The sequence below is a fragment of the Gracilinanus agilis genome, chromosome 1 (assembly GCF_016433145.1).
Source record: "Gracilinanus agilis isolate LMUSP501 chromosome 1, AgileGrace, whole genome shotgun sequence".
Classification (NCBI taxonomy): Eukaryota; Metazoa; Chordata; class Mammalia; order Didelphimorphia; family Didelphidae; genus Gracilinanus; species Gracilinanus agilis.
This window is the reverse complement of record NC_058130.1, coordinates 492,673,993-492,814,387: the sequence shown is the minus strand read 5'-3', so window position 1 is coordinate 492,814,387 and position 140,395 is coordinate 492,673,993. Positions and strand designations below refer to the sequence as shown.

The window sequence follows — 140,395 nt, the reverse complement described above, 5'->3', positions numbered from 1 at the left end:
CAGGTTTCTCTCGATTTTTGTGGTTGGATATCAAACTTTCCATTTAGCCCCGGTCTTTTCTGTGCAAATACCTGGAATTCTTCAATTTTGTTGAATGCCCATACTTTCCCTTGGAAATATATAGTCAATTTTGATGGGTAGTTGATCCGTGGTTGCAGGCCCAGCTCTCTTGCCTTTCTGAATATTGTATTCCACGCCTTGCGGTCTTTTAGTGTTGAGGCTGCCAGATCCTGTGTGATCCTGATTGTTGCTCCTTGATATTTGAATTGTTTCTTTCTGGCTTCTTGTAAGATTTTTTCTTTTGCTTGGAAACTCTTGAATTTTGCAATGATATTTCTTGGTGTTTTCCTTTCTGGATCGAATGTCGCAGGTGTTCTATGAATTCTTTCAATGTCTATATTGCCCTCTTGTTGTAGGACTTCAGGGCAATTTTGCTGAATTATTTCTGTTAGTATAGAGTCCAGGTTTTTATTAATTTCTGGTTTTTCTGGAAGACCAATTATTCTCAAATTGTCTCTTCTAGACCGGTTTTCTTGGTCTGTCACTCTCTCATTGAGATATTTCATGTTTCCTTCTATTTTTTCAGTCTTTTGGCTTTGTTTTATTTGTTCTTGTTGTCTTGAGAGATCATTAGTTTCTACTTGCTCAATTCTAGCCTTTAGGGATTGATTTTCGGCTATAATTTTTTGGTTTTCGGCCATAATCTTCTGGTAAACGGCCATAATCTTTTGGTTTTCGGCCATAATCTTCTTGTTTTCGGCCATAATCTTCTGGTATTCCTTTTCAATCTGGTCATTTCTTGTGTTCAATTTGCTTATCAGTTCATTTGGTTTCTGAGCCTCGCTTTCCAGTTGCAAGATTCTACCTTTTAAACTGTTATTTTCTTGCCAGATCTCTTCCATTTTCCTCAAAATCTCAGATTTGAACTCTTCCATAGCTTGTGAGGAGTTTTCCTTATTTGGGGAGGGTCTGGATGGTTGTTTGTTCTCCTCCTCTGTTTGCTCGGTTGTCTGGATTTTCTCTGTGTAAAAGCTGTCGAGTGTTAAAGACTTCTTTTTTTTGTTATTATTCTTTCTCTTCTGAATTTCCTGTAACTGATTAGCCATCATTAGCCCAGCAGCTTCTCAGGTTTATCCTCGCGCTCAGTGTCTGTCCGCGGTCTATTGGCTCCTGAGGTCTGAGTTCTAGTTTTTTCCAAGGTCAAGCCCCCTGGTGGATTCCCTTGCTTGATCCTCTGCAGGAGGTTCCTTTACAAGTCTCAGGGAGCTACTTCCACAGTCGTATACCCGTCTGCACTGGTTCCCCACTTAGGCTTTAGTTCCTGGCTGTGTCTGCCTCCACCCACGCCTCTGCTCAGCCGGCACCCACGCCTCTGCTCAGCCGGCACTCTGCGCCCAGCGTCCACTCTCTGCTCCCGCGCGCTCAGATTTCACGTGCGTTCTTGACTTAATGGGGTCCTAAGTCTTGCTGCTCTCAGGAACAGGTCCCGGAGCTGCCGATGACTCGATGGGTGCCCCAAACTTGCTCTATTTCTTTTTAGCTGGGTTCGGAGCTATAGGTGAGTGTGGAGGGGGTGGGGGTGGGGCGGTTGCTCAGCCCGCGATTGAGTGAGTGAGAGCCCTTTTTAGCCTGGAAATGTCTCGATTCCACGTACCTTCCACGCTGTGCCCTGTTGTGGGGTTCCTCCGTTCATCTGGACTTGTTTTTATGTCCCCTTGTGGAGTTTTGTGTGTTTCGGTCAGGAGAGGTTAAGAGCTGCTTCTTACTCTGCCGCCATCTTAACCCGGAAGCCCAGATAAAGCTTTAATCTAACCCAAATGCCCAAGATTTCTTTTGGGTGGAAGAATCTGGGACTGGATTGTGGTAGAAGTATCATTTGAGTTGAGCCTCTAAGATTAGATAGGATTTCAACAGTCAAATGAAAGCCTTCCAGGCCAAGGATCGACAACAAACATGGGCACAGTAAGTAGGGAGGCGTAGGATGTGTCAGAGGACATGTTTGAGCAGTAGTACAATTTGGTTGGAGTATGCATGTAAAGGAAATGGTGTGAGATAAGGCTGTTATGGACAGCTGGGGCCAATCGAGGGACTAGAATGAGAAGTTGAGCAGTCTGGTCTTTGTCTTGTCTTTGATGGCATTGGCAGAGGCAATGGGGAGTCACTGGAAGTTTGTGAGCAGGGAATGATGTAGTCTTTATGCAATATGAATATAGATTGTGCAGCAGCATATAATACAGTTTGGAGAGTATTGAGTCTGGAGGATCATTTGGCATAAAGGCTATTTTTCAGTATTGAACAAATGTTAAGTTTTAAAGTTTATTAGTACAGAATGTAGGTTTGAGTATTGTCTTTTGGAATTTTTGTAAATATGAGATCATGACACAGCTGACATGTTAATGTGGCCAATAGCTTTTCACATTATTATAGTACTTTGCAGTTCAAAAAACACATTCTTAGAATAATCCTATGAAGCAGTGATCGTTTGGTTATTGTCATTTTGTAGAAGAGGAAACTTAGGTTCATTAAAAATGAAGTGGCTTATCTGTGCTCTCAGTGAGAGGCAAAGGCTGGATTTTAACCAAGGCCTCTTGATTTCAGTGGGGCGGTCCATGGTTCTTAATGTACAGGTCTGACAGTATCACTCTCCTGTCCAAAAACTTTTTGGTGCATCCCCTGTTGCCTCTTAGAAAACATATAGACTCTTTGGACTTGTGGTTCTCCAGATTTGCTTCCAACTTCCTTCTTGAGACTTGCCTTGTGAATCTGCTTCTCTTACTCTCTGCATTCCTCAGACTTAACATTCTATTTCCCGCTTCTGTGACTTTGCACAGACATTCTTCACACCCAAGTTGAATTCTCTCCTCGAATCCTTCTCTCAGAAACCTTACCTTCTTTCAAGTCTCAATTCAGGTGCTACTCCTCCATGAAACCTTCTCTGATTCGTTATATTGCTCTCTCCTTTCTCAATTTTACTTTTGCTTACAATTACTCAAAATTACTTTCTATTTATTTACCCTTACACGTTTCCTATCTCCAGTAGAAAGCAAATTCCTTGGGAGCAAGAATTGTTTCATTTTCATCTTTCTTTATAATGGGATCCTGAACTTTTAAGTGTTGTTATAGGGAATGCCCTAAGTAAAAACTCTCTTCATCAATGTAGTTGGGTAAGTTATAATCTTAAGAGAGTTGCTTGGGGGAAGTAAGAGATTAAATGAATTGATTATATATATATACATATACTTAGTATGTATTACAGGCAGGACTTGAATCTATGCCATTTTTTAAAACCCTTACCTTCTGCCTTAGAATCAATACTCTATATTGGTTCCAAGGCAGACAAGTGGTAAGGGTGGGCAATGGGGGTTAAGGGACTTGCCCAGGGTCACACAGCTAGGGAATGTCTGAGGCCAGATTTGAACCTAAGACCTCCTGTCTCTAGGCTTGACTCTCTATCCACTGAGCCACCCAGCTGCCCTCCCTGAACCTATGTCATCTTGACTCTAAGGGTGGCTTTCTAGCCATATGGCCATCTGAAACTGCATCTAAAGGCAGAGTTTTTTATTCAAATCCCTGTTCATTGCCAATGTGATCTTAGATTGCTTAACCTCTTTTAGTTTCAGTTTCCCTATCTGACAAACGAGGGGGTGGAATAAGATGGTTTCTGAGGTCCCTTCCAGCTCTGAGCCCTAAGATCCTCTGATGTCTGCACAGAGAATATGCTTAATAAATTTTTGCTGAATCAACTTATTTGAACCAGGAGATCTCTCTGAAGTAGCTGAGCGAAGGAGACAGAAGATTAAATGATAGAGAATTTTTCACTTTAGAAAACCTCAATTATCTTTATCTCTAATTAGTGCCATTTTTGAAAACAGAATCTTCTCTTTCCCTGTTTTAAGGCATACCTGTACACTGAAGACATGTACTAAAGTTGGGAAATGCAGGTCAGGAAAAAGAAGATATGGTCAACAGACCTACTCCTTTGCTCTTTTGCAACTGGAAGGGTTGCATTTTACCTGTTTCAGGTGCACCTGGATTTGCATTTAAGGCTAACAGAACATTTAATACTGTTGTGAGGAAGATTAGGTAGTTATTACCTTGTACTTGTAGAACAATCAATCAACAATTCATTAGTTAATTAATTTTAAATGAAAAGATATTTTATTTTCCCAATTACATGTAATAATAATTTTAACATACATTTTCCAAAATTATAAGATCCAAACCATCTCCTCCTCTTCCATCCCTTCTCCCACCTGGAGATGGCAAGCATTTTCATCTGGGTCATACATGTTTTATCTTGCAAAACACAGTTCCATATTGGTCATTCAACAAGCATTTATTAAGTGTTTACTAAGAGGCAGAGATGAAAAAAAAGTACTATCCAGGCATGAAGGCCAGCAAGTTGCAATGGCATGGAGATGGGAGGTTGAATCTCATGTATGAAAAAAAGGAAGGTGGCCAGTCTGGCTAGACTGCAGAGTACAGGAAGAGGTGTAATGTGGAACAAGGTTAGAAAGATGGACTGAAAAGAGTTATAAAAGGTTTTACGAGCCAAAAAGAGAAATTTGTATTTGATCCTGGGAGAATTTTTGCAAGTTATCAAGTTGGAATTTAGGTGTGACTTGATCACATTTATCCTTTAGGAAAATCACCTTGGCAGATGCACAGAGCATGGATTGGAGTGGGGATGGAGAAGGATATTGCAGTAATCCATTCGAGAGATATAGTGCCTGAATTAGGGTGGGTGGCTGTATGAATGGACAAGAGGGGACATATCTGAACCATGGGAAGATAATAACAAGAAGGTCTGACAACTGCATGGATATTTGGATAAGTGAATGACACTGAGAATGTGAACCTGGGTGACTGGAAAGACAGTGGTGTCCTGGATAGTAGAAGGGAAGTTCATATAAAAGTTGAGTTTGAGAAGATAATGAGGTTTTTTTTGGATATTGAGTTTGAGATGCCCAGGGATGGTGCCCATGAAGAAGGAGGGGACACCTGCTAATCATCTATGCACTCAACGTTCTTCTTTCTGATTGATTGAAGGAAAGAAATAATTATTTATTAAGACCTACTACTTCCAGGCACTGTGCAAAATGTTTTACAAATATCTTCCATATCACATTTCCCCCATCATGATTTTAATATGTCACAGATTGGCCTAAGAAATTAAATGGGAATTTTGGGGGAGTTTTGCAGAAGTCATAGAAGATATGAGAAGATGAGGAGACAATACACAAAAAGTTTAGAAACTATATACCCTATGACCAAATACTTAACCCAACTTTTACAATAAGATACTTTAAACATCCCATAAAAGAAAAAGAAACATTTTAGACTTCTTCTTTGACAAGGAGGGAGGGCTAAAAAATTTTATGTAGATTTCCCAGATTGTTAGGGCGCCTGACCCCTAACCCTCTCAATGTGGAAGAGATTCCTATATTATCTCATTTAATCTTTATAACAGCCCTGAGGGGTAGCTGCTTTTATAAATCTCTGTTTTACAATTGGGAAAACTGACAGATATTAAATGACTTTCCTAGGGTTAAAGAACTATCAAATATCTGCGGCTGGATTTGAACTCAGGTCTTCCCGACTCCAGGTTTGGAACTCTATTCATTGTGTCATCTAGCTGAAGGGATACAGAATTTCATTTGTACTTCCGTTTGTTTAGATTCAGGACACCTATTGGCTTTTACAGGAATCTGCTTTGAAATGTCCAGTAGGTAGCTGATGATGTAGGACTGGGCTCAATAGAGAGGTCACTGCCAGCTATAGAAATATGTGAACCATCTGCATAGAGATGGAAATTGAACCATGGTAGCTGATAAACTGATAAAAAAAAAAAAGAGTGTATAGAGAGAAATGGGGTCCTGGGACAGAAACTTTCAGGAAGGGGGCTTGAAATTATACTGACAGTCAGTGGGAGAAACATAAAGATCCAGCAAAAGAGACTGAGTGGGGAGTCAGCCAGGTAGGAGAGATATAATGTGGAAGAGTCCTAGAGGGATGTGAGATGTTACAACCCACCTAGGAACTCCCCAGGGCCAGTGAAGCACAAAACCCCTTGGCTTATGAAAATAAAGTTTATTTTAAAAAGGGAAGAAAATAGCTGGTAGGTAGGACCCTAGCACTCTCCAAACTAACTCCACCCAACTTCTAAGTCTCCTATTGAAGGAGAGCCTTTTCTTCTGTGGGCCCTACTTAATCCTCCCTATGCTATCTAAGAACCCCACCTCCATGCTATCTTACTTAATCTAAACTTACTACCTATAATTAATAAGAAATAAAGGGGAAAAACCCTGGGTTTGGCGGCTGTATTAAGTAGCCAAAGTTATAGATGGAAAGCTTTGGATTACCTTAACCAATAGGAATTCAGGCAGCTGGACCACTGGCAGCTGAAAACTGGACTCAGGGAAAATTGGTTTCTTCCAAGTAAATCCTTACCTGGATGCCAAGGACTTCTCCCCAAAATCCCGACCCTTCAGGGAGAATCTCTCAGAGGAAAAACCCTCCTTTAGCTTGATGGGAATTGTAGGCAGAGAGACAAAACCTTCCTCCAGTTTGGTCAAAATCCAAGAAGTCAAGTTCAGTTATTTCCAGTTGTAGACCCACAATTCCTTTCTTACCCAGAATCTTTTCCCAGGGCTTCTCTCAAAATTCCCTTCTTTCAACTAGCCCTAGAAAACCAGACTATCCCTAACTATATTCTTACAGAGAGAAGCAAGACTAAGCAGTTTTGCAGACCAGAGAGAGGGGAGAGACCGTGCAGGAGACACCAGCCAACAGTATCAAAGGCTGCTGAGAGGTTAATCAGGTGAGGATTGAAGAAACATCATAAAACACGGCAATTAAGGGATCCTTCACAAGAGAGCAGTTACAGTTGCATGTTGTAGTCAGAAGCTAGGTTACAGAGGGTTTGGTGGAGAAGGAGAAAACAAGAAATGGAGGTGCTGAATGTAGGTAGTTTTTTCCAAGTTTAACTGAAAACAGAAGGAAAGATGTTGGGTGACAGCTATCAAGTATGGTAGAATCTAGTGAGGGTTTTTTTTTTTTTTTTAAGGTAGAGGATCCTGGGGTTTGTTTGTAGGTAATAAGGAAGAAACTAGTTGAAGATTAGAGAAATAGAGGGGATGGTGGCAGAGAGAGCCTGTGAGGAAAGATAGGAAGGAATGTCATCAGGGAACAAGTAGAGGAATTAGCCTTGACAAGGAGAAAAGCCATTTCTAAATCAGACAATGGAAGGAGGAGATAAGCAGAGGCTGATGATGTCAGAGAAATATGGGATGAGAAGGGGAGAAGAGGGAATTCTTAGCAATAGCTTTAATGGTTTTGGTGAAATATGAGCTGAGTGGAGGGAAGAGATTGTATGGAAGATTGGAGGAGGGAAGGAAATGAGCATTTATTAAATAGGGTTTACTATAGGCTAGGTACTATGCTATAAGCTTTACAAATATTTCATTGGATCCTCACAAAAATCTTGGTAGGTAGGTGCTGTTATTTTATAGCTGAGGAAACTGAGGCAGACATATTAAGTGACTTGAGTCACATAGCTAGTATGTATCCCTGTTAAATTTGAACTCAGGTCTTTCTGATTCTGGGCCCAACAATATATCCACTCTGCTACTTGGCTGTCCGAGGTGACAAATATGACTTGGAATACCAGAGGTGATAAGTAGCATAGAGAATTGAAGAGGAGTAAAAGGATTAACTTGTTGCATTGAGGGCCCAGTTGAATTTAGATATAAATTTGTAGTAGACCTAGTCATCACAGTTATACATTTCCTCCCGGTCCATTTGGCATCTAGTTAGTAGGAGTGAGTAACCGGTGTCCCAGTTGAACAAGGAGTGATTGGTGAAAAGATAAAGGAATAGGGGATTTAAGAGTTAAAGATGGGGGAAAGGAGCCAAGATGGTAGATTAGAGGCATCAACCCAGCTGAACTCTCCCAACATTCCCTCTAAACAATTTAAAAATAAAGTATCAGGGGCAGTTAAGTGGCTCATTGAATAAGAGAGATGGGAGTTCCTGGGTTCAAATCTGGCCTCAGACACTTTCTAGGTGTGTGATCCTGGGCAAGTCATTTAACTCCCCTTATATTCTGGCTTAGAATCAACAGGCAGAAGCTAAGGGTAGAAAAAAAATAATGCCTCTTGAATTCTGGAATGGCATAACCAAAAAAAGATAGGGCTGAGGCATTTTTGCAGTCCAAAGAAACTTAGGAGGGCAAAAGGAGAGGTCTGTGACCCTGGGATGGGGGCTGCCTGGAATGCTGGTGGTGGTGCCGGTGGTGGTGAGCCTTGGAGGTGGCTATGACAACAGTTAAAAGCAAAAGTTTTGGGGGTTCTCAGCCCAGTGATGTTAAGTGGTTGAACAACTGATCAGAAAGAGAGATGTACTGGGAGAAGAGGGAAGGGAAAGGAAGATTGGGGAAGGTTATCTTATATAAAAGGGAAAAACTTTTACAAGTGGAGGGGAGAAGGGGGTGTGGGTGATGGGCAACACTTGAAACTTACTCTCCTTGGAATTGGTTCAAAGAAGGAAGAACATATATCCATACTCAGATTGGTATAGAAATCCATACCCACAGGGAAGAAGGAAAGGAAAAGGGAAAAGAGAAAAAAGGAGAATAATAAATGGAAGGTGATTAAAGAAGCACTGGTCAGAAGCAAAATAGATGATAGGAGAAGGAAAAGAGTCTGGAAGTGGCAATGGGGAACAAGGAATATTCTGACCAGGAAGTAGGAAGATAATGAGAGAAATGGTTGGTTGATTGTTGTCCTTCATATTCAGAGGACCAAAATGGTGACACTATGTTGGGATCGACGTATAGTATGTCTGACTGTAGTTGATCAGAATAATACAAGTGCAGAAGGCTCTACCACAGATTGAGCATAATAACTCATATGAACATTTGGGATGAAGATGTTTCTAAACTTGTGCAATTTATGTTTCTTTTGAGCTACTGAAATTCTGCCTTGCTCATGCCCTTTGATGGGCAAGCCATGCTAGATGGTGCTGTGCTAGTGTCTCATGTTTTATAATTGTTACTAAAGCTCTTCATAGAGACCTTGAGAGTGTTCTTGAATTGCTTTTTTTCCCCCAATCATTTGTTTTTTCAGTCACACGAAGGAACAATTTTTAACAGTTGTTTTCTGACATTATAGGATTCAGATTTTCTCCCTTCCTTTCTCCCTGACTCCCTGAGGTGGTAAATAGTCTGATAAAGATTGTACAAGTATTTTCATGTAAAACATTTTCATATTGCTCATGATGCTGTAACAAGAAGACACATACAATAAAAAAATTCATGAAGGAAATAAAGGAGAAGATGGCCTGCTTTGATCTACAATCAGAGTCCAACAGTCCCTTTTTTGTGGATAGCATTTTTCATCAGCGATCCTTTGTGGATGTCTTGGCAACTTGCTTTGCTGATAAAAGTTTAGTTGTTCACAGTTGTTCGTTGTATAAGAATTGCTTCTTCTAACCTCCATGTGAAGGCTTGCCTTGTGTTAGCTCTCCTTAAAATAATCTTTTAGGCAAAGGTGCATTTGGCATTTTAACAATGTGGCTATCCCATCAAACACAAACTCTACTTGAGAAGGAAATTATAGTTATAATTGGAAAGAGTGTCCAGAGATGCAATGCTAGCTGGAGGGCCTTAGTTTTAGTGAATACCAGAAGATGGAAAGGGTCAGGAAGAAAATGGTATAATATGAAAAATAGATTATTAATTAAGAGACTTGATTTCTGAAGTGCACCATGGAAGGAGTGGGATGATTTAGAGTAACACATTGAAGGAAGGGTTTAGGAATGGAAAGGAGGAAGCCAATAGGTGGTATTCGAGTCCTTTGACATTCAGGTGTTCAGTATTACAAGAATAGGGAAAGTAAAGGAGAGTGGAGATAGAGGAAGTGGGGGGATAGGGTTTACAGTAACAATTGGAGGATGAGTCCAGGTAAAGTATCAGTGAATTTTGATGATGAAGGCAGACAATTAGAAGGGCTAAGGGTTGGCTATGAGCTTTCTGCCTGGCTCTTAACTGCCTGGCAGCTATATTTGTGTCAAGAGATATTTGGGGGGAAGCTAGGTATCTCAGTGGATTGAGAGCCAAGCTCAGAGACAGGAGGTCCTGGGTTCGAATTTAGCCTCAGACACTTTCTAACTGTGTAACCCTGCGCAAGTTACTTAATCCCCATTGCCCAGCTTTTACTACTCTTCTGCCTTAGAACCAACACACAGTATTGATTCTATGAAGATAGAATTAACTCTCCCTTTGTCTATTTTTAGGTAATCAAATCAAGAACTTAAAGTACCCTTACGTAGTACCTAGGTAACCATTAGGTAAGAGAGCTCCCAAGTCACTTATTAGTTCACACCCCCAAAAACCACAAGAACTGCCCTTTTGGGCAGTGGTAGGTAAATTGGGAGACTGCAATTGGTTCCTGTGAAGTGGGAGAGACAGGAAATGACATGGAAAAAAGGGGTATAAAAGAAGAGACCAACATGGACTGGAGTCATTCCTTCCTTGGCTTTTAGAGATACTCTTCCCTTGGATTCTGCATCGGTGAGTAGAGCTGAAGAGACATGCTTTTCCTTGGAGTCATTTTCTGTGTTGGTGGAACTCTGGCTGAAGACACCATCAGGATTTCTGGCAGAAGATTGTTATCTGGACTTCCACGTGGAGATCGGGACTTGAGGGAGCCCCTGCACTTAGGGCAGTAGGCTAGACAAGGCTCGGTCTCCTTCCTACATTTCCCACTTTCAATATCTCTACCTTGTAAATAAAAGCTGCTAACAGTCATTTTGACTAAGAGCTAATATTTTATAAATGGCAACCACTTTTATAACTCTCATATTGAGTCAAAATCTAATTTAATTTTTACAATTCTAAGATGGAAGGTAAGGGTTTAAAGAGAGAAAGATTTGGAAGCCCATCTTGCATCAGGCATGATCCAGAAATGGTGTGTTCCTTGATACAAAGCAGGAACTGCTGTGTCTTAAGAGTAAACTATGGCAAGCACAAGTAGGGTCAAGTGGTTTTGTGGTCCAGAAGCTTAGTGAGGAAGTGGTGATGTGTTCTGTTTGTAAAACACTGGGTATTTCTCATAAGATCATAGATCTAGAGCTGGAAGAGACCTTAGAGACCATCTAGTTCAGTTTTACAAATAGGGAGATGGAGAACTAAAGGGATTAAGTGTCTTCTCAAAAGTCACACAGGTTGTAAGCCTCAGGTGGAATCTGAACTCAGGTCTTCTGTCTATAGAGCTAGCTAGTTTCCAGGGGAACATCCTACCTTCCACCTGCTATCCTGACAACATTCCTAGGAAGCAAAAAGGGGAAGTATTTTTCTACTTGTTTTACAAATGAGAAAATACTCATAGCAGCATATTAAAATTCATAAATTGTGTTAGTGACACATTTGAAACTAGAACCTATATCTCTCACCTCCTAGGTTAGTGATTTTAGGCACAAAATATTTTTAAGCCACCTTAATCAGCTCTGACAGCATTCTACTGTCTAAATAAAATTAAATACATAACAATAATGGAAGAAAAACTAATTATTTGTGCAGTTTTCCCTTTTCTCCTTTCTTTCTATTTACATTGATGGTTTCATAAAGTACTGTAAGTTGTATACATGGAGTCTGGCCACTTCTGCTTGAGTCTTGAGGACAGAATTAGGAGAAATAATTAGAAGTTATAGAGAGCAGATTTAGGCAAGCTATGTATAAGAAATGCTTCTTAACTATCAATGTCACTCAAAAATGGATTGGACTGGCTGCCTCCAGCCTCAAGAAGTTGTGAGTTCTCTCTCACTTGAAGTCTTCAAGAAAAGGTTGGGTTGCCATTTGTTAAGGGAATTGGGGAGGGAATGGGTTGGACTCTGACTTCTGAGGTCAGTTCTAATTCTTAAGTTTCTGGGTTTCTCACAATATAAGATGGAGCAGTCACATGGCAACTGGGTCAGAGACTGGCAAATGGAAATGAACTCCTTAGTAACTGAATAATAGATTTAGGGACCTTTAGAGGTCATCTAGTCCAACCTCCTCATTTTCCAGATGAGGATAATAGCACAAAAAAATAAAGGGACCCTCCCAGGGTGACATAGCTATAAGTGGCTGAGGCATAATTCAAACTCAGGTCTTTCTGACTCCACACCCAGCTTTCTGATCTATCTTCTGAGTTACCTGGCTAGCTTAAGCTGTTTCTTGTGCTCTGTAACTCAACAGTTTTGTCTTCTCTAGGTATCATTTATACTTTAATCTTTTCCAACTTATATGCTACTAACACTCTTTTGAGACAATTCCAACTTTTGTCTAAAGCAAAGGGGAAAAAGGGAACATTCCTTCAGTCTAGGCCAGGGGTCTGCAACCTTTTTGGCCATGAGAGCCATAAATGCCACATTTTTAAAAATGTAATTTCGTGAGAGCCGTACAGTGCTCACAGTGCGGGCTCCTGTAACAGCACCTGAAAAAAAATTGACTTTATGTCTCCTGCAGAAAGACTCGTATCTGGCCCCTAAAAGAGCCAGATATGGCTCGAGAGCCATACATTGCCGACCCCTGATCTAGGAAAACGTTGGGGACAGGAGTACTGACATACAGGAACTTCACCTACAATAGCTTTGGGATGCCAGTTAAGTGCTTCTTGAGTGAAGCAGAGAAGAAAAAGGAAAGTCTCCAAAATCTAAGATATGGCCTGGCATGAGATCATAGGTCCTGTCTTGTTTCTGTTTCCTTCACACTCTTCAGAATTTAAAATTAAACTTTGTCAAGAGTTCAGCCTTGGTCTACAAGTTCCAGAGACAGGCTCCTGTTCCAAGTGCAACAGGAAGCAAACCAAGAAGGAAGACAAAAGGAATCCTGTGCCCCTGAAAGACAGGAAGAGGAATGGGCGATGAATGAAGAGAGGATGAGCAATTGGCCCCTGTGGCCCTTCTCCTGGGCCTCCATCTGGCAAGCTGCCTTTCAATTTTTCTTCAAACCTTTTAGGACGCCCTTTCTTGACCCTTGGTTTCCCCAACTTCCATGGCTTCCTTCAACTACCAACTCAAATCCCATCTTCTACAGGAAGCCATTCCCAATCCCTCTTAATTTTGATGCCTTTCTTCTGTTGATTATTTCCTATTTATCCTGTATATAGTTAGTTTGCACATATTTGTTTGCTTGTCTCTCCTTAGACTGTGAGCTCCTGGAGGGCAGATTGGTTTTTGCTCCATTCTGTATCACCAGAGCTTAGCACAGTTCCTGATAATTAATAGGCTCTTAATAAGTACTTACTGACTGACCAATTCTTCCCGAAAGCTGAGCCTTTTTGTATTAAACCTACAGTTTTCTTATTGATTAATAATAGCACTTCACACATATTATCTCACTGAACTTTCACAACCCACTGAGCAAAGTTACTTGCAGGTAGTTTTGGCTCCATTTTTTCAGATGAGGAAATTGAGGTGCAGAGAGATTAAATGATTGGTCCCACAGCTAGTAAGCACCAGAGATGAGATTTGAATGCATATTTTCTTGATTTAAAGTCTAGCACTATTCCCTCTGCCATAGTGGCCCCCATTTTACCTGGTCCACAACAATGTAAATGTAAAGATTAACCCCTGCGCTCCCAAAAAACTAACTATAGAAAAGAAACATTTAATTAAGCTTGCCTCCAAATAATGTATGAGAAAATGCACTTTCCTATCTTCCCTGAAGAGGTGGTGGTGGAGGGGAATATGGATGTGGAACATTAAATACAGGGTCAGACAGTTACTATCTTGTTTAGTTTTGTTGAACTGCATATTTATTTATTTGTTTGTTTGTTTGTAAGGAAGGATAGCTCTGTGATTAGGGGAGGAAGATGGATTATTTGGGGGAAAAGGTGTGAGATTCAGATTGCAGAGTGGAATTCCAGATGCAAGAGAGAGGGCAGTTAAAGGCAGTTGGGTCCTGGGTTTGGAGTAAGCGGGTCACTCTGTTTGCTGGGTCCTAGGTCCTGCTTTTGGGGGCTAGAAGTTTGAATCTGAACAAAGCCATTTTAGTTCCTAGCAGCCAACCTGCTTTACCTTGATTTCACATTCAACTACATCACAGTTACCTCTGATTAGTTATTTAGATATAGAAAATTATTTATAGGCTTAGAGAGCAGACTAGCTATACAAGTTACCTTCCCCCTTGGGGGAGGGGCTGCTTGGATATAACAGTTTGAGGGCTTCCCAGACTTTGTCAGTCCTTATTTGATCTTCCTTCCCTTCCCCACATATCATTAAACCTTTAATCAATTGGGAGCAGTGCCTGGTTATATTTAGGGAGATATTCACAACCTCCTCAAGCTGAGTTCCTCTGACTTAATAGCCCTGGTTTCTATCTTATCCTCAGAGCTTGTAAGCTTCAAAGACATCAAGCTTCTCCTATTCTCTCTTACTCAAACCTTTGGAGAGATAGTTTAGAGAAAGTTATTATCTTTAGGAGTTTTGTCCTTCCTAGTTTCCTGACTGAGCCTAGAAGATAACAGATCAACCTCCATATTGTTAACTGATTTTCTAACTGCCTGGTGGGAGGGGGTAAGTGAAGAAGCTCTTAGCAAGATCTTGCGCCTCTCTTCAGTCAAGCCTATGTGTGTGTGTGTGTGTGTGTGTGTGTGTGTGTGTGTGTGTGTCCTCTCCATAAACCAAATGATCAGAGATATTTGATCCTACAGACCTCTGGCATCTTACAGCTTCCCAAATATAACAAAGGTGATGTAAAAACAAAAGATATTAATAAAATTTTAAAAATTTAAAACCTTAAAAAGGAACATCAAGTATAACACTTTCCCTTTTACAGGTGAGAAAACTGTGGGTCAAAAAGTTTCAAGGGACCTGTCAAGTCTTTTATACAAGGATATTCTGTGATATAAATGGAAAATGCCTTTTTTAGATAGTCAAACTCCACAGTCAGAATAGGCAGCAGGACAGTTTTTATTAGGGAAATGAGAGATGTGGAATGTCTTCAAAGACATTTTTGTTAATAAAATTTAATATGTATATGGAGTTAGTAAGACAAAGACAGCCTTTCCTAAGTGGAGAAGGCTACTTTAATGAAGAGAAGGATGATTTGAGAAGTATCATTGTGTAGTGGATAGCATAGTCCTTAAATGTAGTCCAGAGCAAAAGAATACCACAAATCTTTGTGCTATCTCCCTTAGTATTTCCCAGTCTCTTCCCTTCTTAGATGTAGTTATGAGTGCTTCAGGATGATTGACATTTTTCCAATTTGGAGTTGATCACTTCCCTGTAACCTGGAGATTTCTCTGCATGGCTTTTATTTTGGGTGTACCTTAGAACTTTACTTCTTAAAAGTTAAATGAGGATAACTTAGTCCTCAATGATGGCTAATGATGTTAATTTGCAATGAAATTTTGAATAGCATTTTTTTGTACATTCCTGTTATATACCTTAAATGTTAAAATGTTTGTGTTCTATCTCTCTAAGTCAAATGCAGAGCTTATCCAATGCTTCCTCAGTGGATTTCCTTCATCTGTTCTGCAACTAAGAGGACAAGTAAGGAGCTATGGCAGGATGTTTTCCTTAAAGCCCCCTTACTTCCTGCCAATCACTAAGCCTTTTCCTGATGACACGGCTTCCTACAGTCCTTGGTCTCACAGGGAATTAGGCAGGATGGGAAGAAAGCTATACATGCAGAATGATAACATGTCACTCCATATTTTCTATGGTTTTTCATCTGTTAACCAGAAATCACTGCACACAACAGCAGCCTACACAGATGGACAGAGGGAGTTCTGTGTAGGCTTGCAAATGTGGGAATTTGAGAACAGCCTGATAAAAATAAGACCATTATTAAAGGCTACATACTTTAGAAGAATATGGTCAGACTTGAGAGGAAAGGTCTGTTAGACAAGCTATCTTAAGTTTGTGAGTAACTTGGACTCAATAGTGTCACAGAAAGTTTATCGTCTCACCGACACCTGGGAACCAACATTCACTTTTAGCTTGCAAAGATTCAATTTCTAATGCTGGCTACATGTTATGGTCTTGATTCCTTCATGCTTTCTTTGATTTCTTTAAAGCCTATGATCTCACGGTGAGGAACTTCAGATGAGGAAGCTCCCTCTACCAACGTCTCTAGATGATATCTGCTCAGAAACATACAATCAGAGAGTTGGCCAAGCATTGAGAAGTTGATTTGTTTGATATCACACAGCCAGTAAGTATCAGAGAGACTAGACTCCGAGTCCTGCTGACTCCAAGACCAGCTCTTTATCCATTAAAGAATTGCTTTTGTTGTTGATTACTTGCTTGATAAGGATATTGATAGGTGAGGAGGCTGAAGAGATGGGAGAGAGGGATGAAAAAGGACAAAGTTTGTTAAAGTAAAGAAAGGAACTTATGCTATTTTTTAGGATTACCTAGGATCACCTAAAGCTTGTGCTGCTTTCGATATCTCTGGTTATCCATTCTTCCTAACTAGCATAACAGATTTAGCACTGAACTTGAATTCAAAAAGGCTTAAGTTCAAATTCCACTTCAGATAGTTTCCAACTTTTTGAAACTTGGCAGGTCATTTACCTTCTCTAACTCCTAGTTTCCTCCTCTGTAAAAGGGATAACAACAGTGCCTTACTTTATATGGGTGTTGTGAGGATTAAACAAAACAATAAATGGAAACTGGTAAACCTTAAAGCACTACATAAATTTAAGCTGTTTTTATTATGACCAAACAACCCTTAAAATACCTAATGAAGTATAGTTAAATTTAAAAAAAAAAAAAGCCTTCTACCGCTTGCTTTTATTTTTTTCCAACTACAAGTAAAAACAATTTTTAACATTTTTTTTTTTAAATTCTGAGTTTCAAATTTTCTCCCTCTCTCTCCTCCCTCCCCTGAGAGGGCAAGCAATTTGATATTGGCTCTATATGGGCAATATGATGCAAACCATATTTCCATATTAGTTCTGTTGTGTACCTGTTACTTGTTAAGAAAAAGCCAAGTCCAGGATAATGAAGAATTTGAAAAGAATCCTTCAGCTTTCCGTATGGCACCTCAGGAAATAACCTTATTTTTTTCATCATTCCTATATCAGGCAGAGACCTTCTAGCCATCATTAGTGAGATCCTATCCTCAGTTCTCAGACCATCTTTGGACATTGTGCTACTCTGGTGTGCCTTCATTTCTCATTAGACGTGTTTTCATTTATCTAAGTCAGTGCAGCCATTTATCTGTGTTTCATAATCCCTTGGATTAAGCACAATGGCTAAATAAGCCCATTAATACATTTCTCTGTGCCAGTGATTATCTTTCTAGGTTGTACAATCATTGGTGATCCAGTTCTTGCCACTAAGGACACAAACAATGTGGCAGACCTTTGTCAGACACATTTCTCATATTCCCTAATTGTATCTTTTGTCATGTGTTTTGGTTACAGACGTTAATATTTATACCTGGTATATATAACGAATGGTCTAGATTCTTAAGTATTTCTGAACCAATTATGACACATACACCAAAGAACATATGCACCTTTTGATACGTGCTAAGGATGTTTGAATAAAAGTTCTTTGTGCTTTGCTTTATTCTTTTTGGGTAAATTACTGTGTTAACTCTTTACTAAATAAAATGCAATGCTTCAGCATGATGTAGAAGTGTCTCTGGGTTCTCAAAGGCAAAGAATTATAGGGAAGTATAAGTTCTGACAGCTCTGACTCAGCTAGGAAAGCTAATATGCCTGCCATCTGAGGACCAGCTACCTGGCTAAGTGCAGAGATGCTTTTCTTCCAAAATTTGAACAGCAGGTCATTTCATACATTCACAATTTAATGTCTTTCTTTCTCTGCTATACTATACGTATATATAGAATAATTTCTTTCTCTATAGTATGTATGCATATTTATGTAGAGCATATATAGAAACTTTGAAAATGGTTTGATAAGTCATGAGAAAGGTTGTGACCTGGATCAATAGAGGGGTCCTACAATGATGACAACTGTCTTGAAAATATTTTTATTGCTATCCTTTGTCTTTATATCAGATTCTCCCTGTTCCTTCTGCCCTCCTCTCCCCCAACCCAGTATATTCTTTAGCATAGAGCAAAGTTGTTTTTTTAAAAGGTGACACTGTCCCATAGAAATATCAATCTTAGTTTCATTCACACATATACACAAGCGTTTGTAATTTTTCTTCAGTTGTTTTAGTTGTGTCTGTTTCTTTGGGACCCTGACCCTGTTTTGGGTGGTGGTGGAGGGGTTCTTGACAAAGATACTGGAGCTGTTTTCCATTTCTTTCTCCAGTTCATTTCACAGATGAGGAAACAAAAGGTAAACAGGGTTAAGTGACTTACCCAGGATCACACAGCTACTAAGTGGCTGAGACCAAATTTGAACTCTGGAAGAGGAATCTATCCACTGCACTACTTAGCTGCCCTAGCTGTCTATGATTAAGGATCAATTTTTTAAAAAGGCTTTCTGTTTCTGGCCTTTCTTAGCCACCTCTTTTTCTTTCATCCATTTTAACAGTTAGTCAGACTGGTTGGTTCTGTTCCCTGAACCCATCCAGTACTTTTTTCTCTGTCCCTTGGCTTCCAGGCCTATTACCCAGGTGTGTTCTCATTCATGATTCACCTGTTAAATTCTAAAATGATGTAATTGGACAACATGGCTCAGTAATCCTGGTTGTCCAACTTGCTTCGCCCCACCAGAAATCACTTACTAAGAATAAGATGTGAAGAATCTTCCAGATTCCCCAAAGTTATGCCTGCTTAGATATTCCAGCATCTGGCTGAGTGAGGGTTAAATCAGAACCTGGAATAAGGCTATTTTCCTCATCCTTTGGTCTCAGCCTTCCATAGGTCTTTATGTTGTCCTCAGTTTCCTCAAGTCCCCTTCCCTATCCCCCTCAATGGTATCATGTTTATATGCAGTTTGCCCTTTTGTAGTATAGATCTTTTCTTCCTTCTATGAAAATTTATACCATTTCTTTGTTTTTTTTATTAGTCTGCTAAAGACCTAAAGAAAATCAGCTAATTCACTTAGTTGTGATAGCCCAAACCTTTGAAGAGGAACCTTTAATCCTTTCACCCAAAGTAGTAATTAATGTGGAAATTGTAGGTAGCCATTGTGGAAAAGAAAATGGAGGAGCTATTTGGTGGCAGAGGGACTTTGGGTGCCCAGTGTGCACTCTTAAACCACGGGTTACTCTTAAACCAGCAGTATTCTGGATTCAAAAGGAAGCTTAAAACTCAAGTAGACTCAGTAACCCGAGAGTTAATTGGGCTTCCAAAGGTGTCTAAATTGCCACTTATCAGCTTAGGCACTGGGAGACTATGGTAACATACTAATTTATTCTGGGCATTAAGAAAAGGAGCAAAATAGCCGAATCAACTTTAATTAACTGAAAGGTTATTATGTAGGAAGAAGTTTATACTAACTTACGGAGTTCTTTAAATGTAAAAGTAAATTCCTTTGATAAGGTGGTATAATCCAATTTTTGAAGGTGTTAGATGAAATTTTATATTTAACATCTAAAAGTGATTTTGTGTTTTGCGTTTGCTTTTTAAGGGGGAAGGTGGAAGAAATGAGGAAATAAATAATATGATGGGAAACTTTGGATATTGACCTGCTTTGATCCATTTTAACGTCTACTGTGAGATGTCCATTGGGAAGATCAACAGCAAAAAAGTACACACTGTACAGATTAATTTAAACACAAAGAAAATCCATCTACAACTTTATTAATAACCAACTTTTTTATTAGAGTAAATACAGTTGTGAAAACTGTACATTATACATTTTGGGGTCAAGGACTATAAATAAAGGAACTCATAGGTAAAGAGTTCTTTCACAGCAAGAAACTTTAAATAAACAAAGTGACATATTAAGTACATTGGCAGACTTCATGTGCTGTCCAAAATGTAGTGTACAGTATAACAACCCATTATAAATAGCCTTTCATGTAAAATACAGCTTGTGCACATTTTAGAAAAATACCGACAATTTCTGTTTGAGCTTTGTTTTTAAAAAAGCTTAGAAATCATACATATATTTATAAATGGAACCACCATGCTTACTTTATAAACATTTTCTGAAGTTATCCATTACTCATAATTTTCAAAGCATAGGTACTTTAAATAAACATTTAATACGAATTAAATATTTCAGTTAAAAAATCATTTTCCCAGTAAGGAGACATGGAGTGGGACAGGAAGGAGCAATGACCTCTAATACCAAGGTTTATATAGAGACAAACATTACTTGTTTTTCATTTAAAAATGTTGCTTCCTAAATATCAAAGTAAAAGTATGATTTTTTAAAAAAATAAATACACATGTTGCAATTTTCATTTGCTCTTTCTGCTTTCTTCTTGATTCCATACTGGTCACACACAGGATTCTCAACATACTTCTGCAAAAAACACCACGGGGTTACTACCCTGCAGTTAGCTGGCTCAGGAGACAAAGCATTAAGTCCTCACCTATGTTACTGTAAAGGGCTGCCCTGAAAAGACAGTGTACAAGTTGGAAATAATTCTTGTCATATCATGCACAAAATGAAGAGGGTTTGCAAAAAGTTTCCCAAACTGCCAAGGATGAAATATTTGAAAAAAAGGCAAAGGAGTCTCTTTCTTCCTCCAAATTATTTTCTAAAGAACAAAAATGTTTCCTTTGAGGACAAGCATCCTACCATACATAGTTTCTGTAAGTCAATATGCATGCTTTTAAGTAATAAAGGATATAGTAATTACAGTTTAACAGCACAAAATAAATGTAGCTCATATAATAATAAAGACTGCAAAAAAACAAATACCCCAAATGAAAATTTCTACGGCTTTTAAACTTGAAACAAAATTATATATGGTCTTTAAAAAAACAACAAAAAAAGGCATAAACTTGATAAGCACTGATTTTAAAAACAAATTTATATGCTCTACCTGAATGTATTCAACACAAAATTAGTCTTTCCCCCATGAATAATAGTTTTATTAGCATCTTAGCTTCACTTTCATTGGAACTGGCCTCTGACAAGATTATTCACTTATAGGGGATGTCAGTGATGAAACTGAATCCTCTGAACACTTATTACTACTATTAACAGGAAGGCATTAAAAAACAAACCCAACAACAAATCCTCAAACCATGCAAAGCCTTGATTCTATTTCTCAGAATCCTTTTGCAGTCTAGCTCTCCACTTAAGGATATCCCCACAAAGAGCCTCCATGTTCCATAAGAAATTCAGTGTGGTGCTGACATAAGCATGTAAAACCTAGGGACTGCTCAGGAAGGCATCCACAGTGCCTCCAGACTCTGCTCAATCAACATGAAGGAGAAACAGAGTTTTACCAGCTTAGGAAAATGAATGTTATGAAGAGCTCTACCTTCCTATCAAAATACACGTTATGCTAGATTTCTCTTTTGCATTTACCTTGAGATGCAACAAGTAAGTACATTTTCACTAACCAGGACTTCACACCATGAAATATCGTGGCTATACATCAAATTTAAATCAACAGCAAAATGAACAGTCATGCACAAGCAAAAGAAAATGGAGTCTCCCAGAACACCACAGGAGAAATTAAAAGCAGCAAATAATGGCATAAGACTGGTGAGTGATGCTGCTAAACTATTTCTTCTAATGAGAAAGGAGTGAATGTTGGAGTCACTTCCACAGCAACAGTATCCTCTGACCGCATTCCTCTGGCAGTCGTTTCCCCAGCTCCCTACTAAAAACGTCAGATGGTAAAACAGTAAGGCAGCTGTTAGCTTCCATCAACAAAAAGTGCAGCTCCATACATTTCCAGTTTAGTCACACTCTGCTAGGACAGATGGAGTAGCCAATGCACTTCACCGGTTGGGGGCTGCAGCAGCAGATTTTGTGTTTTGTTTTGGCTTTTGCTTTTTAAATAAAAAAAAAAGGATTAAGTTTTGTTCTCCAACACTGCTTGCTTCAGCCTTCAGAGGACCCCAAAGCCACAAACCATCCCCAAGGGAACTGAACAGGTCCTCTGGCTGAATTTTCCAAGTCTCAGATATCTCTCTTGCGATCCCATCCTAATTCCAAGCCTCCTTCCCTGTGTCTGAGCATGACTGGTGTGTTGCCATTTAAAAGGCTGATGACACTACTGCAGAGAACTGTGGGCTAATTCCACTAGTTGTCATGACTTCACTGAAGGGTCAAAACAGTGATATCAGTAAGTAACTACATTGAATCACATTCAGGCATAGCCAAAATTAAAGGACATTACAGAGATATTAAAAAAACAAAAACAAAAACGAAACAAAAAAAAAAAAAAACAAAACAAAAAATTGTGATTATAAATTTGAATAAGGGAAATTGAAACTATTATGTCTTGTGAGTTTATATGAAAATGATACTAGTCTTACCTTTCCTAATTCCAATCAAGTTAGAAAGTGAACAAAAAGAATGGCTAACCCAATATTCAACAGCATGACCAGGACAATCATGACTGAATTAGGACCCTGAAAATAAAACAAAATAAATATTACTTTTTTGATGAAAAAAAAAATCACCTAGAAAGTTAGCCCATTAAGAGAATTCCCAATTAACCCAATTCTGCATGTTAAAATGCAACAAGTTCCCAAAATTGAAAAAAAGGTTAAGTGTGATGAGTCTCAATTCGATTTATTCTAATGTCAAATTGTTCCATAAATGATAACACAACTTCATTTAGCTAGCTCATAAAATCTGAATAACCATCCTTTTAAAGACATTTGCCAACCCTGTGGATATCAGTGACTGGGAATTCTGTTAAGAAAAGATTTGCTTTCTCATGAATATAGTCAGGTTAAGTAAAATCTCCTATAGTAGAGTTTTAACACGAGTTCCATAAACTTGCTTTTAAAAAATATTTTGACAACTATTTTAAAATTACCAGTCTTCTTTGTAATCCTACAGATTTTGTTTTATGCATTTAAAAATATTATTCTGAGAGGTTGTACAGGCTTCAGCAGACTGCCAAATGGGCCCAAGGGTTAAGAACCCTTATTCTATACCAAAGGTTTTAAACAGTAAGAATTGAGAGAAAGCTAAAATGGAATTCTGTGCCTCTTACCTTTTCCTGGTAATCTTTTTGGATACCCCTCTCTTTTCAAAGTAAAAAGTTAAAAAAAAAATATCATTTTTACATTAATTTCCTCAAGTCCATAACCCCAGGCCAATTTGACAGGGGATAAGTTTAAAAATACATGACAGTAATAGTAGGTCAGATTTAAATTAATCACATTCAGATTAACTTCAGAGATGCTCTTCATTTCATATACTCACATACAAAATGAACTCTAAAGTCCAGTCTCATCATGCTCCATGATGACTTTCAAGGCAGGATCCCATTTTAGCATACACCCTTACCAGGTACTATTCTCACCTAATAAGGCGATTTATATGGCTGGCCCTAATTACTTTGTTGATTAGATTTTTGTTGTTATTGTTACAATTGTGTTAGACTGTTCATGGCCCCATTTGGGGTTTTCTTGGTAAAGATGCTAGAATGATTTGCCATTTCCTTCTTCAGTGCATGTGTAAGATGAAGAAACTGAGGCAAATGGGGTTAAAGGACTAGCTCAGGGCCACATAGCTAGTAAGTCTCTGAAACCAGATTTGAGAGATGAGTCTTCTTGTCTCCAGGCCCAGCTCTCTATTCACTGTGCCATCTGGCTACCCTGCTAATTTTGATGACAAAAGTTTATTTAATAAAAAGTCTTACATAATCAATCTCCTCACTGGCCCCTGTCCAGTTAGGAATCAGTCTTTTGTATTGGTTATGTTTTTATTCCCATTCTTATTTGCCCTCCATACCCTGGTCTTGGAAGACCAGATGGAATGCTTATTCTCCACTGTTATTTCCAGGTTCTCCCACAATTACTCAGCAATTGTGAATGCAATTCATGGCATCATTTTCTACCCTATTCAAATCATGGTGTATGTTGTCTTATGGCCCCCCAAGTTATTTCTCCCTTCTTTCTTAAAGGGGTTATCACTTGGGTCACTATCTTCCTCTCACTGTAACTTCTCTTATATTAAGAGGACTTTTAACCTCCTAATTCCTCATCTTCAGACTCCAAAATCTAGTTCTTAACTCTGTCATACACAGGGATGGTCATATCCTGGATTCATTATTACACAAGCGTTCCACTTCCTTAAAAACTCTGACATTCCTTTATTTGACCATAATCTCCTATCTTTCCACCACTCCCAGCTACCTCTTCTTTGAGTTCATCATGAATGTCACAATCCTTTTACTCCTCAGTATTTTCTAAAGTTGTTGCTACCCCTGCTCTGATTTTACTTTCCTTCCTTCCCAATCTTGATGCTGTAGTTAAGCAATTCAATTCCACACAGTATCATCAATTTGAATCCCTTGCCCCCTTGCCCTTAACAAACTCAAGCCTTGGATTATTCCTACCATGCTCCTCCTTTGAAACTAACTCATGGGTTGAACAGAGTTGGAGGAAATTTAAAAAAAAAAAAACCATACCGACTGGGTATACTCTAAATTCATTTCTCCCTGTCTCACTTCTTAAAGAAGCATCCTAAATCTTCTCTTTCCTTAAGCTTCCTATACCTACTCCACTTCTCCTATGGCCTCAGTTGAAGAATTTACCTCTTACTTGAGAAAACTGAGACCATTCAACATGAGCTCCCCTCTTCTACAGTTCTCTGCAATTCAGTAGAGACAAACTCAAACAGAAATGGATCCTTGGGGGGTGTGTAGTGACTTAGAAAAACAAATTAGCATCATCTATGTTCTGTTATATTTTTTTATTTTGTTAAACATTTTCCAGTTAAATTTAAATCTGATTCATTCTGTAGCTGTTAGTTTGACACCTCTCCCTATATTTCAAAATCCCTTGCTTCATCTCTTCTTTTTTCCTCCTTTCCCTAGTCTCTGATAATAAAATAGCCCTCTCTTTGCCAAGGCAAAACCCTGTACCTATATGTTGATCTCATCTTCTCATGTTTTCTTCAGCAAGATTGTATCCCTTTTTCATCTTTAATTTCTATAGTGAATCTTCCCCCACTGCCTTCAACTGGGCTCAAGCCTGCCCCATCCTTAGAAAAATAAAAACACTTCCTTAGGGGCAGCTGGGTAGCTCAGTGGATTGAGAGCCGGGCCTAGAGATGGGAGGTCCTAGGTTCAAATCTGGCCTCAGACACTTGCCAGCTGTGTGACCCTGGGCAAGTCACTTGACCCCCATTGCCCACCCTTACCACTCTTCCACCAATGAGCCAATACACAGACGTTTATGGGTTAAAAACAAAAACAAAAACAAAAAACCACTTCCTTAGGCCCTGTTCTCCATGAATTTTATCCAGTATCTCACCTCCCTTTCTTAGCAGAACTCGAGGAAAAGCTGTCTATGCCTGTTGCCTCCTCTTTCTTTCTTCTTCCTCAACTCTTTGCAATCTTACTTTGCACCCTCAACTGAAACTACTCTCTCCAAAATTACTGATGATTTCTTAATTAACAGATCACACACTCTTTTTTCAGTCCTTACCCCATCCAACCTTTCTGTTGGCAATCTTGACCATCCTGTCCTCCTGGATACTCCCTCAACTCTCAGTACCTGTGACACTACTTTCTCAAGATTCTCCTCATAACTGACTACTCCCTCTTAGTTCTCCATTGTTAGCTCATTATTGATATCACACCCTCTAACACTCTGAGTGTTCGCCAGAACTGTGTACTGGGTCCTCTTCTATTATATGGTCATCTAATCAATTCTTATGGGTTCAATTATCAACTCTATCCAGATGACCCTCACATCTAAATATCCAGTCCCACAGTCTCCCTTGAGATCTAGTTCCATGTAAGTAATAGTCAATTTATTTCAAGATATTTCAAACTGGAAATACAAAAGACATCTCAAACACAAAGAGAACTTGGCATGACTCTTGAGCTCATCATTTCTGTGTTATTCTCAGAATAACTTCTTGCTGTCTCACCCCACACATTCAATCACTGTTGTCAAACCTTGCTGTTTTTAGGACTGCAACTCCTCTTTCATATGACCCTTTTTCTCTACTCACCCAGACACCATTTTGTTTCAAGACTTCATCACTTTTCACCTGGAAAACTTTAAATGTTTCTCTTTTGTGTCCCTACTTAAGTCTCTTGCCACTACAATTCATTTTCCCTTTGGCAACCAAAGTGATTCTCCTTAAATGACTCCCATACTCTAAACAATCATAGTGGCTCCCTATTGATCCTAGGATAAACTACAAACTTCCCCATTTTGCTTTTAATGCTTTTCTCCACCTGACCCCCACCTATCTTTCTAGCCTTGTTATACATTGATTCCCCTCTCATACTCTACAACCTAGCCGAACTAGCCTTCTCTTTGATCCTCTCACATGACACTCCATCTTTCAACTCTTGTGTCTTTATATTGGTTCTTCTTCAGCCCAGAAATACCATCTCTTCTTACCTATCATAGAATCATTCTCTTTCTTTGAGACACAGCTCAAGCATCATTATCTACACACATCTAATTTGTCCCACCTTCCCCAGTTGGCATTGGCCTCCTTCCTAATAAATAATAAATAAATGCTTGTATTGAAGTATTTTGTATTTATTCTTCATATATTTGTTTATCCTTAAAAATGGAATCTTCTTGCGATTAGAGATTATTTCATTCTTTGTATTTCTATTTCTAGGGTCTACCATCATGCCTGCTCTGTAATAGGTGTTCAATAAATGTCTGTGATTGAATGGTTAATAATAATAATAATAATAATAATAATAATAATAATAATAATAATAATAATACCTTCTTGATCAATGATACACATAAAACCCAGTGGAACTGCTGGTAGGCTATTGGGGGGAGGGAGGTGTTGGGAGAGGAGAGGGAAAGAACACGAGCCATGTAACCATGGGCAAATACCTTTAATTAATTAATTAATTAAGTGAGCATCTATCTATCTATCTACCTATCTATCTATCTATACACACACATACACATACCTTCATATTTAGAGAGCTTTAAACTTAAATTTTAAAAATATGTCTTTCACCTTTACATTGTTATTTCCCAATTTTCTCTCAAAGTGAACCCTCCCTTGGAATAAAGAGAAAAAAAATTAAGCAAAATCATGTGATGCAGAAACCTTGTCTGACCACACGTATGGCATTTTGGAAAACATTTACTTTGCCTTTGGGAGAGAGGAGGGAGACTTCATGATCTCTTTTTGGAGATCTTCACTGTTTTTTCCATTTCTCAGTCTTCAAATTCCTTTTCATTTACAGTATTGGCATCATTGTGTATATTATTCTCTTGGTCCTGCTAATGACTCTTCTCTATCAGTCCATATGATTTTTTTTTACACTTTTTAAAAGGATATTTCACACCCTCATTTCAATTTGATCCTCACAACAGGGTAGAAGTGATCTTCCTTATTTTACAGATGAGGAAACTAGTTGTTGTAGAACTGTATTTGAATGGAATGTAATTTACACTAACTAAACAACAGATTTTATTGGGAAAATTTTCTACCACCCTCCTAGGAAGTGTTGATAGAGAGAAATTCTCTCAGGATAAGAAGAACAGACAATTAAGAGATAAAAAATGGGCCTGGAAAAATCAAGAAGAAATGAAAATGGGGCAGGCCCCGAGCTGGCATCTAGTAGCAAGAACAATGGTACTTATGGATGATAATACTGTAGGGATAAATCTTAATTTACATAAAATTAGACTGCAACAAAGCAATTCTAGAATGCTGCCAAGTTCTTTAAAATCAGCACTTTATCCACATAATGTAGTCTCCTTAGGACCATGGGAAAAATAAGATGTGTTGATAATAACTAATTAACTCTTCTCACATAGAATTTCAAAAGTAGTTTCCAACTAGTACAAAAAGAGCCTGGCTTATATTAATGTTAATTATATGTTCCATATTATTAATAAATGAACAAATGAAATCTTCAGGTGATCTTAGTTTGGACTCTGCCATCATTCACCATGGAGACTAATTAGATGCTGTATTTCAATTTACTCCAATTAGCAGTCTGTCAATGAATGTGTTATGTTGCAAAGCATTTCAATCCTTTCAGGACACTGGAATTTATCTATTACTTCTAAAGTGAAATAAATGACATGTCAAAGAGAGATACCTACCAAATAGGAATCTGTTCATAATGGGCAAAACATTCCACATCCCACACAACCATGGTGGCACTAAGAACCGTGCCAGGGTTTGGTGAATATTCCCTATAAGAAGAAGAACTGACATTTCTGGAGCCCTTTAAGGCTTGCAAAGCCTTGGATTCTCATGACTGCCTTGTGAAGTACTTACTGATACTCCTACTTTATAAGATGAACAAATAAGTATGATCAAACAACTAGTAAGTGGAAGAGCATGATTTCAACCCAGGTTCCTCCTTAGTCAAGTCCAGCAGGTTTCCCACTATATCATATTGTCTTTATGGCTTCTCCCTCAGAAACTCAAATCCTTCATCTTTCTTTTAACACATCCTATGGAATTACCCACAAATTTGTCAAAACAAAAAAACAAAAACAAAAACAAAAACCTTTTCTTTTGTATTTTTCCTTTTTTAGTCTCTATAACATAAATTATGCTTCCTAGTAGTGTGAAACCTCATGGTTTACAGGGGAAGAGTGAGGAAATTAGAGATAAGAGATCTGGATTCTGATGATATAATGTTGGACAAGTCTTTTGAACCCCACTGAGCCAGGATGGCTATGTAGTACAGTGGATAGAGTGCCAGGCCTGGAGATGGGAAGACCTGGATTCAAATCAGATGTCAGATACTTCTAACTGTGTGAGCACTGACAGGTCACTTAACCCTGATTGCCTAGTCCTTGCCATTCTTCTGTCTTAGAATTGATACTAAGACAGAAGGTGGAGTTAATAAATAGGACAACTCATTGAACCACAGCTTCTTTCATATGCAAAATGGGAATAATAATCACTTGTGTTGATTGCATCACAGGGTTGTCCCAAGTTCCAATGATAGGGATATATAATAGGCTATCAACAAATTCTAAAGTCCTAGAAATGTGAAGTTTGGGATATATTATCATGGCATTCTACTGTTTCAATTTCTAGATTTTTTAAGTCCACAAAAAATATTATAAATCTTTCCTTAAGTTATAAAATATAGCACTAGTTAAGCTACTCTTTGGAATATTTTCTATAACTCTTTTAAAAAATTGTGTTGTTAAGCCTAAGTAGAAGCAACATGAAGAAAAAAGGATATTTTGTCTCTTTTAACTCTAGATCAGTATTTTATAGACAGGTGCCAGTGGGTGACCCTTTCATTCTTCAAATATCTGTGTTATGTGCAGGGAAAGGCAAAGTCCCAGAAATATGACTGTCGTGCCCAGTAGGAGCTTAACTTAGCAAAATGAAAAATCAGTCTCTGCTTTTCAAGACTGATCAGGGCAGGTGCAATAAGAGAAGCAGCAGCAGCATGAAGGGTCTGTCTTGATTAGAACCAACATAATATCTTACATAACAAAATGTGGGCCAGTCAAAATATGGAATTAAAATTTAACTTTAAGGAAGCATAGTTTATTCATGAGTATCCAATTAGGAAGAATTTTCTTTTGGAAGGAAAGTATCTGGTGTAATGAATAAAGAAAAGTAAATCAAAGATAACCAAAAATATACCTGGAGAAAACAAATATACAAATTCCTCTTTGCTATTCTAGTGTTAGAGAGACTGTTTATTACCCTTTGAGTAAAAAGGAATTATTTTGAACCAAACAAAATGTATAAAACAGTCCCTCCTTTATTACCTGAAATCTCTCTAAAAATAATTATTAACAGATTATTCCAGGTTCAAGCCTGATTTGATTTGGGGATTATGTAGGGCTTACTTCAATTCAAAAGAAACTATGTATGACCTGAGGAAGAATTCTATTTAGGTAATTCTCAAAAGTGTTCTGGAAGAAGATCAGAGTAATGGCTGGAAGAAACCAGGAAAAATCAGGGGTAATTTTCAAAGATAATTGGTTAGGATCCTTTACTGGAAAACCTCTCAAGTTACTCTGAGCCAGTATCTTTAAATCTGTTTCTACTGGCCCATACCAGTCATTGTGTTGCAAAATCTGCTGAGTTTGTATATCATTTGGAAATGCACACTTATGGAATAAAGTTACAAATGAGTGGTCACACATTCATATAATACACAATTGTCATGGGTAATTCCCAATCTCCTCGCTCCCCCAACACATACAGCCCCCCCCCCCTTGATGCTAACAACTAACTTGTCTCCCAGATTTTCTGTGTCTGAGATATGAGAATTACCTAGTAGATTTAGGCAGCACTCAGGATGACTCTCCAGATGATCAAGTGGTACTACAGAACTAAGATATTCTTTGGGATTTATCTGTAGAACTAGTCCAATTACTGATAATTACTGCAAAGTTTCTCTTGGGTCTGGTTTAAGTCTATCTTGTGTCCTGAAGTAGTATTTTCAGTAGGTCCACCAAAAACACTAACTTTCTGGTTTAAAAGTTTGATTTTTATTCTGACCATTTTCCTAACGTCTGGAGAGAGACATATTACTGAACTTGTGAATTCAAAATTTTTCTGTAGAGATAATTGTAGCAAAGTTTTATAGGATTTTTCCTTTTTAAATGTATGGGAAGCATTGCTTTGTGCTATGCAATCCTAAGACCTCTCTCTAAGTATGGTAGATAATTTCCATATTTCAGACACAAAATATCTGGGAGTCATGTTGATTGCTAACACAATTTATTAGAGGGAATGTATGTATTGGTATTAAAATACACCAATTAGTGGATACTGGTAATGAATGATTTGGGAGCACACAAAAAAATAGTTACTGAGGATCTGAATAGCAGCTCTTATTTTCAAAGATGACAACATATAGTACTTACAACAAAATCTTTATAGATAAAATATAACTCATCAAGGATTATTGGAGCAACTAGGTGATTGAGTGGACAGAGTACCACACATAGGGTCAGGAGGACCTAGGTTCAAATATGATCTTAGACACTTCCTATCTGTGTGACCCTGGGCAAATCACTTTACCCCAATTGCCTAGCCCTTACTGCTCTTCTGTCTTGGAATCAATAATTAGTATCAATTCTAAAACAGAAGGTAAGGGTTATTTAAAAAAAAAAAAAGATTATTGCCAATTGCTATTGGAATCAGGAAGCCTAAAGAAGAATACTGTAACCAAGGGTTTGGCACGAGGAAACCAAAACTCGATCCTGAAATCTGCTCATTGAGTAATACAATGAATTAGAGCATGGAATGTGTTACAGTACATAGGGAATATCTTTCAAAGTCAACCAATCTTTTCTTCAGCTAAGATGGGTGTGCCCCCATCTTCTACAATTATAATAGCCATTTTATAGAAAGGATACTATGGTCAGCAAGATTATAAATTACTCTAAACTCACACCAAATTTATGGTAACAACAGAATTAGAACTTTTGTCTCCTGACTTAAAGGCTACTAATAATCAATATTACATAGTTTTAAAGTTTAAAAAGCACTGTCAGTCAATCAATAAACATTTATTACATGTCTATGTGTCAGGCAAGGAACACATATTTTCCCATTTAAGCCTTACACTAACTCTGTGAGGTAGGTCCCATATATTGGCTAAAAGCTCAACCACAGATGGACTGAGGCTCTAAGAGGTTGAAGGACTTCTCAAAGCTTAAAAGTTACAGATGAGATCTGAACCTATCTTCCTGACTCCAAGTCAAGTACTCTACCTACCACATTATGTTGACTAAAAAACACAGCCCATGCTTAGAATCATAATATCTATCAAAAAATTTTAGAGGTGAAGTGTCCTTAGAGGCAATTTTATTCTCACCTCCTATTTAATAACATGAATCCCCTCTATAAAACTCTCAATAAAATTCATCCATCTAATTGATTGTAGCCAGTGATAGGAATTTACCATTTCAAAGGACATCCCATTTCATTTTAAGACAACTATTGTGTTGAAATTTAACTTCTTGCAACTTTGATCTCAGTTCTTCTATTAAATTACACAGCTGAAATAAAATGCCACTCTCAAAGAAGTTTAAGGAACAGGAACAACTTTCTCTCATAGGTATACAAAGAAAAAATACCTACATACCACTAGTTCTAGTATTTTCATATGTATATTATTCATCCCTCATGAATCTTTGAAGATTAGCCAACATATGGATACAAATGCTGGAGAATAAAATTAAATTTATTTACATTAAAATTAAACTTAACACATTCAATGGCATTGCATACATACCACATTTTAGGGAGTGGTATAGTTTATCTGGTTAATTTATTTTTGTCAATTTATAAAACACCTATTTAGAGAAAACAAACCAGATTTATAACAATGGGAATATGCCATGAATATTTGTTATCCCCCTAGAAAAAAGAAGACCCAATGGGGATCAGACTTCAAATATATTTTAATTTCAACTAATGAATGTCAACTATTTTATCATCCCATCAAAGGCCATAGTTAGCCTGCCCATCTTTTCAATTGGACTCTTCCAAATTTGAATACAAAAATGTCATTTTGAAATTGTTAGTCTCTTTCTTAAGTTAAGTCAGAAATTTAGTTATTCCACCCACAAGGCTTTTGGGCCGCTTTGTAATTGCTGGGCAGATTTCTATCAATCACTAACTACAGCAACTGATTCCATAAGCTCTACAGAGTCTGGGAATACACTTTTTCTTCCTAGTCACTGTGTACCTGATACTGCTAAAAAAAAAGAGAAGACAGGCTCCACAAGCCATAGAGGATGATCAGTCACATATAGATACAGACTTGGAATTTGCCAGCAACACAGTCAGGCATAGGTAATAACAGATCTTGTGTTGACTAATATTAAATTAGGAGCAGGATAATAAAATAGAAACAACAGGTAGCAAAATCATCCACTAGAAAACTTGGGTGTCTAAAAATATTCTAGTACAATATTCTCCTTGCATGGACAAAGTTTTAGTCATTGCTTAGGAAACTGCTCCTGAGGAAAGGTGTTCTGGCTGAAAAGTGAAATTCTAAAGAAGTATATGTGAAGGCAACATCATATACAGGATAACGGAAGGGCCATGTAAAATGTCTTCAGAGTTATAGGCCTGGCTCTAAAGATCACATAATATTTAGAAAATCTACTCTCTTATATTTTTCAGGGGGTAGGGGGGTGGGGGAATAGAGAAAGGGCAGTTGGAGATTTGGACTTGTGATTCCACTGACAGGGGGAATTCTTGATGGGTTGATGTAGACCTGGAGTCCATCTATAATTTATAGACTTTTAAGGCTGGAGGAAGAACTTGAACCCAGATCTTCCTGACTATCCCTCTAGCTAATAGACTATGATACTGTTTTCATTTTAGAGGTGAGGAATCTGAAGACTAAAGAGGTCCTATATGTGCATATTTATGTAAGGATGCTGATTAGCTCTGGCAACAAAGGAGTATCTAGGAGCATTGTCCTAGACCCAATTTTTATATCCTTGCAATCTGGATTCTATCCTTGACATTCCTCTGAAAAGTGTTCTCTTTGGATGGCTCAGGAGATTGAGAGCCAGGCCTGGAGATGGGAGCTCCAGGGTTCAAATCTGATCAAGACATTTCCTAGCTATGTGACCTTGAGCAAGTCTCTAAACCCCCGTTGCCCAGCCCTTTCTGCTTTTCTGCCTTAGAACTAATACATACTCTAAGATGAAAGGTAAGGGGTCTCCCTCCAGAGTAATGGCCTTTTTAATGCCAAATCTATGACTTTCTTTCTGTTCTATCTTTGATTAATCTAACGCATTTGACACTGTTATCACTCTCCTTCTCGATGCCTTCTCCCCTAATTGATTTCATGATACAGTTTTCCTATATATCTTTTCCTACCATTCTAACTAGTCCTTTGCTGACTCCTGATCGTTTTCTACATGGAGGTGTAGAGGTGGGAGGAGGTTCTGTCATGGGGTCTGTTTTCTTTCTAGCTGAGCCCATTAACTTCTAGTTGTTTAAATTATCACATTTATACATATGATTTCTAAATCTTTACCTTCCCTGGCAAGGTTTCCCCAGAGATCAAAATCTGTCTTTACAACTGCCTGCTGGATATTTCTACTACATGAATTGATGGCACTGAAAACTCAATATGCCCTGAACTTAACTCCTTATTTTTTCTCTAAAACTTTCCCGTCCTTCAACTTCTATATTTCTGTTGATATCATCTCCAAGTCATGAATCCCAATAACCTCACAGTTACCTTTAATTCTTCCTTCTCTCATTTGGTCTCCAGGTCCAAGAAATCACCAAATTCCATTGATCCTCTCTTTCCCCTGTACCTCTCACAATTACTATTTCTTCATGCTACCACTGAAATGATCCTAGTTCAGGCCTTCATCTCTTTTCTACTGTATCACTGTACATAACATGATTAATCACATCAGTTCCCTAGTTAAAAATCCTTCAGTGGCTCCTCATGCCTAGAGAATAAAATATAAACTGATCCTTGAACATATAGCTATCTAAAACCGACTTTCAACCTATCTTTTCAATACTGCCTTTTTTCATGTACTTAACTTTCCAAGAAAACCAGCCAAGTCTCAGAGACTATTTCCATCTTGCTTCCTCTCACTTTTTTGACACTGTCTTTTTGAATGGATCCCTTATCAACCCCATGTCTGCCTGAAGTGTTTTTTTTTTTTTTTTTTTTTTAAGGTTAAACCTAGACAACACTTCCTTCTTGGAACTTTCCCTGGGGACCTCATGGAAAAGTCATTGTTTCCCCTTCAAATTTCTCAAAGCACATTGCTATTTTGTACTTAACAGACTCTCTAGAATCAAAGTCTTTAGTGCACATGCCTTTTATTCCTTACAAATTTTAAGTCTCTTGAAAACAGCTTCTGTACCATCTCTATCTTTTTCTCTTTCAAGTCTATATAGGACAGTGTTTTTGAACAGCAGGTATTAATAGCAGTCATTAAACAATAGCTACAACTGCTTCTTAGCACTTAAAACACTGCTTCCAGTACTGGAAAACAATGTGGTAAAAAATGTGGGTAGGCAACCATTAGTTTTCCAAATTATCTCAATTTGACTGGAAAAAGAATATTGGAAGATTTCTGAGTTGAAAGTCCTTGGTTTCAAAAAAATATGCTAAACTTTAGAAACAATTCCGTGCACATTTATACTCTGGTTTAAGTAATTCAATAATCTCTTGGCTAATAATCATTTCACATTGCTAGTGGAAAGGAAAATCCCCTAAGAGCATGTATTAGGACAGAGGAAGAGGTTTCCTATAAAACTCACCGAATTATCTTCTTTTCCTAAAGAAGAATATGAATCATTTGCTGGATTCTTTGGTGTGGCAAGTTCAGACTTCTTCACTTTTGGCTCAGGTTTGCTTTCTTTGGCAGCTAGTTTTGTCGTGGATTTAGGGGGACTTGATTTCTGATGTGGTTGCTTGGGTACCAGTGCCAAAGAAGACTGGTTCACACTTTTATCTTCCTCCTTGTCTTCTGATGGTTGCAATGGTGCATTCAGTTTCACATAATAGCCATGATACTGTGAATGCAACTCCCCATTACCAGGGTGGAAGGAGGTATTTTGTTGGCCAGAGTATTTGGACTGAGGCAATACTGTTACCTCCTCCTTTGGGGGTACCTTTGAAAGTAGGGGCTTGTTGACAACTGCTGTTACATGCTCATCTGTGATACTCTTGTTTTCTTGATTGAGTCTTGCCCCTGAGCTAGGGTTTTGCTTTTTCACTGGGGAGGAAGGCTGAGGAGAGTGGCTTGATTTTGGACTTGGCTCAGGAGATCTGGGGGGAGTTGTGCCTTTCCTATAAAAATGAGGAGATTCCTTTGGTGAAGGTGGCTTTTCTGGAACTTTTTCTTCTGGATTTTCTTTAGTTTCTATGCCTTCCTGAAATCTCTGTTTGATATAATCAGGACCTGTAAGAGATGACAATGGAAAAATGTGACTAAAATAGGATGTGATGCCTTATTAATTCTGCTGACAGTTTCTGCTGGATTAAATTCACTTATTCTACTTTTAGATGTGAAGCAGAGCTATGTTTAGAAAAGCTGCACATTTTAATCTGAAGGTGACTATATATTTGGTATCATGGTATAGTAGGTTAAGTTGACTTTGGAGTTAGAAGACCTGGGGTCAAGTCCAGTTTCTTCTACCTCTGTAGTTTGTATGAAAGGAAAGAAGGAAGGAAAGGGGAGAGAGAGAGAGAGAGAGAGAGAGAGAGAGAGAAGGAAGCAAGTATTTACTAAGCATCTACTATGTGTCAAATACTGTGCTTTGGGCTTTTCAAATATTATCTCATTTCATTCTGTGAGGCACTATTATCTCAGTTATAGTTGAGGAACCAAAGGCTATCAGTGGTAAAATGACTTGCCCAAGGTCATATAGGTAATAAGTGATCTGTAAAAGGAGGAAGATTAGACTCAGTGACCTCTAATGTTCCTTCCAGCTCTTAATCTATAGCATTTTGACAACTATATTTTCCCTTTTCACTCATATATAATTTTCTCTCAGGAACTTCCCCTTCTCAAATTTCACTTCCCTTTGGACATATTCCCTTTGTACACCACAATCTTGATTCTTTTATTAAAGCTCAATCTAGTAAGAATAGTCAAACATTTGAGAAGGAAAGTGATGATTTCTCTTCTTGGGCACCAGAAGTTGACTGTTCCCTTCCAATTACTTTCTAAGTTACTTTTGTCTCCTCCAGTGGTATGCCCACTGGCATCACCCACTTTCCAAATATGTGCACTAACGATTCTGCACAGAGGCTTAACAGAGATTATTTCTATTCCATGGAATCATATGCTTGCCATATGTTATCCTAGAGGTACTCAGAGGAATGTGACTCTGGAGCTGGGCAAATTTGCAATCCCCTGTCATATAACTCCTAACGGCCTTATATATTATAGGATAATATTCTATCTCAGAGATTAGATATCTTTAAAATCTATCAAAAAACTTTTCACTGGATTTGTTGATTTGGTATCACTAGGCTATCCCACTCCCAATTCTTTTGATATGAGGACCAGATGGCTTAACAATTTTCATAACATGCTAGGAACTTATTTTGCCATTTAAAATATATTACAAACTGGAATTATTGTCAAAACTTGATGAGCAATGGTTAAAAAAAAAAAGCCTGGTATTTGTGTCTCAGATCCTTCTGCAAGGAATAGGTATAAATATTCATGAGATAAGAGTGGGGGCACATCAATATGGAAATTTAACAAGGCAGTAGAAATCATAGAAGACATCAAGCATTTCTTTTTCTAAATTATTCCCACAGAAATGTATCATATGAAAATGATTCAAACAACAGAATAAACATTTAACCTACCAATAGAGATTGTGTTCCCCGGTGGGTAGGAGTTGAAGGTTGCATCAATAAAAAATATTAAGAGTATAATATTCTCCCATAAACATCCTTTTAATAAAACACAATTCATGGGCAAATCTCATTCTTTATTCTTTATAGAGAAGCATATTATCATCCTAGTTCAAGTGGCCAATTAATTAGTAAGCACCTATATTTTCACACTTATTAAACTTTTACTTTGTTCAAGGCAGAGTGGGAAGCACTGGGTAGACAAGTGAAAAATAGTCCCTGACCTCAAGGAATTCTTTCTACATATTATATATAGAAATAAGGTTTATGAAGAGATCTATGATATATTATCTCATTTGAGCCTTATAACAACCCTGAAGTAGATGCTATAAAATTATTTCTTTAATGCAAATGAAGAAACTGAGGCTAAAATAAGCTAAGTGGCTTGCCCAACAGATAGAAAAAGATAGTATGGGGCATAATCAGGAATTAATATCTAGACCTTCGTTTCAAATCCATCCAGCTATCAACTAGGCCACTTTACCTTTTAGATTTATTTTGACAAAACACAATATGGAGGGGCAGCTGGGTAGCTCAGTGGATTGAGAGTCAGGCCTAGAGACGGGAGGTCCTAGGTTCAAATCTGGCCTCAGACACTTCCCAGCTGTGTGACCCTGGGCAAGTCACTTGACCTCCATTGCCCACCCTTACCACTCTTCCACCAAGGAGCCAATACACAGAAGTTAAGGGTTACAAAAAATTAAAAAAAAAAAATAAACAAAAACAAACCCAACACAATATGGAAATGCCTTTTTCTCTTACAACCGCCAGCTTCCCACCAGTGGCCCATATCATTGGCTTTTTTAAAAGCATCTATCTAATTGTGGTATTATAAATTATATATAAAGTGGATTTATCAAATCATGTTCCGAGTCTTTAAGGACACTGTATATGGATATGTGTAAAGAACAGGAATTACACTGTGCAACAAAGTGGCCAGCATATAAGGTACTACTATGTGAAAACAGTCACTGACTACATAGGCAAGAAAGTCTTGATACAACTTGGTTTGTCTTAGGTTAAATTAAGTAAAAACTGTCTTAATATTTTAAAATCACCTCTCTTCTTCCCTCCAAAGAAACAGTACATAAAAAAGTCACACTTGAATTTAGCAACTAGATTTTTGACCATCTGAATCATCCTGAAAAGAGAACTATTAAGTAATGAAAAACTGCCTCTGAGTATTGAGGGGAAAGTCTGTCATGAAATCCAGGCGCTTTATTTTGTGAGAGACGTATGAAGACTTGTGTAGAAAATTAATGGCTCTTCTTTAATTCGCTTTGCTATTTAAGGGAAGTACAGATGAGAAATGGTGATCGAAGATGCTTGAAGCACACCTAGTGATTACAGAAAGTGAGAGAAAGTGCAATTTGGAAACCAGAAAACCTCATCTAGAAAAACACAGCAGACTGAAGGAATAAACTGCCCCACATACTTGATAACCTCTGTTTGTATGTGTCAAAAGATAGGGGCCAATTATGCCAAAGGGAGAAGAAAGATTTAACTATGTCTTAGAAACTCAAAGGGGAGGAAGGAGACTGAAATCTTGAGGGTTTATTTAAGAGTATCAGGAAATTACCCTGGGGCTGGTGCTAGGTCAATTGAATGAACAGAGACAAGCCTGGGAATAATGGAAGAGTGAGTATAGATTTTGACAAAATGATAATGTTTGTGGTGGTGACAGTTTAAGCAGTGATCTGGGGAATGTGCAAAGAAGTTGTTTATTCTGTGAGTACCCAGGGGACTATTTGTTATTTTGCAATAAAACATGCATTCATAATAAAAAACAAATTAAAGTTAAATATATAGGGGGAGAGGGAAGTGAATCAGTTTGTGACTGTAGAGAGTATCTCTGAGGGTGAGAGTAAATGAGCTTGTGTATACCGGAGCAAGTGCAGAGCTGGGGGTTAATAAAATCATACATTCAGTGGTGGAAGAGCCTTCAGAGATTATCTAGTCAAATATCCTCAGTTTACAGACAAGGAAACTCATCTATAGAGATAGTGTCTTGGCCAGCATTACACAGGGAATAAATAGCAGAGAGAATACTTAAATTCAGGCTGTGCATTAAGACCTGATCTGGTACAATCTGTGGCAGGGTGGGGAAGGGGAAGGAACAGGATTGCTGACCCAGAGGATAACCTAAGACTCAGGGTGACCACAGCAGTGGGTAACACCAATATGGCACTATAACAACCTGTAATTAGTACCAGCTAAGGAGCATGGTGGACAGAGTACTGGACCTGAAGTCAGGAATACCGGGGCTTAAATACTCCTCAGACACTTAGTAGCTATATGAACCTAGGTTTACCCATCTATAAAATAGGAATGATAATAACAGATAGTATTTATGTAGTGCTTTAAGATTTACAAAGCACTTTAAAATACTATCTCATTTTATTCTTGAAAAACAGATTCTATAATAATGACTGCATCTACCTATACCTAAAGTGCTATATAAGTGCTAGTCATTACATTTTTACAACAGTATGAGCATATACAATTGTAATAAAATAATTGATGCTCAAAATGATTACTGAATCACAAATGAAATCTTTATTGTATTATTTACTAAGGCATTAAAGAAGTGTAGAAACCTTTCCATAAAGATAATTAAAAATTTTCAGTGTTAAATAGTAATTATTATTTATATGGCACTTTAAAATTACAAAGTGCTTTTATATACATACATACATACATACATATATGCATATATATATATAATTTCACTTAGGTCTTTCAACAAGGCTATGAGGGAGGTATTACAGGTATTATCTTCATTTCATAGATGAGGAAACTGAGGCACAAAGGCCCATGGTCATGTAGCACTAAACTCAGTCAGTATTTTAGCCTGAAACTTCTTGATATTAAGACCAACACTCAGTCAACTATATCATGCTCTTTTTCAAAAAAAAAAAACAAAAAAAAACAAAAAAAAAAAAAAACAAAAAAAAAAAAAACACTTAAAAAGTACTTTCATTATGTGAGAAAAGTGCTCACTCAGAAAACCTCATTTTTCAGTGAAATATTAAAACAGTATTTGAACATCAGAACATTAAACACTAATTCCTTTTAAAATGGATTTTTATCCAGCTTGGGAACTATTTGGCAGTCATTGGTGATATTAGTTTTAAGGGATAGCAACAAAACAGATTATGAAAGCAGAAGTGGAAAGATATTTTAGATTCAGTTTGTTTTTGTTTTTTTAACTAGGACTGCATATTTTGACAACCAAGTAATAGACTTGCTGCTACTTAGTAACTTTTAGCAAGTCAGGGGCAACTGGTCCTATACTACTAATCTGTCTACTCAAAATTCCATTTTGATATCTGATAGGTTTAAAAGTGATATTAGAAATTAGGGACAATTCTCTCTCTCTTTCAAACAAGGGGCAATTTTAAGGTGAAATGCTTCAAGCATTTTCCTGTTTCAAACTGAATGACAAGAGGTTTTTTCAGGTTCATTACAAATCTATGTCACTGTACTGACTTGACTGTCCATAAGCTCTTACATTAACCCATTTTAATACTTGAACTATTAGGACAATCCTATTATGCCAAAAATATTTGCATGTCCCAAGACAAAAGCTGAATAAAAAAACAAAAATTTGCATGTTCATTTCTGAAGGACAATTACTCTTAAATCTTTTATGCCCCACAATTTTTATAACCTGTTGAACTAGAATCAAAGCAATTAAAGAATATTCTACTACCAGTTTTCAAGTTTCCTGTTGTATATTAAAGCATGCATAAACATGATGAATAAGACAGTACCAAACAGGTGAATTGGAAAAAAAAAAAACAAAACCTTTTTAACAGAGAATAGCAACAATGTGGTACCACCAACTTTAATTTGATGGGTCATTTTTTATTATGACATAGCCTTTAAATGTGATCTGGCTGGCTAATTGGGTTTTCATACTTTAAGCTACATGATTAAAGGACTACTAATGTCATTAAATGCTTTTATATACATACATACATACACATACACACAAGAGGTATCATTCTGTTTCTTGGAACTCTTCCTGTTTCTTCTGCATTTCAAAGATCACATCTATTACTTACTCAGTGTGGCAGACTATGGCTAAATTTTGATGGTGATAGCACTGAGTTAATGATATTAAAGAGAAGTTCAGATTCAGAATCTTTCCAGAGATGGAAAGAAATAACTTCTGATAATGGCAATAGTCATTATTTTCATCTTTACTTTTGAAAGACATAGTAGTGTCGATGAATCTGAGGTGCTTTACTCAGTGCTCCAAGTTAAAGAAAGACTTACTTGGCTCTTGCCTCACCTAAAATTTTATCTTCTGGCAAAACAGGTTCATCAGAAGTCCTAGAGCACAGCTGGCTTGACAATACTGATGAGCTAGTTGAAGCTGCTAACCCTATAGATCTGAAAGGCAGGATGGATGACAACTCCTAAAAGTGCTAATTGTTGCAGGCATATGTTATGTCAAAAGACCTTAAAGAATAAAAGCCAAGTAGTGTAGTATAGACATGAGTACTTGAAAGTAACAGCAACAACAAGGTTTTCTTATGAGACTACTGTGATATCCTAAAAAGACATGGCTCAAGATGGGACAAATTTATATATACACACAGTATGTAAAGGAACTCCAGTCTTCTATATGACTTAGTGGACATAATGATGTGATAATATTTTTTGTTTTTACAAAGAACTTAGGCCCTGCAAAGTTAGTGAGTAAAAGTACCTTATTGAGGATACCCTAAAGCTGGAGTAGACTAAATACACAAAAGCAAGCTTTTGGGGGAATCTTATGTAAACTAGCATTAAGAAGGATTAATTCTTCTAATTTGACTTTTTTTTAAAAATCCTTATCTTCTGTCTTAGAATTTTTACTGTGTATTGGTTCCAAGGCAGAAGGGTGGTAAGGGCTAGGCAATGGGGGTCAAGTGACTTGCCCAGGGTCCTCACAGCTAGGAAGTGTCTGAGGCCAGATTTGAACTCAGGACCTCCTCCTGTCTCTAGGCCTGGCTTTTAATCCACCGGGTTGATGCCAAGAATGCTTTTATAAAATACCTGATAGGGGATGTGACCTTTCAACATATAATAGCTAATTATTTTGTTGGCGAATGGTAATAGCAGGTCAAGACACTTTCTCAATATTGTAATAGATCTAATTTGACTGGTTATGACTTTAGAACTTTTCCAGGTTCTAGTTCCAAAAAAATGTTTTTACCTTCCCCTCCCCTCCCCCAAGAACTTTTATTCATGAAAAGCCCAAAAGTACTAAGAACTATTAGCATGGTTGGAGATGGGAGTAATATAGGCAAATTTGAACAGTCAAAGAGTTTTGGAAGGAAAGTCAAGAAATGGTTTGGCATAGGGAGATGACAGCATTGTTCCAGAAGGCATCTAAGGGAGATGATGTGTAATAGTTTAGAAGTGGAAAGGATTCAACTAAAATTGGGGGGATGAAGGGGAGGAAATAAATATGTTTTCTTGGCTAGCACAAAGACATTAAACTGGACCTATTAGAAATAAAAGGCCCTGAGACAGCTAGTGGATAGAAAGCTAGGCCTGGAGATCAGTCTTGAGTTCAAATCTCACTTTGGATCTCCCAGTTGTGTTCAAGCAAGTCACTTGACCACAACTGCCTAGCTCTTAAAGCTCTTCTGCCTTGGAACCAATATATAGTATTGATTCTAAGATGGAAAATAGAGGTTAAAAAAAAAAAGGCCCTCACATTAACAGTGGCATAAAGTTGAGAATTATAGGGTCTTGGAAGGACTTTAGAGGCCATCTCTCTGTTCCCTCATTTTGCAGATGAGGAAACTGAGAGCCAGAGCAGGGGAAGTGACTTGTGCAGGATCATGCTTGTCATGCAGATAGCAAATCTCAATGGCAAGTTTGACTCTAGACTCTCCGATTCCAGAGTTAGTGCACTTTCCACTGTACTATATTAGCAAAAGTTTTTCTTTGACAGCATACTTCATCCCTCTGTTTGAACACTGCTTACGAAAGGGGACCTGCTACATTTTTTTGGGAAATGACAGCTCATTCCTTTTTCCTTTTTTTAAATTAGCCTGTAATCATTAGGAAATTTAAAAAAAAAGAATCTGAATCTGCAAGTTCCTTCCAATGCCTTAAGAAGAAAGAGTCTAATCCCTCTTCCATGTGACAGTTTTTAATGTACTTGAGGACAGCTACTAGAGGATTTAAAATCTGGAAGGATTCTTAGCAGTCATTTAATCCAACTGATGGAAACATCCCTAGAACACATCCAAGAAATGGCCATTCACCCTCTCCTTGAAACCTCTTGAGAGAGAAAATCCGTAACTTTTTCAGGCAACCTATTCTATTTTTGGACAATTCTAATTGTCAGGAATTTATTTTTCTGCTGTCAAGCCTAAACAGAACCCCCTTTCAGCTTCTACCCATTGTTCCTGATTTTGACCTCTATGGCCAAACAGTACAAATCTTATCCTTCCTCTACAAAGTAATCCTTAAAGTAGTTGAAGAAAACTACCATGACTTGAGACTTTTCTTTAGGCTAAGGATTCTCAGTTCCCTGAAATGACCCATGTATGACATGAATTTATTTTTTAGCCCTTCACTATTTTGGTAGCCACCTGCTGGACACCTTCTAGCTTATTGATGAATAAATTCATAATGTTCACAAATGAACACAGTACTTCAAATGATGTCTGAAGGAAGAATTAGAGTGGCACCATCACCCCAATATTCCTTGGAAAGGATGCCCCTCTAAATGCAGCTTTTTTGGCTGCCACATTTCATCGATCATTCATACTGAGCTTGTAAATCCATTAAAATCCTCAGATCTTTTTAGGAGCAACTGCTTTTTAACCATGCCTCCCACATCTTGCACTTATTCTTTTTAACCTCCCAGTGTAATTTTGGATATTTAGTTCATCCTAATGAATTAATCTTATTAGATCTAGTCTAATGCTCAGACCTGTCAAGATCTTTTTGGATCCCTACTGTCTTTGTTAAGACCTGGGTAATAATAACTAGCATTTATGTAGGACTTTAAAGTTTGCAAAGCAATCTACAAATACTATATCATTTAATCCTTATATTTTGCAGTTAAAGAAACTGAGCTAGAAAAAGGCTAAGTGACTTATTCATGTCAGTAATAATTTATATATCAGGATTCCCCTTAACTATTAGATTAGTAATCATGCAAAAAAAAAAGTAAAAAGAATTAAGTTTAGCATGACTGAATTCTTAATGAAGCATGCTGATTAATTGAAATAAGACACTTCTAGAGCTCCTCCAACTACCTTTTCAATGATTCTTAATACATTTTTCTGAGGAACAGAAACCAAGCTTATGGGTTTAGAATCTGAGGCCTTCTTCTCCCCTTACCCCTTTTAAAAATGAGATATTTGCTTTTCTCTGATTTTGCAGCAACTCTTCCATTTTTCTATAATTTTTCAAATATCACTGACAATGGCTCAGTCACATTTCCTCCATGACAAGAGATTAGCCTACACTTGGAATAGTTACACAGATAACACAGCTGTGGCAGAAATACAAGCAATGCACACTTCATGCAAGTCACTGCATGACTTTCCCTTCACTCCTTAATGAGTGGTATTTTTATTCTTTTTAAAAACTACTTGTATTTATAATTCTTTTTAAAAACTACTTGTATTTATAACTCAATCATAAACATCTAGTTAAAACTTTTATACAAGTCCACTAAGCATCTTTTCCTTAGTCTACACAATTCTGACCTTTTTCATAGCCTTGCATCAACCTCTCAGTCTTTTCACCAATTTTTCCCACCCACAAAACCACTATCAATTTACCACACTCTCTTGTTTTTTTCTACTTGTCCTTTCTTATCTTATTCTTCTGACTACTTTCTGTTTGTTCTTCTTGACTCTATCTCTTCAGGTTCTACTCCCTAATCAAGTTTTATCTTCCTTAAATCTCTTATATTCCCCTTAATTGTTCTCTTTTTTCTTTCAACAAGAAAGGAGAATTTGGACTAGTATCTGGAACTTCAAAGTATCTCCTTCAAATTTTTTCAAATTTTCCTCAATATTTTCCAAACTTCCACTTCCCAAATTCAAACTCTGATATACTTCTATAGTCCAAAGTTATCTAAGTCTCTTCCATGATTTCCATCTACTTTTTATTTGGCTCCAGTCCTTCACTCCTCTAACACAGAAGCCAGAATGGAACGTCTGATATTTTCCATTTCATTTAAAGTATAATACTTTCTTTGGATCATAGTTCAAATCCTAGTCCTGCCCTTTATTAACTTGGGACACTTTGAGTTAGTCACTTTAACATTACTGGGCCTTGGTTTCCTTATCTATAAAATAAGTGGGGTTGGACAATATGAACCCCGAGTTCATTTCCTACTCTAGGTCTATGATTTCTGGATGTACATTGCTTAACTCTACTGACAATTGGCTCTTGAATTTTTCTAAAGTTAGCAGCAAGGGATGAAAAATAAGGATTTTTTCCTCATCTGTAGTGATATAGTTTCCATATTAATGGACTTAACTATTTGGTTATGTTTATCCCCTTTGCCTTTACCTAGAGTTGGCATAATATTCTCTTGGTCAAACCATGTTTTTGCATCATTTACACCAACATGACAAATTTCTACTTGAGTTTAGTTCTGGGAAGAGTTTTGGCACTGGAGATGAATGTGTTTTTCTAGTCAGAAAATCAAAACTCTGTCATCTAAGATGCTTCCTCTTTTCTTCAGCTGTTGAAAAACTTAAAAACAAAATACACTGCATGATTGCTATAACAATAAGTCCAATTCAGGTCCCTGAAAATACCACTTTATTTCTAACATCCTCTAGATGACCGCTGTTCAGTTTATTCTTTAAAATGTCATTCCTTACATTGTCATACCTTACTTTAACCTATAAGATGCTCCAAGTCCCTTATGAAGTAGAAAGAATATAAAACATTCAATTTAATTTATAAAAACTCAGTTATATATACATGTGTATATACATACACCTGCTTGCCTAGAATTGAAGAAAAAAATAGCAGATAATTTAAAATGAATTCTATTTTAATAAACTAGGAAGATGAAAAAGCACTCTTGTAGGCACAAAATGGTTAACTAGATAAAGTGTGAAACTAAACTTCAATATATAATGTACCAAATTTCATAAGTATCTCTAGGAGTATAAAAGAAAGGTATCTGGTGGGTGTGAACAGACTGCAAAATATTAAAAACAAGTAATTGCAAAGGTGATGGGAAGCAAAGTATTGTCAAAGAATATGACAGAAAAAGAAGGGCTAGTCACATGGTGAGAGTGAGTGATAAGACAACCTGCAAGCTCCAGCAGTATTTTCCAATAGAATATAAACTTAACAGTACCAATTCTACCATTTCTGCCTTTGTGTCCCTAGTGCTTAGCACAGTGCCTGACACATAGTAGGTATTTAATAAATGTTTGCTGAGTAAATATGTGAATCTTTATGTCATCAAGAGTAGAGGATCAAATACGGCCTCAGAAACTTCCCAGCTGTGTGACCCTGGGCAAGTCACTTGACCCCCATTGCCTACCCTTACCACTCTTCCACCTATAAATCAATACACAGAAGTTAAGGGTTTAAAATTTAAAAAAAAAAAAATAAATGATAATCTATTTAAAAAAAAAAAAGAGTAGAGGAAAGTCCTCAGCATGCTAATCCCCACTACACCTCCCCCCACCATGGTAAACTTATTGGGGAGACATGGATAAGAGGCTCCCCAGATGGGCAGAAATGGATGGACTATGATTGAAGTGCACACTAAAGAGATAATATCCATTTGAGAACACAGGTTCATTTCAGCATTTGAGTACCGAGTATAGTAATATATATATATTGCTGAGACATGCATTCTTTTTTGTCCTATGTTCTTTAGCATCAATGTCAAACATATAATACATAAGCAGACATAATTTGTGTTAAGTTTGCTGGTGTGTGTCAACTGTCTAATGGTATGTAATATTGGATATGTAAAGTGCTCTCTGTGTCTATTGTGCTCTTTCCTTAGCCTTTCCTGAAACAGAATAAATTTAGTTATTCCCTTTAAACTGCCATCACCAATTTAAAAAATTTACATATACATAAATATATAAATGCTGACAATTTCTGCAACAAATAACTAACACACACAGTAGTGGTATAGGATTGGGTGTGTTCAATGGTGTTCTTTGTGATCTTATAACAACTATTCTCCCAGAGCAAAACACAGTCATCCAATTGTGTACCTAGGTAAAACTAATGTGTTCAGACAAAAGAAAATGAAAAAAATAGTACGAATAAAGAAGAATTTACTTATTCTAATTTTGAAACTAGTTAAAGATAAAAATAAGCTATGAGTGAAGTCCCTCCTTTCCTCTGACCAAAGTTAACAATTTTTCTACTAAAAATAATACCTACTTGAAATAACTGAGAGCTTTACATTTGAAATATGTAAATTAGTTCAGCAATGTAACTTAGAAATAACCATTCAAAGAGCCTTTAGAAAATGTCCTGTAAATGAAGGGTAGAAAGCATGAGCTATTCCCTCAGGGACATCAATAATACCTCAGCAATCGAAAAGCCTTCTATATAGTTGTTTGAAAGAAGAGTTGGCTCTGTGTCAAATGGGATTGTGGTCTCCACCCTTCTTCTCTTAAATAGCCCTGTTGTCTTTTCATGCTTCTGTGATGTATTCATTACAAGAAGGACAGCTTACTTATAGTTGGCTGTTTCAGCTAAGAAAAGGGTGGAATTACATTTTCCCACAATATTTTTTTCCCAAACACTTTTTGCACCATAAAGGACCTTTTAAAACTGTCTAGTCAGAGAAACTGAGATGACCCTACATATCATTTACTTCTTAGTAGCACCTAGGGGAAATCTATAGGGACATCATGCACCAATAGACTGTAAAAACAGAAATGGTAAATTACCATCAAGGGTCAACAATAGTAAGTTTGTTTCCTTTCAAATGTGACACAAACCAGGGCTGTTTTTGCAAAGATGCATTGTTTTACAGTTGAAGAGATTCTCTACAATGGCCTGTTCCTTTGTTGAGCCAAGCCTGGAAGGAAGGAATAGAAGAATCACTGGGGAAAGTAAAACTCCTTCAGAAGGTCCAGATTCCATTAGGTGTGCTGGGTCAAGTAGTGTGATGGCTAGGTTCTGATACTGTAGAAGAATTCATGGGTTTTTATTTATTTTAAATGTATAAACATGGTTTATGAGAGGTTGTGTTAAAAAAAAAAGCAAAGAAAATTTTAGGTTTAATAGATAGACTAATCTACATTCTCCATAAGAAGTAAAAAGAATAAAAAAAGAATACAGGTGGAAAACAATACCTCTATCACTGATTGAATCCTAAACTGTAGACACTAGAGGAAAGTCATTGTATACTAACAGTATAGCTTTCATATCCATCTCCTGTGGTCTTCACCCTAACTACTCTTTCTCTTAGCAAAGACTAGTCTTCTCTAGCAGTCTTTCATTTCCTATTTTCTTTGTGGGCAAATTGAGAACACCCAGAGGTATTCACCTTACATCTATTCAATCCTTACAAAAGCCATCCCTCTCACTTTTAGGCTTGATCCTTCCATTATGTCTACCATGGTTTGTTTGTCTTCCTTGTTTTGGTCCCATTGGTTACATCTTCTGTGTTCTAAATTTGTACTTTTATAGGGACATGGTAGTAAAACAAAATAAAAAGAAGGAAAAAAAGTGATTGAGGGATGTCTTTAAAAATTAAAAGAAGAAAACAAAGTACACAACACAAACAAGCAGTACAGATTTGAAAGCTATAAGTTACACTTATTTAAAAAGAAAAGCAAGTTATAAGAGACTTAAGTATTTAAGGGACAAATATCTTTTTTGGTTCTACTATGTATCAAGAAATGCTTATTTTATAGGTATTTAAATTCAGAGCAAAAAAATTAAAAATATTTCACTATGATCACCAACCATAAACATTTGCTGAAGTTGTACTAGATTGAACCAGGTACTTCAGTAGCTGATATTGGATCCTATCAAGCAAAATGCATAAAAAGCAGACCTTTTAGTTCAGAAAATCTTTGTGAACTAACACTATTCAAAAGTTTCCTCAGAACCTCATCCCTTCCTCCTTTTTAATGTTAAGTTAGGAGAATTTTAAGTTTGACTTAATATATCCTCTTACCTATACATCTGCTGAAGTTTATGACAATGGGCAAAAGCAGCTTTATGTAAACAAATAGGAAAAGCTAGGGGGTTTGTTTTATTTAACATAGGAAAAACTAAAGAGAATTATGCTATAGAGATGAAAACACATTTCAGACTAGAAAATCTTTATCAGAATAGGCTATGTGTTATCTTCTTACGTATTTTAACTTATTGTGCTATCAAATTTGAAGTACTGCCTACAGATAAATGTGACTATGACTAAGATATTTTTCTTATAAAGTCAGATAAGTAGTTCAGCCTTACAAATAGATTAGCAAATATATCAGGTACAAAAATTTTCCTGGCTTTTTCCATAGAGCTGGAGAATCCACAGGGCTATAATGTTGACCTTTGGAATCAGGAAGACTTCAATGCATATCCAGCCTCACTTGCTCGCTGTGCAATTTCGGATATTTTCACCATCAGTTTCCTCATTTATAAAGTGAAGATAATTAATAGTACCTGTTTCCCAGAGCTACTGTAAAGATTAAATGATATTCTATTTGTAAGGCACTTTGCAAGCTTTAAAGCATTATATAGATGCTAGCTGCTATTATTGTTACTGATATAATTTTGATAGACATTTAGTGTCGATTTATGATCATAATCATCCTAGTCTCTTTTAGGTTCTGGTCCCTTACCTGTTTGAATTACTTAGTATCAAAGATTGTGGGTTATTTGTTGCCAAGGCAAAAACAAAGAAACAAACCAAAAAAACCACAATGGAAAGAAATCCCAAATCCCCTAAGTCAGTACTTAGACAACTCTATTCCTGTTCTCTCTAGCTTGTTTTGTGTTATTGTAAGCATTCAAAAGGCAAGAATGTTTAGTTTAACAAAGAACACTCTCCATGGAAAGTAAAATTAAATCAAATCAACTGAAAGGCCAATGTCCTTTTCCCACACTTCATGAAAGGAGAACAAATGGCTTTTACCTGGTTGATAGAAATTTGGTGAAAGCTCTCTTGCAACAGCCCTGGCAATGTCACATTCTTGGCGGGCAGAAAGGGCAGCCTGATCAGCAGCATCCGCTTTAGCTCTTGCATGTGCAGTCCTAAGCAGGGTACAAAAGTCAGGGTTCAGCAAAGGTGCCATCTTAGTAACTCACTTAGAATAAACAAATCCTTTGTAATCCCATGAAAAGGAACATTTAACATTATCCCAAACACTCATAGACCCATCCTTGTATTCCCACAACTTCTCTAGTCCTGTTAAGTAAAAGTAAAAATAGGGCATGTAAAGAAAGATTGTGGGTCAGCTGTTTAGGTCTTTCTTGGTAAACTTGGTAAAAAGATTATTTTAACTTTCAATGGTTTTGTGCAAAGGAAGGTAGAAATGGAAGGAGTTAACTTAGAAGGTAATGTGTTGCTCCTTACACTGAGTAAGTCAAAGGCTAAATGACTACCTATCATTACTCATTGAAAGGCGTTTTAATAAGAAGTCAGGTGATGTCCTGGTGCTTAGGACACAATTTTTATTCAAAAATGAAATAGCCTATGCCTCAAAGGTACCTACATTCTATTTGTGGGAAATAACATATACACAGGTCAGTACATACAAAATCTATACAAAATAATAAATTTCTCTTGTAAGGTTTCTAAGTTACAGGCATCAGGATAATCCTGATGTAGAAAGTGATACTTGAATTAAACCTTGAAGGAAACTAGGGCTTTTACAAGGGCAAGTGTGGGGAGAATATGTTCCAAGCATAATGGAAGGAAGTGTGGAAGGATTATGTTCCAGGCTTAAGTAGAGGGAATATGTTCCAGGCATGAGGAACAGCCTAAGTAAAGGTAAGAAGATAAGGCAGCAAGTAGGCTTTTTTGGTTGGTATATAAAGAAGAGAACTGTGAATAATCAATCTAGAAAGATAGGCTGGCATTTGAAAGGGTTTAACACTATGAATGGCAAATAAAAATGTCAAATAGTGCAGTTTGTATATTATCCTAGTCAATCAACAAGCATGAGCTTACTATGTGCCAGGCACTGTGCTAAATGCCAGGCACGAAAAGAAAAGCAACAAAACCCCAAACTAAACAGACAAAACCCTTATTCCACCTCTCATGTGCACAGCCTAATGAGGGTGACAACTTGCAAATAACTATGGATAAATAAGCTATGTACAGGATAAGTTGGAGATAATTTTGGAGCAGAAGCACTCACTAAGAATAAGTATGACTGGGAAAGGCTCCTTTTTCAATAGAAGCCAATGGAATTTCTTAAGGGGGAGGGGAAGTAATATACTCAAGATTCATGTTTTAGGAAAATCAATCTGGCTAGTGTGTGGAGGATGAATTAGAAAGGGGGGAAATGGAGGCAGGGAGACAAATTAGGAGACTATTGCATAGTCCATGGAAAAGATGATGAGGGTCTTACCTGTGATTCTGCCTGTCTGAGTAAAAACAATAGAAGAGACATGAGAAAGATTATATGTTGATGAATTAGGATCAACAAGACTTGGCAACTGATTGGAGGGACAGTGAAGTGAGGGCTAGGGAAGAGTGTAGGAATACTTTGCAGTTATAAATTTCTTATTTCTCAACAGAAATAAGAAAGTTGGGAAGATAGAGGATTTGAGAGGACTGCGGGGAGAAATGAGTCTGGTTTTAAACATGTTGATTTTAAAATGCCCACAGGACATCCAGTTGGAAATGTCCAATTTCAAACTCCAATGTGCTCATCACAGGGGCAGCTAGGTAGTACAGTGAATAGAGTTCTGGCTTGGTGTCAGGACCTGGGTTCAAATCAGGCTTCGGGTACTTCCCTAACTGTGTGAGTGTGGGCAAGTCACTTAATGCCAACTGCCTAGTCTTTGCCTCTTTTTTTGTCTTAGAATTGATACTAAACAACCCAAAATGTCCATCACAGTTTGGTGATGCCTGATAAGAGTGGAGAAGAGAACCTAGAAATAGATATATAGATCTGGGAGGTAACAATGTAGATGACAGCAGAAACTTTTTAAGAGTTGTTAGAATGTTAGTCCAGGATAAAGCCCTAGTGTCCATCCTAGGGGATGACACAAGGATGACGATCGAGCAAAGGAGACAGATGAAAAATGGGCAGGCAGGTAGAAGAATCATCGATTTAGAGCTAGATAGGATCACAGACTTATCTAGTCTAACTCCCTGGTTTTATGGATGATGAAACTGAGGCCCAGAGAATATAAGTAACCTGTCCAAAATCACCCAGGTTATAAGGCAAATGAGAGAACCAAGAGAATACTGTACCCTGAAAGTGAAACATTATGGAACTATCCAATGTAATGGACTTTACTACTAGTCATACAATAATCCAGGACATTCCTGAGGGAATACTATCCACATTGAGAGAAAGAATTATGAGAATAGAATTGCAAAAGAAAAACTTATGACAATGTTTATAATTTGTATAAGTATATGTTTTGGGATTTTGGCTTTAAAAGATTCTTCTATGGTAAAAATGAATAATGTGGAAATAGGTATCAAATGATAACATTTGTACAATCCAGTGGTATTGCTTTTCAGCTCTGGGATTGGGGAGGGAAGAAAGGAGGGAAAGAAAATGAATCATGTAAACATGGGAAAATAAAAATAAAACAAAAATTTTAAATGGAAAAAAAAGGTAAATGAGAACTAGGAAGGAGTCATGACATGAGAACCAAGGAGACCAAGAGGTCAACAGCATCAAACCAGATAGATGAAGAAGCAAAACTAAAAAAAGTTATGATGGAAAAAGGAATTCTTATTTAGGTATGGGATGGGCTAGAAGGTAATGAAAATTCCACCTAACTCTGTAATTCTCTGATTCTATGACCCAGAAGAAATTTATCCATAGTTTCCATCTCTTATTCAAGAATTTCAGGGGGCAGCTGGGTAGCTCAGTGGATTGAGAGTCAGGCCTAGAGACGGGAGGTCCTAGGTTCAAATCTGGCCTCAGACACTTCCCAGCTATGTGACCCTGGGCAAATCACTTGACTCCCACTGCCCACCCTTACCAATCTTCCACCTAGGAGCCAATACACAGAAGTTAAGAGTTTAAAAGAAAAAAGAATTTATAAGTATTTATGTCAAAACCTATTTGAGGTAGTTATTAAGACATTAGAATTGCAAGGGGGCCATAAATTTTCATCTCTGTTCTTTCATCATTCTTTTCAAGTGCATTCCAATTTCTTTTTTGGTGGCTTATCCCCTAGTGCACTCATGTTATCCCTTCCCAGAATAGGTTTTGCCATTCCAATGCCTCCATTCAGCCTAGACAGTGACTTCTTCCTCATCAGTATTTATATTCTTTCCCAGGGACTTCATTACTGCCTGTTTTCTTGAAAGCCTACATATAGGTATAAACAGGGAAGGAGAAAAAGACTCAGCTCTTTTATCACTATGACTGCTACTGGTGGCAACTTGACCAGATATTTAGATGCAAAGATGCCAATAATTACAACCAGTCTAGTGATCCTGGGACTAGATGCTTACCCCTGGGGGGCTGAATTTCAGGGTCTGGGGAGCATGTCTTACCAAAAATTGGAGCTAAGCAGTTAATGGCAAACTGTAGCAACTTGCTAAGTGAGCAAATAGAACGGAGACAGAATGAAGGAGAGAACAACTGAAACTGGAAAAATGATGAAGTGTGCTGGAGAGCTTGCATGGACATGGGGAAAGCAGACAAATTGATGCACAGGAGTTTATGACTCAAGTGCTTCTTTAACCCAAGTAGAGACCACAATTCTTTTTAAGCCTTCAAGGACCTCACTTACTGAAATTCAGTTATTGGACATGGCAGCTCTGGATAAGGAAATTATGATCTGAACAGTTCAAAGTAAAATCATAATGTGGACTGGTGCTCAGAATTTTTAGATTCCCCCTGGATTGGTTTACTTTTTGGAATATGTAGTTCATATGGATGAAGGTGAATTTTCAACTTATATATGAATGGATTAGCATTATTCTATTCCTATCCAAGGACATATAAAAGCATTATAATTATCAGTCAACTTGCAGCTGTTGCTATTGGTAACAACTGGGACCATGGGTAAAATAGGATGGATCAATAAAAATCCATCATTACTAGTGGAAAACCCTATAAAGTTAGTGTCCTACTTAATGTAGCAATAAAGAATCAAATAGTCATCTCTGAAGGTCTATACGGTCATACCACAGGGAGCTAGTTTTTTTTTTTAATATTTAAAAATTCACATACTGCTTTTGCTAAATTACTAAAAATATTAAAGATCTTTAAAAAATTTGGGTGACTTAAATGCTATCTTCTCTAAGTCAACAACAGCCTTTTCATTCCATAGCCAATTGCCTAATGTTAGCTAAAGTGTATTATGTATGGTTTTGCATTTCTAGTTTTGTAAATGAATAAAGAACGTTCTTTGCTAACATTTTAATAAGGTAGCATCTCTCTAATTATCGATAAATTCTAATCAAAATTCACTGTAATTTCATTGTCTCATAGGTTTAGAACTAGAGGAGATCACAGAGATCATCAAATTCAATAACTTTATTTTATAGTAGAAGAAACTAAGGCCAGAAGGTTTAAGGTCTTGTCTATAATAATAAAGATAGTAAATTAAAATAAAGATAGTAAACTGACATAACTAACATTTAAAGCTAGTCCCTTTTTCTCCTATATCTCTTCTCTAGTGTGTACACTATCCCACTCATGTTTAAATGCTTCTGTTCAAAGATATTTCAAACATGATGTTTAAAACCTCCATTTAGGGGGCAGCTGGGTGGCTCAGTGGCTTGAGAGCCAGGCCCAGAAATGGCAAGTCCTGGGTTCAAATATGACCTCAGATATTTCCTAGCTGTGTGACCCTGGGCAAGTCACTTGACCCCTATTGCCTACCCTTACCACTCTTCTGCCTTGGAGCCAATACACAGTATTATTATTATTACGGAAGGTAAGGGTTTAAAAAAAAAGAGGATAGTGTCCCACTTTTACTCTTCTGCCTGAGAATGGATACACAGTATTAATTCTAAGACAGAAGGTAAGGGTTTAAAAAACAAACAAAAAAAAACCCACCTCCATTTACATTTCAATATTCCTTTGTTATTTTTTGTATCACCTTAGAAATTCTTTTTTTTGAGAGACAAAAATATAGTTCACTGTGTAAAATGTGTACAGCACCTAGGGGGCACAATGCCCAATACATAATACCCTCATTGAAGGTTGATCTAGTTGATCTAGCTATAAAAACCTAGTTAAGTTTACCATAAAATCCCCTTTTTGTTTCAATCCTATTCCTAAAAATGTATAGGTACACTGTTCTACACAAGCAAATCTTTCTCTAAGAAGTCAGGATTTTGCTGTAACACAGAGCTATCACTGTAATTGTGTGGTATGCTAGATATAAATGCAAAAGTTGTAGACAATTTTGCTTAACTCCGATGAAGGAACTGAATTAGATGTACGGGTACAGAATGAATCTTTTGGTTCCAGATTCATTGTTCTTTCACACTATTACTTAATTACTTACCTAATTACATTTTAAGAACAATTCTGCTATAAAATTCACTCACCATTATCCTCTTACATGGTACATGAATATTCTTCATGCCAAGTAAATTTCTCTTTAATGTCAAGTTTTTTTTTTCTTTTTTGGTTTTAAAGTATTATTTTCCTATGCATCCTCTACCTTCATGTACATTTTCTTTTTCTGAACTTATTTTTCTGACTTTTCTATACATTTTTCATTCTCCTACTGCTTACAAATTTTTACAATACTAACTTTTTGGCAGCTTTGAAATGTCATTGAACTCTTCAAGATGGAAAAAAGTGGTCATTTTTAAGTTGTTTGAACTCCTACTGATGAGCTGAAACATCTATGCCATCTTCAAATACAAATAACAAACGATCATCTATTTTTCCATGTTTTCTAAATTCACAAAATTACCTTTAAACATTTCTAAATTATCTTTGCCTGAGATTCTCTATTTTGATTCTACTGGGTTTTAGAATATCCTCTAATGAGGAAGGAGAACAGGAAGCAAAGGCAAAAGTTGGTTTAGTAGTATGTCCAATATCAAGGAAATTGACTATGAACAGACCACCCTGAAAAACCTTCACTGACCAGTTTGCCTGATACGTTTCATTACTGCCTATATTGATTCTTTGCTTGAATACAAATTCAGCTTTCCCGTAACCCTGGGTAAATCACTTAAACTTTTCTTTACCTCTCTTTCCTTATGTGTAAAATGAGGATAATAATAATTGCACCTGCCTCAGAGGGTTGGAGGATCAAATGAGACATTTGTAAAGCACTTCACATAGTACTTGGCACATAGTAGGTGCTTTAATAAATGCTGGTTCTCTCCCTTCTGTCCCTTACCTGTCCACCAAATCAAATCTATTGGGGCTTCCCTGTTATGTAGATATTTCAAAACTTCAAACATTTTTGATATGGGTGTTTCCTCTATTATTAAATTTACAACCTCTGAATTCCTTCTTAGAGAACAGTTGCTATGACCAAAAAAAAATTCATCACTCTGGCCAATTTACCAATAAATTTCTGTTATCTTGATTTGGGTGATCCTTGAGCAAAAGACATACAAGCCTTCATTGTGTGAAATGGTAGGCTCTCTAGCTACACCTCTTCAATGCAGAGGTTGTAGATGGGACCCACATTGTAAAAGTTTAACACACAGGAACAGGAGAATGAGTCTTAAAACACAAGGTCTCAGAATTATAATGAACCTGGCATTGTGGATTCAAATGCTACTGAGAAAACAACTAGCTTGATAATAATATAGGAGAAGCAATAAGACATAGTAGATAGACTGCTAGACTTGAGTCAGAAAGATGTAGGCTCAAATTTTGCCAGTATATAAAGCTCATTGAACTTTTCTCAGGTTCAGTTTCCTCACCTTTGGTCGTCATCTAAGTTTGTTTTATATTGAAGAAGGGAGGCCTACCTGCAAGCACAGGTGAGAAGGAAAAGGTAAAGAAGAAAGAGGCATTTTCCCCCCTCATCAATAAGTGAACTGGACAAAAGATTCAGAAAGTAGACTGTGCTTTGAGGGAGGGAGGGAAGGAAGGAAGAAAAGGGGGGGGGAGAGAGAGAGAGAGAGAGAGAGAGAGAGAGAGAGAGAGAGAGAGAGCGAGCTCCAATAAAACAAATGAGAGACATCATGGTATAATAGAAAGAGCATTGGATTTGGAATCAGAGAACCTGGAGGATTCAAATCCCAGCTTTGCCATTCATGAATTCTAGTGATATTGGAAAGTTACAAATTATAAAGGAAATAATAGCAATTACTTATTGCCTCACACTCTTCTCAGCTGTGGGACCATGGGCAAGTCCACTTATCCCCAGTGCTTGTCTGTCTTAGAGTTGTTACTAAGACAAAGTTAAGTATCTATCTTGGAGGACAGCTGGGTAGCTCAGTGGATTGGGAGCCAGGTCTAGAGATGGGAGGTCCTGGTTTCATATCTGAACTCAGATACTTCCTAGCTGTGTGACCTTGGGCAAGTCACTTAAGCCCCATTGCCTAGCCCTTACCACTTTTCTGCCTTGGAACCAATACATAGTATTGATTCTAAGATGAAAGGTAAGGGTTTAAAATTTTTTTAATGATAATAAAAAAAAAAATTAAAGTACCTATCTTCACAGTGCGGCTGTTAGGATAAAGAGTGCTTTGGAAATCTTTGCAAGTTAAGCACTATATAAATTTAGTTATTGTTGTTGGTGTTATTGTTATTGTTAATTATTCTTGAAGCTGCTAGAGAAAGCTTTCCTGTCCTGAATTGCAGAGCCCTTAACTGGGGAAGGGGGTAGGGGGCAGCAGCACATATGATCTGGGGCCCCAAATACTATTGTAGAATATGAAATGGAAAAAGAAGTAATAGTTGGTACTATGAGATGTAAATTCCTCTCAAGATTGCAAGTTCCTTCAGAGGAGGGATTATTTCTTATTTCATCTTTGTATTTTCAGTCCTCAGCATAATGCAATAATTACAAAGTGAACTCTCAGCAAAATGCTTACTGACTTGAATCAAATCCTACTTGTTTCTCTGCTGTTAGTAATACCAGGAAAAAAAGGCCTAACCTGTCAGTATGATGTCAAAATATCCAGAATTTTTCCCTTACCTTCATGAGATGAGAAATATTTCTGCCTCAGTTTAAGAAAAATCAATCATTTCATCATTAAGAATTCTTTACAAGTATTCTTATTGCTGAAGATTTTACTTGCCACCATCTTCCCTTTCCTTGGCATATATTAATCTATGATGGTTTTCTTTAAGTCCTATGACTGTATTTGGAATGTAAATACTATTATTTACCTATGTGTTTCCCTCTCTATGCCACACCCTCTCTCCTATTTCTCATGAAATAAAACTGTATTATTCCCCTTGTAGGCTGTCATGGTCAGCAACTGACAAAAGTATACCTGAAGTTACTCTTTTATGTTTTTCTGAGATTAGACCAGAACAGCAGCAGGAAATGATCTTGCATGACAAAATAAATATCTAAAAATGATTTAGCTCTTTCATTAATTTTATCCTAGAAGGAAACACTGAAGATCACTATGCATGGGAAGAGGGGTTCATTTTCTTTACTCAATTTAGAAGCATCAAAATGGTATTTGGGGAAGATTAATGATGGCAATACTGGCTCCTAGAAGCAAGAAGAGAGGAAGCTATTAAAGTAGTCTCTAGGGAGGTAGGAGGTGAAAAGGGTCAAAAGTGGGATAACAGTGGAATATGAAAGAAAAAGAATTAAAAGTCAAAGGCACTGCCAAGGATCAAAAGAGCACTGAAAGATATTTGATGTTGGGAGGAAACATGAAGTTTTTAGAGAAAAAGGAAAAAGGAGAATATATTGATATGGTAAATTAGAATGAAGACATGCAGATTGTAGGATCTACTCCTGGATGAGAGGCCAAACAGGGACATTAACACATTGCCCTGTAGTTGGAAGTTGACTAGATGCCTACCTAAAGATAGAAAATGGTGTCCAGTTTCTACTGGCCCTTTGGTTGTCAACCAGGCTTGGTTGGTACTAAACAGCTAAGGGCGGGTAGGCCTACCTGGAAGCATGAGTGAGAAGGAAAAGGTGAAGATGAAAGAGGCATTATTTTCTCTCATTCATAAAGGAACTGGCCAAAGGATCTGCATAGTAGATTGTGCTTTAGTGAAATATCCAGAAGATAGAGAGGGTATGAGCCAATAAAAGAGACAGCAAGGAAACTAGAAAGAGCATTGGATTTGGAATTTGGTGTTTGGACTCAAATCCCAGCTCTGCCATCATTAACCTAGTGAAAGTGGGTAAGTTACAGCTTCCATGAGCCTGAGTTTCCTCATCTGAAAGAATTGGAGAAGATGACTATGGAGGTCCTTTCTATCCCTGTGATTCTAAGATCCCAATAAATGAGAAAATTTTGCAAAAATTCCTACATAAGATTTTCTGAGGAGTTAGGTTGAAAGAGATGGCAAATAAATTTTGAGTGGTAAGAGGAGTAAATACTACAGTTTGTGATAATAATTTGCTTTCCTTTCATGGTAGAGTTTTTCCAAGAGAAAGGAAAGTCCAGAATTATTTAAGATTTTCTAGAACAACTTCTTGACAAACAAATTCACTTTCCCCCAATAAAAAACAAAGTTCAACTCAAAGTCTAACTAAAATGAAACATACAATTAAATCATTCCAAATAATAGTAATGAATGCAGTGTGGCAATTATGGAATCTCTAAATGAGATCAAATAATTTGGCACCAGTCAACCAAGGAGCAATGTGCCACCATCACTATAAGAATCATGACATAGCTGCCTGTAACATTTGAACTTTTTGAAATTAAAATAATCTTTTTGTGAAGTAACACAAGTTATTTCTCATTATTGATTTTTGTAAATATATTTCATAATAATAAGCTAATTATGAAAAAAGTCTTCCTAAAGCTTAGAAGCTGCTGCTTACTTTGTGGACAGTCTTTCCTTGCATTTTCAGCAGAGCTCTGAGGAATAGCAAGCTACTTTTATTTAACACTTCAAAGTATATTGCTGCTGTGCCTATTTCCTGTGACATTTCAAAAACATGAATGAGAAGGACTGACTGGGAAATTTGCTTTGGATGCTTAGCTGTTATTTTATAGAGACATTACTCCTGGTAACAAAGTCCCTTTTGCCATTCAAAAAATGGCTGTAGAATACAGGTTTTTTTGTTTTTAGTCTTAAGTCTCACAAATATTAATGCTAAAATAAAATATTCATGTGTCCACAAATTGTAATTGCTATTTGAAATTTGTAATTTCCCAACTCTGATAGTAGTACTATCTGTGAGACCAGCATGTCACTTAAGAGTTAGCATTTAATAATAAGCTAGCATTCATTTGATATTCACAATAACTTTGGAAAGCAGGCACTATTCTTGTCCCTATTTTACAGGTAAAAAAGCTGAAGTAGATAGTGATTACATGACTTGCCAAGGGGTCACTGAGCCAATAATTATGTTAATCTGAACTTAAGTCTTCCTTACTCTTGGTCTTAATTTTTCTCTGTCCCAGGCAAATTTATGATACTCTTAAATTGCAGAGTAGTTATTGATCTACATTGTTAGAAGGAATTTCCTTACTAAGAATTCTCTCAACAGTTGAAATTACAAGTCTAGACACTTCCCACCCTCCAAAGAAAGAAAATTAGTATTCCTAGATTTCTGAAGTCATGTTATACCTTTTTGGCAAAGCTGGATCTTTTTGTTTCATATTAGAGAAATTTAAATTTTATGTGTGTGTGTGTGTGTGTGTGTGTATATATATATATATACACACACACACACACACACACGCACACACGCACACACACTCAGTGATAAAAATGGCACAGATAGATTTGCTGGACCTGGACCAAGGAAGACTCAACTTTCTGGGTTTGAATTTGACCCCAGACACTTATTAGCTGTGTGACCCTGGGCAAGTCATTTAATTCTGTTGCCCCAGTCCCTCATCTATAAAATGAATATGGAGAAGGAAATGGCAAGCCACTTCAGTATCTTTGCTAAGAAAACCCCAAATGGGGCCAAGAAGAGTTGGACACAACTGAAAAAAGACTGAACATGAAAGCTGGGTCTTGTTGATACATACTGGAAGAAACTTAGTGAAAAAAATGTCTTCAGGAATTAATGAATTAACATGAACTCTAAGCAAAAATCCTAGTTTCTTTGGGGAAATTTGTCAAAAAATCTAACCTTGTTTTTAAAAAGCTTCATGGTAGAACTACATTATTGTATGAAGCACTTCACTATTCCATAGACTATTATACTTATTTCCAGCAAAAAAAAAAATATATATATATATATATACATATGTATATAATACTATTAATATATACTTCTCCCATTATAACAAAGTAGCATTTGCCTAATAAATATGTATTCTTTATTTTTTATGCCAGGATAATAATCAAATGTATAGTGTTTGCCTTGGTGCCTTCATACAAACTGTCCAAATGCCTGGAATTTTCTCCCTCTTTTCCTCTAACTTAGAATACTTATCTTCCTTAAAGGCTCAACTCAGGTACTATCTCCTAAAATGAAACCTTCCTTGATTCTCTTATTTTCTCTCAATAGTCAAACTGTTCTGCATTTCCTTGTCTGTTATACCAAGAAAAAACTGAATACAAACTACTTGAGGATAGGATTTTTTTCCTTCCCCCCTCCACTTCTCTGTATCCCTAGGACCTAGCACAATGCCTGGTACATAGTAGGTACTAAATAAATGCTTACTGAATTTATCTCAAATAATAATTTAACATTTATTCAGATTCTGGCTACTTACTCTTGCCTAATTTTTCCATTCTTCTCTTGAGCTCTGGTGCTCTTTTGTTGACTTATGAATTTTACTATATGGCAGGAACCCAGGATGTCCTATCTACTATTATTTTTCCAGCCTTTAACATCTACCTACCTCAAAGCTATCTTTTCCCATCTGTTAGCTGTCCTTTGGCAATGAGTCCCTCTCACTGCCATTTGTTGTAATTTCATTCTAGGCTATTTTTATTCTGGGCAAGTTGTGGTAGTAGGCTATATTTAAACTGGACATCTCTATGAAGAGAAACATGGAAAATGGAGGCATCACCTTTTTTTTTTTTTTTTAACATAATCAAATTGTGCTTTGGCCTAAAAGCAAGCTTTGTGTATATTTATGCCACATTTACTGGCATAATAATTCTGCTGCCCTTCCCCTCATTCTACTTATTTTACTGCTAAAAAGGCAGAGGTAGAATCATGAATTCTATCCTCTAGAATCACATAGTGATTATCATTGCTCTAGTAGTAGTAAACTGGCAGGGATACGTGTAAGCAGAACTTGCCCCTGTGAGCTATTAACAACAGTAGTGTTCTGTCAATATGAGCCTATAAGGGCAGCCAGAAAGCCATGAAATGTGGGAAAAGAAAACCATTAAGACTTCTGTGACTTCTAACTCAAGTTTCTGGGAATATGTAGAGCACTAGACTTACAGTTCAATAATACTTTGAGACAATTCCTTCAATTTCCGTAACAACCAATAGCTCCCTTATAAGATGCCTTGAAGAGCATCAAAAAGTCATCTCCATTTCAGCTTTTGAAGACACTGGAAGCAGGTGTTTTCAGAAATACTTTTCTTCAAGACTATTTTTATAGTGAATTATTGTATTTCCTTTTTTAAAAAGTTTTTTCTTCCTAGTTCGAACATTTCCAGTAATTTTCTGTTTGACAAGAAATCTAGTTCTTAGTCTGAGAAGGGATAATATGGTTGAAGAGAAAAGTTGGTTGGTGGAGAAGGTAGGCTAGATCAACAATGTAAATAAATCAGTAAAGTTAAAATACCAATTTCCAGATGATACTTCATTAACTCTCACAACACAGCAACAAATACTAACACATTGTTGAATATGCACTAAATTTTGGCTTTTAACAAAGTACATTTAAAAAAACCTAATATTTTGAATAATGACCTCAAAATGCTGTATAGGTAATTATCTCTGTTGTTGTTAGTGACAGGCATCAGAATTCTCATTTTGCCTATGGAAAGATTAAAGTATGGGCAGATTTTTCCAGTCATTTGGCAGGCTGGCTTATGCAGCTAGAAATAAATAAAACAGGAATTTCTTGCTTTTTTGTGACACAAGTTAGCCATACTCATTATTTGTGTTGTCTTAAATTCACTCCAAGGTTGCCAAATCTCACCTTTGTTTTGCTACACAGACTTGGCCTCTGAGTATCCAAATAACACACTTTTTTGGGGCGTATTTTCTAGATTAGTAGGGAAAAGTTATACAGGCTTTGCTCATTAAAACTTATCAAGATACAGCAATTTTCCTCCTTAACTTGCAAGATTGTTTTTTTCTAAGTGCTTGAAAAGTTCCATTTACAAGGTAAAGGACAGTTTGTAATAGGCCGAATCGCTGATAGAGAATTGGTAAATGAATGTTCTACAAATCTGGTCAGATTGGATTACAGGTGATACTGTTTTTATTAGTAGTTTTACCACTGTTGTTCAGACACTAATTCTAATCTGACTATTAGGAAGTATTCAGATTTGAGATATAATGGCAAATTCACTGTTGCTATTCCAGATTTTGCCTCTTGAATTTATTTAGTTCATCTGGGCACAGATGAAAAGAAAGAGTCCAACTGGCTATACAAAGTTAATTGCTTATTTTTTTTTTAATCAATAAGGTGCCATATTCTTGTCTGAATGAACTATTTGGGTCTCCTGCTGTAATGCAAAGGATTACAGAATTTTAGAGTTGGAATAGGTCTCAGGGGTCATCTTTTCTAAATCATACCCAAAAGGAATGATCACTGTATCATACCTGACAAGTAGTCATTCAATCTCTGCTTGAAGGTTTCTAAGGAGGAGGAATTTACCTCGTCTTTAGATAATCCATGCCATTTTGGGACAGCTCTAATGACTAAAAAGTTTTTCTTAACATTAAACCCAAATTGTACTCTGCAACTTCTACTTGTGGAGTCAAACAGAACAAGTCTAATTTCTTCTCTCATAAGTCAGTCACTCTAATACTTGGTGATAGCTATCATCCTGTTCCTTAGCCTCTTCCAGATTAAATATCCCTTGTTCCTTCAACTGATCCTATGATATGAACTCTAGGCCATTTCACCATTCTCACTGCTCTCTGGACATTCTCCAGAATTTATTGATGTCCTACTTTAAATGTGGTACCCATAATTCAACATCATATTCTAGGTGAGATCTAGCGAGGGCAGAGTAATGTAGGATCGTCTTTTACCATTCTTGGTATTTGTGCAGCTCAAAATTATATTAGCTTTTTTGGCTTAAAAATACTTTTGTGTAAGAAAAATTTTACTTTCGGGACAGGAAATTATTAATATTCTTCCTTAATCCAGCTTTTAAGATTTATTCAGTCTAATTTACAAAGGCTTCACAACTCATTGGGAAATGTCTCCCTTACCACTGTAATATGCTTATCTCTAAAAGAAGTGGTTAAACATTTACAAACATGGGTCAAGAAATTGTCATGGGAATAATACCAAAGTGAGAATAATAACAGCTGGATTACATAAAAGAGTAGCAATGCAAAGAGTATTCAGTAAGGATAATCCAAACAGTTCAACAAGGAATTCAAAATGTTTTGTGGAAATCAATTCTCAAACAAGAAATACTTCATTAAAACAGACAAACATAACCCTAAATTCATGCCTCTTCCTCCTTCTCCGGGTTATGATGGCTATAGCAATTCAACTAATATTTCCTAGGCATATGTGGCTTTTTCCTTAAGGTAAGGGGCCAAAAACTGTAGTTCTGGTTCCAGAATTCAACCCACAATAATAGTGCAAAGGCATGTTATTGCTGTACCCCCACCCTTTATCTAAGCTATGCCCTGAAATGCCGCTCAAGTTTCCATGCAATCTGTGAAGATGGATAAAATTTTGGCAAATTCTGTCTGGTTATGCCTGGACCTTTGAAGATGCCCTCCTGCCTCAGAAATGGCATAAAACCCATAAAGGGGACTATACTACTCTTCTGACTGGTCTTCCTGCTTCAAGTCTCTCTTCTCCCCAACTGTTCCTCTCCTCTGTGGAGGTGGTTTTTCTAAAGCATATTTCTGACCATGTCAACCACCTTACCTCCCTTGTTCCCCCTACATTCTCAATGAACTACAATTACCTACTGGAACAAATATACACTCCCTTGTTTGGCACTTGAAAGTACTTCATAATCTTGTCCCTCCTAATGTTTCTTGCACAAGACATTCCCTCTCCCAATTTTCCCACTCCCCATAGATGTAGACAGCTTCCAGTAGCTTTTTTCCCACTGGCTCTGAATCTACAGAGATCCAACTGAGTCCCAGAACAAGTGGTGTTGGAATATATTCCAAGGCAAAATGAATTCCTAGATATGGATGCTTTGGCCATGTAGCAACCCTCTTCTGTAATGATCACCCGAGTGCTTTTAACTTTCCCCGTTAAGGAAGTACTTCATATAATATTTGCAAAATTTATTTGGCTGGTGCCCATGTTATAGCATTATTGTGAAAAGGAATAAAACAATCCTTATGCTATTATTATTTATAATCTGAACTAGCTCTAAGATAAAAAAAAAACTGGGGCATAAGCACAGCATTAAGTAAATTCAATGAATAAATATTACAGATAGGAATACATTGAGGCAACCAAGCACATTAATATTTTAAGACAGTCATATTTTTTTTTAGTTTTTTTTCTTAACCCTTAACTTCTGTGTATTGACTCCTAGGTGGAAGAGTGGTAAGTAAGGGTGGGACACATATATTTTTGTATTTATTCAATCTTTTTAGTCATGTCTGACTCTTTTTGACCACTTTTGGGGTTTTCTTGGCAAAAATACTGGAGTAGTTTGCAATTTTCTTCTCCAATTCATTTCACATGTGAGGAAACTGAGGTGAACAAGGTTAAGTGACTTGCCTAGGGCCACAAAGTGAATGTCTGATGCCAGATTTGGACTCGAGACACACATCTTCCTGACTACAGACCTAGCACTCTGTCTATTGTACTACCTGGCTTGCCTGTTATTTATATTATATACATATGCAAACATATGTATTTAAAAATGAATGATTAACACATCAAAAACTTGACATTTCTAAATTAAATGTGGCCTTAAATGACTTGCCAAAGGATTAATACCAATGTCCAGAAAAGGACTGATATTCCTAATATACTAATCTAATCTTTAGGTTATATTTTCTTTTGTGTTTTTTTGTTTTGTTTAAACACTAACCTTCCATCTTAGAAGCAATACTATCTATTAGTTCTTAAGCAGAAGAGCAGGAAGAGGCAAGCAATGGTGGATAAATGACTTGCTCAGGGTCACACAGTTAGGAAGTGTCTTCTGTGATTTTAACATGTTACAACTTACTAGCGAGCATCAAATAATGAAAATACTTCCCAACTGTGTTTCAAATAGCCCAACAAAGCAAAATATTTTCTCAATTGTTACTGTACTTTAATGTTTTGTTGAAAAAAAATTTTAAGCCCTATAAACTATAGGTAAGTATTTATAGTAAGTATTATAGGTATAAGTATTTCAATTTTAAATATATTTAAATAGGGCTAGGAGTGGGAAGTAGTAACTTTCTGAACTAGTGCATGCAATGGGATTGGCTTTCATTATGCCACTTGTGAATAGGTGGCAGCAAGGGCAAGTCATAAGAATAAAGTGGAAAGAAAGCCAGGGGCTCTAGGAAGGGGGTTAGGGGAAGAATTGCAGGGACTCTCAGGAGGGAGTCAAATGAGACATTGGGTTGGCTGGCTAGAAAGGGGCAGGATGGTTTCATGTGTACCCTCTAGCATGCATACCAAAGGTTGCTAACCTCCCAATATGGAAATTTTGGTTTCTGTCACTCAGCTCAGTTTTTTTTTTAACTCTTACCTTTGGTCTTAGAATCAGTACTGTGTATTGGTTCCAAAGAAGAAGAATCCTTAGGGCTGGGCAATTCTGTGGGGTGGAGAATAATGACTTGCCCAAAGTCATACACTAGGAAGCCTCTGAAGCTAGATTTGAATCCAGGATTTCCCCTGCTATGCCTGGTTCTCTCTATGCTATGTTCTGATTTTTCTGCTTGCCTGGTTCTCAATCCACTGTCACCTAACTGTCTCCTAACTCAGCTTTTAATGAAAGAGAACATTTGGCACAATGTCCATGTTCTATGGTCAAAGGATATGAATAGGCAATTCTCAGGCAAAGTAATTAATGCTCTCTATAGTCATGTGAAAAATGCTCTAAAACATTAGAGAAATGAATATTAAAACAATTCTGAAGTACCACCCCACATCTATCAGTTTGGCTATTAAGACAGAAAAAGAAAACAAGACTCAGATGGGATGTGGGAAAATTAAGACACTTAGGAGTTGTGACCTGATCTAGCCATTTTGGAGAGCAATTTGTTTGAACCTATGCCCAAATAGCTATAAAATAGTACATACCATTTGACCCTGCAATACTATTACTAGATTTGTATTCCAAAGAGATTTAAAAAAAAGGGGGGGAGGGGAGGTTGTGTATGTTTAAAAATATTTAAAGCAATTCTTTTTGTGGGGCAAAGAATTGGAAAGTGAGGGGATACCCATCAAAAGGGGGAATGAATGAATAAGCTATAGTATGTTATCATAATGGAATACTTTTGTGGTATAAAATGACAAGCAGGAGGAGCTCAGAAAAACCATGAAAGACTTATTGGAACTGAAGCAAGGTGAGGTAAGCAGGAACAGAACATGGTACACAGTGACTGGACAATGAATAGCTATAAGTAACTTAGTGACTTTCAGAAATACAATGATCCAAGATTATCCCAAAGGACTCATGATAAAAAAAAATGCCATCTTTTCCAGAGAAAGAACTGATGGAGTCTAATCCAGACCAAAGCAAACTTTTTTCACCTTCTTTCTTAATTATCTTTAAAAACCAACTAATTAATTAATTAAAGGTATTTTTCTGTGGTTACATGATTCATGATTTTTCCCTCCTCCCTAGAGCTGACAACAATTCCACTGGGTCATACATATATCGAAGTTCAAAACCTATTTCCATATTATTCTTATTTGCAATAAAGTGATCTTTGAAGCCAAAACCTTAATCATATCCCCATCGAACCATATGATCAACCATATATTTTTCTTTTGCATTTCTGTTTCCATAGTTCTTTCTCTGGATGTGAATAGTGTTCTTTCTCATAAATTCCTCTGGATTGTCCTGGGTCGTTGAATTGCTATTAGTAGAAAAGTCTATTACATTTGATTGTGCATAATATATCAGTCTCTGTGTACAATGTTCTCCTGGTTCTTCTCCTTTCACTCTGCATCAATTCATGGAAGTTGTTCCAATTCACATGGAATTCCTCCAGTTCATCATTCCTTTCATCACAATAATATTCCATCACCATACAACAATTTGTTCAGCCATTCCCCAATCGAAGGACACTCCCTCATTTTCCATTTTGCCACCTCAAACAGCACAGCTATAAATATTTTTGTACAAGTATTTTTCCTAATTATCTCTTTGGGGCACAAACCCAACAGTGGTATGGCTAGATCAAAGGGCAGGCAGTCTTTTAAATTTTTAAAGCCCTTTGTGCCCGGTTCCAAATTGCCCTCCAGAATGATTGGACCAATTCACAACTCCACCATCAGTGTATTAGTGTCCCAATTTTGCCACATTCTCTCCAACAATTATCACTTTACTTTGCTGCCATATTGGCCAATTTGCTAGGTGAGAGTTGTTTTTATCTGTACTTCTCCAATCAAGAGGGATTTACAACACTTTTTCATGTGCTTATTGATAGTTTTGATTTCTTCATGTGAAAACTGCCTATTCATTTCCCTTGACCATTTGTTGATTGGGGAATGGCTTGATTTTTTGAAAAATTTGACTTCTTTCCTTATATATTTGGGAAATTAAACCTTTGTCAGAGAGTTCTGTTCTAAAATTTTTTCTCCAGTTTGTTGCTTTCCTTCTAATTTTGGTTGTATTGGTTTTGTTTGTACAGAACCTTAATAATCAACATCATTCATTTTACATTTTGTAATGTTCTCTATCTCTTGCTTTGTCTTAAATTTCTTCCTTTCCCACAGATCTGACAGGTATACTATTCTTATGTTCCCCTAATTTATTTATGATTTCACTCTTTATATTTAAGTCATATACCCATTTTGAATTTATCTTGGTATAAGGTGTGAGATGTAGATCTAAACCTGATTGTCCTCATACTGTTTTCCAATTTTCCCAGCAGTTTTTGTCAGAGTGAGTTCTTATCCCCAAAGCTGGGATCTTTGGGTTTATCAAACACTATCTTGGTGAGGTCATTTACCCCTAGTCTATTCCACTGATTCATTCTTCTGTATCATATTGTTTTGATGAACACTCCTTTAAAGTACAATTTAATATCTGGTACTGCTAGGCCTCCATCTTTCACATATTTTCCCAATTATTTACCTTGATATTCTTGACCTTTTTTTCTTCCAGATGAACTTGTTATAACTTTTTCTAATTCTATAAAAAAGTTTTTTGGTAGTTTGATAGGTATGGCACTGAATAAGATTAATTTGGGTAGGCTTTCTTAATTATTTTTGTTCATGTTTTCTTCCACAACAGGATTAATATGGAAAAATGCTTTACATGATTGCACATGTAAGATCTATATCAGATTGCTTACCAACTCAGCTTAGGGGTGAGGAAGAGAGGAAAGGAGAGAATTCAAGACAAAAAAAATTTTTTTAATGTCAGAAATTGTTTATACAAGTAATTTTGGGGGAAAATTAAAAAAAAAATTTTCTCCTGAAAATGCTTTCCTTTTATTACTTTTTTTAAACTTGAAAAAATTTCATCTAATTAATTAATTTAGATTGTTTTTCCAGGGTTACATGACTCATGTTCTTTCTCTCCCCTCTTCCCACCCCTCTCCCATAGCCAACAAGCAATTCCACTGGGTTTTACATGTGTCACACAATATACTTTTAAAATAAGAAAAAACATTCAGGACAAAAAAGACCTAAATTTAAATATCATAAGGTGCTATGAGTAAGTCACTTAGCCACTGAGCCTTTTTCATTTATTTATTTATTTTTGGCGTTTAATGGTGTTTGTTTTTTAGAAAAGTTAACATGGTTACTAAAAGAAAATTTAAAGGAAAAAAGATCCATGTTCTGTAATAAGGGAAACAGAAAGTGATTCCCTTTAAATTCCTTGTTAAGAGAGCCAAGCACTTTAATAAACTCAGTATAATACAGTCTTTTATGATAATGTGTTATTACTTTATTTTAAGCTCTCTGGTCTTAAGCTCTAAAAGACTATATGTAAAAAAATGGTATCTTAAAAATGAGATTCTTTTTAAGTGTTATAAGGAAATAAATATGAATAAAATTCAGACTATGCTTGTCTTAGAGCAATACAATTGGTAGGGAAAACCAGATTATAGTTGATGAGAAGGAGATATCACCATAGCAACAATCTACTATTTAACTCCAATAGGGGAAGGGCATGCCATTCTTCCACCTTTATTATTTACCCATTAAGCAATTCAGCCATAAAAACACAGACTTTAGAAAGGCTAGGAAGATAATATCCGAAAAGGCTATCATCTGCATTTCTTTACCTTGTGAGAAGCAGTAGTCTAACTGGGGTGAGGTGGACACAATAGGGCAAGGGGAGAGTACAATCAGAAACAGAAGTCACAGGAACAAAGAAGCTATGGTGAAAGGTAGAGTAGAGAGAGGTTTCAGTCACTGCAACCAGTGATTTCTACTAACAAAAACATGGCAGTGTATGTAAAAGGTTCGCCAATCTGCTAAGAACTAGGGCAGTGTAAGGCTATAATATATTTAAATATGCCCTGGAAGGCAGTAACTTCAAGGACGACTTTGACCATTTTGGAAACTAAAAACAGACCTGTTTAGAGAGAAAGCAGGAATTCAGAACTTAGGGGAAAGGGCAGCACTTTGTAGTGGAACGAGTACTAGAATTCAGAGAACCTGGTTGAAATCACATCTGTTTGAGGTTAGAGAAATCATTTTTACTTCACTGGGCTTTACTTTCCTCATCTCTGAAAGGAGGAAATAGAATAGATGGCTTCTAAGGCTCTCTCTAGTTCCAAGTCTAGACTTCCGGGTTAAGATGGCGGCAGAGTAAGAAGCAGCTCTTAACCTCTCCTGACCGAAACACACAGAACTCCTCAAGGGGACATAAAAACAAGTCCAGACGAACGGAGGAACCCCACAACAGGGCACAGCGTGGAAGGTACGTGGAATCGAGACATTTCCAGGCTATAAAGGGCTCTCACTAAATCGCGGGCTGAGCAACTGCCCCACCCCCACCCCCTCCACACACAAAATCTATAGCTCTGAAGCCAGCTAAAAAGAAATAGAGCAAGTTTGGGGCACCCATCGAGTCATTAGTAGCTCCGGGGCCTGTTCCTGAGAGCAGCAAGATTTAGGACCCCAATAAGCCAGAGCTTATTGAGCGCGAGGGCAGAGAGTGGACGCCCAGCGCAGAGCACACAGGCACTGGCGGAGGCGTGGGTGGAGGCAGACACAGCCAGGAACTAAAGCTCTGAAAACCTGAGTGGGGAACCAGTGCAGACGGGTATACGACTGTGGAAGCAGCGCCCTGAGACTTGTAAAGGAACCTCCTGCAGAGGATCAAGCAAGGGGGTCCACTAGGGGGCTTGACCTTGGAAAAAACCAGATCTCAGACCTCAGGTACCAATAGACCGCAGACAGACACTGAGCGCGAGGATAAACCTGAGAAGCTGCTGGGCTAATGATGGCTACCCAACCTCAGGAAAGTCAGAAGAGAAAGAATAACAACAAGAAAAAGAAGCCCTTAACACTCGACAACTTTTACACAGAGAAAATCCAGACAACCGAGCAAACAGAGGAGGAGAACAAACAAGCATCCGGACCCTCCTCAAATAAGGAAAACTCCTCACAAGCTATGGAAGAGTTCAAAACTGAGATTTTGAGGAAAATGGAAGAGATCTGGCAAGAAAATAACTGTTTAAAAGGTAAAATCTTGCAATTGAACACCAGAAATGACCAGATTGAAAAGGAATTCCAGAAGATTATGGCCGAAAATCAATCCCTAAAGGCTAGAATCGAGCAATTGGAAGCTAACGATCTCTCAAGACAACAAGAACAAATAAAACAAAGTCAAAAGACTGAAAAAATAGAAGGAAACATGAAATATCTCAATGAGAGAGTGACAGACCAAGAAAACCGGTCTAGAAGAGACAATTTGAGAATAATTGGTCTTCCAGAAAAACCAGAAATTAATAGAAACCTGGACTCCGTACTAAAAGAAATTATTCAGCAAAATTGCCCTGAAGTACAACAACAAGAGGGCAATATAGACATCGAAAGGATTCATAGAACACCCACTACATTCGACCCAGAGAAGAAATCGGTTAGAAATATTATTGCCAAATTCAAAAGCTTTCAAGCAAAAGAAAAAATCTTACAAGAAGCCAGAAAGAGACAGTTCAAATATCAAGGAGCACCAATCAGGATCACAAAGGATCTGGCAGCCTCTAGTTCCAAGTCTATATTTTTATAAACCAATGACTTTGAAAGGACTTTGGGGGTCATCTAGTCCAATCAACCAACACACAATTCATTCTACAATATCACTGATTGATATTTAGCCTTTGCTCATACATTCTCAGTGACAGGGAGCACATTACTTCATAAGATATCTTATTCCACTTCTAAGCAGTTCTAATATAAATAATTTTCTAACAAATGGAAAGCTGCCTTTCCTTAACTGGTTCTCAGTGCTTCCTTTTCTACATGGTAGTTTAAAAATACAGTAATAATCAAAAAACTTTCTAAATTTCCTTTTCCCTAGATTAAACAACTTCTCCTAATTTTTGTATAATTTAGTTTTTGACCCTACATCATCGTAGTCAATCTTTCTTACACATGCATCAATGTTCATTTTCAGTACCAATAAGATAACGAAAGATAGAAGAGAATCAGTGTTGGAGGGACTGCAAGAAGGGAGGTATCCTCATAAGTTTATTGGTGGAACTGTGAAATGGTCCAGATGTTCTCTAAAATAATTTGGAAATTTGCAAGAAATGTCACTAGACTGTTCATACATTTTGATGTAGTGGTTCCACTACTAAGTATATACCCAAAGAAGGTTAAAAACAGAAAAAAAGTTTGCACATATACCACAGGAGGGCATTATTTTGGGAGTGAGGGGCCCAAACCCTGTAAACAGTATGAATGTTTGTCAATTACAGAATAGCTAAATAAATTATGGTATATGATATAATGGACTATTAATGTATAACAAGACGAATGTAAGAAACAATGATATGAGAAATTCAGAAATATGTGAGACTTCTATGAACAAATGTAGAGCAAGAAAATAGAACCAGGAGAATGATATACAACAACTACAATAACACAAACAGAAATAATGCACCTGAATTCAGATTAAATGTAATTTGGTCTTGGATTCTATAGGTGATGAGACTTACTTCCTTGCTCCCACCTAGAAAAATCAGGGATTTCAGATGGCAATGTTATTCACTATAAAATTTGGTTGCTGGGTCATTTTTATTTAACTGCTTTTTTTTCTTCTAAAAAGAAGCATTTATTGTGGTGGCTGTTGTATATATCAGAAATGACTGATATAAAAATAGGAACAAACAAAACTTTTATAACCCTGAAAATTATATGTTGTGTGTATATATATATACATATATATATACATATGCAATATGTATATCATATGTATTTATTATATACATACCAAGAAAGGAGAAACTATTTAAGTGAAAAGAAAATAAGCTTAGTTTGGGAAATGCTAAGATACCTAAGGGATAGCCATTGAAGAGGCAGATCTGGAGTTTTAAAAAGATAACAGCTTTGGATTTCCTCTGCATAAACATGTTAGCACTTTTTATCTTTACATAATTAGGAAGAGTAAAAGACAAGGTTGTCTCATCACTGGACCAATTGTGACTTAATGGAAAGATCAGGGAGATCCTTTAGGAAAGCCTCAATGTAGCAGAAAGCCAATTTGATGAAGGGATAGAAAATACAAAAGAGGGAGAGAAAGAAAGAGAAGAGAAAAGGAGTGGGGGACAAAAAAAGAGAGAGAAATGGGTATAAGGGGAAAAAAGCAAGTGTTTGAGGGTGACCGTTTGGCTTTAATTGATGGAACTATACCTTATAAAATAAAAATATTTTAAATAAATAAAAATTTAAATAAATATTTTTAAAATATGAAAGTTTTTTTAAAAAAACTTCTTTCAAAAGAGCTGTAAAACATGCTAAATTTTTGGTCACATCTACACTAATGAGTTGTGAAGGGGTTGTTTGTGATTTCATCAGGGGAAACAGTGACTTGTAGTGACAGAAGCAGGGCCATTGTGAAGCACAGAAGTGTCCAGAGAAAGGAGCCTGGAAAAGTCCTTCTATACTCAGAATTAGCCAAAATATATCTATGCTTTGTTCTCTATATCACATGTTCAAAGAGAGATGCTGGAGCTCATCCAAGGGAAAATGACTAGGAATGTGAGAGACTGAAATCTCTGACAAATGAGGATTGAAAGACATAAAGATATTTCACTTGGAGGAGACAAGATTTGGAGGAGATTGGTTAACTTTCTTTCAAATATCTGAAAGACTGTAAACATAAAAGACATTAGACTTCTTTCCCTTATAACCACAGGAAAGTGCCAAGTTACAAAGCAAATTTCAGATCAACGAAAAGAAACACTACCTAACAATTTATAAGTGTACAAAAATGGAATAGACTTTCTGTCTTTAAGTAGAGAGTGGATGAATAAACTCGATGCCTCTGTCATAGAAGAGAAGATTCATGTGGGTTTTTGTTAAGACTAGATGACTCTAACTCTTTCAGTTCTTTAAAATTATGGTATTTTTAGAATATTCCTAATTTCAATCTGAAAATCTGTTTCTAACTTTGTGTCATCTTATTGTGTCCTTTGTCTCTTCCCTAATGTTTCCTATATTCTACCCCATCTTTGCCTATATTATTCTCTAAACTGTATTATATGTCAATCCATAATTGTTCTAATTTATTCCAATCTTACTCTTTTGAAATCATTTAAATATGCTCCTGGTTCATGGGTAGAAATCAAACCAAAATAACAAACATGCACACATGCACACATGTGCACACACATACACAAATTTGAAAAACCTCTTTAAGATGGCCATCCTAAGGTAGGTTATAATTCTCCCTTCTTGTTCTCTCCTTAACTCTCCTTAACAATTTAGATTGGCCAGCCTTCTTAGTTTTTTTCTATTCAGACAAATAGTTAATATTCCTACTTTGTAGAAAGCACTGTATTAGACACTAATTAGCTTAACAAATAACTCATCTTAATTCTAAGGAATTTACTGAGGCCCAGGTGAGAGTTAAGTGACTTGCCCAGGAACACAGAACCAGAGTAAATGTTGCAGATAGGGTTTGGACCCAGAACTCCCTGATTCCATGCCCAGTGCCTTATCTACTATACCAAATTTCCTCTCATAGTAATATTCTATAGTTTTTGAAACTATCTTCTCCTGATATCCATCACTTGAGGAAATGGTTGGACAAGTTGTAGTATATGGTTGTGATGGAATACTATTGTGTCATAAGAAATGACAAAAAGAATGAATTCTGAAAAACCTGTAAAGACATATAAAATGATGCAGTGAACACACAATAATTAGTGAGCAGAATGAAAATACTGTATACAGTACAAAAATATCATACAGTGATCAAATATGAAGGACTAAACTATTATCAGGAAAGCCAGGTTCCAAGATAATCCCAAGGGACTTATGATTAAAAATGCTGTTCAATCGAAACTACCACACCAATGCAACTATCAACAATTTGGTCGATGACACATGATAAAACCAGTGGAAATGTGTGTCGGCCATGGGTGGGGGGAGTGCGGGGGGTGAAGGGGAAAGTAGGAGCATGAATCATGTAACCATGTTAAAAATTAATATTAATAAATGCATAAATGCTTAAATTTAAAATAAATAAACAATAAAAAAATAAGAATGCTGTTCAAAGTGAAAGAAGGAACTTGAGTCTAGTTGCAGATCAAGGCACACCATTTTTCACTATTTTCTTCATGAGTGTGATATGTGTCTTCTTTCATGGCATGAGGAATATGAAAATATATATTGCATGACAGTGCTGGTATAACCTACATCAGAATATCTGCTGACTTGAAGAAGAGGAGAGAGAGGGAGGGAGAAAATCTGTATCTCAAAATGACATGACAATTATAAAAATATCCTTACATGTAATTGAAAAGGAAAAAATTAATAAAGAATTATTCCCCTTCCTTTTTTCTTCCACTAATCTCCTATATTTATCTATTTATCCTGAGCATGTACCAGTTATATTGGCACAATATTAAAATGCTCTCTGCCCCTACGATGTATAAAGGAGGTATGGTCTTCCACAAGTACTTAATGCTTTACATTTTTCTCCCACTATTGTGTTGGTATCAAAGATCTGACATAGCATTAGGGCAGAAAGAAGTGAGAATTTCATTCTAAAATGGTACACTAAACTTAGTGCAGCCATGGCAACTGTTTGTTACCAGAGAGTTTGCCCAATAATGTCTCTCTAGCAAGATAAGACATTCTGTATCAGTCATTTCATCCCCACCCCACAAATGCCCCATTTTTCTATGCCATTAGTCCAGAGGATAAGAAAATTAGGATGGTGTGATGGGAACCATTAACCTTGTAAATTATTTTGAGATGTGGTAAGGAAAATAAAATTTAAATGGCATTTAAAACTCCAAAATCCATAAAGAACATGTGAGTAAAATCCATTGCTTCCTACAGCCCACCAACTAGTGGTGTTTTAATTAAGTGAATCTTGGCATTTAAAAATGTTTTAAGATTAAAGTGAACTGAAATTCAATTTTCAGATCAAAGTCTTTTCCCTGAATTCACATTTTAATTCTCTGATCTAGTACAAGAAAGTATCAAAGTGGTAAAATAGCTATATAATTGCCAAGGTTTTTGATTTTTTTTAAGCTTTAGAATAGAATTCTTTCTTTTTAAAAAGATTCTAATCTGACCAAAAATGACAATTGGTGATATATCCATTATGAGAATCAAACTCCTGGATTTCCTTCCTTTTAAACACTTTTCTCATATTAAAGGAATTAAGCTGATATTCCTAGAAAGTGAAATCCTTTCCTTATATATGGAACAGCAACTCCATATGGATAGAGTGGCCAAGAACTGGTAGGAAACAGGACTAGGCATGTGGATCCCTGAATTTTGAATTCAGCTTTCTCTCCCATCATCCTGACACACAGAATCAAAGGAAGGAACCATAAGAGTGCAACTCCATCTGTTCACTTCCAGGATTTTGAAGGTCTTTGGCAGTCAGTGTCCTGATCACTTGACTTAGGTCAGGGTCATTGGTTAATGGGAAAAAGGAAAAGAAATACTGAGAATAAATGCTCAACTTTCTCTGAAAAGTACATGCATATTACTTTAAGAGTTATGAGTGAAACCCTTCACTTATGTGTGAGGTTGGCATTACATATTTTTTTAAACCCTTAACTTATGTGTATTGGTTCCTTGGTGGAAGAGTGGTAATGGTGGGCAATGGGGGTCAAGTGACTTGCCCAGGGGGTCACACAAGCTGGGAAGTGTCTGAGGCCACTTTTGAACCTAGGACCTCCTGTCTCTCTAGGTTTGGCTCTCAATCCACTGAGATACCCAGCTGCCCCTTGGCATTACATTTTAATTGGAATTTTCCAAGTAAATGAGATACATGGATAAAATATAAATCTAGAAAGCTCAAATAAATGTTAGATATGAAACAAATTGATATGTGAGGAAGTTTATGATAATATAGAAAAGATGGGCTTCTGTGTATCAGCTGGTAAATTATATTCCTGTCAAATGTTGATAAGATGAACTCATGTGTGTTGCCTTATTTAGTCAGACTCCTCTATTGAAACACCAGCCACAGTAACATGTGCATATGTCTTAAGCTTGTCTCCTTTGCTCAGTAGTACACATGTCCACATTAAATTGAAATTTATCTGTGTTCAATTAAATGGCCTCATTGCTTTCACTTCAAATTTTCTATGGAGCATTATCCTAAAAAAAAAAAATCTGAGCATGGTAACTTAGCAAAAGTTTTACTTATAAGAATTAGAGAAAAGAATATATTCTTTTTTTTTGTTTACTTTGACAATATAAAACTCTAAGTTAGATATTTTGAGCTAGAAGGGGCCGCAGATCATTTAGTCTAATGCCTTCACTGTGTAGATGAAACTAGGGCTCAGAGAGATAAAATGACTTCCTCTAGTTCACACAGTTAATAAGTGGGAGAACTGAGATTTAAGCCCAGGACATCACTCTAGATCCAGTATCTTTTTCAATGTGCCACTTTGCTTTGCATTTATTGGGTTAATTCAGCTATTCTAAGTATCTCTATAGACATATTATTTCTGAATATTCCTATCCAACTAAGGAAAAAAAAAGACAGTATGATCAAATGGAAAGAGCACTGGATTAGAAGTCAAGAAATGTAAATTCTGGATTCTGTTCTATCACAAATGAACTGGATAAGTCAAAATTTCTTTATGCCTGTTTCTTTTTCTGTAAAAGCGTAAATGGATTGGACTAGGAGAAGTATTAAGACAAAGTCAAAATAAAATAAATACAAATATACTGAGTACCTAGTTTATGTAAGGAATATATATGAATCATAGATTCTTCCCCCCACCCCCACTCCAATGTCTAGTACTTGGGCCAATCTTACTTAAAAAAAGAATGTACTACTTATGAAACATATGGTACCAGTCAGATCTATTTTAAAATAGATTTCTGAAAAGATGTTTTCAATATGTAACATATTTCATACCTACTTCCAAAGGAATGATTAAGGAAAGATCACTGAAGAATATTTTAACTTTCTATTTCTCTATGAATTTTTACCCATTTTCCACTTTTCTATAAACCTTTTTCCATTTAACCTTAACCTGGGCACCAACCACTCATGCTCTTCCCAAAAACACCTCAGAAATGATGCACACACATGTAATTAGTGTCATAAATTTAGTTTTGAAAAGGACTTTATATCTTAAAACTGGAGAGAGATATATAACTTCTCATTTATTACTTTTTGATATAATCATTTATATTTTATTTATATTATTTATATATTATTATCTACTCCATTTGATGAGAAACTCACCAACAAATGAGAGAGTGTGTTTTATTTCCTTTGCAAATGAGAGAGTTTTATTTCCTTCCCAACTTCTCATAGTTCTCTGAGCACTGTAGGTACATGATAAATGGTGACTGACTGGTATTGCATTATTACATTATGAAAGCTATTCCTATAAGCAAAGACCTAATTTTTAAACATTAATGATTTAGTTTTTTATTATTTATTTTTTACTTTTTTGTTCTCATTGATAAGAAGACCAAATTTTGTATATTTTATGGACAGTAGGAAAATGGGAAATTGGAGATATATTCTAGCCCTGAAAATTGACAACAAGAAGCATCTATTAAGCTCTTATTATGTATAAGGCACTGTCCTAGATGCTGGAAAATTAAGGATGAAAAAGAAATAGCTACTACTTGCAAAAAGTTTATAATGATAAATTGAAAAAATATTATGAATACACAGAAAAGATAAAACTGAAGACAGAAAGCCAACAATTGCCATGTAGTTATTTAAAATCATTGTCTTGTTTCTACAACCTTCTTAATGGACCATCATACTTTTGAGATGCTACCAGGGTCTAGCAAAATCCCCACCTATAGAATAGATGCCCATCAATACAAACTTAAGGATTATCACCATCACATGTTACCAATGTCAATTTGATTTTTTTTTTTTGCCTTTTAGATCATCTGTCATAAAAAGTTACTTTCCAACCATGCTTATAACATTTAAAGTAAATAAAAGAATAAATAATTTAGGATAAAAAAGGCACTTTGCTTTCAATGATATAAATATGTTCAAAGAAAATCAACATTATTTTAGGGGAAGTAAACAGTGGGATAAGAATCACAGCATCATTGAATTTTAGAATTGAAAAAAAACAACTTAATCATATAGTTAAATTTTTTAATTTTTAAATGAGGAAACCAAAGACCTAAGGAGGTTAAATGATTTATCCTATAGCATTAGAACCTAGATCTGACTGCTTAAATTTGCATTTTCAATATCTACTGAATATTTAACATCTTCTATAGGTAAATGTGGTAGAATTAAATAAAATTTAAAAATATTTTTTAAAATAAAAATATCTAAAAAATAAATTAAAATAGAATCTTCTATAGGCATTATGGTAGAATTAAAGTTGGATAAAACATCATTTCTGATCTTATGTAGCTCACATTCTAACAGTTATTTCTACACAAAAACTAATATAAAATAATGCCTATGTGCATAAATAAAAGGTGCAAATCAAATACTAACTGAGATTTGGGAGAAATGGTCATAGCACATGTAGGAAGTTGAATATCACTTGGTATTTAAGGAATCAATAGCAATTCAATATAGAGGGAACAGGGTGGTGAAAAAAGAGTACCTTAGGCAGATAGAGTAGGATAGTGATGGCAAATCTTTTAGAGACCTGAGTGCCCAAATTGCAGCCATCACACCACATGTGAGTCCCCCTGCCTTACCCCAGACAGGGGAGGGAAGAAGTGCCCACATTTGGGATGCTGAGCAGAGGGGTATGTCATGTGAGTAATATCCCCAGCATGTGTGCTACAAGTTCGCCAACAGGAGAATAGGATAAAGAAAGGCACTGACAGTAAGAGAGTACGTTGGGCATGGAAAACTGATTCAATTTGGTTGGAACAGAGAATGCTGAGGAGTTGGATAAGATAAGGTCAGAAAGATAGAGTAGAGGGGCTGGAATGTCAACTAAAGAGAAACTTGAATAATAAGTAATAGCTAGCATTTCAGTGCTTTAAAGTTTGCAAAGTGCTACATAAGTTATTTCACTTAATCTTATAGGAATTATGTGATCTGATCTATGCATAAGACAAATCTAGAAGCAGAAGAGATAATAGATTGGAAGTGAGAAGATAGTAGAGGCAAGAATTTCCATTAGAAAATATCTGTGAAAAGAAAAGGCAATTTTAATATTAGTTAATATTAGATTATTATTATAGGACCTAAACTAGAGTAATGGCTTTGGAAATCCAAATACAGAGTTAAAACTGATGTATAGAATTTGGAAATCAATGGGACATGAAAGTTGAGTGAAGAAGAGTTAAAGAAAACATCTACATGTTGAATGATGGAAATTCAATAATAATGCCAGTAAGAGAAATGTTGATGTCAAAAGGAAGAAGGAATAGTTTCTTCCAGGAAAGAGAAGATTGGGTTTAAACATGTTGAATCTGAACTATTTATAGGAATTCAAGGTAGAAGTATCCTTTAGACAACTGAAAATGTGTATGCCTAGGGGTAAGAGGAGAGGTCAGGGTTAGAAATAAAAACCTGGGAGTCATAAACATAAAAGTGATTACTGAAGTCATAGGAGCACATGAATTTACTAAGGGAATGAGTATATAGAAGGAAAGAATCCCCTCTCTCTTAAGAGGCCAGGAAAAAGAAGATTCACTGAAGGAGATAGAGAGAGTAGTTGGTCTCATAAGAACCAGGAGAATATAGTATCATAACTGTCCTTGTATATATGATGCCTAGGATTCATCTTAAAACTTCCCAAATTAAGAGTGTTAGAGGTGGGGAAAATAATTATCAGTTTCTGGTCAGCTTCTTGAAGATAATCTTTATGTAAGTTAAATTTTGCAAGGATTTGCAAAAAGCCATACTTACACTTTATCAACAGACATTTAAAAACTACACACAATTTAACGGTCTTTAAAATCAGCAATAATATTAAACCTCTCTCACAAATATAATGCTGTTTCTTAAGGAGTGTAAAAGGACTACACCTCATATCATTTTCTACCTCTCTAGAACCAATTGGTCAAGTGGCTATTTCTGAGGATGAATTTATATGTATATAATAACAAAGGATTTGCATCATTCTTAAGAGAATAAACTTGCTGTACCTCTGGATACTTTCTAAACTCTTTTTTAAAGTTCTTTTAAGTGTTCCCATATTTTCTACTGATGCTATAATCTGAATGGGATGCAAATTAGGCTGTACTTATCCATGAAAAAACAGATTTAGATATTTTAGTTGTCATTGAAAGCTTTTAATAACAAATAACAAATTCTTATTTGAAGAATGATTTATAATTTTTTTCCTTTAAATTAACTTAGTTTGATAATAAGACTGAGACCTTAAGAAATTCCAGTTACATGTCTAAAAAACTGTGCATACCCTTTTATTCAGCAATACCACTGTCATGTCCGAATCCAAAAAAGATGAGAGAAAAAAGGAAAAGGACCTACAGGTAAATGGTAAAAAAATATTTATAGCAGCTCTTTTCTGGTGGTAAAGAGTGGAAAATTGAGGATATGTTTATCAATTGGGACATGGCTGAACAAGTTGTGGTATATGATTGTGATGCGATAGTGTTATAAGAAATGGTGAGCAGAATCCTTTCAGGAAAGACTAGAGACTTTTGTGAACTGATGCAAAGTGAATTGAGCAGAACCAGGAGAACATTGTACACAATAAGAGCAATATTTTATGATGATCATCTGTGAATGATTTAACTATTCTTAGCAATATAAAGATCCAAGACAACTCTCAAGGACTTAGGATGAAAAGTGTTATCTACCTCCAGAGAAAGAATTGGTGGAGTTGAATAAAGATTGAAGCATACTTTAAAAAAAAAAAGATCCTATGAGATTAGGACTTTTAAGTATATATATCTACGATTCATGTAGCAGGTTGGCTAACTGAAACCTCTCTCTCTCTCTCACCCCAACATGAACAAAATCAAGGATTCTTAAAAAATTGAATCACAACTATGGATATCATTGAGCTTATTCTATTTCCTGACTAGTTTACCAACTTTGTTTTTGTTTGTTTTTTAAACAAACATCATTTTCAATTTTAATTGTTTTCCAAAGAGAGACTCATAAATATACTAAATATGATAAAGAATATGCCTTTTATGCAGACTGAACTGAGGGATTTTATAAAGGGGAGACATGTTTTTCCCAGAGAGGTAAAATTGTATTAGTTGTCTAAGTTATCACAAAAATTTTGTGAATTAGGCAAGGCAGATAATTTCTCATTTCTTAACTAGGGAAACCAGAGCATACAATTTAGGAACTTGCTCCAGGCTACATGGTTGGTAGGGAGAAACAGTTTTTAGAGCAGGAAGCGACCTCAGAAGCCAGTAGTCCAACTCTTCATTTTAAAATATATTAGGAAGGGGGCAGGTGGGTAGCTCAGTGGGTTAAGAATAAGAACTAGAGACGGGAGATCCTAGGTTCAAATCTGGCCTCAGACACTTCACAACTGTATGACCCTGGGCAAGTCACTTAACCCCCATGGCCTAGCCCTTACCACTCTTCTGGTACTTCTTACACAGTATTGACTCTAAGACAGAAGGTAAGGGTTTAAAAAAAAAAAAAAAGATGAGGAAAATGAGGCCCTCCCTCTGCATGAGTGACTTGCCCTAAGCTCATTAAGGAAGTGTCAGAGGTAGAATTTGAATAGATTCCAGGGTGAGTAGAGCTAGAATCCTGTTTTTTTTTTTTTAATCTTTTGCTTTTTTTCATTATACCATGTCTCCTTGTTTCCATTAGTTATATTTTTTACTAAAATGAAAATTGAAAAACATATTACAACAAAATTTTGAGGGAAATAATTTTATTCTTCCTATTATTTTCAAATGTCTCATAGCAGTAGTTGACACTTAACCTGCAAAATTGTTATTTCTATTTTGGGCTAGCAAAATAATAATACTGTTGGCACACAAAAGGAGAAAGGAAGGAAAATGGATCAAAGAAGTCCAGAAAGGTGTGAGTAGTGAAAGGGTCTCTGATATACAGCTTACATGTATGTCCTTTCCACAACAGCATAATGGGAATTTTTTAGTTACTTCCCTAAGTGAATTTCTGGAGAGAAAAGTCAAAAAAAGAACACATAACCCATCTGAGTCACCTAAAAACCTCTTGGCCTTTACAATCAATATGGTTTTAATAAAATTGTAAGAGAAAAACAGCAGAATGAGAATTTCCTACCTTTCTATTTAAAATTTTCCAGTATTTTAAACAGATTGTTTCATCAGAACAGGTTAACTGAGCAAAATGAGGGATAGGAAGCCTGAAAGGCAAAATGAAGTGGGAAACTGCTGAAAAGGGAAGTGTAATCAGGTTCTATTCATAAATTTGAGGACTGAGACAATGAAACAGATGCTTAAGCATGAAGCTATTTAAACTTTCAAAGCAGACCAAGTAGATCATGCTATTCTCACCATCTAAAGACAGGGTAACACAAGTTACAAAAATCTGAGTGGAAAACTCTCCCTAATTTAGTTGTCCTTATCTATATCCATAGTTTACTAGAATGCTGGAGAAAGTTTGGGGAACTATAGGCAGAAGTGTTAACTTATCTGCCAGAAATTCATAGTTATCTCAAGATGATTTATGAAATGTACTTATGTGAACTCTTGTATCCTAAACCACTTGAAACATGGGTCCTGTATTTTCAGCTTTATCAGGAATCAAGAAAAATGAATTGCTACAAGTACTTCATGGAATCGGAATTTTTTTTAAAATGAATTATTTTGATGGAATTCCATTGAACATACCAATATCATATAACAATAGAAAGTCTTAAATGGCTAAGAAGTATGTAACAAAACATTTAACTATGGGAAAATATTCAAAAGAAAAATTAAAAAAAAGGAAGCATGTAATACCAATTTGCAAGAATTTATAAAGCTTCTAACATAACTCTACTACATACTGTGGGAGATGCTAGGGAGGGAAAGACAAAATCAAACAATTCATGGCCTCAGGAAACTTATATTCTATCAGAAGAGATATATACAAAATAAAAGCAGGTGTTCTTCGAGGCAGTATTGCTAGCAGCTATGAGGATCAGGAAAAGCCTCATGAAGGCTGAATCTTGAAGGAAGTTAGAGATTCTAAGAGGCAGAGTTGAGGAGGGATGATCTTCCCAGAAGAACTGTAATAGGAGATGGAGTATTATGTGTGAGAAACAGCAAGAAGGTCAGTCTGGATAAATTAGTATGACAAGGATTAAAGGTTAGAAAGGTAGATTGGAATTAGGATGAAAAGGGTTTTAAAAGTTAAATGGAGAGGTTTCACTTAAAAGGAAACTCTAGAGTTTGCTAAGCAGAAGTGACATTGTGATACTCCCACTTTAGAAATATGGGAATGGGGGATGGACTTGAGATGAAGTGACTAGAAGCAAGGTGACCAAATTGGGATATTATTGCAATAGTCCAGATGAGAAGCTATGAAGGCTGGTGTGGTGACCACATAAATGGAAAGGAAGGGAATACATGAAATCTCCTCTGGAGGTAGAATCAGTACAGCTTGGGAATTGATTAGATATGCTGAGTGAGGAAAAGTGAGGCATTAAGAATGATTGAGATTTTGAAGCTTTGTAACTTAAAATATGGTGGTACAATTGATAGAGATATGAAAAGTAGGGAGAAAATATCCTGTGATTTCATGAGTAAAGCATACTCCTGAGAGGGAAATCTCTCTACCGATCCAGGTTTCTATGACCTAGACAGATGATCAGTCCTAGGGAGCTAACCGCAGCACAAAGAAATGAATGGAGAAATAAAATTACTCAGGTGGTAAATCTAATAGGTGGGATTTGAAATTGGGTATTCCTGGCTCTGTGGCTATGATGCCATGCCAACAGGTGGGCATCTATCTTTGTGATTTCTGAACTTCGGTTAAATCATTCAGAAATTTTTAGACCTATCCAACTTTTCAGTTGGGGGTTCTCTTGACAAAGTTACTGGAGTAGTTTGCCATTTCCTTCTCCACCTTATTTTACAGATGAGGAAACTAAGGCAAGCAAGGTTAAGTGACTTGCTCAGAGTTACACAGATAATATATATGTGAGGTCAGACTTGAATTCATGAAGATGATGAGTCTTCCTGTCTTTAGGCCTGATACTCTAACCATTGTACTACCTGGCTTGTCCAAACTTCAGGTATATCCTTATCAAATGAGGAGGTTGTTCTAGATGATACGATGCCTTCTAGCTCTCAGGATTGTTGTGAAGATCAAAGGAGATAACATATGCCAAGTGCTTAGAACAGAACCTGATGCATAACAGATGCTTAACAAATGCATGTTTCTTTCCTATTAGGTTTTACTATATAGGTAGATTTTCAATATATGCACGAGACATACAGTAATTATATTTTCTACAGCTGCACTAAAGTTTCTTGTACTACGTTTTCTCTATCAGTAAAAAAGGGCCAGAGAACTTTGTCTAAATAAGACTGAAATTAATATTTACTGAACATTTATTATGTTCTAAAATTTGGCTGTATCTAGGAGTTGTCTAAAAGTGACTATTTTGTTCTTAAGTGTATGTCTACTGAATTCTAGGAATGATTCTAGCTTTTTAAACTGTGCTTTCAGTGAATCTCTATCTTTATATCATTAATAGGTATAGTATTTTTTTAAAAATCAATTTGTGGACCTTGGCTTGCAAAAGGCAAACTTTTAAAGTTAAACCCAGAACTATGAAGACCAAGTGAAAGGGTTAAAAAAGTGAACTAGAAGATTAGAAAAATAAAATTTTTTTTTCCTCCCCAAATTTTCCCTTTTGCTTCCCTTGGGGCCTTCAATTCTGAAACATAACAGATCTGTTAATCCTGTAACCAAACCAAATTATTATATTTCTTGCAGGTTAACAAACTACCAAGCTTTAAGTCAACAAAGGACAATGAAAAAATAAACACTGTCAATTTCATTTAACCCCAAATTTCTAGCTTTGCTCAACAAAGTTTTCTTTTATGGCTTCAAAATGACTGAAAGTTTTACTTGTCTTGTTTATACCAAATGCATATGTGGACATATATAATTACAAAGGTAACTAATTAAAGCTACAAGATTTTGTAGTGCTGCCTGACATCTGAAAAGTTTATGAAGAAAATGTTCTGGCATTTTTCAACACATTTGTTCCAATAGTCAGTGTAATATTTTCCTTAATTTTAAAAACAATAATAAAAACAAAGTTGGAAAAATCACTCATAGGAAAAAAAAGACAAAAAGTTACAGGTATGTGCAGTGTTTCCTCAACAACAAAGTTGGTATATCCAGCATGACACTTCATCAAATGTACTACCATATTTATGTCTGTTCACTAACAGGGAAGGGAAATTTCCAGGGATGATTCATTATTCTAAGATTCTAGAGACACTGAAAAAAGCAGGGAAATTTAATAGCTTCTGACATGCAAACAAGACTTGTCTATAGTTTCTTGGTAAATACAGTTTTGCCAGTTCATACAGACACTCTCTTGGATTAAGAGGGAATCATGAGAAGTTATTTCAAAGGAATGAATGAACCTGAGAGTGTCAGAATAAAGTGCAGAAATGAAACTATAGAAAAAGCTCTGAAACTATATATATAATATGTATATAATATATATATATATATAAACTATATATATATAAAATGAAACTATAGAAAAAGCTCTGAAAATAATCAAAATGAATCACTTTGTTTGGATCTTCTATTCTTTTCAGTATTCTTTTTCCTCTGGAACAAACTACTGTGCCCAATGTCTTCTATATTCCTTCCTTTCCATTTTGGATATCATATTCATTTTTTTTTTTAAAAAGAAAGTTGCATTTCAGAAATTTTGAGTGCCTTACCTAAACCTAAACTTCACTATTGGAAAGTTATTTGAATACACAAGCAGAAGTGCACACAAAAGTTGCCAGCTTATCCTTTTACTACATTTCCCAAAGGAGCGAAGAAATCCATATAATTTAAATTCTTGTATAAACCTTGTCCTGAGCATTCCAGTAAAAACTAATTAAAGCTACATCAGTATTCCAAAATCTCTGGGCTCTGTGTATTTATTTCAGTTTAGAAATATTTGATTGGTGGGTATTCATTTTATCGTGCTTAGACTAAAACCTTCCTGGACATGTCCTCCATGCCATGCTACTCCCCTGTCCCCTTTCCAACTCTTGAGAAGGGTAATCAAATCAATATTTCTATTACTATAAAGGATTTATCAATAGCCCACTGAGTCCAATCACCATTCCTTCTTGTTTCCCCATCTAAAACAGTATTCCCTTACTACCATTCTTTAGTATGTTGTCTTCCCTTATTAGACATTTTTCTTTGCTTCCATCTAAATATCACTAGTGCTTGTCTTATAAAAGGGAATAATAGCAAAGTGCCTCTTGAGAACAGTCTTTTTTAATATGGCAGAATGGGTTAGTGGAAAGCATGATGGGTTTGGAAATCAGGAGAGACCTAAATATGAATCCAGTGCCTGACCTTTATTAGTTGTGCAATCATGTATAAGTCACTTAACCTCTCTGATCCTCAGTTTCCTCATCTGTAAAATGAGGATAATACCATCTGTAATACTAAACCCCCCGAAGTCAAATGCAGTAAGTAAGAAAAGTGCTACACAATGCAATGATCCAGGACAATCCCAAGAGACTTAGGAGAAAGAACACTATTCACATCCAGAGAAAGAATTGTGGGAGTAGAAGCACAGAGAAAGACATATTGATCACATAGTTCAATGGGTACATGATTGGGGATTTTGGCTTTAAATGATCGCTCTATTGCAAATACTAATAATATGGAAATGTGTTTTGAAAAATGATATATGTATAACCCAGTGAAATTGCCTGTCAGTTCCAGGAGGAGGGAGGAAAGAGGAGCAGGAAAGAGCATGAATCATGTAACCATGGGAAAATATTCTAAATTGATTAATTAATTAAAAAAAAGTGCTACCAAAAAATGTGAGTTACAATCAATAGAGTACATTGGAGAAAGGGTATAATGCAAATTGAGAAGTTGAAGAGATTAGATTAAAAGGCTTGACTTGTAGCCATGTAAAGGAAAAAAAAGAGGAAAAAGAATTAGATCCTAGAAGTATTACCAAAAAAAAAAAGATATTGAATGATCAGGGGAGGGGCTGTGGAATGATGAATGCAATGTTCTAAGCCTAACAGACTAAGATTGCAATGGTGCCTACGAAAACAATTGGGGGGTGTTTTGAGAGACACGATGATGAGACCTATCTTGAATTTTGAGCTGGAAGGGTTCAATCCCCTTATTTTATAGATGAAGGAACCAAGGACAAGTGAATTCAAACCAGTTGCAAATGGTCCCTCAGATACTAAGAGGCAATATTTGAACCCACCAGGGAAGAATTTGAATTGTATATCATTCCTTATTAGACCTATCTCTCTGAAGCATTTCTTGCTCTATAACGTGATAAAAACAAAAGATAACTCTTGACTAAACAATCTAATAGTTATGTATAGATAATCTCAAATGGCAGATAATCCAAAAGTTATGTTTATTTATTGTTAGATTTTAATTTTTGTACATATACTTATGTGGCTATATGTTACTTTTTTTTTAAAGTCCATAGTGGTTCAAGGCGTTCAACTATAGGTTGGTTCAGATTTTACAAATCAGAGTTTTAGTGATTCTAGAAATTATGACATGTTACTTAAAATTGACAGAAGCTGTCCAGTTCCCCTATCTTCCTAATTTTTCAATGTATAATATGAATGAATAGCATCTTCTTTCAGCTCAATACAAAGCATCAACCCAAACAGAATCACCATCCCCTTTCATAAATTTATTGTCCTTTCTATGGGAAGGAAGAGGAAAAGTACTTTCCTTTTTTAAATGTTTTCCAGTTTCTATACTGATAAACAAGAGTTATGCCAGTGAAAGACACAATGAAATTGAAAGCAAATCCTATTCACATGTATATGTATACGTACATATATACTTTGTTAGTGACTGTTTCTTTTCCTTTTTGGTAGTATTTCCAAATCTACTCAAGCACTCTGTACACAGGATCCTAAGTAAATATTGTAGTCAGAAGGAGCCTTATGTAGTCAATTTTTTATGCAAATTTGCAAAGGTTTAACAAAATCTAAGTAAAATACAACTGAGGATTAAAAGAAATAATGTATTTATGACACCTTGTAAGCCTCTCTAAATGCCAGTGGTTGTCAGTTCTGAAGTTACTGACAGAATCATAAGTCTTAAATATTTTTCTCCTCTCCACTAAAAAAGGTTATTAAACATACATTTAAATTATAAATGATAGCATCTCTCATTTAAATTACAGTAAATTCTCAAATCTGGCTATTTGGGGGAGAAGGATAGTCTGGATTAGTAAAAATTTTAAATCCATGTTATTATTCACCAAGCAGCATGAACTAAACTAACAAAGTATAGCCAGGATAGTTTCCAAGTAGAGTTCCTTGAAACTTCTTTACTCATACAGTCCTATTCTCTGTAGCATTCACTTTGGCATCTAATCACAACTTTTCTTATGCTGTTAACCTAACTTTTTTCTCAAACTACATTGTAAGCTTCTAATGAAAGAGGCAATGTTTCCTTTTAATTCCCTTTATTGTCTCAGTGAGGTTTTATTACATTTTCTTATGGAATTCTTCCTTGAAGAAACACTGGTGATGATTTTATATGAATGAAGGCATAAAAGCAGTCAAAGAAAGAGGAATGTGCATGGTGTTAGGAACCTAAGCACATTTTAAAATCACTTATATCAAATATTTATGTAAGCATAGCAATGAGAATGTTCATGGTGTTTAAAAGTTTGCCAAGTGCTTTATAATCACAGCAACCTTGTGAGACATAATTATTACAGAAACATGAAAATGTCCACTGGGGGCAGCTAGATTACTTAGTGCAGTGATGGGCAAACTATGGCCTGTGGGCCAGATTGGGGTCGGGGTGGGGGCTGAAATGTTCTATCCTGCCCAGCGACATTATTCCTAGTCTGACGAATACAATGAGTAGGATACAATACAATGAAACTTCAAAAGAGTTGCCTTAGAAATAGACTGACAGATGAGCATTTCTTTTCCTTTGGCCCCCTCATTAAAAAAAGTTTGCCCATCATTGACTTAGTGGATTGAGAGATCCAGATCTAAAGAGGGGAGATTTGGGAATAAAATATAACTTCAGATACTTCCTTGCTGCATGACCCCAGGCATTAATTCCCACTGCCTAGCCTTCCCACTCTTCTGCCTTGGAACCAATACATAGTATTGATTCTAAGACAGAAGGTAAGGATTTTTTTAAAGTGTTCACAAATTTGGGAAATGTAAAAAGCTCTGTAAATTAAACAATAGATTATTAGTCATTAGCCACTGCCTGAGTGATCAATAATGGTGAGTCAGCAGCTATGGAAGAAGAATTTAGCTATTCAGGAGAAAATTTTTTTTTATTTATATCTTCCCTTGTTCCTTCTCTGAAGTCCATCAGGTAAGAAGAGAGAATTCTTTCAACCCTTCCATTAGTGACATCTTATAGTAGAGGACCTTACCCAGTAGGGCTACAACAAAAAGCATGCCCAGAGAGAGTCCATTTGTAAAAAAACCTAGATCCCAGATTAAGTGGTTTACTTTAACCTCTAGTCAGAGTTTGTAAATATTATAGAGAGAATACAAATCCCACATTTTAAAAAAATCTAGTGATCATAAACAAATATAAAACTACTTTCTTTAAAGAAGTTAAATCTTTTTTCTGATTTTTTTATATTTACTCTTATAACACTGAAATCATAAAATGTGTAATAGCACCTACCTTGAGACCACTGTATAGCTTAAATGAAATCATTTATGTAAAGCATTCTCCCTACTTCAAAAGCTATATAAACCTGAGCTATTAAATAATAATAAAAATTTCCCCATATTGCCTTTTGAGAGAGAGTAAAGCCATCAAAATGCTCTAATCATATATAACTAGCATGATTTGAAGGCAGAAAATGCTTGCATTAACACAATATAATTTTATTTCATTGCTTTATGTCCATTATGGCTTAGTGGAAAAAAACACTACATTGGTAGTAAGAAGAACTTTTCTGTTTGGCATTTAAAGGTCTTTACCACCTGGCCTCTCCCTCCTTTCCCAGTCTTTATATTACTCACCTTTACACATACTCTATGTTAGAACCATATAGACTTTTCTGTTCTTTACATACATGCTTTGACTTCTTTGACATTGAACCTGATGCCCTCTCTTCTGGGTAGAGATCAGATAAGAGTAGAGATAAAGATTCTGTTCTTTACATTCTGTTCTTTACATACATCCAAGTATTGCCATTGTGTCTTTGTATAGATGATATCCCTCATCCCTGGAAGATAATACTTGTTCTCCTTTGTGCCTCCTGGAACTTCCTTCAAGATTTAGCTCAGGGCAGCTGGGTAGCTCAGTGGAGTGAGAGTCAGGCCTAGAGATAGGAGGTCCTAGGTTCAAACCCGGCCTCAGCCACTTCCCAGCTGTGTGACCCTGGGCAAGTCACTTGACCCCCATTACCCACCCTTACCAATCTTCCACCTATGAGACAATACACCGAAGTACAAGGGTTTAAAAAAAAATTTTTAGCTCAAGTGCTACTTTCTGTAGGAGGTCTCTTCCTGGTCCCACTTGATGCTACTCTGCCTTCTCAGCCAAGGTTACCTTGTGTGTGCTATATGAAGGTTTTAAGTATATCTAAAGCATCAACTGATTCACTTTTGTCTTTGTATACTTAAGACTTGACACAGGGCTTGTACATAGTAAGTAAGTATTTAATAAATGCATAGTGATTTATTTTTTCTAGGTCTAAGTCTAGCAGGTTTTCTAGGTCTAGGTCACTGTCAGCACCTTAAGACTTTAAAGAAAATCTATAAAATGAAGATATTGTACCAGATGATCTCAAAAGCTCCTTAACTGCCCATAATCTTATTTACTGATGAAAACCCTAGAGCTTATGATGAAACAGGTGCCAGCTTTGATGGCCATAAAGCTAACACGTGCTCAAATTGTTAGTAATATGTGTTAGTATTTATTACTAATACATACATCAAAAATTATATTTAAAAAAACCCTCAAAGTTCAAAATGCATGAAAATGGACTGTTCCACAATTTTCTAGTAGGTTACTTGAAAACTTTTTGAAGTTGAACTGATTGTCATTTTAATATTATAAAAGACTTGATTTTACTCTGGCTTTTGAAACAGAATAAAAAAGTATTCTGTCAATGTTTTCCTAAAAAAGGATTAAAACAATCATTATTTTTAAAGTAAGGGGCCTGCTAGAGGTGAAATTTTAAGAATAAATGAGAACACGGGGGCAGCTGGGTAGCTCAGTGGAGTGAGAGTCAGGCCTAGAGACAGGAGGTCCTAGGTTCAAACCCGGCCTCAGCCACTTCCCAGCTGTGTGACCCTGGGCAAGTCACTTGACCCCCATTGCCCACCCTTACCAATCTTCCACCTATGAGACAATACACCGAAGTACAAGGGTTTAAAAAAAAAAAAAAGAATAAATGAGAACAAACCAAATTTGCAGCCATGAGGTAAGAGCAAGTGGTCAATATAGAAGGCATCACATTTTCTCCCCTTACTGCTTGTTACATGCTTTCAAGTAATTTTAGTCAAGAATCAAAACAGAAGACAATGAAAGGCTTGCTTGAGGAACATAAAAATGAAATGAATTTTCTCATTGTATATTTTATGCTATTTTTTTCACTGACCTAGACACATATGAAAATATTTATTAAAGCAATCATTTATTAAAGGTCTACTTTAAAAAGATAAATTGTGCTTGGTGTTAAGGGATACGAAGATGAATAGGATATGATACCTGCTTTTAGGGAGCTTATAGTGTACAAAATCAAGAATTGTGAAAGATTTGCAGATCTTTTTCAGTTACAGAAGCATGAAAAACGTCATGAAGAAAGTGACACAGAATAGGTTTTAATTTAAATTGCAACCTAAGTCTTTCTAATACAGAAGTACATCTGAAGGATGACTACATTTGTAGAAAAGTCAGAGCTACAAGACAGCACTGTGTTTGGAACACAAATGCATAATAAATACTCCTAACATAGCTTGTATCATCTAGTTCAACTCCTAAATATAGATGAGGAAACTGAAGTAAATGATATAGAATTTTTGCTATAGTTATAGCTTACCTAGATTTTTAGCAGTGTTGGACAGTATGACATGATATTCTCTTGGACAAGATGGAGGAAAGAGGACTAGACAATAGAAAAGTTAGGTGAAGTAAGAATTGGTTGAATGTGTAGACCCCAAAAGGTAATTAACAGGGGCTGCTAGGTATCACAGTGGATAGAATATTATGCCTGGAATCAGGAAGAGTCCTCCTCCTTGGTTCAAATCTGACTGCAGACATTTTCTATTTGTGGGACCCTGAGCAAGAGACTTAACCCTAATTGCCTAGCCCTTACTGCTCTTCTGCATACTATTTAGTATCAATTCCAAAACAGAACGTAAGGGTTTTTTTTTTTTTTAAAAGAATTAATTAACAGGCTAAGGCAGAATGTGATTTGAGTTTTTAAATATTTGAAGGACTGACATGTGGAAGGATTAGAGCTTTCTGTTTGGCCTCAATAAGTAGAACCAGGAGTACTAGATGAAAACTGAGACACAGCAAATATGGGCCTTTATAGGAAAAACTTAAAAAGTAGATCTTGTCCAAAAGAGCAATAGGCTGCATCTGGAGTTTGTGGTTTCTCATTGGAAGTCTTTAATCAGAGGCTGGGTGACCAAATGACAGCTATTTCATAATGGGCATTCCTTTTAGATATGGAACAGACTAGAAGGCTGAATTCTCCTTCAGCTATAAGATGCTGTGATTCTGAGTAAAGGATGCCTATCAAATTTACAGATGACATAAGGCCAGGAGGGAATAGCTTACTCACTGTAAAAAGATACCATAAGATCTCAAAAAATTTAAATGCTGAGCTCAATCTAATAAGATGAAATTGAACAGATAATTGTGACATCTTCAGAAAACTGAATTCATGAAATTAGAGAGGCATGGTTAAATAGAAGCTCATATGAAAAGTGATCTGAGGGTTTTAATAGACCAAATTCAATAGGTGCTCACAGTGTAAGAGGTCAGGCACAAAAAAAGTAATATAATGTTAGGCTACATTAAATGAAACAGTATCAAGGACTGGAATGGTTGGAAGAAGGATAGGTAATAATCTTACTAACTGTGCTAGAACACATAAGGAGTAATAAATCCAATAAGGGGCACAATATTTTAGGTATGACATTAATAAAATAAAGAGTATGACCAAGACAGTCAAAGATTTTGAGATCATGCCACATGTGGATCAACTGAAGAAAATGAGAATTAGCCTGGAACTTCTGGGTCATGTGATCAAGAAGATGGAGGACTAGATATTTTCTCTGATCATTATGACCTCTCAAACCTCTCCAAAACAGAAATTATGTGCCAAACAGAATTAATCTGGAGAAAAGACTTAGGAGTGGTAGCTATCTTAAAGTAATTGAAGGACTACAATGTGGAAGAGGGATTATTTGTTCTACTTCGCTGCATAAAGGTAGGGGTGGGTGTGTCCTGTTCTTAGACATTATAGGAGCAGTCAATATACAAAGTTTGTAGTGGAGTACCAGGGAAATGCTGGTCTGTCTCCATTGTGATTTCAAGGTAGTGAGTAAAGGCAACAGGAAAAGTTATACTATTCTCATTGGGGATGAAGTAGTTAAGCTGGCCTCGCTATTCTAGGATAAACAGAATCCTGACTTGTTTGAATTTGTGTCACTCTCTGTGGCTTCTTCCACTGGAATAGAACACATGTAGTCAGCTCTTCCTCTATGAATTCTGGGAAGGTAAAGCTTTCTAGGAAAACTCTCTGCAGGACGTAAAAGTGAACTGGAAGATCTGGTGATAAGTGGATCCTTTTGAAAATTGCCTATCATCTCTGTATGCAAGCTTCACTAATCTTTCTAAGTCAACTTCTTCCTTCATATTTAGGTAATAGTAGTAGGGAGAAGCAATAGTGGCAGATAGCTTTCCTTCAAATATCCTCTCCTCGTGTCACATACCTTCCTTGACAAAAGAAACTCCATTGCAAACTTTCTATACTGACTGCTCCTGTGCTGTCCAAGAACAGTTTTAAGTGACTTGCCCAAGGTCACTCAACTAGTAAGTATCTAAGACCATATTGGGAAGATGAGTCTTCCTGACTTTGGGTCCTGCATGCTATCTACTGCATCATCACCTATTTGCAATTCTTCAAATATGTCACTTATTCCCTATGGAACATTTTTGCACTGATTGTTTCCCATACTTGGAAGCTCCTTTCCCTTACCTCCACCTCTTAATTTCCCTGATTTCTTTCAAGATTGAGCTCAAGCTCAACTTTCTGTCAAAAAAAACATTCAAAATCCTCTCCTTTTCCCTTCTCCCCTCCCTAGCTGCTGATTTCTTCACCTCTAATTACTTTTTTTTTAATCTCAGTCTTTTTCTATTTTAACTTTAATTTTGAATATTTTCCCAGTTACATGTTTCGTGTTCTTTCCCCTCCCCGAAACTCCCCTAACTCCCCTTAGCTGACACACAATTCCACTGAGTTTTACATGTATCATTGATTCAGACCTAATTCCATATTATTGATAGTTGGACTAGAGTTATCATTTAGCGTCTACCTCCCCAATAATATCCCCATCAGCCCATATGTTCAAGTAGTTGTTTTTCTTCTGTTTCCACTCCTGTAGTTCTTCCCCTAAATGTGGGTAGCATTCTTTTCCATAAGTCCCTCAGAATTGTCCTGGGTCATTGCATTGCTGTTAGTCCAGAAGTCCATTACATTCAATTTTACTACAGTGTATTGGTTTCTGTGTACAATGTTCTGGATCTACTCCTCTCATTCTGTGTCAGTTCCTGGAGGTCATTCCAGTTCACATGGAATTCCTCCAGTTCATTATTCCTTTGAGCACAATAGTATTCCATCAACAACAGATACCATCATTTGTTCAGCCATTCCCCAATCGAAGGACATTCCCATATTTTCCAATTTTTTTGCCACCACAAAGAGCATGGCTATAAATATTCTTTTTTCAGATTACTTACTATCTCTCTGTATCTTACTTGTAACTTAGTTATTTACATAGTGTCTCCCTATTACAATGCGCACTTCTTGAAAGAAGGTATACATTTTGCCTTTCTTTGCATCCTCTTCACTTATCATAGTGCTTGATACATAGTAAATGCTTAACAAAATGCTTGTTGACAGACTAATAGCCCTCTGCCAATAAGTTCAGGCTCTTCAAACATCCCAGTCCCCCAAACAGCCAGAAAGAAGTGATTAAGACCTGGCATGCCACTTCAGAAAACTGGCCAGCCACTGATGCAGAAGAATAAACAGTTAACTAACAAAACAAAATGAGTTTGAACAAAATCTGGCAATACAAATTCCTAGCACATTTTGGGAAAAAAAAGTGCTTTAATAAGGAAAAACATTCCCTTTCACAATACTGAATACAATATTTTTAAAAAGTAAATGATTGCTCAACTCTAGGATCTAGAATGTCATAAAAAGGTCTAAATTATAAAACTTAATTGGTTAAATTAGCTTACTTCTTATTACATACACAGAAAAGATAGAGGAAATGGATTTAATTTAGTTTCAATATTGTGTTCTTTTTAGTATATTTTTATTCTTTCATAACAAAAAGCCTGATTTAAAAACTTATTTTGAATTTAACACATACATGAAACATTGTAACAACTAAGATCAAGGAACAAAATGATTGAAAATCTAATTTAGTTTTATACTCAAGAAGTCTTTGTACTAAAGCTGAATGACTTATATAAATACCTTTGGCATTTGTTGGATCCTATTCCTAAACACAATGTTCATATTTCATCTATAATAAGAAAAGCATCTCAAAGATTTGCAAGGCACTAGTCTTGCAAGTGTCCAGTTTGGTGTCTTGAGTAAAGTGAGATTGGTAGAGTCAGCTTAATCCATAATGGAAAGTTGTGTGCAGAGCACATAATTCAGCATGGTTTGGCTGACCAGCAGCTGCTGTGTCGAGGAGAATACAACCTCTGTGAATATCCACCCTAAATTCTTCTACTCCCAGGGAACTACAATTTCTATGACCCAAAGCTGAATTTCAAATGGATGGCAGTAAACTCTGAGATTAAGTGTTAATATAACTGCACAGAAAGCACTATATGTAGATTTTTTTACATTACAAAAATAGTAAAGGCTACATGCCTGTAGTAAGGTTTTTACCTTACTACAAATATTGTTTAAACCTCCTACCTTCATTCTTGGAATTGATATCATGTATCAGTTCCAAGGCAGAAGAGTAATAAGTTAAGCAACTTGTCTAGGGTCACACAGTCAGGAATTGTTTGAGGCCAAATCTGAATCCAGGACCTCCTATCTCCAGTCCTGGCTCTCCTATCTACTGAGCCACCTAGCTGCCCCAATATACATTTTAATTACTAATATTTATAATCTTTGGAATATTGTCTCTGACTTAATATCTTTGATTAGAACTATTACCAGCCACAATCCCAAAGGACTCATGAAACATGCTACCTGCAGATCTTAACAGATAAGTAATGGACTTTGGAGTGCAGATTGAGACCTTTTTTGGACATGCACAATGTAGATATCTTGTTTTGCTTAACTATGAATACTTTACCAAAAGGTTTCCCCCCACCCCATTATTTTTCAAAGGGGCAGAGGCGGCAGGTGAGAGGGAGAAAATAGATTTTGTCAATTGAAAAAAATTTAAATGAACATTAAATTAAATTCTGGCTATGCTAAAAACCTCTGGGCACAATGAGATGTGTTTTGCTGAAGGATGCATTTTTTAAAAAACTTGGGTCTCTATGGCTGAATCCTTCTACTGTATAAATTTCTAAGTCTTCTATTGTCAAGTTACAGTCTTCATATTGTGCAGAGGATTTTCTTCTTTGCTCTCTTAGAGATATACATTGTTTAAATGAAATATAAGTTTGTGCCTACATAATTAAAACAAAAGTATTTTTAATGTCCTAAATAAACTGCATAACTCTCTGAAGAATTTTAATCCAAGATTGCTTTTTTATTGTATCAGACTATATTGGCTTCCCCTTCTAATTAGTGGAGCAAGTGGCCATGCTAGTACCTGGTTTTGTAAATATGGGAGTTACATGATTATCAATAAATTGGGTCTGGTGGGGGCAGATGGAATAAACATCTGTTTAAACTGTTTATTCTCAGTGGATTGAGAGCCAGGCTAGAGACAGGAGGTCCTGGGTTCAAATCTGGCCTCAGACACTTCCCAGCTGTGTGACTCTGGGCAAGTCACTTGACCTCCATTGCCTAGCCTTTACCACTCTTCTGCCTTGGAACCAACATACAGTATTGATTCCAAGAGGGAAGGTAAGGGCTTCAAAAACAAACAAACAAACAAACAAATAAATAAATAAATAAATAGGGTCTGGTAGGAATTTCTTCATGGCAGATTTGTGACACAAGGTATCAGAGGATGATGCTATTACACACATATACAAAAAAACCCCAACCAAACAAAAAGCCACAAAAGCACCCTAAAGCATCAGGTAAATATAATAAGCTCTTGCAAATTTACCAGCCTGATTTGGAAAATAAGGTCAAGAAAATTTATGCTGAAAGGATGAGAATCAGGATAATAGTATCATCTTTGCCCTTGTGCTATCAACACTCCCTCCCTCACTCACACTCTCACTCACACTCTTTCTCTCTCATTCATCCTCTCTCTCTCTCTTTCACACACACACACACACACACTACTAGATCACGGCATTATATACAAGTATAATTTCCTTTAAGAGGAATAGTCAAGGATATATAGTCAACAATCAAGACTTTTATATGGGACAAAATATAAATACAAAGATAGAAAAATGAATTTCTCCTAAATACATTTCAATTGCAGGAGATACTTTTATATTTTCCTTGGGAAAGGGACAATCTCTAGTGAGAAGAGAATTAAGTTCAATATCTTTGTATGCAAGGCTTATAGCACATACAAAAACTGATAAATAGTGTTCCCTACTACGTCAGCTGTGTTTAATACAGCATCCCTTCATTACACCATGGACTCAAAGCTGTTTTTCTGCTAACTGTTGCTTTAAAGGCTCATATTAATACATGCTTGATATATAATGTCTATGGTTTACCTTTTTTTTCTGCTCTTCATTTGCTTATCCCTATATCTAGAAAAATACTATTGGGGATTTACTGTGTATATTGAGAAATGACTTCACATAGTTGATGGTGGGAATGGGGTAGGGCTAAAATCTTACATACTTGAGATATATTCACGTCCACAGATAGTTCTTTGGTCCTGTCTGAGTGACTAAACTACCTCCACTTACATTATTTCTCAATCTGTTTTCCAATTCCTTTCATTCTTCATTGTTTTCTCTTCCTTTCCCTACCCCTACCCCCATTCTTTCAAATTAGACTTATCTCCTATCATTCATATTCCTTGATTAGCCTTCTATACTTAGCCATCTCACTTTTGTAAAGACTCTTGGTAAGGAGAACCTGCTACATCTTGAAGTAGAACTTTCCACTTCTATATAGCTCTAATCTGTAAATTTTGCCTCAGGTTCTTCCCTCTAGGGCCACGAAGAACAAATCAGTTTCTTTCCTACATGACAGCTATCATGTTCTTGAGTCTTTTCTTATTTAGGCTAAACATGCAACAAACTGGGAAAACATTAATAACAAAATTCTGACAAAGGTTTAATTTCCCAAATATATAAGGAAATAAGTCAAATTTACAAAAACAAACAAAAAAAAAAAACATTCCCCAATTGACAAATGGTCAAGGGATATGAATAAGCAGTTTTCAGATGAAGAAATCAAAACTACAAAAAACCACATAAAAAGTGTTCTAAATCCCTCCTGATTACAGAAATGCAAATCATACCAACTCTTAGGTACTACCTCATACCTAGCAGATTGGCCAATATGACAGCAAAGGAAAATAATAAATGTTAGAGGGGATGTGGCAAAATTGGGACATTAAAGCACTACTGGTGGAGTTGTGAACTGATACAACCATTCTGACAGGCAATTTGGAATTATGCCCCAAAGGGGATTAAAAGAATGCATATCCTTTGATCCAGCAATACCACTGCTGGGTTTGTACCCCAAAGAGATAATAAGGAAAAATACTTGTACAAAAGTATCGATTGCTTTGCTTTTTATAGTGGCAAAAAATTGGAAAATGAGGGGGTGTCCCTCGATTGGGGAATGGCTGAACAAATTGTGGTATCTGATAGAGATGGAATATTATTGTGCTATAAGGAATGATGAACTGGAGGATTTCTATGTGAACTGGAAAGATCTCCAGGAACTGATGCAGAGCAAAATGAGTACAACCAAGAGAACATCATACACAGAAACCAAAACATTGTGGCATAATCAAATGTAATGGACTTCTAAGTCCCAGAACAATACCAAGGGACTTATGAGAAAGAATGCTATCCATATCCAGAGAAAGAACTATGGAGCAGAAACACAGAAGAAAAACATATGATTTATTATGTGGTTATATATGACTAGGGGTTTGGCTTTAGAAGAAAACTATTACAAATATGAGTAACATGGAAATAGGTTTTGAACCATGACATATGTGTAACTCAGTGGAATTGATTCTCAGCTCTAGGAGGGGAGGGAATGAACACAAGGAAAAATATTCTAAATAAATTTTTAAGGCAATTAAAAAGGGGGCAGGCTGGGTAACTCAGTGGATTGAGAGCCAGGCCTAGAGACAGGAGGTCTTGGGTTCAAATCCGGCCTCAGACACTTCCTAGCTGTGTGATCCTGGGCAAGTCATTTGACCCCCATTGCCCACCCTTACCACTCTTCCACCTAGGAGCCAATACACAGAAGTTAAGGGTTTAAAAAAAGACAATTAAAAAAATAAAACCAAGTAAACTGGATCTGTCTATCTTGTCTGGCTGAATATGTAGTAGCCACTCATGGGTTTGATCTTATTGTTGAACAGAACATAGGCTTTGACAAGTTTGATTTCTGACCTCAGCCAATACATCCCTCCTCAGGCAACTCAGCGGTCCCCTCTCCAATTTCTGGGGATTGGCTTCCCATGCTGAAACCAGACAGTGCAAATATGTGATCAGTTTTAGCTATACTGCAGATCAAAACTCCTAAGTTCAAGCAATTCACCAGCCTTGACTTTCTCAAGAGGGATTATGGGCATGTTCCACCATGTCTGGGGCTCGGTCTACTTCCTAAAATGCAGTGCCAGAAATAAACATAATACTTCAGTCAGACTATCCATCCTCTAATCATAGACATATGTTTATCTTAATATACTTATACTCTATAATTGCATTATCCTTTTTGACTACCACATATTTATCTCATATTAGGTTTAGAGTCCACCAAAAGCTTCAGACTAACTGCCATCTAATAGCAACTTTAAAGAATACTCTTTGGACATGCTCATTAAGGGACTCCTGGCAATGTTCACATCTTTTTACTCAGAATCAATAGAATGTATTTAAAACACACACCTATGTATTAAACCCAGCATGAACCAGAACATCACCAGGAATTTCAGAGATAAGAAAATAAGTACAATTTTCTCAACTCTCCCTTACCTGAAGTTTCACCTCTCTTATTAGGCAAGCAATCCAATTTCTGTATGGAAGGCTTTCACAGGCACTGTCTTGAATACCACTTTTAGTAATAATGTCATCTCTGTTCTCTAATACAATCACTTGTAGATTATCTTTCTGGTGGTGGTGGGAATGGAAATGTTATAAGGTCCAACATTTAATAGTTACCAGCATATTTTATAATACTGTTCCAATAAAATTTGGCAAGAAACTATTAACATTATAAAAGGTAGCTATAAATCATAATAATAAAAGAAATGCAAATAAGAACAAATAAGAAATATTTTGTTTCACACTGAACTAATTAAGCAAAGATGAAAAAAGAAAGGAAATGGTGAAAGTTAGAACTACAGGAAGACTGGTACATGAAATATACTGTTGGTAGAGATATGAATTAACCTAATCATTTCTGAAAGTAATTATTATGCTACCAAAAAGATCAGTAAAATATGTATTCCCTTGATCCAGAGATTATACTAGTAGGTATATATCTTGAGGTCAAAGAAAGAAAGATATATACACCAAGATATTCACTGCAATACTTTCTGTGGTAACTAAGAATACAAAACTACGCTGATGTCAATTGATTGGCCCTAAAAAATTTGTGGTATAGAATGTCATAGAATATTATTGTACCATAAGAAATGATGAATATGAAAAATTCAAGAATAAAAATATTCACAATTACTAAACATCACAAATGGAAAGCACAATAAAACAAAACTGAACTTTGTATAATCAAATAACCAAGCTTAGCCCTGATGGGGCAGTTAGGTGGTTCAATGGATAAAGTGCTGGGCCTGAAGTCAGGAAGACTTATTTTCCTGAGTTTAAATCTAGTCCCTGACAATTACTAATTGTGTGACCTTGGCAAGTTATTTAACTCTTTTTGCCTTAGTCCCTCATCCTTAAAATGAGCTGGAGAAAGAAATGGCAAATCACTCCAGTATCTCTGTGAAGAAAATCCTAAATGGGGTCACAAAGAATTGGACATAACTGAAAAAAAAATGACTGAACAAAAAACCCAGAAGATTTGAGAGCACCTTCTTCTTATTGGTAGAAGTGGGAGGCCATGTAGATTTGTAATAGTGTATATACACTGTTAGACAAAATATATTTGTTAGTTTGGTTATGCTACTTCATACTTTTACTTTTCTTTTTTAAATTTATTACAGCAGATAGTTCTTTGAGTAAGGAAAGGGGGAAGTATATATTTGGAAATGAATATGATCTACAAACAAAATATATCAATGAATATAAAGTTAAGAAAGAAAACAAAATAACTTGACAAGATTTGGTTCCCTGCCTCATAATAGTAAGTTCAATTTGGATCCATACCATATGCTGACTCAGTAATGGCTTTGAATGTTAGAAAGTCTGAATGATGAATAATAAATGAAAAATAAATTTAGCATATTAATCTTGCCAGGGATTTCTATTTACCTTTTAAAATTGCCTCTGCATGTTAAATAATCATCATCATAGTTTTTCATAAAAGAATTATCTCACAAAGAAGCCTTTCAAAAAGATAAAAATTGTGCATCTTGTTCCAGTTTAGATTTTTTTTTTAAAGACCATAAGATTTGCTCTTATGTATAAATACTAGTTTATATTGTATTATAAATACTAGGAACATTTTCCTTCAGACTACTCTTTAATATTAAAATAATATTTTGAGGTAAAAAATGTTAACTGAACTGAAGTCATCACAGTTTAAGTTAAGAAAGGAAAGGAAAAAAATTGATTCAATAACAGTCATTCATAAAAATGGTAACTAGTCAGGATTGCTTTGCTATTAAAGAAAGCTGATGATGACTGCTTAAATCTTGAGCCACTGCTTGCTTAAATATGTTGCCATTATAGTAAGGAAAACTGTATCTTTAAAAATCATTTCCATCTTTTCTATTCATGAAGAATGCCAAATTTCATGACAAAATTATTATAACCAAGAAATCAACTTTAAAGCAGCAATTTATATGTCTGACAAAAAACAAATTAGAAGTATCCAATACATGATTAAACCTAGAGAGAGCACAAGGTCTCTAGTCAGAGAACTTTTAATTGGTTTTATTGGTTTTAATTGTAGAGTAATTTCCTGCAGGCTATAATATATAATTATTTAAATTAATTCTAAGGTCATTTTCAATTAAAAGGTGAATTATAATGAAAAGTTGTAGAATCTTTTAAAAGAATTTTTTAAATCCTCCAGAAAAAAATTGTACTTTTTACACTTGTCTACAATGATTAAAGCTTAAGTCATGCAATTCAAAGAATTCTGAGGAAAGGTATAAATGAATTGGTAATTTAAAAAGTTTACCTATAGGACAAACTCACTAGGACCAAGGCAGTTTATTTTATCCTGACTCTTTTGACCATTTCTTGCTTCTCTTCTTCAGACATAGTTAATAACCACAACATGAATGGAGGCAGGGGTGACAATAAGAATTCTTTTGCAATTTTTTCAAATACAGTCGTTAGCACATAGCATCAATCCCTCAATCGCTGACACAGATAGCTTAACATATTAAAAGCAATAAAAAGAGCAAGCCCTGCCATAATTTTTGACAGATTAAAATGTGACATGTGCATTATTCAACTCTACTGACTTTGACCATTTAGGCTACAGAATGAAATAAAAAGTGGTACTGTTTAGATAAGCAAGGTGGCTCAGCTGGGAAATTCTGAATGGAATGGCTATTTAGAACTCTGTTGAATACAATGATTAATCCTATACCCTTCCACTTTGCTTTAATTATGTAGACCTAAATGTAGAAATTAATATGTCTCTTCTTAGCAATTAAGAGCTGTACTTATGGCATATTACAACATTTCAGAAGCCCTCTCCATTTAGCTTTTTATAATTTGACTTGTTTTCTTCAATTCTCTTCCCAGATTCTTTGCCTTACTGTCTACCTTAGGTATAAAGATATGATATATTTTTTTAAATGTAGACTACTATGGTTTTACCCAACTTTTCTATATGGTATCCCTATCTCTAGATGTATATGTTTTATTAAGGTTTTTTTTTTTTTCATTTGAAAAAGGAGAAAATTAAAGGTCCAATTAGAGTTTCTGAAGATATGGTTGGAGAAACAAGTCTCTATAAACATTGTCATTACAGATTATTATAGCATTTTGTAGTCAGTGTTTACAGTTTATTCTTTTAATGTCTTTCTAATGATTACTACTTTTAATTCTTGTTCTTGAAGACACAGAAAAATTAAAGATTTCTGATGACACGGTGGCAGAATCAGAGTTAGAAACCAGGCCTTCTAGTCAAGACTCTGCATTCCATTCTGTAGGACACTTGGCCTCCAATAGCCAGTTGGCTCATTATTGAAAGGAAAGAACTATAGCATAAGAAGAAATAAAAGTCATATTTTAATCAATGTTCACATAGCCCAAGTAAGACATATTGGGCCTAATACTTCCTCTTTTCCCTTTAAAATAACAAATTTATTGCTAAAAAACATGGTATTCATCTTTCTTCAATTGGAAAATGCCTTTTTTTTTTCACTAATAAGGCCATTGTGCTTACTTTTCAATATTAGGTTCTCTAGAACAACTAAGACACTGTAGCCAAAATCAAGAAGCTCTAAGTTGCTTGATGATGATTTAAGTTGGTTTTTTTTTTAATTTTTATTTTTTAAACCCTTACTTTCTGTCTTAGAATCAATGCTGTGTATTGGCTCTAAGGCAGAAGAGCAGTAAGGGCTAGGCAATGGGGGTTAAGTGACTTGCCCAGGGGTCACACAGCTAGGAAGAGGAGTCTGAGGTCAGATTTGAACCTAAGACCTCCATCTCTAGGCCTGGCTCTCAATCCACTGAGCCACCCAGTTGCCCCCTCTAAGTTCTTTTACTATATAACCCCATTTCTACCTTGTATATTTTTTTTCACCTATTATTCAGAACATATAAATTCAGATGATACTACAATCATTTCTTTTTTTTTTTTTTTAAACCCTTAACTTCTGTGTATTGGCTCCTTGGTGGAAGAATGGTAAGGGTAGGCAATGGGGGGGTCAAGTGACTTGCCCAGGGTGACACAGCTGGGAAGTGTCTGAGGCCAGATTTGAACCTAGGACTTCCGATCTCTAGGCCTGACTCTCAATCCACTGAGCTACCCAGCTGCCCCCAATATTACAATCATTTCATTAATTTCCCTTCATTCTTTTTAATGGACCTGTGATCTTATCAGTGTAGGAAATGCCAGTTAAGTAAGCAATACTTTACTGATGAAGATCCACATCTATTTTGCAACTTATGGTTTCTAAGAATTTGAGGGCATTGAGAGGTTAATTGACTTGGTCAGGGTCACACAGCTGTTATGTGTCAGATGGCTCCACAACACCAAGTGAGATAAGAGTGAAAAGAGAAGGCCAAGTATAAAGCTTAGTGGGACACCTTTCCTTGCTTTGGTAGAATAAAAGCCAGTATAGGAGATCGAGAAGTTGGAACAGACAGGAGCAGAATTAGGCAAGAACAGTGACATGAAAGTGTTAGGGTTGAACTACATCCCCTATAGTTTTAAGATTTTATGATTATCCTTGCTTCCAATCCACATTAGCCAACCAATCCTATGTTATCTGTGTCCAAACAAATTATTTACCAGGGCATCTCAGTTAATAAATTTGGCACATAAGGTAGCAGCATAGTAATAAGTATACCAAACAATACTTCAGGGATGCAAATGAGCTCTATTATTAACAGGGAGTAGGAATTAAGAGAATTAAATTCAATATTTTATTATCCTGCAGTCCACAGATACTTCTTTTCCCTCTTGTATTATGAGACCTCTGAGTCCACTACAATGTAATCCTGGGCAAGTCATTGAACCCCTATTGCATAGCCCTTACCACTCCTCTTCCCCTTGGAACCAATACACAGTATTGATTCTAAGACAAAATGCAAGGGTTTAAAAAGAAAAAAAGTCAACTACAGGCTTGACTCCAAGGCAAAATATAAAAGGAAATTTAGAAGAGGCTCTTCTCTGAATTTAGGAATTATAAAATCCTTGGAGAGCAGGAGAGGCAAAAGCTAAAATATCTATCCACTAAGTGAACTGTAAAAAATAAATTAATCAATAGCTACTAATTAATTTCCCTCTCTCTTACTGAGAGAATGACCTCATGGTTTAATCAGTAGTAAAGTGGCTAGAGTCTGGTTCTAACTGATTCTGTCACTGTCATCTGAAGTCCTTAATCTTTATGTAGCTTCAAACCAAGTGCAAACTAATAGCCAGTAGAGGAGTAGGAGAAGAATTAACTATGAATTCTGACTAGATAAAATGATATAATTAATAATGATGATAATGTATATGGGATCTTTCCTTCTAAACAATATTTTTGGAAATTCTAGCAGGACATTTTTTCCCCTTTCTCTTTTCATATTAATAAAGTCTTATGAAAAACAGAAATATAAAGACTATGACATTGCACAGAGAAATTGAATAGAAATAATAATAGCTAGCATTTAAAAATCCCTTCATAACTGTGGCATATAATAAAGGCAAGGAATTTGGGAAAAAATGGAAATAAAGAAAATGAGTCAAGTATAAAGAGCAATGAGGTTTAAAGTGTCCGTATTTATTCTTTTTTTTTTCTAAACCTGTACCTTCCTTCTTAGAATCAATATTGTGTATTGGTTCCAAAGTAGAAGAGTGGTAAGGGCTAGGCAATGGCGGTCAAGTGACTTGCACAGGATCACACAGCTAGTAAGTATCTGAGGCCAGATTTGAACCTAGGACATCCTATCTCTAGGACTGGCTCTCAATCCACTGAGCCACCCAGCTGCCCCCCATATTTATTCTTTTTTTTTTTTTTTAAACCCTTGTACTTCGGTGTATTGTCTCATAGGTGGAAGATTGGTATGGGTGGGCAATGGGGGTCAAGTGACTTGCCCAGGGTCACACAGCTGGGAAGTGGCTGAGGCCGGGTTTGAACCTAGGACCTCCTGTCTCTAGGCCTGACTCTCACTCCACTGAGCTACCCAGCTGCCCCCCCCATATTTATTCTTTTAAAAAATCTCCATGATTCCAGGATGAGGGAAGGGAGAGAAAATAAAACATGTAACCATGGAAACATTTTAAATTTTTTTAAAAGAACTAAAAAAGGGGGCAGTTGGGTAGCTCAGTGGATTGAGAGTCAGGCCTAGAGATGGGAGGTCCTAGGTTCAAACCCGGCCTCAGCCACTTCCTAGCTGTGTGATCCTGGGCAAGTCACTTGACCCCCATTGCCCACCCTTACCACTCTTCCACCTATGAGACAATACATAGAAATTAGGGGTTTAAAAAAAACAATTAAAAAAATGAAAGGTTTCCCAATTAATAGCAAAAAAAAAAAAAAAAAAACCTCCATAGGAAAAAATATAAGGCCTTAAATCATCACTAAGAAATAGAAGTGGATCCCTTAAAATACCACAAATTAACATTATCTATGTTGTATTGTATTTTTATTGATTTTGTCAAACATTGCTCGGTTACATTTTAATTTAGTTCAGGTAGCACTAGGGAATTGTGTTGGTTTGACACTTCTACCTTGCACCATAGGTGGGCATAAAATATGGCATTTTATGCTATGTGAGCCATGTGAGCATCAGTGCAGAAACATTTCTATTGACTCTTTCCTTTCCCCTCAAGCCAATTATATATTTAGCTTAATCATGAGATGAAAAAAAATGCATAAAATCACATTTTTCTGTTATTACAAAAAATTTTTCAAGTTAAAAGTAGTCTTTGTTTTTTCTTTAAGGGGTAGGGCTAACAAGAATGCTTCCTGAGAAGTATGTTGGCATATCTGGTCCACATCTTATATCTGACACAAAATAATCTGACATCATATAATCTAACAAAATAAAACATAGTTCTGTGCCCATCACTTCAAAAATGTAATGCTGCCAGTGCTGTAATTTCATGATATTAAGGAAGACTGAAATAAGTATCTAAATACCATGGATGACTGTTTCCTGATCTATTCTCCTCATTCAAGTTAATTTCTTCAAATTTAAGTTAATCTTTTAAAAAGTAAGTAAAAAGAATAAGGATAAAGAATGTTCAGCTAAATTCCTATCCTCACAAATTTTTTCCAAATAATGAAAACTCACTACTTCTAATATATCATTAGGTCCATGGGGTGAGAATCAAATGAAAGATTTCCAGGTGTGCAGTTAAAGCTAGAGATTAGGTTTAAAAAGAGATGTAGTGCTAATATGATCAAAAGATTAATGTTGTTTGTAATTGGTAATCACTGCTGTAATGCAAAAAGCAATGATAATATAAAACTAAAAGCATTAATGGGCAGTTAAGGAAGTAAGTGAAATTTAACATAGGAAATCAATGTAAAATCTTATGATTGCAGAAAAATTAAATGACAAGCAAAGATAAAAATAAAGAGATGGAGAATTTGGGAAACTTTGCATGAATATATGCCTGAGATTCAGAACAGGGAACAAGTTCACCTCCATTAAGGACCACAGCTGCTGCAATAAAATGTTTCATTTCCTCCTCCTGCCATCAGCTAAGTGCTAAGAAACCCTGACCAGTCCCTCTTTACTCTGACTTGGAATAAAAAAATATAAACTTAAGGTAATTACAGTGGAAAAATAATGAGAAAAATTTCCAAATAATCTCTAGATTTGTTCATTCTCTCTCCACCTTTCTTAAATTCTTGTAGATGATGTCCTTATGGACTCAATGCACCCTACCTTTCACTCTATTATTTGCATTATTCTACCTACTCAATTCAACCTTTCTATTATTCTACTCTATTATACTCTTAGCATCTTTACAGTTCCATAGTCTCATGATAAGTGTTTAATGCTACTTTGTTTTAAATAAACTAATAGTTTTAGATATACAATTCAGGGGATTTTTAAGCTTCATCTTCTTATTCCCATACCAATAATTACAAGCAATGTAATTTAGTTAACTTTTTTGCAAGTTCCATATCATAAAATCTTTTCAGCAATACCTTGTGTGACTCCACCTGCCTGCTGTAATCATTAATGGGTAGAAAATTGCCTGGGTATGAGATGCTGGTCAGAAATCCTCCAAAATAGCATTTTTTTTAACCCTTAACTTCTGTGCATTGGTTCCAAGGCAGAAGAGTGATTTTTTTTTTAAAACCCTTACCTTCTGTCTTGGAGTCAACACTGTATATTGGCTCCAAGGCAGAAGAGTGGAAAGGGTAGGCAATGGGGGGGTCAAGTGACTTGCCCAGGGTCACACAGCTGGGAAGTATCTGAGGCCGGATTTGAACCTAGGACCTCCCCTCTCTAGGCCTGGCTCTCAATCCATTGAGCTACCCAGCTGCCCCCTAAAATAGCATTGTTTTGAATTTGCAATGGGTTGGATTAACAGTGCCAAATCTCATTCTGTTTAATTTCTACCAGTGGAATATGGCAGGATGTTACACCTCCCATTGTACTGGCTTTCCAATCCTAGTCATCTGGTTTCACCAATTTCATTTGCAAGCCATATGCCCATATGCTACCTCCTTAAATACATATTACCATTTAAATATCCTGCTTCTCTCTAGGATTACTTCATTTCCTAATCCATTAAAATGTGCCTTCCTGGGATACCCATCCTATTCTCAAAGTTCCCTATATCTCTTTTACTTTTCAGAAAGCCTCATAAAGTAATACTAGTGATGTTTATATAGCACATTCAAGTTTGTAAAGCATTTTAGTTAAATTCTCTCATTTGGCTGTTGATATGAGTTAAATGCCATAAGTATCCCCATTTTACTGATGAACCAACTGAGGGTTCAGATAAATTAAATGAGTTGACTATGATCACACAACTTAAGTGTCAGAGGTCTCTCCAATTCACAAGTTTCCAATATTTCACCTTCCACATTCTTTTGAACTTCCATTAAATATAAATCTGAATGTCTCCTAAGCTATCACATTCTTTCCAAAGGTGCCCATTTCTTCTTTGACCTCCCCAAATTAAGAGAACCCAAACAAGCTGTGGACTTACCCCTTGCTCCTAACTACTATTTCTAGACCATTCCTCTAGCACAGTGATAGGCAAACTAAGGCCTGCCGGCCAGATGCAACCCCCTGAAATGTTCTATCTGGCTGAGTGACATTATTCCTAATCTGATGAATACAATACGATGAAACTTCAAAAGAGTTGCCTTAGAAACAGACCGACAGATGAGCATTTCCTTTCCTTTGGCCCCTTCTTGAAAAAGTTTGCCCATCACTGCTCTAGCACAAACCTTCCATAACCTTTCCTCTTTTAAGGTCCATGCTATTATTAGATAACAATAATGAAATTTCTATACAGCATTAAAATTTTTAAAGCATTTAGGTACATCCTTTCATTTGAGTGACTCCACAATTCTGAGCTAAGTCCTCCAAGTACCTGGCCCATTTCACAACAGTCATTGCCAGACTGAGTCTCCACTTCATCTTTTGCTCTGTTCTGTGGGTACTTAAATATTCATATTGACAACCCCATAACAATTTGAACACAAAATTCCTTAGCACTAATGATTTCTATACACATTCTGAAGTCTATAATTATAAAGGGTATAGTGATACCTTAAACCTTGTTATTATTAACCAGAACTGAAAAATCTCTAATATCGAGAACTTAGAAATTCTTCATTCTCATCACAATTCTCTATTCTTTTACCTCTTTGACCTATAGTAAATGTATATTCTTTAACTTAGATGTACCCATCTTTTTCTTTGCCTCATCCCTATTTTTCCTTTCTATCTCCCTTAGTATGATTTAATTTGCTATATTCAGCTACGCATCAGTGATCTTCCACTTTAATTCTATTACCCTAGAATTCCCTGCCCCTCTTTCCTACCTTTCTGGGCTTCAGATCCTCATCTCTTTTATTATCCCTAACATCACATTTTTCTGTACCTTCTCAGGGCTTTCGAATAGTATGGAAAGTGAAGAAATCATGAAATGCTGCTGTCATAAATTTGTGTACAAAGCTTCAAGTGGGCCTTTACTGCTTGCTACTCAACAATAATTCTTCTAACTTCACCAAATGCCATTTCTAATTTTCCACAGCCAACATTCCAAATCTTTTTTCATTTTCTTCAACTTTACTCTCATACTTAGAACCTTATATTTCACTGTGAAGACTGCCAGTCAACCTGGGCTCCTATCTTCTATTCTCCAGAATTTCTCAATATCAACCATTTTTTCTCTGTAAACAAAAGATAAGGTATTCACCTTTTCACTAGGGCCATGTTGGTGAACCTATGGTATGGGTACCAAAGATGGCATACAGAGTACACTGTGGGGATGTGGCTGCCCTCGCCTTCCCCATTCCAGTTTGTTACTAGAAAGGCAGAGGGACTTGAGGCAGAGGTGCTCCCTTCCCCCTCTCCACCTTGTCTGATGACATTTTTTCACCCAACCCTCTCTGCCCAGCAGCCCAATAGGAGCACATAGTAAGGTGGGTGGCTCACAGGCAGCAGAACTGGAGGGGAGCAGAGGACTTGGGTCACACATCTTCCCCTCTCTACACTTGCTGCTCCTCTACCCAGCAGCCCAATGGGAGTGCTTTCTCCCTCCCCTGTGTGGGGTAAGAGTAGAGCAGGGTTTGTGCCCAGCACTTGGTAGTAGAGAGGGGCACAACACATGGTCTAGGGAGTGGGGTGGGGGCAGGGTCTGGCACTCCATCTCTAAAAGGTTCACCATCCACTAGGGTTACACAAATACTCTCTACAAGTAATTTTACAGAGATCTTTGTTTAAGCTCCATTCGTAGGAAGGAAAATGAAATTATTTTTTGTATTTAGTACTTTCCTAAATAGATCAATATTGTGTTCTTAGAACATATAATACTTGCTCTCTAGTGTAGTGTTTCAAATGTTCTGTATTTGGCAGTGTTCCAAAGGTTTAGAAAGTTAACTTTTTGGTAGCAGAACTTAAAAATGAAACATGACTAAATTTTATCACTGTTAATTAGTAACTTGGCAATCTAAAATAGAATTTTTATTTTATATCTATCTTTGACAATGGAAACCTAATTTCTTAAAGGTGTAAGAACATTTCTGATCTTACTATTATTTGAGAATCTTGATTTTATTATTTTCTACCTCTACTTAGTATTTCTAGGATCTTTTTGATGATGTCTCTAGGAGAATCACAATTATATATGACTTAGTAAAATGATAACTGATATGACTTAGTAAAATATTTGTTTTGATGTTACATACCTTGAAGTTGCTATTTCCACTTTAGTTCTTGCCATAGTAGCTGCCCTTTGTGCACCCTCTATGGCTCGGTCCACCTTTTCCCTAGTTTTTGTGTTTCTTATTGGTATAAGTTGTTTCCTTATTCCACGGACGAGAACATTATTTTTGTATTTTCCCTCTTCTTTTGAGCCATCAGGAAACACTGTACATCCATACCCATGCCTCTTGTTATTGAGCCATTCTCCTTCATACTTCATTCCATTTGAGCGCTCACTAATGCCAAAACCATTTCGTTTGTCATTCTTCCATTCTCCCATGTAAGCTTCTGTTGTGGTAGCATCAACGTGGTCTTCCATTGGGTAATAATCACAATCACCGTCTCCAAAACTAATTGTTGAGTTGGCATCACTGGAGCTAATTCTGCTCATAGCTGCATCACTGCGGACAGAGCTACGCTTACTTGAGATCGATGACTTGGATTCAGATTTTCTAAGTTTCATACTACCAAGGAGGGATCCTCTTCTAAATAAGCCTCCTTTTTTCTTACTAGTCATTAATTCGGCATCAGTATGGAAATTCAAGACAAACCCACCTCTTGTTCCAGCTGGGCTATCAGAGGTAATGTCATGGAGTACACTGCCATTGCTCTGTTCACTGCGCAGAGAAGCCAGAGATGTTCGAAGGGGTGAGCGGATCACAGTAGCCATGCCATAGGGCACACTTTGGCGCACACCATATCCATGCCGCATCCCTCCAGTCCATTGTCCCTGATAAGTACCTTTGAAAAATCAAGGCAAATAAACAAAGCACAGAATTGAGTTAGTCTAGAAAAAGGAAATGAAAAAAAATATCTAAAACCACTATAAATTTTGCTAGATTTAGCAACAATGAGTCAATACAAATCTATAATTTATGGCGGGGAGAAAATGGGTTAACTAGATCTTGAGGTACAAAAATTTAACATGAAATAATAACTATAATATCTACTCAGCTTTCTGGTCTATTTTATGAAATTTTGTGATTTCAAATTTTAGTTTTCACGCTTTAAGAAACTGTCCTTATTTTAAAAAACCCTGTAGCTACCTTTTCATCTATCACTTTAACTTGATAGGCAGCATAGAACAATGGATCCAAGGTTGGTTTACTGTTAGGAACATCTGGGATTAAGTTCTGTTTTTAAAAGGTACCAGCTATGTAACTATAGGGAAAATCATTTACTTTTTTTTAATCAACCCAGACAAATCTCTTAATTCTGCAAATTACAGATGTGATGGATGGAGCTGCCATATTAGAAAGTCATACATACACTGAAAACTGTCATAAGTGTCTTAAAACATTTGTAGGGAAACAATCAACTACAGAACAAAAACTGCTTTCAAATTATAAAGTTGTAACTTTAAGAGACCAAATCCCTTTGCAGAATCTTCTCCAAGATAGATAGCAAGGGCAATAACAGAATAGGAAATATATTGTCTGAATTGTATTGTGTTAATTCCATCAGAAAACAAACCCTTCTTTAAGATTACATATGGATACTAGGATTAAGATTACCCACTAGCCACTATGCTTTTGGAGCAGCTGGATTATCCTGAACTTCTGTTTCCTTATCTTAGTCACTCAATAAACATTTATCATGTACCTATTTGCCAGGCATACATGGCAGCTAGATAGTGCAGAGCCTGGAATCAGGAAGACCCATCTTCTGAGTTAAAAAATGACCTCAGACACTTACTAGCCATGTGACCCTGGGCAAGTCATTTAATCCTGTGTGCCTCAGTTTTCTCATCTGTCAAATGAATTGGAGAAGGAAATGGCAAACTATTCCAGTATCTTTCCTAAGAAAACCCCTAAAAAAAGGGGGTCAGGAAGAGTCCAACATTAAACAACTGAAGAAAAGCAGCACAATGTTTCAATGCTTTTGGACTTCTTTGAACCATTCCATTATGTCCTCAAGCCATCTTTCTCCCTTCCCACCCCTATTCTGCCTTTTCAGTTTCCTTTTATGTTGTCTTGCCTAATGCCCCAGGCACTTATTATTAGTTGGGTGGCCCTGGGCAAGTCACTTAAATTCATAGCCTAGCCCTTGATACTTCTGTCTGGGAACCAATGCTTAGTACTGATTCTAAGACTGAAGGACAGGATTAAAAAAAAAACAGGCCTCAAGACATTTACTAGCTGTGTGACCCTGGGCAAGTCATTTAATCCTATTTGCCTCAGTTTCCTCATTGGTAAAATGAGCTGGAAAAAGAAATGGCAAACCACTCTGGTATCTTTGATAAGAAAAGCCCAAATGGGATCACAAAGAGTCAGATAGGAATGAAATTGTGACAACAAAACCAAGTTTGTGTGATTTTTTTTTTGAGGGGAGAGATTAGAAAGGTGAAACTTTATATATGTTGTTACTGAGGCATAACTCTAAGGCTGAGCTTCTATTTTTGCTACAATATTTATGCAAAATATATCTAAGGAGTTATGTAATTATTTTACTCCATTGTGAGAAAGTTAAATATTTAGGCTAGTTTAAATCAAAGAATTTCTTCTCTTTTAACACACTTCTTGGTTTGAGTGTCTTAACTCTGGTACTTTAAAGGTTTCCTTTACTGACTCTTCATTTTTCCATTAGTCTTTCTTACTCAAAATTCATTAGACTTCTCAAACTTTTCCTTCTTTTATCTGTTCATTCCCATGGCTCCAAATACACTAGTACATGGTAACTCCCAGAAATATACCTCCAGCCCTGACCACACCCGTTACTATCTATAGAGAATACTCAAATGAAAGTTACTGGCATAATCATCTCAAATTAACAGATTGTATCTTTGATATCACCAAATAGAACACATTTCCCCTTCATTCAAATATCTACTAAACTATTATTCTCTTTCCCACTTATTATCTAAACCTTCTCTCCACCCATAATGACATTATCCTAGTTTTGGTCCTTAGAATTCAGTTACTACTACAATACTCTTAATTGATTCTCCCTCCCATTTCTTTTCTCTTCAACCCAAAGTGATATTCCTAAAGCCCACATATGATCCTGTCATTCCCCTGTCAAATAAACTAGAGTAGCTTCCTATTACCCCTAGGAGCAAATATAAATTCTTCTATTGGGCATTTAAAATAATTTACAATCTAGATCCAGCCTCCTTTTACAGACTTAATTATTTCCCATCCAAACAGGCCTTCCTATGTATATTCCCTATACAAGATGCTACATTTCCAATCCCAATGCCTTTTCATAGTCCCTTAAGCCTGGAATGCTGTCCTTTTTCACTCTCTGCCTCCTAGCATATGGAACACCATCCTTCAAAGCTTAGCTCAAGCATCATCAGGCTGTCTTGAATCTTGACATTGGTAGGGCCTTCTTCCTTAGAAACTATTTTGTATACATTTTGTATTTACTTATATTTGTATATATTCCCTTAAACACAAGCTCCTCGAGGGCAAGAATTATTTTATTTTTGCATCTATATCTCTTGTGTCTTCAAAGAATCCAATATGTGATGCATAGAAGACATTTAATAAATATTTGTAGAATGGATAGCATTATTCGCTAATCTGGTCCAAACTTCTCCAAACTTTTGGGAGTCATACATAGCAATTAAATACATTTTCCCTTTAAGTCATATCCTTATTCAAATCTCTTCAGAACCAACTATTAAATTATCTCACTTCCTGGTTTTCATCTCCCCCATTATTGTATTCCAAACATGCATAAATACTCATTTCTTTTTGTACCTAAGTTTTTTCTTCTTTCCTCTCCTTCATAATTCTGATACAATTCTATTTAATACTCCATTGCAGAATCATATACCCTGTGTCCTTCTAATATCTATTCCAAATTCCCTCTTTGTGAGGGATCCTGAAATTATCTAATGACATTCATTCATGCATATATGTATATATTTAGATAATGGGTTTAGATATACTTATGGACATGCTAATTCATTTTCACCTATCTTATTCCTTTCATCTTACCTCTCCATCTTGAGGACAGGAATCACTTCTTTTTAATATAACAGAAAATAATTCTTAATTGGGTGTCATTTTATCTATAAGTACTCAGTAAATATATGATGACCAATTTCTAATGATCATAAAGACATGTTTTCTTATAGTTTGAAATCTTCTAAATAAATGTAGCTCAACAGAAAATATAGTACCCAAAATATATTCACCTTAAATTCCTAAGAAATGCTCAATTCATGATATGCATATTTAGTTCAATATTTAGCCACTAAAAATTCTCATGTTTCTACTTTTTTACCTGATTTAAACATCAAAGAAAATTATACATGTACATACTTCAAACCACTTAACACAAAGCAATGTAGCACTGTATCTAAAGTACAACAACAAAAAAAAAAATCAAAGGGGGCAGCTGGGTAGTTCAATGGATTGAGAGCCAGGCCTAGAGATGGGAGGTCCTGGGTTCAAATCTGACCTCAGACACTTCCCAGCTGTGTGACCCTGGGCAAGTCACTTGACCCCCATTGCCTACGCTTTCCGCTCTTCTGCCTTGGAGCCAATATACAGTGTTGACTCCAAGACAGAAGGTAAGGGTTAAAAAAAAAAATCACTATTACCATCACAAAGCACAATACAGGGAAGCTTCATAGATATTCAAGGCTTTAGCAATTTTGGAAGAAATGCTTTTTTCTCTTTTTTAAATACTGAGTTTTCTGAAATACTCTAAATTCTATGTTACTAACTTAAAACTAGTATCTTCTATTTGTGAAAATCAACAATGGAGACCAAAAGGATAGTCTAATTGTGACATATTTTTTGATTCTTAGAAGGAAATGGATACCCCTGAGAATGTAAAAACCAGGGCAATTACTCTATTATCTTCCTGAGTTGATCAGAATCTTTTTTTTTTTTTTTTTACTAGGGTGATGAAATCAAAGCCAGCTCTTTTAAAATAGGGCAGAAAGAACCTATACATGGAATACACTCCAGGGCTTTTCCTATCCATTCCCAAATAAAATTTTAATGATATTTTTGGTATTTTAAAAACAATTCTAACCATATTACTCATTATAGTTAATATGTTATATACATAGTCTTAAAGTCTAGCTTTCTTTAGTTTTGTAATCATAACTTAAAAATTCTGTCTTAATTAGCAAAATTCTCTTTGGCTCCTAAATGTAAAATCATTGTTTCTGTCATAGTTCTGGATAGTTTGACTATTCAATTCCAAGATGCTGTATGTACTGTCTACTTCAGTGACTGAATTTTCCATTTCTCATGCAAGAATTTTGTGTCACATATACACAATAACATCATGAAAATGATGGGCTGAGGTAAGCATTTGTATTATGAAATTTATCACTGCAGATAGTAATTTAGAATCCACTATTTCATGCTAGAGTTTTCTTGGAATGAAGGGCAAAATTATCTAGAAATTTTAACTCACCATTTTCTTTTGCTTGTGTACAGAACAGAAAACATCTAGATTAACAGTAAAACCTGACCAACCTAGTGATTATAAAATATTTTAAATATTTCTTATAACGACATTCAGTTTGTGGTTCTTGAATGAGATACATTGGGAAAATGTATATCCTTTTCAGACTTACAACATTAAGAAAAGCAAATTCAATTTTTACTAGAACTTCCAAAATGCTGATCTAATTTTTTTAGTGTTCTCAAACTCAATGCCCAAACTACAATACATTCAATTTACTATTCAATTAAGTTATAGTAAATTTGCCTTATAAAAAATTTTTAAATAATCTAGTCATACTTTAAGAAAGAAGAGAAATTCAACTTAAAAGTGGAAATGCCTTGAGGCAACAAGAGTAATTACAATATTTAGGCTATACTGAACTACTAGGTAAGGTACTAAGTAACTGACACAGAAATGACTTTTAAAAAGTTTTTTAAAAAGTTCTTTGGGTCTGGAGATAGGACCTGAGTTCAAATTTGACCTCATACACTTCCTAGTTGTGTGACCCTGGGCAAGTCACTTAACTCCAATTGGTTAGCCCTTAAGATTCTTCTGCCTTAGAAATGATGCTTAGTATTCTAAGATAAGACAGTAGAAGTATTATACGTGTATATATATATATATTTTTTTTTAAAGTTCTTTAATGATACTTTTTGATGCACTTGATATATAAAATAGTATTAAAAGCAAACAAAAGTAGAAAAAATAAAGGGCTCCTCTATTCCTACTTTATAAATAATTTTACAGGTGTAGAAACATTTTTAGAAAAATGACAATACTACAAATTATTGTTAGTTTAGCTTTTTCACTGACCTCAATTTTCTAGTTTAAATCAGTGATGGGCAAACTATGGCTCACGGGCCAGATGCCAGTGAAATGTTCTATCCATCTGCCTTGAGACATTATTCCTAATCTGACGAATACAATGAGTAGGATACAATACAATGAAACTTCAAAAGAGTTGCCCTAGAAACAGACTGACAGATGAGCATTTCCTTTCCTTTGGCCCCCTCTTTAAAAAGTTTGCCCATCACTGGTTTAAACCATTCCTAATTGTGTTCATCTGATTATATGGCAGGTACCTGGTTCAAATCAATTGTAATCAGTTTGATTCTGAACCTTCTCTGCAGCATATATGTAAGCCACAAATGAGTAGAAATAGCTTCTTGCAAGTTTTTCTCAACAGTAATGTTTTATGATAGGTAGAAACCAAAGGAAAAGACAAAATATACAAAAGAAGCAATAGACAATTAGGTAGTGTGGTACAGTGGAAAGGACACTAGCACTAAAGTCAGAGAACCTGAGTTCTTGTTCCACCTCTGATCTGATCTGATGGGAATTTGGGCAAGTCAGTTCCTTCATATATGTAAAATGAGGGGATTGGACTACATTAGATGTCCTAGAGTTCCCTTTCAGTTCTTGATCTATGATCCCTGATAAGTGAAAGTCAGTAAGAGGACATCTAAGAAAAGGGGTACCTTAAAATTAAGTAATTAATTAGTGAAGTTTTATCCTACTCTTAATTAACATGCTGAGTTTTTAGAGAACATTTCCTACTTTAGATAAAATGGTCTAAAATCAACAACACTCACAAATGTCACTGATTTTTAAGAAAAGTCATGAGATAGTCTTCTTATATTACTACTATAAAATACAACACAGCAGACAGGTAAGAGCCCTGAATTTGGAATCAAAAGACCTTCATTTGAATCCAGGTTCTGCTACTTACTATGTATTTAACCATGCATAAATCACTTAACCTTTCTGATTTTTGGTTTCCTGATTTGTAGGATGAAAACGTTGATAATACTTGTGCTTTTCTCACCATATCATGATGCCTCTGACATTTTATGGAAAATCAAAATAATTACAGAGCTTAATGAAAGGTATTGAGTGCTTACATGATTGAAGGCACAAATGTAAGACAAAAAACAGACATATCTACTCTGATTCTGTTTATAAATAATATTTGAAGGGATCTTAAGGACTTAGAAAAAGAATTTCAAAGTTGATTATATTTTTTATCTTGAGAAAACTTTTGTAAAAGGTATGTCAATTTTCTTTAATTCAGACACACCAGTTGAATTTGTACACAGCAACAGTGGCTATGGTAAGTATGTTATTGCTATACATCATCTGATCTATCTGTTCTGTTCTGTCTCTGCCTCTCTCCCTCAAGGGATTGCACCATGTTGTGAAGTTAAGTTTCAGGATACTGTGGTGTCTAATATAAAAATCCCAAAATTAATATTAAACAATAAGTAGTACCAATGTACATGAAAAGATGTAATAAAAAGCTACATGATACCTACTTCAATATTATGTATATTAAAATTTTCCTATATTATTTGTTCTGTAATTACTCGAAAATGATATAGATTTTGGATATCATAATGGCCTAAATTTGTGTACTTTAGAATACACTTTAGTATCAATTTAAATTCATTTAGAGTAATACATAGTTTATAACCATGTTTTTCAAAAATAAGGAACAGGAACTATATCTTCGCTCCTCCAATCACCAATCTTTTTTCACTGTCTCCTAAGAATTTTAGTTATTAGAAAAACTACAAGAAATAACTCATAAGAAATTTTAACAATGCATGAGAATATTGGAGTTGAAATACACTTAGTAAATAAATCTCACCTTCTATTATGGAGCTTTTAATAGAAAACTACCTGGTAATGGCTTAATTGGTATTTGAGCATCCATTTTCAGAGTGTACACATCTGACCTTAGAATTCAAATAAAAGGCAACTGATAGCTAACATTTCTATAGTGCTTACCATGTGCCAGCCTAAGCACTTTACAATTATTTTCTCATTTGATCCTCTCAACAACCCTGGAAAGTAGGTGTCCCTATTTTGCAGATGAGGAAATTGAGGCAAACAGAGGTTAGGTGACTTGCTCAGGGTCACACAGCTAGAAGTATCTGAAGCTGTATTGAAATTCTGCTCTCCCTGATTCCAGGCCCAGTGCTCTCTCTATTGCATCACTTATAAGCCTACAAAATGATGCCATTTATAGGAACCATGGAACCCCTCTTTCACAATCCTTCTCTTACTCATCCCCCAAATGCACTAAAATAACTTCCTAGCCCCAAATAACTACAATAACCTAAAGAGTAAAGGTTGGGTATTTTATATATGGAACAAGCAAAAGAATTGAACTTCTAGTTTAAAGGCTAATTACTTTCTCTTAATGTAAGTGGCAACTGCATAAGCTTTCCTATAAGCAAGTATGAATGATGCTAAAGGGGTTTGAGGTGCAATTACTACAATATCTAAAATTTCTAAGAGCTCTTAATTCTTAACATAAATTCTTAGATATGACTTGGCCTCAAAATAATAACTGGTTAAAATTGGTAATGTTTATTATTAATCATACTATTACTTTATTAAGATATATGGGAGACTTCTTTAGTTTAGCTAAACTTTCTAATACAGACAATTGACTTGTCTTAATAATTTATATTTTTCTTAACTCCAATGTTAAGGAATAATTTGCCTTAGCAACAAGAAGGGTATTTACATGCATATTAACATAAGTTTATTCATTGCCTTCTATGGTGTTTAGGTTCCAACAACTAGAAAAATATTAATGATTTCACTGTTGGCATTTTGAATGAGTAATCTGGATTCTTTCTAACTCAGTCATGACAATATAACCCTAGGCAAGAGACAAGGATATATATTTTTCCTACTTGGGAAATTTTATGTTTTTCACTAGAGGACAAAGGCTTAAAAATTGTTTTTTAATAAGCTAATTCCTATTTAAAGCTTCAGCCCAGCAATAAATTATGCTAGTTTAAGAGCCTAATTTGCAAACTAAGTTTAAATGATATTTGGGACCTCTTCTCCCTCCACTAAACTGTGCTGGGGTTCATTTCTCTTCCCTGCCGTCTAAAATGCGACACAATGTACTCAATAAGGCATAATATCTGAGGCTCCACTCCTCCATTACCGGGCTCTTTTTCCCACTTCGGAGTATTAACAAGGGCTGGAACTGAAATACCGCCAGAAGCCAGACCAGTCAGGGAAAGACTACAGGTCTTCAGAGCAAAATGCCGGGCCTAGGGGCCGCCAAGCCCCAGGGCTTTCAAGTGCGCTCGATCTCTCTCCAGAAGAGTGCTAGGGAGAGGGTTTGGGACAGATCGGGAACGTAATGTGACAATCTCAAGTGACAGTCCCCTTCCATATCAGCTCTCCAGGGCCAGACCTTTGCGCGGGGGTGGAGGCTGGCCCTCCCGCCTTCCCCTTGGCAGTCAGGACCTGACGTTATGTCAGGTACATTCAAGCCACGTAACCCCAAGGAGTGGACACACTGCCTCCTCGAGGATTGAGGGAAGGAAGGAAAGGTATACAGACCATGACCCCAAGTGCACCATTCCCAAACCAAAGCAACTCGCCCCCCACCTTTTTTCTTGGATGTCGAGGAGGGTAGCAGGATATAGCTAAGCAGTACAAGGCGCTCCAGGTGTTTTGGGCAGCTTTCCTGACACGTGTGTGTGTGTGTTTGTGTGTGTGTGTGTGTATGTGCGCGCGCGCGCGCGCGCACCGAGCCCTCCTCACTCCCAGTCCAGCCGCCTTAGTTGGCGCCGAGACTAGGAAGCGAAGTGCCTGTTGGGCTTGTACCATAACACCTTTTGGGGACACACACGTACGTGTGGACACAGACAGACATGCAGAACTCGCGCGAGCGCAGCGAAGCTCACCTCCGTCGCCGTAGGTCTCCACGCCGTACCCGTCCTGCAGCCCGTTACTCCAGGTGCCCTCGTAGCGGGCGGGGGTACAAAGGCTCTGCCGGACCCCATAGCGCCCTTTGAAGCCGTGCGACCACTCCCCCCGGTACATCCACTTGCCCTTCGTCTCCACGCCCAGCCCGTGGCGCTTTCCCTGCGCCCAGTAGCCCTGGTACGTGTTGCCGCTGGGCCAGGTGTAGCCACCTACCACCTCGAAACCATGGGACCAGGAGCCCGAGTACTCCCCCTGCCCCTTGGGCCCCGTGCAGATTCCGTGCCCGTGCGCCTTGCCCTCCTCCCAGCCGCCGCAGTAGGTGCCGCCATCGTCGAAGTCGAACCTTCCGCCCGTCATTCAGGGGGTTGCCCGGGCGCGCTCCGCGCTGGGGCACGAACACCGAGGGCACGGGGCACTGCAGGGTGTACGCCGGGGCCGGGCGGGTGGGCGAGCCGACAACACCGCCCCGGGCAGCTCGCGCCTCTTCAGTCCCCAGTCCGACGCTGTCCCCGTCCTCCCAAGTCTTCCCACGTTTCCCCGCCACCACCTCCTCCTGCTGCCTCTGGCACCGCGGGCGTAGCCACCGCCACCGCCACCTCCTCTTCCTCCTTCTCCTCCTCCTCCTCTTCCCAAGCCACCTCCTCAGCCAGCGCTCAGCCCAAGAGGACAGCCAAGCCTCAAGCACGGACCTTCAGCTGCTCTCCGCCCACGTGAGCCAGGGCACCGCCCCTCGTCCCCTCCCCGAGTTTCCCAGGCCAGGCCCTTCTGCGCCCCCACCCCTCGGTCCGCTGCTTCTTCCAGCCCCGACCCCTCCCGCGGCTGTCGCCTCACTGGCGGGAGTGGTCGAACTGGTTCCTGCTGCCTCTTTGCTTTCACCTCTTCTATTGCCTCAGTGGGAACGAGAGTATGTCTGGTGTAATCACGAGTAAGAAATGGTGTTTGTGCTTGTAGGTGTGCACGTGTGCCTCTGTGTAGGAGCGGGGTGGCAGAGGAAGCTTCTCGGTGTACTGACTTGGACGTTTGCGCCAGGTTAATCTCTTCGCAGACATTGATTAAACACCCCACGTTAGGCAGTGTTCTCTATTTGAATGAAAACTCTTTGTGTAAGGTTTTAGTAGCATCTTTTTGGTGTTTCAATTCACTTATGGTTGCAGCTGTTTTCGTATGCAATCAAGTGCAATAAATTATTTTGTTCATTCAACAAATATTTATGAAGTGTAATCAGGTAACCCGGGCAGCTAGGCGGCGCAGTGTATAGAATGCCCGTCCTAGCCTCAGTAAGAGCCATCTTCCTGAGTTCAAATGTGACTTCAGACAATGACCAGTTGTGTGACCCTGGGCAAGTCGCTTAATCCCGTTTGTCCTAGTTTCCTCATCTGTAAAATGAACTGGAAAAGAAAATAGCAAATCACTCCAATATCTTAGCCAAGAAAACCTTAAAAGGGATCACCAAGTTATACAGGACTTAAAAAAGTAAACATCCAGGTAATCAGGGGAAGATTCAAAGTTGAGATGACATTACTTGCCCTCAAGAAACTTGCAGTCTAACATAGGAACTGTAACATATAACTATATCAAACTAAACCCTTGGCAGAAATCTCCTCTAGAACTTCTCACCTCCCACCTCCTTGGGGCTGTCCAGCTTGGACTTGATCTATACCAAAGTGGGAAACTCGATAACTCTTAGGATCTTACAATCATAGATTTAGATCTGGAAGAAATCTCAGGGGCTCCTCATTTAAGAGATGATCTAATCAGTCTTGGTAGTTACACTTCACCTTCTGCCTCTCTGATTGGAGGGTATATCCAGGAACTCCAAATCCTCCATTTCGGGTGGGGTGGGGCAAGCTATTCAACTTCATTTCCTACCTAGCTCTGTCCTTTTTTGGATTTCTTTGGAGTTCTCCGTTATCTCCTCCTCCCCTTACCCTTTTCTACACCACCCTGTTAGCTTCCTTTTGTGTATTGTCTTCCTGCTTATATTGTAAAGTCCTTGAGGGCAAAAAACTATCTTTTTTTTCCTATTTGTATCCCCAGTGCTTGTCAGTAATTTTGGGTACATTTCAGTAATTTTTCAACTCTTCATGACTCCATTTGGGATTTTCTTGACAAAAATGCTGGAATGGTTTGTTATTTCCTTCTCTAACTTATTTGACAGATGGGTAAACCGAGTTAAACAAGAGTTAAGTGACTTTCTCCAGGACACACAACTGGTCAGGGTCTGAGATCAGATTTGATCTCAAGTCCTTCTGACTCCAAGGCCACCACTGTATCCACTTCACCTAGTGCCCTATGTGCCAGACATATAGGCACTTAAAAAATGTTCATTGAGTGACTGAAATGAGGAAACAGGCTCAGGAAAATAAGTGACTCTCCCAAAGTCACAAGGGTAGTAAGTGTCAAAAGTGGCATTCCAGAGAAGTTTCCTTTCTACTACATCAACTTAAGGAAAAAATCTATTCCAAAATAAGGAAGTTTTTACATAAATCTGCCTCTATAACTCCCATACATTGCTCCTAGTTCTATCCTTTAGGTTTACCTATTTCAAAGTATGTATGGCTGAATGTATTTATCAGTGCATTAAACAAAAATGATTGAGCACAGAAAAATTCTGTGGGCTTAATTTTTTAGTAATAATAATTATATTACTTTTCAGGGATGCAGGCTTTTTATTCCTTTCCAAAGGCTGTTAATATTTGTTAAACATAGAATAACCTTAGAAACTTTTTTAGCTTGAATTTGAGTACCAAAAGAACTGCCAGAATTAAATAATTAAATTCTACATATTACATAACTTTAGGGTTTTATTTATTACTTTTCACATGGGATTATAGTTGAAAAAAAAAGAGAAGCTTCCAAAATAGAAGAAAATTCAAAGGTAGACTTAATGAAGATCTGCAATCTACAAAACTTTGGTATTTGGGTTCTGCACAGAAGTTAGCCTGCTGCTTTATTGAATTGACTTTTTGGACTAGTCACTTAATTACTTTAAAGGAGAAAATTATGCTTACTTCCTAACAATAATAGTTAACTCTTATGTAGTTTGAAAAGTTCATTACACAGAACCAACATAACTTTAGCAAGAACAGGTCATGCCAGTATTTCCTCATTTCCATTTTTGATAAGTCAAAGAAACTACTTGGATAAAGAGGAGCCTTGTGAATGGTAAGGCCTACCAGATACTCCTATTTGAGGATGATATTGTAAATGAATGTTTCAAGCCCCAGAATATTGCAGAATCTCCTAGAAAAGACCTGTAATAACTCAAAGGAATTTGACCTATAGAAAAGGTTAACTGGATAAAAAAAAAGTTTATTACTCAAATTTCTACATATTTGAATGGAATCCCAGTAGAGCTCAAACTTTAGAATGTATCTATCTCCAAGATATATAATACAGAGACACAATGAGTTGGATTCAGAGCTGAACAGCATTAAGAGAGTTATATGTGTTACCTTTGAGAAATTATGAAGTTTCTATATGCTCATGAAAGCAAAGGTCCAACTTTTTAATATAAATATTCTACCATTGTTGTTACATGGCAATGATACATAGATTATAACAACTTGCACATAAATAAAAGTAAATATAATTTTAAACTCAATGGAGAGGCACACAAGAGATGTGAATAAGATATCACATATAATCAAAGAAGAACACTAAGCACAAGAATAAAAGATATCAAAGAATTGTATAAGAAGAGAAGGTAGGTTGCTCACCCAGCTAGAATGAGGACAGATGGGGGGCAGCTGGGTAGCTCAGTGGATTGAGAGCCAGGCCTAGAGATGGGAGGTCCTGGGTTCAAATCTGGCCTCAGACACTTCCCAGCTGTGTGACCCTAGGCAAGTCACTAGACCCCCATTGCCTACCAATACACAGTATTGACTCCAAGATGGAAGGTAAGGGTTTAAAAAAAAAAGAATGATAATAGATGGAGAATCAGATAGCTTCATTGCTATCCTCAAAAATGTTAGGAAGATGAAAGAAAAATCTCCAGCACTTTGAGTGTAGGTCCTCTGTGGTAAACTTATGGAAGCAAAAGGATGAATAGGAAAGGATGGAAAGGTCATTCTGTTTCACTTTGTCTCCTACTTGGTTTCTTGAATTTGAAGGAAAAGGAGAAATCTCATTCTTTCATTCCACCCCTCCATCCCACCCCTCACCCCCCAACAACTAGTACTCTTATCTGAGTTGGTCTTGTAAAGGATTCCACCTTCAATCTAAACTCCCTTAGGGATGTTGCTTTATCTAGATGAACTCTTTCCTCAGTGATTAACAACTCTCACCAAATTTTACCCTCCCCATCCCAGCGGTTATCCAAACCCTATTTTCTGTCTTCCCTTGATAATCCCTTATTCTCATTCCCCTCAGCACCTCTGCCTCCCAAGTCTAACCATCCCTTCCACCGTTCTCTCTGAAATAACTACTCTATAACAAACCTACTTTCATCTTAAATTATTTTCTTTTTCATGACTATATTTCTTTTTTTTTTTAAACCCTTACCTTCTGTCTTGGAGTCAATACTGTGTATTGGCTCCAAGGCAGAAGAGTGGTAAGGGTAGGCAATGGGGTTCTTGACTATATTTCTGGCTCTCTCTGAAACCTGGTTTCCTCCTGAGACTCCCTGGGTATGCCTTTCCTACTGGATACACTTTTACTCAAACCCCTGTACTCACTGGTTGAGGCTAGAAAGTTGGAATACTCCATGCAATTGTACCTCTTTGACAATTAAAACCAGCATTCCATTACCTCTCTCTGTGGTTCATTCCATTCACATTTACTACCCAATCACAATTCTGGTATCTACTTTTCTTCTGTGTCTGGCCTTCTCCCTTCTTTCCTTAATGAGTTTAGTGCCTCAATAACAGTCTTTCCTCTCTAACTCCTGCTCTCATATCAGGGGATTTCAACATACATACTGATGATACTCCCTCAGATACCCAGGTTTCCTAGTTCTTCCACTTTCCCATTTCACATGACCTATTCCAGCTATACACAAAGATCTTTCCATCATCCACAAATGTATCATTTCCATGTTGATAAATTCTGCAATATCTTTCTCTAATTGTAGCCTGTTGTAATTCTACCTCTTCTGCCTTGCAACTCCAAACTGTTTTTCATCCTCACAGGGACCCCCAATCTCTTGTTCTCTCAGTTCTTCCACAGGCCATTTATTACCTGTATACTAGTTACATATCCTTTACTTCCCTATCTTGACCTCTTGGTGACCTAATTCAGCTCTATATTTTCCTCTTCTCTGTAGTCCCTTCCCTCTTTATTTGATCAAAGATACTTTTTAGTCTGCCAAGCCTTATCCTTGTATTATTTGCACAATCTGCTGCCTTCACTCCTACTCATGTACTACAGAATGAAGCTGAAGAAATTATAAAAACACTATGATTGGTTAAAATTTATGTTACATAATCTTAACTGGGCCCTCACTGTAGCAAGACAATCCTTTTATGCCTCTGTAATTACTTCACATGGTGCAGAGGATAGAGTGCTGGCCCTGGAGTAAGAAGGACCTTGGTTCAACTTTGGCCTCAGATACTAGCTGTGAGACCCATGGCAAGTAATTTAATCATGTTTGCCTCAGTTTATTCATCTGTCAAATGAGCTGGCAAATTACTCTACTATCTTTGCCAAAAAAACCTCTAAATAGGGTCATGAAAAGTTGAACAGGAGTGAAATGACTCAACAATACAAATGGTGAGGTCACCATCCAACCCACTATAGTGGCATTTCCAAATCTTTTAATTCCTCTTCAAACTTCCCACAATTATCCCACCTACCATTCATATTTCATTGAAAAAAGCTGAAGCAATTTGTGGAGAGCTCAATCTTTGTTCATCCAGATGCCTTCTGCAAGTATCTCCTCCTTTTTCTCTGTCTCACATGAAGAGGTAACTTTTCCTCACCAGGGTTAACCCCTCTACAAGCATAACTGATCTCATTCTATCTTGGCTTTCCCAGCAGTTGCTTCTTCTGTCATCCTGCCTTTCTCTCTTATTATTAATCTTTCCCCGTCTACCAGCAGCTTCCCTAGAGCTTATAAACATACCCACATCTCCTCTAATCTAAAAACAAAAGAAAACAAGAAAACCTCACTTCCACCATCCATCACTAACTATCATCCAGTATCTCCCTTCCTTTTATGTTACTAAATTCCTTAAAAAATTCAATAAGCACTGTGCCACTATGTTCCAGGCACTGTGCTAGGCTCTAGGGATACAAATAAGAAAAAGGAAGATGGTCTCTGCCTTCAAGGAATTTGCCATCTAATGGAGAAGGCAACATACAGAAGGAAACTTGGAAGGGTGTGCTGAATACTGGGAGCTGAGAGTACTGGGCAGGGGCCTTTTGTAGCATGGAGTTGAAACCAAACAGAACTACAGAGAGTGGAGTGGGCTGAAAATCCAATTTCTGCCTTCTATAAAGGAAAGTTTTGGGAAGGGTTAAGTGCTCAACCAAGTCAAAGAGAGGGGAGGCTGAGGAAGGTGGGAAGGTGTCTGGGTATACAAGATTGAGTTAGCAGCATGGTGATGGGATTAGAAGTTATCAGTTTATCCTTGCTGGGGAGTGGGGGGAGGCATCTAGTTCCTTGGAGTTGAAATCAATCAGAGCTGCAGATGGAGAGTGGAGTGATAAAGTTATCTACAATACTGCCACCACTTTTCTTCTAAACTCTCTCTTTAACCCTCAACAGTCCCCACCAATATTGATCCTTTTTGACCATTCTACAGCCTTTGACAAATGTTAATCACCCTGTTCTTGTTGATATTTTCTTCTCTTTAGACTTTGGGTATATTACTCCCTGACTGAATCCAGATCCTTTGCTAGATCTTTGTCTACATCACACATGCAATAAATATGGATGTTTCCCTTGGCTCTATCCTGGAACTTTTCCCTCTTGATGCACTTGGTCATCTTCACAGCTTCTATGAATTCCATGATAAAGATTCTCATCTGTACTTATCCAATCCTAACCTCACATCTCCAGCTGCCTATTAGATATCTCAAACTGGTCAATATATCTGAATCTGAATTCGTTATCTTTCCCCCAAAGCCTTTTCTCCTTCCCAAATTTCCTATTACTATCAAGAAACCATTATCCTTCCAGGCCCTCAGGTTGATAACCAGAATACCTGTCTTCAGCTCTTTACTTTCTTTACCCCTCTCCATATATAGTCAGTTGTCCAGGCCTGTCATTCTTGCCTTTGTTACATTTCTTATAAAGGGTGTGCTAGAGTTAACTCATATAGACTCAAGACATGATTGTTAAATTTTTAGTTTGAGCACTTACATCTTGGAAATCAGCAAATGTTGCAAACAAGGGCTTGATTTATTGTTTTGTTTGTCTAGATTTAAGAAAATGATGGAGAAAACAGTAATTCTGAAGAAATTTAAAGCTGTATCTGAATATCTTTCTCCTGGAGGTTGTTAAACATATATCAGCACATTTCTTTTCATATACTGCAACCACCTTGGGACAAACCTTCATCATCTCATACCTGGACTATTGCAACAGCCTGATAGCTGGGCTCTATGCCTCAAGTATTTCTCCATTCCATGCCATCTTACATTTAGCTGTCAAATTAGTCTTCCTAAAATATAGATCTGATAATGCCCCCCCCCCAACTCAATAAACTCCATGGACTCCTTGTCACCTTTAGGATCAAATATAAAATACTATTTCATTCAAAGCACTTAAAAAACTGCCTCCTCCTGTCTTCCTAGTCTTCTTATATATTGTTTCCTTCCATCTCACCACCCACTTCCCCCCACCCCAGCTCCCACCACCATACTCTGTAATCCGGTAACACTGACCTGCTCATTGTTCTAACCACAAGACACTCTTTTCTGGATGCCTGGCATTTTCATTGACTGTCCCTCATGTCTATAACTTTCTCAACATTTCTGTCCCCTGGCTTCCCTGATCCTTCAGCTCCCAATTACAATCCTACCTTCTGTGAGAAGCCTTTTCTAATTCCCCTAAAATCTAGATTCTTCCCTATGTCAATTATCTCCAATTCATCCTATTTATAGTTTGTTTGCCCATAGTTGTTTGCATGTTGTCTCCTCCATTGGCCTATGAGCTCCCTGAGAAAAATACTGTCTTTTGCTTTTCTTTGTGTCCCTAGAGCTTAGCATAGTGCCTGGCACATAGTAGGCATTTCATAAATGTTTTTTGGCTGATGGCACGTATGGAGGGTTGTGATGTGCATAGCTGAAGTAAACTTCCAAATGGATATGATCACAGAGCCACTTGAATATTCAAGTAATATTCAAATAAAATAGTTTCAGACTGGTTGAAGAAAGAAATTCTACATGTTTATATATATAAACAGAGGTATTCAAGTTTATAAACATGCATATGTAAAATTTATCTACACATATACATATATAAATATTATATATTTAAGCAGAGCATTTGACACAGTCTCTCATGCTAGTCTCATGGACAAGATGGAGAAATTTGTATTAAAAATTCTAAAGTTAATTGAATTCAGAATTGGTTGACCAAACCTAGAGTTGTCATTAATGTTTCCATGTCAATTTTGAAGGAAGTTGTTATTAAAGTATAGCAGGGAATTGTGCTTGAGCCACTTAATATTTTTTATCACTGACTTGGAATAAGATACAGATTGAATCCAAAAAGATCTCAACAATCTAGAATGTTGAGCCGGTTTTGATAAGATGAAGTTTAATAGAAGTGAATGTAAATTCTTACATAATTAAACAATCAATTTGCTGATTGCTTCCAAATTAAAGGTGGAGTTCTATGTAGATAGGATCTCATCTTAAAAAGATTTTTGGAGGGGCAGCTGGGTAGCTCAGTGGAGTTAGAGACAGGAGGTCCTAGGTTCAAACCCGGCCTCAGCCACTTCCCAGCTGTGTGACCCTGGGCAAGTCACTTGACCCCCATTGCCCACCCTTACCAATCTTCCACCTATGAGACAATACACCGAAGTACAAGGGTTTAAAAAAATAAAAAATAAAATATCTGCTGTGCCAATTCAAAATTACTTTAGATAGAATTGTCCTCAGTGAGAAAGCCTTACCATTGAAGACATTTGTCAACATGCAACATATGTACATGGCTCCAGAGAGAAAGAACTTAAAACAGCTAGAGATAATGAGGCAGAAAAAGACACATTAATAGCAGATTTGAAAGACAATTGAAGGAGGTCAAGAAGGATTTAGGTAGGGGGCAGCTGGGTAGCTCAGTGGATTGAGAGCCAGGACTAGAGACAGGAGGTCCTAGGTTCAAAGCCGGCCTCAGACACTTCCCAGCTGTGTGACCCTGGGCAAGTCACTTGACCCCCATTGCCTACCCTTACCACTCTTCTGCCTTGGAGCCAATACACAGTATTGATTCTAAAACAGAAGGTAAGGGTTTAAAAAAATAAAAAGGTATAGTAGAGGCAAATAGGGAGCACAGTGAGTGGATAAAGTGCCATGCCTGGAGTTAGGGGGATCTGGTTCAGGCACTTCTTAGGTGTGTGATCCTGGGCAAGTCACTTAATCCCAGTTGGGTAGCCCTTGCCAAAGATTTAAAAACAAAAGATATAGTGGCTAGGGCTATGTTATTGATTGCTGTATTCTGGAGTACTGTATTTAGTTCTGGGTACTACATTTTAGGACAGACTTTGATAAACTTGAGGGCTATCCAAAATGGAGAGAAGGGCAGGGCAGCTGCCTCTAATTTTCTGATGACATTAAGCCTTGTGGATTTATTTTGATTGGTTCTGTTGTGCCCAACTAGGAGCAGTATTTGGAATTTCAGAGAGGTAGTTTTAGGCTTGTTGTAAAGAAAACTTCTTAATGACTGTGGGAAGTGGACTCCTACTCCCTTACTATAGATCCTTAAAATAGCCTGAATTACTATTTGTTAAATTTAATCCAGCAGGGATTCTCATTCAGGTGTGATTATATCAGATGGCCTCTGAGGAAATTTTCAACTGTAAGATTCTTAGTACATTATAGGCTTGGAGGGTGGCTTATGCAAATGCATGGAGGTGGGAACTGGAACATCAATATTAGAACACTGAAAGTAATGCTAGCTCTAGCCCCAACCCCTAAATAACTCCAAGCTCTTTCCTATTGCCATTCCTTTACTAATGTAGTTTCCTAAATCTGCAATGCCCCTTTAACCTATATCCCATTTCTACCTATTGATATTCTATTCATCCTTCAAGGTACAGTTCAAATTTCTGCTCTTCCATGACACTTTCCTGATTCCAATCCTCCTATGATAAAGGGGATCATCTATTGAACTTTTATTTTCATGGTATTTATTTGTGTGTTTTATCCTTGGTAGGTGCTTGATAAATATTTGCTGAGTGAATGATGCAATATAGAACTAAAACCTCATTATTATTCTGTAGATCTGTTAAAAATTAAACAGGGCTATGGAGAAGGATATCAGATGAGAGGTGTTATATTAGTCCTCAGTGCTGAAGAACAGCAGGATTTTAATTCTCTATATTTGTAATAAGTACTAGAATATCTGATATGAATCTCTGAGTTATGCAAGAAAAGTGCATAAGAAGAGGTTGATGTGTCACATTGGGCTTAAGGAGGCAGACTTTCAAGGACATTGCATTGCAGAGTATTCATGTTATTCCTTCAGCTCTGTGGCCTTTGGATGACTGGATGAACATTAATGCTGCCAAGTGTTCCCTCACCAGACATTTGATAATCAGATAAAAATATAAGGGCAGGTGTCAGCGAAGGCAGCAGGGAAGAAGTAGACTAAACCTACCAGAAAAGGAACTGGAAATTGGCCCTGGTGAACTTCAGCTCAACTAGCTGGCTATTTCTGTTTGATTTGCTGAAATACTGAAAGAAAATCTTAATGGACAAAGAAGCAAACAACCAAGGAAAGTTTGGAACTTTCATCAGAACGCAACCTGCCAAAACAACTATGGGTTTGTTAAGTATGGTAGTAATAGTATTCTCATGAACTAAATCAGTTAATGCATCTCTACCAAGCATCCTGGACAGAACTAGACATTAGTTTAGGCTCTGGGAGAATAGAGCTTAATGATTTGAAGTGAAGCCATAATTCAATTTCTATTGGTGTGGGATGGACAAGAAACCAGATCTAGATCAGAGACATTCCTGTCTATTTTGGTGTTCTGTTTGATCTGAGAAGCAGTACAGCAAGGAGAATGCAGAAGCCAATTTTTCTTTCCTCTTTTGAAACTGGTTTCCTTCTTAAATAGAGCAGTTCTTATCCCCCTTTAATTTTTTTGTGGTACCCTTTAGTCTTAGAACTGTTCTGCTATTTATAGTTTAATGTGTGTAAATATAGTTTAATAATTGTCACACATAGAAACAAACTTTAAAAAAAAGCAATAGCAAAGCACTTATTTCCATTTACAGAATTGACATCCTAAGAATGCTTTGGTTTAAAAAAGTTTTTTGTGTCCTATGATCTATATGATAGCCTAAAGGAGGTGCTTATATTTCAGTCTGATCTGTGTAGTTTTGATCTAGTTGTTTTTAAAAAAGATATTTTCCTGATTTTTTTTTTTTTGGTTTTATACCATATCTCTTTCCAAATACACCCTTCCCTACAATTTACATTTTTTTAAAAATCCTTACCTTCTGTCTTGAAGTCAATACTGGGTATTGGCTCCAAGGCAGAAGAGTGGTAAGGGAAGGCAATGGGGGTCAAGTGATTTGCCCAGAGTCACATAGCTGGGAAGTATCTGAGGCCAGATTTGAACCTAGGACCTCCAGTCTCTATGTCTGGCTCTCAATCCATTGAGCTACCCAGCTGCCCCCTAAAATTTACATTTAAGAATCATTTTGGCTTGCTTATTTTTACATTTATCTTAATTTATATCTTGAGAATCATCAACGGATTTAATATGACACAAAGTAGAGAATAGGTCACTGTCAGCTAAAAGAATCATATTTTATTATATTACATGTTATTTAGCTCTTTACTTAATTATCATCATTTTCTTCATTGAATTTTTTTTTTTGCCATGCTTTCCTTGATTTTACTTAGAGACTGTTTCAACAAAAACCTTTCCATGGAAGCTTATTAATTTCTCCCTTTCAGAACTTTTCGATAATGTGTGAAACAAGTGTCATCACACAGCTCCAATGCAAAACCTGTTCCAACTTTTTCTGGTTGTGTCTTTTCAATAAACTGTTTAATTTTTCCCCAAATCCTCAACATTTCCTTAATCTGACTTGTACTTATTACTTCATCCACCTCAGGCTCTTCCCAAAGGTGGAAGCTTCTGACCAAACTATCTTCTCTTGACTTAATGCAAAAAAATCCTGATTGTGGTTGCTTGTATCTCAAATTGTTCATGTATCAAGGTACCACTATACAGATTACCCATTTTCAATGCTCATTTTCATTCCATATATATTTTTTTATAAATTATTTTCTAAGATCTCCTCCTCTCCCCACTCTATCAGCTTGTCCCATTCAAGAAGCTGCTGCTCTTACCAGATCTAGCCAAGTATTTGAAAAGGTAAGTTGCTGAGGGTTATTACTCAACTCACCAATTCTAACATCCTGTTGTTCATCCCCATATCCCCACCAAAGTTGTTACTCTTCTTTTCACCAGATCCAGTCACCTACTTGAGAGGAAAATTTTCAAGAGCCCATCTTAGCTGAAACTACATGTAATGAGGATTCATGTGTAGCCAGGGCTGTCCTCAGTATGTAGCATGTCATTGTGTGGCTTGAAAGGAGGTAAAACAGTTATCTCTAGCCTCTCCTTTTCCCCACCCCATTTACCCATGGAAGACTTTAATTCCTGCCAGGTGAGGAAGCAGGAAGCCTGGAGGGCTCTCTGACATTGCTCTCCTCTGGGAGAAAGTGTGTACTGGGCTAGTTATAACTATCTGCTCCCTTAAATATTGTTAGTAGAGGGGATGAGATTTTCAGGTTCAAGCTAATTTCTGATCATTATTACCTCTATGTCCAAGATTTGACCCCCCCCTTTCTCCAAGTACCAGTTCCACAATTAACACATATAGCAAATATCAAAGAAAATCCAGTTATCAAATTCGATAGCAAAACAGAAATCAGAGAATATATACCAGACATTACAGAATGAAGCTTTCCCATTGGAGACGTGGTAATTCAACTCAACCAAGAAAGAATACTAGATCTCAAATGGAAGTTCCTCAAAGCCTTGTATAGCAATGCAGGGATAGGGACATGATAGAGATTGTCAGATCCTCTCATTTAGTCTTTTCCTTCAGCAACCTGAATTGGAGTTGGTTTTGTCCATCTTACCTCTTGATGCTGGAAACCTAAAGTAGAAGTTTGAAAAGACATAGCAACTTAAAGAAAGCTTGAAGAAGATTGAGAAAACGAAAGAGATTGGAGCTCTCTCCTTCTCTGATTCTCCACTCCACTGATGACAGAGGTGTGAGGCATTGATTATCATCATTGAGGAGTGAGTCCCGTTACCAATGGGCTTTGGGACTAGGATTACACATAATTCCATTAGAACTTTTAGGGGGCTATACTACAAGCTATTTCAATATAATCACATTGGCTCAATATAGTCAACAACTCTACTCTCAATACCCTCCTTTCCTTGACCAATTTTTCATCTACTTCAAACATTTGGTATCTTTTACCTCTTTTATCTGAAATATCCACCTATCCCACCTTCGTATTCCTTTCCAACTCAAAGCTATCCCCAGACCCTCTACTGCTCTGGGAGTCCTTACTATTATCTTTTGGATAAAAATGTGTTAAATTGTGAACAAGTTTCCCTGTATCCTCCTCTTTAATATAACCATGTGCCTTTCACTCCTTTCCTTAATTGGTTTCTCTTCAATGAAAGTTTCCTTCCAAAGTTTTTTTTCCAAAGCTGTTCCTTCTCTTAATTGTCATTCTACCATCTGTTAACAATGCCTCCTCTTTTGAAGTTTGCAGTCTTCTTTACTGAAGTTGGATTTCAAAGGACTTAGGTTTGAATTCCAGTTTGGTTCTAATTAGTTTTCTAACCTGGATCGGGCAAATCAGAATCACAGAACTTAGAGTTGTAAGGGACTTGAGAAATAATCTAGTCCATCTATTACTTAGTTTTACAGATGGGGAAATTGAGAGCCAGAGTGACTAAGTGACAATGTTACAAAAGTAATAAGCAACTGAAATAAATCTAAGTACTCTTGATTCTAAGACCAGTGTGTCTAAGACCAGTAGTCAGAAAGACTCATCTTCCTGAATTCCAATCTGATCTCAAACACTAGGTATGTGACCCTGGGATGCTACTTTATGCTGTTTGCCTCAGTATCCTAATCTATAAAGTGAGCTAGTGATGGAAATGGCCAGCCATTCCAGTGTGTTTGCCAAGAAAATCCCAAATGGGGTCATGAAGAGTCAGACATGACTGAAATTTCTAAATCAGCCTTGGGAATTACTTTGAGGATAACTCCAAGTTCAAGAATTGTGCCTTCCAAACAGTAATTTCTTAGTGAATTATACTCCGTGGAGAAAGAAAAGGATGGTCCATATGGTTCTTACATAACATTCTATTTGGAGAGCAAAGCCAGTGGGTGAAATAGACAGTACAGGTCTGATGAAAAACTTATTCTGTAATCTCCAAAGCATATTTGCCTTTTAGGAGTCTCTAAACCACAGGAAAGTACTACAAGTCTTAGAGAGAGACTGTATAGGTACACTCTGGGAAAGAGCAACTTAGCAGGAAGGCAGAGGGCTGATGTGTTACCACAAATTCAGTTCCATTTGGGTCCCAGTAAAAGTGGGGATTGATAGGCCATTTGATTTTTTCATGTTTATGTATGTGCTTAAAGTTGCTTTTAGAATCTTATATATTTTCTCTGGAGAAAAATAAAGAATGTATTATACCCAAGGACTATATAAACATTGAATGCCAGTGTAGGAATCCTTCCAATGCCCTATGGGAAGCATTAAGCAGACTAATACTTAAGATGTGTGGTTATGGTTTGGGCTTTTTAAATTTTGGAGTCTTTTCTAGATTAATCCAGGTCAGGGCAATTAGTTAGAAAAGAGAGGAAGTGGATCCTTTGGGATCAAGCTCCCAAGATTGGATTTGTTCTTGTAAGCCCAGACTTCTTATAGTGGGTAGCTGAGGCTCAGACTTAGGTTACAAATTACATATAATTTCTTTTACTAGATTGTAAACTTGATGTAAATTGGAATATTATTATTTTCATTGTATCTTTAATAGTGTGAAAGTAGCCACTTAATCAATATTTCTTGAATGAATGAAGAAGATGAAAGAGAAAGAGATTGTGAAGCTGGCAGTAGGATAACAGTGAAGCATTAGAAACAAATGTTGCACATTTATTCAGAATAACAATTAGTATTTTCACTCTTTTGCTACTTTGTTCCATAATAGAGTTGATTTTACCTTAAAGGTGAGATTAGCAAGAAGGCATGTTGCTTTCACAAGTGAGAAAAGGAAAAACCAATAAATGCACATGGGCTAATCATTGTTCTCTCTTTCCCCTTCATTTTTTCCCCTCAAGTTTGATCTTATAATAGCTGCTGCAAAGAAATGTCCATTTTAGTAAATAACCTAAGGTTTTAGTATTTAATGCCTGTTGGACCATCATTGAGGGGGCATTTGCTTTAGTGCCTTAAAACTTTTGCTTTTGTTTTAATCTTCCTTTTTGAAATGTTATAAAATGTTTTAATTTCATTTAGGCATCAGAATGGGATGATTATTGGTATTATATATAAACCTTCCCGTGGAAGGTGCATCACTAGGTGATAAAAGTATCTTTGGTCACAGCAACTCAGTGAAAGCTGACTACTTAGACCAGTATCAAATGAGGTATGAAAGAGAGTGTCAACAATTTTTATTTAAGAGAAAAATAATTGTTACCATAAATTCATTTCTATTCTCTTCTTTTGTGTAAGTATATC

General features: G+C 36.6%; 1 protein-coding gene across 3 annotated transcripts; it reads right to left on the bottom strand.

Moving 5' to 3' along the window:
• Positions 1–19,698: 19,698 nt before the first annotated feature.
• Positions 19,699–125,124, bottom strand: JPH1 (junctophilin 1). 3 transcript variants are annotated; one of them, XM_044665829.1, is made up of 6 exons: positions 124,470–125,124; positions 114,324–115,080; positions 50,478–50,596; positions 35,257–35,900; positions 22,362–22,457; positions 19,699–21,872 (listed from the first exon to the last, which is right to left on the bottom strand). In XM_044665829.1, the coding sequence occupies exons 1-5, from the start codon at positions 124,846–124,848 to the stop codon at positions 22,377–22,379; spliced, it is 1,980 nt and encodes a 659-aa protein (XP_044521764.1). In that variant the 5' UTR covers positions 124,849–125,124; the 3' UTR covers positions 19,699–21,872; positions 22,362–22,376. The 3 variants fall into 3 exon arrangements, with proteins under 3 accessions (XP_044521764.1, XP_044521763.1, XP_044521765.1); XM_044665828.1 differs by having other exon boundaries at positions 19,699–20,385; XM_044665830.1 differs by lacking the exon at positions 19,699–21,872 and adding an exon at positions 22,127–22,143.
• Between the last annotated feature and the right edge of the window lie 15,271 nt (positions 125,125–140,395).

Bases quoted from the DNA above. Each gene is read 5' to 3' on its own strand.
- JPH1 (XM_044665829.1), bottom strand. From the start codon at position 124,848: ATGACGGGCGGAAGGTTCGACTTCGACGATGGCGGCACCTACTGCGGC. The intron at 115,081-124,469 runs GTGAGCTTCGCT...GATTTTTCAAAG, and splicing joins GGAGACCTACGGCGACGGAG to GTACTTATCAGGGACAATGG. The intron at 35,901-50,477 runs GTAAAAGCCATT...CATCTCTTACAG, and splicing joins ACCAAATTTCTATCAACCAG to GTCCTGATTATATCAAACAG.